General features: G+C 40.8%; 3 protein-coding genes across 7 annotated transcripts; 2 read left to right on the top strand and 1 right to left on the bottom strand.

The window, feature by feature from the left end:
• Window positions 1-13833: 13833 nt before the first annotated feature.
• On the top strand, window positions 13834-51728 carry CFLAR (CASP8 and FADD like apoptosis regulator). 2 transcript variants are annotated; one of them, XM_089519418.1, is made up of 12 exons: window positions 13834-13907; window positions 19046-19173; window positions 19350-19387; window positions 27972-28415; window positions 31181-31292; window positions 35569-35704; window positions 37457-37545; window positions 39685-39730; window positions 40841-40890; window positions 41432-41507; window positions 47610-48084; window positions 50279-51728. In XM_089519418.1, exons 4-12 carry the CDS (start codon window positions 28120-28122, stop codon window positions 50412-50414), a joined length of 1416 nt encoding a protein of 471 aa, XP_089375544.1. In that variant the 5' UTR covers window positions 13834-13907; window positions 19046-19173; window positions 19350-19387; window positions 27972-28119; the 3' UTR covers window positions 50415-51728. The 2 variants fall into 2 exon arrangements, with proteins under 2 accessions (XP_089375544.1, XP_089375545.1); XM_089519419.1 differs by lacking the exon at window positions 19350-19387.
• Window positions 51729-61788: 10060 nt separating this feature from the next.
• Window positions 61789-86933, top strand: LOC149313602 (caspase-10-like). The gene is made up of 12 exons (XM_089519417.1): window positions 61789-61938; window positions 65377-65520; window positions 70884-71227; window positions 71616-71715; window positions 73440-73575; window positions 75666-75709; window positions 78256-78289; window positions 79613-79687; window positions 81799-81884; window positions 82666-82777; window positions 83746-84271; window positions 86198-86933. The coding sequence occupies exons 3-12, from the start codon at window positions 70914-70916 to the stop codon at window positions 86334-86336; spliced, it is 1566 nt and encodes a 521-aa protein (XP_089375543.1). The 5' UTR covers window positions 61789-61938; window positions 65377-65520; window positions 70884-70913; the 3' UTR covers window positions 86337-86933.
• Window positions 86934-87084: 151 nt separating this feature from the next.
• On the bottom strand, window positions 87085-130832 carry FLACC1 (flagellum associated containing coiled-coil domains 1). Of its 4 annotated transcripts, XM_089519421.1 has the most exons (16): window positions 130539-130832; window positions 124171-124258; window positions 121520-121645; window positions 118593-118650; window positions 116035-116174; window positions 114559-114579; window positions 112038-112131; window positions 110478-110539; window positions 109344-109441; window positions 107396-107448; window positions 106466-106565; window positions 104120-104223; window positions 99830-99892; window positions 93753-93842; window positions 91095-91204; window positions 87085-89265 (listed from the first exon to the last, which is right to left on the bottom strand). In XM_089519421.1, exons 3-16 carry the CDS (start codon window positions 121621-121623, stop codon window positions 89199-89201), a joined length of 1164 nt encoding a protein of 387 aa, XP_089375547.1. In that variant the 5' UTR covers window positions 121624-121645; window positions 124171-124258; window positions 130539-130832; the 3' UTR covers window positions 87085-89198. The 4 variants fall into 4 exon arrangements, with proteins under 4 accessions (XP_089375547.1, XP_089375549.1, XP_089375546.1 ...); XM_089519423.1 differs by lacking the exons at window positions 124171-124258; window positions 130539-130832 and adding an exon at window positions 123818-123902; XM_089519420.1 differs by lacking the exons at window positions 124171-124258; window positions 130539-130832 and adding an exon at window positions 122688-122887.
• Between the last annotated feature and the right edge of the window lie 226 nt (window positions 130833-131058).

The raw sequence follows: 131058 nt of genomic DNA, 5'->3' as shown, positions 1-131058 counted from the left end.
ACTAGTCTCAAAGGTACTACAAGATCTCTCTAAATAATATGCATATTTTGGTTAGGACTTTGGGATGGCTGGGACAGAACCAAAGCTTCAGAGTAATGGGCCACATTGTGTGTTGATGAATAGACCTCTTCCTCTCCTCCTGTCTGCTTAGTGTATTTGGGGAACCCCGATACATCTGGATGGTTTTCTGTAACTGAAACCATAGAGGATAATCCAAATAACCTTAACTTCCACTTGATCAACTGGATTTAGAAAACAAACTCCATCTTCCCATTGACAAATTTGGATCAATGCTTTTGTTTAACATAGAAAAGATCATTGAGGAATCTCATTCACTACTGTGCAACACTTCCTCCAATAACAGTAGTATTTATTTTGGAGCATATGTTTATGAGGTTTTGTTCCATGTGTAAAATATTTTTCCAAATAATTTTTTTTAAAAATCAAACATCAGTAGATACTTTGGTCAGAGGGTAGGTATTACTTCATTAAAAACAGAATTATTTATTGTCCCTTAAAGTCTTAAAGTGAGAAGGGTTGCAAGGGAAGAGGCAGGAGTAGAAGCCTACAGAGCTTTTTCCAATTAGACTTTTGTCCTATTCTGATGGGTTACCTACTATGAATTGCCATCATATCAGATCCTGATTATATGCTATAGTGTTAGTTACTATTGTTTATTGTGCTTTCAGTACATTTTTATGTTACTTGTATGGTGCTTTGGAAGGATTTGTATTCTGAAAAGTGAACTCTTTCCCTGGGAACATGAGTTTGCCTGCAGGGTGCAAACTTCAGGCCTGAGATGTTTTGATGTCTTCTCCGGATGACTCCTGCAGGTATCTAGTTTTCTTTAATAACTGGATTTTAAAAAAGAAATTAATGCATCAGAAAATAATAAAGGGGAAACTAGAAAGGAAAAGGGGGCAAAGAGAATAGGACATGGAGAGTATGGACATGGGCTAGGCATACATAAATATAAATTGACTTCCAAAACACATTTTCTTGCAATTGGCATCTATAAAATACATGTTCTTGAGTAGCTACAGCAGTGAGATCTTCAGTGTTAAACTACAGATAGAGAATATTTATCCTCCCAGCCTTCAAATACAAATCTTTTGACAACAATAAGAGCATGCAGAATTCATCCACATTGACCATTAGTAAAACTCTGTTTCAGAAATATAATTCAAAACAGCACATGTGTCTACAAATGCAAAATATCAAAGACAAATATCAAAATGATATGCAGGGTTCTAGTTAACATAAGATCAAGCCAGTGGGGTATGTGTCAAAGGAAAGAACCTATCTAGCACATGTGGTGACACAAATTTTGGTGCCTATATCTTTCTGGGCATATTCTTTGTTTGGAAATACATCCTAGTAGGAAAAAGGGAGTTGGGTTTGTCAGAGTTTTTTAAAAATAAAATTATGAATACAATTTCTACATGGTTGCTGAACCAGCCCTGAGTGAATACAAGAGTACTGGCATAATATTTAGGCACTTGGCACACAAGCTATCCCGTTTTTACATGCCAAACCTATTTCAGGATGGTGCAATATATTTTGTCTGTAGACATGCTACACCCCACTTACTATATTAATACAGAAATACTGCAACAGATGCCCTATAGTGTTGGGCTTTCCACCGCAGCTTTCTATTTTCCTTATCCATTAATGTTTTAATTAGCATATCTATGTATCTACATAACTATTTATAATAAATGTGATTGACTGCACACTTGGCTTTGGGATGGAGCTGTTTTCTGCCAGACTGCTGCAGTATTTTTGTTTTAATTCTGGAGAACAACATAAGCTTTTTGCCAGCAATTTCATTATTTGTTAGGAAACTTTTGTCACAACCACTCTCCCTGGAGGAAAACGTTAAAGAACAATTCAGTACACCATGACTGCTGTTATGCCTGCTTTTAGGACACGCTGGGACTATTTATATAACTGTTATGCTGTATTGTCAACTGTCATTTCTTATTGTGTGAAACACATACAGTATATCCAGACTGAACAACAAGGTGATCAATACATGTAAATCCTACTTTGTTTCTAGGATCAAGTTGTATTTAAGAATAAATACTTCAAAAAGGAGGGAAATTAGATTGCAGGTTGGTCTGTTGTGCAAACACGAGAAATAGGGAATGACATAACAGATGTTTATAAAACAGTTGCAAGAGAACAAATGTTCTTTCTCACAGTCATCTGACTTGAAGTTACCTAATTAAGGTCCTATGCAGAGCAGTTGAAATTACTGGGTATGTTTATCCCAGAGACAAACAGATTACAGGAAAATATGACAGCAGCCTTCAAATATCTGATGTGTTGTGACAGAGAAGAATCACAAGTTGGACTGCCATCTGTCAGGGATATTGTAATTGCATTCTGCACTGTAGATTCCTGCACTGAAAGTGAATGTGTGCCTGTTTTGGGTTAGATTACCTCCAACGCCCCATCCGATTTAATAATTCTAAAAGCTTGGGAGGAGTAAAAGGAAATACTTTATCTAAAATTCATAAAATGTTATCACCCACCTTGAGAAGAAAAGTCTTTTGAACTTTGTCTCTTCTTGTCAATCCACAGCCATTCCACCAAACTCAGGAACTCCTGAGTTTTCTTGTTTTCTTTTTCTCTTCATCTTGTTGCCCAAAAAGGTGGGAGGATCTGGGGTTCCTGCCAGCAGTGCCAGTGTCACTTTTGTATGTTGGGGAGCTAACTAGCACAAAAGGAGGCATGCGAGAGGTGGGTGCTTGTCCTTTGTTCTTATCTAGGCTGGGCATGCTCCAGGCCAAGTGAGCCTGACACTGGTGCTTTTAGCTTCCTTGGGTCACTGTGATCCCCCAAAACACATATCAGGTCAGCTTTGACTTCCAGTCCTGCTTCGGGTAAGAAATAGAATATCCCAATTTCATGGCAACCAGGTGCATCTTTTGTTTCCATGAGTGTAGGCCCATGTCCTTCAATACTATCAAAATAAGTTCTGAAACCTGCTTAAAGATCACTAGCTTCAGCACTGATAGCAATTAGACCCAGTTCTGCACAAACTAATTCTAATTTAGTGGCTACAGGAACTGCCAAAACTCTACATAAAACTCTGTGTGTGAGCTGTGTTCCTAATGAGACTATGGAGATTACCACACTGGCAAAAAAGATGCTATCATAGTGGTATGCTCCCATAAATATCGCATGATAACACAAAGATTATCACTCAACGTCACGATTATCCTACGATTATCCCATGAATAAAGAGGAATTCATATGCTAGAATTCCTCTTTATGTATGGAACAATCATGGGATAATTGTGACGCCACATAACATTGTGTGATAATCTTTGCATTATTGCACAATATTGAAGGGAGCATGCCAGTGTGGTTTTCTCCTAAAGCTACATCCACACTGCAGTAATCCAGTTTGACAACACTTTAAACGCCATGGCTCCATACTATGGAATTGTGGGATCTGTAGTTTTGTGAGCTATTTAGCCTTCTCTGTCAGAGATATCTGTGTCACAACAAACTATACTTCCCATAATTCCATAGCATTGAGCCATGATCATTAAAGTGGTGTCAAACCAGATTATTTATGCAGTGCAGGTGCAGCCTAAGTTAGCCATGGCCCAGAGAGGAGCCCTATGTAACTGTTTTGGAATAACTCTAGTCTTTTACACTTCTAAGACTGGTTGAACCAAGTTTCCCCCTTTTTGTGTGAGAGAATCATAATCATCTATTTAACATTCGAGTATTTCATTGAATTTGTGTGGACCATGCGTCAGCCCACCAAAAGCCCATCCAAGATACTTAAAGGACGGCACTTGCTCAAGTACGTTTCCATGAAGTGATCAATTAGAGTGTATTTAGATGTACTAAATAGCATATTTTGAGGAGGGGTAATTAACAGAAAGAAACTCATTTCCACATACAAACTAACCCATTTCAAATCTATGTTAGCTCAGCTGAGTATAAGAAATTAGAAATGCATCATCTGCATAAAGGAGGATTGGGTATTTCTGGTTTCCCACTATATGTAACTGGAGAATAGCAGTTGCCTTTAAGAACTCTACTGTGTAATTAATAGGTTAAACAGACGTGGGGCAACTAAGCACCCTTGTCTCACTCTTTTTGTAACTAGTAAAGAATCTGACAGATGTCCACTATTAGTTCTAACTTGGACAGTTGTCCCATAATGTAGCATTTTTAAAGTTGTGGACCAATTACCATAGATTGCAGCTTGCTCCAAAGGCATTTTTCATGGATAGAGGTTTTCAGATCAATAAAAGACACATGGATATGTTTTACAATTCCAGCCAAGTACTGATCAATAATATGTTTCAACATTATGCAATTTTTTAAAGTTGACTGACATAGACGGAAATCTGGAGCAAAGTCAAAGGTTTTCACGGCCAGCATTCATAGCTTTTTTTTAATGGGTTTTTTTTGGGGGGCTATGTGACCATGTTCTAGAAGAATTTATTCCTGATGTTTCGCCAGCATTTATGGCTGGTATCTTCATGGTCCCCCAGTTTTTCAAGAAGATACGACCCTGCTACATCTAATAGGGTGACTGGTCTGTAGTTTACAGGTTCATTCCAAGATCCCTTTTTACAAAATGAAACTACAATAACTGTAGGCCAATAAAGAGGTGAAATGCTTGAGATGTTAATTAAGGAAGGCAATCTTATCCAGGAGGTTTTCAATTTTTTAATCTTGAAATTAATGTCTTGGCCTTATCCACCAAAATTCTTTCCCAGTTACTATAGATACAGGAACAGGGAAGGTTGGGTTCATTAAATACCTTTCTAAACTGACATTCTCATTCAGGCTTAACTATATGGCCCTCTAGAACAGGAGCAGATCTCTATTCCAGCCTTGAGACAAGATTTAAGAATTGACTTGGATTTTTTCCAAAAGAGCAAGACCTATTTCCTACAATTGCTCCTCAGAATAGATCTTATTTTTTTTCCCTACTGCTTAATCTTTTGCATATTTTTCACATTTCATAATACTGAGGAGGTATCTCAGAATAATCACTTCTGCAATGTTATAGCTTGTAATCTTTTTAATGCATTCATTGTCAAACTAGTTGTTACTCCTTTTAAACTGATAGTTCTTTGGAAATGCTACCTTTTACATAAAAGCAGTATAAGAGAATCTATTAATTGTTCATATAATGGTATTGCTAATTCAATACTGGACACTTGGAGTTTGTTGTTGTTGTTAACTGCCTTTGAGTCAACTTTGATTCATGGTGACCTTGTGAATGAGACATCTCCATGACCCCTGTTCTCAACCTCTCTGCTCAGATCCTGCAGATTCAGGCCTGTGACCCACCCTGATTGAGTCTATCCATCTGGCATGCAGTCTTCCTCTCTTTCTACTGCCTTCAACCTTTCCTAGCATTATTGTCTTTTCTAATGAGTCCTGTCTTTTCACAATGTGACTGAACTACAACAGCCTCAGTTTAGTCACCTTGGCTTCTAGGGAGAGTGCAATGCTGTATCTAATGATATGGTTTATTCTAGGACCCAATTGTTTGCATTTTTGGCCATTCGTGGTATTTTCAGCACTCTTCTCCAGCACATCTCAAGTTAATTTTCTTCCTCTCTGCCTTCTTTACTGTACAGCTCGTGATGGGGGAATACAATGGCTTGAACAATTCTGACTTTAGTATTCAGTTTTTGCTTCTGTGGGAAATTAATGTTATGGTCCTATAGTTGCTGCAGTCTTTTGTGGCTCCTTTTTTGTGGATGGGGATGAACACGTTGTTTCCAATCTGTTAGCCACTGTTTTATTTTCCAGGTTTGTTGGCATATTTTGTTATATTATGTTACAGTCATTATAACATAATATAATAAATATAATAAACATGATAATAAACCTAAACATAATAATAATAATAATAATAATAGCGCAGATTATCGGATTCCTGATGGCCCCTGCATGCACGGGTTGCTTTGGGAGCAGGCCATGTGGCCAGCGGGGTTCGGACCTGCTTCTGGCTGGAGCAGATTTGGTCCACACTTTCCTGCCCATCTGCTCCAGCCCAAAATCCATAGTAAAGGTAAATGCCTAGTTGTAACCAACTGTAGGGGGCAGTGCTCATCTGTTTCTAAGCTGAAGAGTCAGCGTTGTCCGAGGACTGCTCTGGCGGTCATGTGGCCATCATGATTGCACAGAACGCTGTTACCTACCCACTGAGAAGTGGTACCTATCTATCTACTTGCATTTGCATGCTTTTGAACTGCTAGGCTGGTAGAAGCTAGGACTAGTGACAGGAGCTCACCCCATCATGCAGTACTTGGGTCTCAAACTGCCAAGCTTCTGATCTTCCAGTTGTCAGAACTGGCATCTTAACCACTAAGCCACCAGTGCCTGCCCAAAATTACTTATATAAGTAAATTTTCCTTATGACTTTTCTAATTAGGACACATTAATTAACATTACATTCAATTTAATTATTAATGCGAAAAAGAAAAGGCCATAATTAATCTTTCTATCTTTAGATTTCCAAGATTCCAGATCTTTGAATACATCCAGAGGGCTTTCTAAAGCTTTAACAATGGCCTGAGTAGATGAAGTCACGTGTGCATTAAAATCACCAGCCAATATTAGAGGAACGGAGGGAAATTTATCTTCAAGCTCATGTAAATAATTATCAGAGGATGGATCTGTACTGCAGAAATACAGTTTAATAAATTAAATAAATTAAATCCACCTCCATGTCCCATGGGCCTTCTTATTAAGAACACCATCTATATTTCCTTGAGGAGTTCTCCATATTGTGACACAGATTGCTGGAATAGCTGAGGCTGCATCTGCACTGTAGAAATAATCCAGTTTGACACCACTTTAACTGCCAAGGTTTAATGCTATAGAATTCTTGGAATTGTAGTTTGTGGCACCAGAACTCTCTGACAGAGAATGATAAATGTTTCACAAAACTACAATTTCCAGATTCCATAGCATTGATCCATGGCAGTTAAAGTGGTGTCAAATTGGATTATTTCTGCAATGTGGGTGCAGCCTCAGATATTCCAACAGTCTGTGTAATAATAAGGATAATTCTGTGGGAGAATATGGATATTAACAACGATATAAGAATGCACAGTGTTCTTAATAAGAAGGCCCATGTAGTAAAATAACTGAATATATCACATACCCAGGCAAGAAATGTTCCAGGATTAACCATGTTTCTTGAAACAGCAAAACTTGAAAATGATGTAAGTAATATAAAAATTATTTTTCTCTACTTTATTCCTCCAGCCAAGCCAAAGTCCAAGATAAACAATGAAGTCTTGCCTCTATCTGTACCATTTGTCATTTCTGTCCCAATTCCTCTTCAGGAATTAATGACCCTTATCCAATTGGTGTGAGTTATACTGTGGTTTATTAATTTCTACTGGAACAATACCATTACTGTTAGTCTTTTCCTCTGCTGATTCGCTGAGAGCGGTGACTCTGCAGAACTGAAGCCTGCTGGTTTCACCTCCTGCGGCTGCTCCTCTGTCATCAGCTTTTGGTCACTCACTCTCCAAATGTTGAGTCATCATGTCTGCCACCTTGTCATCTTTGTCCCAGTTCCAGGCCATAGCCACATCTCTGACATTTTCTACCAGAGTGCTCTGTATTCTGACAGTATGTACAGCCAGTGTGGTATAATGGTTTGAACGTTGGACTAGGACTTTGAAGACCAGGATTCAAATCCAGGCTTGGCCATGAAATCCACGGGGTGACTATGGGTGAGTCACATTTTCTCAGTCTCAGAGGATGGGTATGGCAAGCCCCCTCTGAAGAAACTAGCCAAGAAAACCCTGTGATAGGTTTGCCTTAGATCGCCATAAGTCAGAAACAATTTGTAGGCACACAACAGCAACAACAATAACAACAACAACAGTAACGTATTTAACTGGAGATTGCTGCTATGGTTTGTCAAATTATCATCTGGACTTTAGAATAGAGAAATGGTTAATAATTTCTTATCTGTGTAAATATTTGCAATTAGGGATGGAATGTTTGAGCAAGCAATACAGAGGGACCAAACCACAGTTAGCAGGAAAAGATTCAGAAAAATCTACAATACTACACTTTGAATGCTATGAAACAACAACTTATATTACATAAATGGAAGATGAGAATAGATACAAAGCAACAGACATGTCCCATTGTTCTTTTAAACATAAATTAAAAAATAAATGTGAAAATTAAACTTTTAAACTATTTTCCACTGATGTTACAATTGTCTTATGTGTTTATCCCATCTAGGGTTGCCATCCCGGGGGACCTCAAAACTAGGAAAAAATGTAGGACAAAGCTTAAAATGTAGGACATTTTTTTAAAAAATTTCCTGGCCAGGAAATTAACCAAAAAAAAAGGTCCTACATTTTTAAACCTTCTCCAAGGCCTCGCTGGGCCTGGGAGACAGCCTCTCCCAAGCCCCTCGAGGACTCTAGGGCCCCGCTGGGGCCTGGGAGACTCTGTAGGCAAGAGGTGCACCATGTTAAGAACTGCATTAAGCAAACTTAGGCTGCTGCACACTGCTTTCACTCTCATCACTCCATCCTATGGAATCCTGGGATTTGTAGTTTGTTGTGGTGCCTGGACTGGGCTTTGAAATCTCAGGCATAAGAGAGGCAAAAGGCTTGGGCTGCATCTACACTGGAGAAATCATCTGGTTTGAGACCACTTTAACTGTCTTGCCTGAATGCTATGGAATTCTGGGAATGGTGGTCTGTTCCAGCACCACAGCAGAATGGCAGTTAAACCCCTGGAAAGCTATCTGACCAAGGTGACCAATGCCCTCACCCCAAAATGTAGGGCACCCAAGCAAAAAAATGTAGGACATGGCCAAAAATAAAAGCTAAAAACACCCATGTAATTATAAATCCATGCTTCTTAGCCATGATCCAAATGGAGAACATGTCCTGGAAAAGGAGGAGGATGCCTGGTCACCTTGTCTCTGGTCCAAAATACACTGCAGAAATAAAACAACGCTGGACTGAAATGCCCAGAGTTCCTCACCAAAGCTGCATCCACACTGAGGAAATAATCCAGTTTGAGAGTGACTTAACTGTCCTGGGTTAGTGCTGGGGAATGCTGGGAATTGTAGTACACTGTGGCCCCAGAGCTATCTCTGACAGGGAGTCCCATAACCCTCCAAACGTAGTTGAACTGCAGTGCCCAGAATTCCTCCCCAGGTGCATCCACATTGAGGAAATGGTCCAGTTTGAGACTGCTCAGTGCTGGGGAATCCTGGGAATTGTAGTCTATTGTGGCACCAGAGCTCTCTGACAGAGAAGGCCAAATGCCTCAGACACCAGAATTCCAGAGCATTGAGCTTTGGCAGTTAAAGGGGTCTCAAAGTGCAGGGGGGGGGGGGGAGAGAAAAGCCTGGGAGTGTGAATGAGCTTGGCTGTGGGGCTGCTCCGAGAGGAGGAGGAGGAGGAGGCGGAGGGAGGGAGGGAGCCAAGGGAAGTGCTAGGACCATCCGGAGCAGCCTCCTCTCTTCCACCGCAGCCCCCAGGCAACGCCTCCTCTGTGGATTATTCAGGCTCCTTTTGTCAAAAGAGCTCTGGTGCCACAAGAAACTACACTTCCCAGAATCCTATAGCACTGAGCCATGGATGTTTAAGGGGGGAGTCAAACTATTTCTGCAGCCTTTGCTACCCCAAAGCCCTTCCTATTTACAAGCAAGGCAAAAGCTCTTCCTTTACCATGCCATTGAAAACCAACCCAAGCGGAGGGCTGATTGCTTCTTTCCCATTGGTCAGCTTCGGGAGAAATTTGCATATTACAATTAAAGGTGTTTAGGGCCTCAAAAACGATCCTGTGATAAAGAATTACAAGAATACTGACGCGGTTTACATTTAAAAGATGAGGCAATTAAACTCCCAGACAACATGAACAATTTATGGCCTTTTTTTCTTTTCTCACTGTAACCTGGAAAGTAAGGCTTCCTGAGGGTATATATACCAAGTGGGCTCACTTGGTATATAATAGCTCTGAGTGGCAGATGTTTTAAAGAGCTGCTCTCTAGGCTACGCCAGTGCGCCAGGTGGGGAGAGTGGCGCACAGCCGTGTGTGGAGGGGCTCTAGGCTACGCCAGTGCGCCAGGTGGGGAGAGTGGCGCACAGCCGTGTGTGGAGGGGCCCCCAAACTGGGCCGTGACCGTGAGGGGCCCCCCAAAAGCGTGATTGTCACGGGGGCTGCCGGGTTATGGCATCCCTAATCCCATCTCTTTTTTCTGGAGTACCCCCCCCCACCCATTTTATCACATGAATCAATTAATTTAGTTGCAACAAAGCAAAGCTGTAAAAACTACATGCCTGAAATAACACAACTTGTCCTCTGCACATATTTTGTAATGGGTAAAGGTTATGCCAACATGTATTTGTGCAGCTTTTCCTCTGCAACAGAGACAAGTGGTGTCTTCCCAAAGAGGTCAGGCTTTGTCAATTCTGTCTTTAAAATGGCAACAGTAAAATAACACACATTTGTAAATTATTTTATATATGAAATATGATTTTAAAAATATAGTAATTATAGTGGGCCCTTGGTTTCCATTGGGGTTTGGTTCCAGGAACCCCCACGAATACCAAAATCTGTGGATGCTGAAGTGTCCTATAATACACAGTTGTGTAATAAAATGGTGTCCATTGTATAAAATGGCAAAATCAAGGCCTCTCTCTCACTCTCTCTCTCTCTATATATATATTTCAAGCCATGGATGGTTGAATCTGTGGATGCAGAATCCACAGAGCTGATTCTATGAAATAGGGACTGACTACTACTAAATGTGCAAGTGTAAAAATAAATTATCTAGGGCAGGGATGGGCAGAGTGAGCATTCTTCACCACTGGTTATGGTGATTAGAGTGGTGGGAGTTGTAGTCCACCAGCCTCTGGAAGCCTGCACATTACTTTCCTCTTGTCTCAAGAGGAGGAAAGCAGCCCTGTTCAGTGGCCATGACATGCCGACTGACTTTTTAAGGGAAGGGCTGGGGTTGGAACAGAATATCTTGGCACAAGACATTTCTAATTGAAAGGAGCATTTCATGATGCAAAATTTTGTTGAGCATTTTTTTCCTCCTCAAGAGCAAGTATTACATGAGTAGGCTCTTCAGCTTTATACCTCTGTTTCTCGGTTATGAACACTGGCCAGAGTCCAAAGGGCCACTGAATGGGTTGTATAAACATAAGAAGAAGGCTTGACTTTAACCAAAGAGCACCTCTCCTACTGGTGCTCTCAAACTCACACTACTTTACAAATTGAGTTCAAAAGCAGTTGTATTATGGACTGGAAGACAATTGTGTGAAGAAGGGAAAAAATTAAAATGTTTTCAAGCCTCTTGTGTGAATTTCAACATTTCTTGTATTTCAGTTGCCGCTATCATTGAGAGAACACAGAGCAACGAGAACACATCACCATGACTTGGTTCGTTGTTGTGAGCCTTCAAGTCATTTCCAACTGTTGGCTTGGAATTTCCAGAGCCAAAAAAATGAATGCAGTAATAACAATAATGCACAAATGCCAGTCCCTGTTATGCTGGGGGGGGGGGGGTTTGCTGGTCATCTACATCAGATACTCCCAAACACACTGCAGAAATAATCCAGTTTGAGACCGCTTTAACTACCCTGGCTCAATGCTAGGAATTCTGGGAACAATAGTTTTGTGAGACATTGAGCTTTCTCTGTCAGAGAGAGCTCTGTTGCCACAATAAACTACAATTCCCAGCATTCCCTAGCACTGGGCTAGAGCATTTTAAGCAGTTTCAAACTCCCTGTTATATTCCACCTCTCATATTTATCTTTTTTCTCAGTTCATTTCCTCCTCCTCCATTTTTTCTCCTGCCACTTGTACATTGCAAAGCTCACGGAGCTCAGAGGAAAGTCATTCTAAGCATTTTCAAAAGCATGTCTTAAGATGTATTTAAGAATACATATGACTTCACCCCAACCCTTAATGAAAAAATACCAAAGAAGCAAGAAGAAAACAGAAAGAAGAATCGAGCCTCATAATTAACATCAGGCCCAGGCCGGCTCCTTGTTGTTGTGTTGTTTGTTCTGAAGAAATGTAAAGTTGAAGGCTTTCATGGTCGGCATCCATAGTTTTTTGTGGGTTTTTCAGGCTATGTGGCCATGTTCTAGAAGAGTATCTTCCTGACGTTTCACCAGCATCTGTGACTGGCATCTTCAGAGAAAGATGCCTCTGAACAAATCTTGCCAAGAAAACCCCATGATGGTTCTTCTACCATAAGTTGGAAGAACTTGAAGGCACACAACAACAAGGAGTTTTCTTGGCAAGATTTGTTCAGAGAGATTTGCCTCTGAGGCCAGGGTGATAAGTCCTCCTTTTCCAGGATCTGTCCTACATTTCAATCTTCTGTCTAGGAGGAATTTCAAAATGCCCTCCCTTTTGAGCATGACCAAGAAACACGAATTTACATCCCTTATGAGAGTTTTTAGCTTTTATTTGCTCATGTCTTATATTTTTCTAAATTTTTCTACACTTTGCAGTGCCAGGCCCTCCTTTGCAATTATGACCTCTGGTCCCTCTGTCTGAGGCTGAGAGAGTGTGACTTGCCCAAGGCCACCCAGTGGGTTTCCATGGCCCAGTGGAGAATCCAACCCTGGTCTCCAGAGTTGTCATCGTCATCCAGCACTCCAACCAATAGGCCAGGCTGGCTCTGTCAGGCCAAATATACTCAGTTTTGTTTGTTTTGAAGGAAACTCCAAGCAGGGTGACATGAGGTTCTGCTTTTCCAGGATGTTTCCTCCATTTCAACCTTCTATCCAAGAGGAATTCAGAAATGCACTCCATTTTGAGTCATGACTGAGAAGCATGGATTTTCATTCCTATGAGTGTTTTGAGCTTTCATTTGAGAATGCCCTCCATTTTGTCTTGAATGTCCTCCATTTTGAGCATGGCAAAGACACATGAATTTCCATTTCTATGAGTGTTTTGAGTTTTTATTGGAGATTGCCTTCCATTTTGTCTTGAATTTCCTCCATTTTGAGCATGGCAATGAGACATTAATTTCAACTCCTTTTTGAGTGTTTTGAGCTTTCATTTGGGAATGTCCTCCTTTTGTTTTCAGTGTCCTCCATTTTGAGTCATGACCAAGAAGCATTGATTTCCATTCCTATAGGGTTTTGAGCTTTTATTTGGGAATGCACTCCATGTTGTCTTCAGTATCCTCCATTGTGAGTCATGACCAAGCATGAATGTCCATTCCCATGAATGTTCTTTAGCCTTTATTGGGCCATGCCCTCATTTGTCTTGTCCGCCCCACACTTCACAGTGCCTGGTCCTCCTTGGTGGTTATGAGGGCTTCTGGCCACCCTGAGATGAACCGTATCATGGGGTTTTTCTTGGTCAGAGTTGTCCAAAGAAGGTTTGCCATGGCCTTCCTCTGAGGCTGAATATCTGAAGAGGTGTCACACTAAGGATAGAGCAAGCTTGCTTTCTGCTACTCCAGAGATTAGGACATGGAGCAATGGACACAAACTACAGGAAAAGAGATTCCACCTCAACATTAGGAGGAACTCCCTGACAGTAAGGGCTGTTTGACAGTGGAACACACTCCTTCAGAGTGTAGTGGAGTCTCCTTCCTTGGAGGTCTTTAAACAGAGGCTGGATTGTGTGTGTGTGCTTTGACTGAGAGTTCCTGCATGGCAGAAGGGGCTTGGACTGGATGGCCCTTGTGGCCTCTTCCAACTCTCTGGTTCTATGACCCTCTGAGGGAGTGTGCATGGCCTCCCAATGGGCTTCATGGAAGTGCGCCCAGCAGCGGTGGCGGCCCCTTGAGGCCGGCGGTGGAACTGCGAGGGCAGTGCCTCTGAAGGAGAGAAGGCAGAGGAGCCTCCGGGCGGCCATTTTGAGTGTTGCACTCAATGCCAGTGGTCTCTGCGGTGAGTGAACGGAGCGTCCCCTGAAGCTGGGAGGCTGGGAGTGGGGCTTACACTGGAGGCATGGGGGAAGGAAACAGGGATGGCCGGGTGCCTGTGTATTTGCGTGTTTTTGTGTGTGTTTTCCCCTCCTGGGACAACGAGGCGAAAAGGGAAAGAAGCAGGAGGAGGAGGAAGCCATTCCTCCTTTCGCTTCCACTTTGGGGCTCCAAAGGGGAAAGTCTGGCACGCATTCAGACACGGGTTTCTGTCCCCGTGTAGACAGCCCTAGCCGTGATAGAAATGGGCGCCTAGCAGCCAGAGGGGCTTTAGTGGTTTGGGAGCTGGGATACAGGACTCTCGGGGCCAGGGCTCGGATCCTGGTTCGGCCACTGAGTGAATTTGGTAGAACTCAGGATATTATAGCCCTGTTAGTCTCTAGAAGCAGTGCTTTAGAGAGACCCCTTTGAGGCTCACTGGAAGGAAGAAGTGGATAGCAAGAGATTTAAATAATAATAATAATAATAATAAGAGAGATCTTGTGGTCCCTTGAGATTCACTGAAACAAAGAAGTTGGCAGCAGGAGCTTTCCTAGGCTTTAATAATCATCATCATCATCATCATCAGTTCCCTCCCTCCCTTGTGGCCCTTTGAGGCTCACTGGAAGGAAGAAGTTGGCAGCAGGAGCTTCCCTAGACTTCAGTCCACTTCCTCAGATGACTTTAGGCAAGAAGTCACACTCTCTCAGCCTCAGAGAAAAGCAATGGCAAACCTCCTCTTAAGAAAGCTTTCCCTGATAGGTTGGCCTTAGGGTTGCCAGAAGTCGGAAATGAGTTGAAGGCACACAACAACAACAACAACAACAACAAAGACCCAAGTGGCAAAGACTGTGACCCCCCCCCCCCCCATTTTGCCAGTGTGACCATCTGTCCTCCTTTTCCAGGACCTGTCCTCCATTTCTGCCCAGGAGGGATTCCAAAACGTCCTCCCATTGAAGTGTTTTCAGCTTGTATTGGCTGGCCTCCTACATTTTGTGGGGGCGCCTTGTCCCCCTTTGTGGTTAGGAGGACATCTACTCTCCCTGCATTTTGTGCTCATCCAGGATACAGGGACTGGCCTTTTTGAGTAACAAGGGGAGAGGAGCCAGATGGACCTTTGAAGGAGGGTGGCAGGCATTTAACCTGAAGCGCATTGGTGTGTTTCAGGATAAAAAATGAGTTTTTTGACACCTTTAAGGCTCTACTATGCAAAGGGATATTGCAGCAGCGTTGACACTCACTGAAAGAGAGGAGCTGAGAGCATGAACTTTGGTAGACTAGAGTCCACTTCCTCAGATGATGATGATGATGATAATAATAATAAATGTTATTTCTCTCCCTCCTCTCCTCAGGACCTATGCTCAAGCCTGCCAAAGCTCATGCCAGCAGCTTCTTTCTTTCCTTTAGTCTCAGAGCTGCTGCAAGATCCCTTTGCGTCCCGATTTTTCCCAAACTAACACATTAGGTCTTTGAATTTTACTTTTAAGGTTAAGTTATATAAGCAGCAGCAGTGTAGGCTGGTTTAAACTGGGTTGGTTTAAACCATGGTTTAAACCCAATGACTTTGATTATTCATATATTTTTTAAAAAGTCTGGCTACTATTACTATTTCTCAACCTTCTTCCTCCCAATGAAAAAACGATTGTTTGAATTTAAACATTTGATCTTTAATGTATTGCCAGCTGTTCACTGTTAGACCGGCACCAGTTGCTTCTTTTTGATCACTTTATTTAATAGTGCAAGAAATGCCATTCAGAAATAAATCCTTCCAAGTCACAGAAGTTCCACCAAAACCAACTTGCTTTAAAAGAGCACTTTTAAAAAGAAGAATTATTATTTGAACTAGTGGCTATAACATCAGAAGTACGCTCTGCTGCTTAATTTTCTGATTTATTCCTATATTGCTGTTAATGCAAAAAGACCCAAACCAGTTTAAACTAAAAAAAAAGAGGTATATTTTAAACTTTCCCCCCTCCAACCCTGTTTAACAGGACCTTTCCTGGAAGGCAGTGTTTCTGTGCTTGTATCAAAGGAAGAAGTGTTTGGTCAAGAAGTTAACTTATCTCGGCTGCAATCGGAACGTCAAATATGATGAAGAAATGGTGTACTTTACGCACCATTTTTGGTTTTGTTTTGGTTTTACTTCCTTGGTAGGCCAACATATGTGCTGGGTGCAATGACTCACCACATTACTTCCGGATTTTCAAATATATTTGTGAAAATCACCTTCTGTGGGCTGAGGTCAAGAGCAAAATGGAGGCAGTGAGAAACTGTTTGCCACCACCTCCAGAGGGGAAAAACATGGTTTAAAAACCCCAAGTAATAAAAGGTTTTAAAGCACTGGAAGTAGTAGTAGGTGTGGAAATACCTAGTTATCTAGTCATAGCTGTATTCAAAAGCAGGCATTTTATTTTTTGCACTGAGAAATTTTGCACTTCCTTTGAAGAATGCATGACACAAACTATGTCATTGTGAATCACAGTGAGTTATTTCTATTCCCATCCAGGATATCTTGTGAGTTTCCCAGAGAAAGCCCCTCAGGGGATGAGGGTAAATTCTAGCCAGATCTGACTGTCAATACTAAGGAGGAGAGGAGGAAAGAATGCAACAAGGATCAGCACTAGATCTGTCTCCTCCCACCATTTCTCTTGATCCCTTAGATGTAGCTTGACAAGCAAAATAAAAAGGGGTGGGTGGGAGGAAATTTATTTCAGAAAATAAAAATATGGGTGCTCTTTTATTTACATATATAAGTCTGGAAACCATAGTGGACACAGAGTGACCTTCTCTCTTACAATGTAGGGGTTGCTTTGTTGTGTCTCTTCAAGTCATTTTCAGCTTATGGTGACCCTAAAGTGAACCTATCTTGGGGTTTTCTTGGCAAGATTTGTTCAGAGGAGGTTTGCCATTGCCTTCCCCTGAAGCTGAGAGAATGTGACCTGCCCAAGGTCACCCAGTGGGCTAAATGGGGGATTGAACACCGGTCTCCAGAGTCATAGTCCAACATCCAAACCACTATGCCACACTGGCTACATTAATGTAAGAGAGAGCTAAAGCATACCTAGGCATCAAAGGAGCATGGACTAGCAATTTAGACTTTTTTAAAAAAATTAATAGTTACACCAATCTGGCTTGAAAGCATATGATTTGGGGAGATTCTAGGGGGAAATGATTGGTACTGTCAGGTTGTTGTTTCCCTTCAAGTTGTTTCTGAGTTATGGCAACCCTATGGGGGAAATCAATGGAATGGTCATATGGTTACTGTAATCCCTGGTGACCCCTTTCTTAAATTCAGCTTGTGTATATTGACTTCTTTCTTGAGTTCTGTGGAAAAGTCTTATGAACCCTAAATCCTGAGTAGCATTTTTAGGCAGTTTTTTCTGTTTTTATTAAATCTCAGCCCTCATTCAGGTTTCTTGCAACCTGATACTGGACAAGTTTACTGCAAAATCCCACGCACTTGTTTGTCCTACTCCTATATAAGCATGCTTAGGTGGGGCTCTGTTGTGTGGAAACAGAATGTATGCAGATCCTGCACTAGAATTAGTTATTTTTGTATTCAGAGTAGTATCAGGAGAGGTATCAACGGACTGGAGAAAACTCCCAAGCAGTGTTGCCAGTTTGTGGAGAATCCGGGGAATTCAATTAATTTCTTTCCGGGGATTTTGACTGAATATTCCGGTAAATATTGGAGAATTCCAGGGGTTTTGGAAAAACATTCCAGGGAATATCTTCAAGATTTGTTGGCAACACTGCTCCCAAGGTTTACCAGAACACCAGAAACATTTAGAAGGAAAATCTTAAAAGCAGGAAAACCCCCAAACTTTCCAGCGAGGACTGAATATTTTTAATGATTGCAGAAATTATTGAAAGAAGGAGAACATGGATCTAGGTGAAATTAGGAATGGAATGGATTAGCAAAGGGCCTGGCTGGCTATCTGCAACATTGCTGAAAGAATTGTATTTGTAACTTTTAGATGATTTAATTGTAGGAGGAAGGCAAAGGCCCTCTGAACAAATCTTGCCAAGAAAATCCCATGATTGGTTCACTTTAGGGGCACCAAAAATTGGAAACAACTTAAAAGCACACAACAACAACCAATACTTTACTTTGCAATTAACCTCATTGAACTTAATGGTGTTTTTGTACTTCTGTGTAGAACAAATAGGTTCGAGCTGCATAGCTGCAATAACAGGCATTTCCGCTATTTTATGAGGAGAACCATAACTTGCAGTCAAAAGCATATGTATTTATATGTATGTGTTTATAATCCCAAATTAAACCCATTACAAATTGGTAAACATCACCCTTGAGAGCCATTATCAGTCAGAGTGGACAGTACTGGGCCAAATGGGCCAGTGGTCTTGACTCAGTAGAAGGCAGCTTCATATGTTGATATCCTTAAGTACCATTGGAGCCAGTGGAGTTTAAATAATTTAATTGTCCATAGTATTGCAGTCCAGTAATTCAGACCTTGGAAAAGTTACTTTTTAGGAGTGTGTAATTCCTAGAATCCTCTAGTCACAGTCCATGTTTCTGTCAGCTCTACCCAAAATATCCAGACTTCCAAGAAGATGATATGGGTTTTGCTAGCTGCCGTCTTTGTGTTCTGGTAGGCTGTCATTTTTTCAGACACATCGTGAGAAGGCATGGATCATTGAAAAAAATAATACTAGGAAAGGTGGAGGGAAGCCGAGGGCCGCATGCTAGATGGATGGACTCTGTTAAGGAGGTCACGGGTATGAGTTTGCAGGAAATGAACAGAGCAGTAGAGGTCAAGGGGTCTTGGATATGTCTCATCCACAGGGTCATCAACTCCAGGGCAATTAACAAAGCCTTTCTCTTGTTTTTTATCTTGTAGTTATCATCTTCTTGTCTGGTGGCTTTTCATTCAGAATGAAGCAGATTCACCAGCTGATTTTTGGCTTGACATCAAAGAGTGTGACTCTCCTAAATGGCATGCATGTGATGAGAGGAATGTGAGATGTCATTATCTTTAAGTTCCTCAAAGTCCTCACTAAGTACAGAGTAGTATTTCCTGTTGTGTGTGTAGTCTGTGTGGATTTCTATTCAGATGCAGTTTTTGAACAACCCTTTTTGCATTGCTCTTCTTGGTTCCACAGGGGTTGAGTTTCAGGATTGAGAATTTGATCTGGATAGTAGATGAACAGCTTCATTTCCCAGTATTTCCCAACACATGAACAGAAGGAGTGAGTCATTGGACCTATGGAAGGGCAAATTCATTTTCCAGGTAAGCTTGATTTGAACCATATCTGCAAAGTTTTCGAGTAGTTTTTTCAGTTTTTGGAATAAGAATGATAAATTTACACTAGTCATTGTGAATTCTAGGCAGTAGGTCCTAGTCTGAATTTCTGTCCGTAACGTGCTTAAATGCTGACAGTTTACTTCTATACATTTTTTCCTTAGAGGTAAATCCTACCACAGTTGATGGGAGTTACTCCCAGGTAAGTGCATACATGGATTACAACCTTAATTTCTTCTTTGTTTTATTGAATGTTTTCTGTGACTTTAACATTTTTCATGAAGGAATAGTGTTTAATGTAGAAACTTTATTCCTTTTGAACATAGGGAGAGAGATTTTGCTTTTTTAAAAAAAAATCTGTTTTATCTGGTCCTTTGTCCATGGAGTTAATTGGTTCTCCCTCTGTTCCATTTAGCCTCACAACAGACCTGTGGGGTAGGTCAAGCTGCTTGGCCCAGGATTATTCAACAGAGGAAAAGATTAGGCATGCATAATGTGTAAAAGATTAGATTGTTTTGTAGGAGATTGTTTAGTAGATAATTGTTTTTGGAAAGCTCCTGCTGGATCCTTCAAATTGGATATTTGCATCTGTTTTGAGTATTTTCATCTCTTTAGAAATACATATCAAGCTCTTTTGCTGTGGGTTCCTATAGCTACTAAAGAAGGGAGGAGAAAAATAAGACAGGGAACCTGGTTAATCTGTTGGAGCAAACATGTTTCATGCATTTATTAAGTTAGAAGCCTCTATTCAGCACAGTGCACTTCATTGAAAATACTTACCTCTTTTTCCTTTCTTACAACAATACATACATAATGCTGGATCCAGATATATTATCCTGACAAGGTGGTGTGGTAGTCTATTAGCATGGCACAGAAGAGGGTTATGTTTTTGCCTTGTTTAGCAGAATGAAATTGGATTAAAACTACAGTAGGTACCACAAAATTGAGTAAAGGTTTCCTAGTCTTGTCTTCACTTGACTTTTACAGCAGAATTGTGGTACAGTATTTCCCTCATCATTTTTATAAGCTTACAGTTGACAAGAGCTGTATTTTAAAGTAAAGATTCTGTCAGTGGTGTACATAGTTCATAGAAGTAGGATAGTATTTCTGGAAGCCTTTAAATGATTGTGAAATTATAGACCTGTATCATTGATAACATCTTCATGTTGATTAGTGTCATTATTAAATTAAAAGCTGTATGGAAAGTGTATTTGCTGCTGAAAGAGATTGCAATGTATACATTGTACTTCTATGCACATTGACTAGTGTGAATTTATCATTCTTATTCCAAAAACTGAAAAAACTACATTGCAATCTGATGTATTTTTACTTGGAAATCAGCATTGATTGTACTCTGTGATGCTTACTCTCCAGTAAGTGAATTTATATTTATATAAAGCATTTCACCCATTCAGTTTTATCCTCCAGGAAGACTCTCAGAGGCTCTCTTAAAATCAATAACAGACAGCCACTGCATGCAACCTTGCAGTCTAAAAAAGACATAGCACAAGAGGAAAAAGGGATGATGAGAGAGGTTACAACACAAGTAGGTTTTTCAGTAATACTGATGGAACAACTATGCTTCTCCCCTAGCTGTAGCCAAGTGGGGTGGCTGCCCCTTATCTATCTACTCAGAATCCTGTACTAATCTTTTCAGAAGTAAGCACCATAAAAGTTCAATGGGACTTACTACCAGGCAAATCTTTATAGAGTTGCAGCTTTAATGAGATTTTTGATTTTGATGAACCATATGGATTCAGACACATCTTGAATCCTCTGTCTTTGCCGTAGCTAGGCAGAGCAGGAATACCATTTGTAGGTGGATAATTACCTGAAGGAAATCTGTGACAGAAGAAAATTGCTCTCAGATATGAAAAGACAACAATATTTACAGTGTTCTATTGCATGACATCTTTTTGGAGCTGGGAAAAGCATTACAAATCGTAACTGTGCTGTTGTTTTTAGCCCAGGATCCTCTGAAACAGTTACCACCTTGGTATAAGTCACATTTTAAAAACTAATCTAGTGCCATAAAATGTTACATTTCAGTTGGTTTTAATACCACTACAAAATCAGATACATATTTGCCCTATTTGGGAATAAGTACCTCTTGTGGAATGAGCATAATTTCCTGAATACAGTACTACTTATTTGGTTCACTTCTCTTTTTATAAAAATGAAAATAAAAATGTTATCATGATAACCAGTAGTGGTACATTAAGGTCCTCTTGCAGTCCTAAGCACTTCAGCTCTTGTAAATAAACATAGGATTCCACTGATAATGAAGCAGAATGATGTAGAACAAGAAAATGCATGAATATTTCCACAGATCTTACTTAGTGGAATGTGATGTTCATTAGTGCAGTGGTTGTACTTTTGTTTTGACAAGCCTCAGTAGAACTGGAAATGTTTAGAAATAAACAGTTATCTGATAATCTAATTGCAAAATATTCCATTCTGTCATCAGACTTTTCTTATCTCTCCTGTTTTACTTCCTGGGTCCTTCGCTTTAACATGCATTCTGGGACTGGTCTACAATATCTGGCTGTAAATAGAACCTAAATCTGTGGTTACTCTGGATTTCTTATCTAGTTCTGATACTTTACTCTCTCCTCATGCTGTCTTCTACCATATATGGAGACAACATGATGACTGCTTCACATCAAATCCTAAGATGTTTTTGGTATTTTTGCTAAGTTTGCATTTCTGTTTCTAGCCCTATGTAAGCATTGCATTTACTCTTTAGTCTCAAGATAGAGAATGCATGGACCTCTTGAGTATTGTTGGATTGCAACTTCCCATCAGCTCTAGTAGTATTATCCCCTCTGTTGTAAACCGCTCGGATTCCCAGTGATTGGGCGGGATATAAATAAAACCTATTATTATTATTATGGAAGCTGCAATCCAACAATATCTGGAGGTCTTCCAGTCTAGTTTAGTCAAATAAATAATTCAAACTACAGTGATTAAATACTTACTGACACTGCTTATGCCATAACTCCTCCCTGTGACATCCATATATACCTTGGAAACCTCTGCAGAAGGAGACCTCCAAATGACCTAGAATCCTAGTAGTACAGGACCACAGGTCACATAGATACCACAACACTCTGTTTTGCAGATATTTGGGTTTGGGTTTAGACTTTCAGGTGGGGAGGAAATAGGACTATGTAACATGCAGCATGAGGGCAGGCACAGCACCATGGTGTGGCCTTGCACCAAGAAAAAAAAAATAAGCACAATACCTCCTACTTTCTCTTTTTGGGGGAAATTTTTTTTTTCGTTAGCTCTTTCTTAGCTGGAGGGTGGCTAGGAAGGTAGAAGTGTCTCTCCATACTCTTATGGCTTTTCACATTGTAGAAATTCAGGAGTGGTCTGCACTCCTGAATCCTCATGAAGACGACATCCACTGGCTATTCAGCCCTGCTGAAATATCTTTTGTTCTTTTGGCACAGGTCAGATTGTGGATTGGGTCTTGCTTTAAGCAGGCTTATAGTGATCAACTGCTAGGAGAGCAGGGATCAAATCCCATAGCAGCCTTGGATAAGTCACATTCTCTAAGCATCAGAAGAAGACATTGGCAAAACTGCTTTGAATAAACAGTTTTGCCAAGAAAACTTTGGCTTGTTACAGACTGCCAAAATAAAGCTGCTTCGGGTCTCTTTGAAGGTATGCTGTTTAAATGATGCATGCATCCTAAGGATCCGGAAGCTGCACCGAAGCTGCATTCCAGTGCTTAGGAATGGAGTGTGGCTTTGGCGTGACCTCCGGACTCTTAGGACCCATGCATCATTTAAATAGCATACCTCCAAAGAGACCCCAAGCAGCTTTATTTTGGCAGTCTGTAACAGGCCTTTAGGATAGGGTTGACCTGGATAGTCAAATAGTGATAGTCCCACCTATGATTGGCTCAGAACAACATAGTGTGCTGGCTCATTCATCCTAGGAACTACAGAGCAGTTGACACCATTATGTTGATTGACAGCACTGAAATATCTTTTTTTCTGAAAGTGATTGAGGCCCAAACTGGCCTGTCATATTTCTTGCTTGTAATTATCGAAGGGCTGCAACATGCTTTACAAGAGCTTTTGGGAAATGAGGTGTAATGGAAACTATGGTAATAAATTTTTATAAATTTATTTTATAAAAATATTTTATAAAAATATAATATTGCCAGGTCAGGCCTTCTGGGGAAGAGTCTGATGCAAGCAGGAAGTTCTTCCAGGCAGCACAGGTTATATTTGTCCTTCTTCCTGTGGAGAATTCTGGGACCAGCAGGAGAGTGAGATGGAGCCAGGTGCCTTCTGTTGGGGGGGGGGGAGCAGAGTTCCTTTGTGGAGGGCAAATGGGGGCCCTTCCTTCTTTCCCCTCAGGGGCAAAGATGGAGCCAGATGCCTTCTGGGAAGAGAGGAGTTCCTTTGTGGAGGGCAGATGGGGGCCCTTCCTTCTTTCCCCTCAGGGGCAAAGATGGAGCCAGATGCCTTCTGGGAAGAGAGGAGTTCCTTTGTGGAGGGCAGATGGGGGCCCTTCCTTCTTTCCCCTCAGGGGCAAAGATGGAGCCAGATGCCTTCTGGGAAGAGAGGAGTTCCTTTGTGGAGGGCAGATGGGGGCCCTTCCTTCTTTCCCCTCAGGGGCAAAGATGGAGCCAGATGCCTTCTGGGAAGAGAGGAGTTCCTTTGTGGAGGGCAGATGGGGGCCCTTCCTTCTTTCCCCTCAGGGGCAAAGATGGAGCCAGATGCCTTCTGGGAAGAGAGGAGTTCCTTTGTGGAGGGCAAAGGAATAAAATCATATTTTATTGAATCATTTCCTGTTTTGCTATGTATTTTATATGTATTATCCTACTAGAGAGGCCCCTTCCCCACCACCACTCCCTTTGTGTCGTGTCTTTTTAGATTGTAAGCCTGAGGGCAGGGAACCGTCCAATCAAAAAGATTGTATGTACAGCGCTGTGTAAATTTACAGCGCTTTATAAATAAAGGTTAATAATAAATAAATAAATAAAGCATATGCCATTCTTCTATTCAGGGAGGATACAATAGGATGTGTCTAAGACCATTGACTGATTTCATCCAGTTGGTTGAGGAACCATAGGCAGAATCCAGCCCACTTTATGAATCTGTCCACCTCTAAAGTGCCCCAGGAGGCCACAGCCCTTTCCCCATGACATCACTGCACAAGTTATTTGCCATTCTCAGAGTTTAAATGGTTCTCCTAAGGCCTAGTTGCTAGCAAAATTGCTTAATGCTAGAATACGTTGATATTTTTTGCTTTCAGCCCTGCTCACTACTGGAGTGCCACTTCCCCTAGTTTTTTTGTAAATGAATTCAGCTCTTTGGCTGAAAGAGATTTCCACTTTTTTTTTAGCAACTAGGAAGTTTGAACAGCTGCAAACTGGGAAATGCCGTGTTTAAATCTTGCTTCTGCCAGAACAGCTTGCTAAACAGCCTTAGGCAAATCATTGTTTTAGTCTTAGTCATCCTATATGTAAAATGGGGGAAAAAATCTATTGCCTTGATTTCTATGTTATTTATTTATTTAGAGTAGCAAGGCAGGATGTCCTGTGATCTTAGATGTTTCTACACTGATGCACAGAGCATGGGAAATGAACAAGACGAACTCAAACTCCTAGCACAGCAAACCAAATATGATATAATAGGCATCACTGAAACCTGGTGGGATGAGTCTCATGAGAGGAATGTAGTAATAGAGGGGTATATTTTTCAAGAGAAATAGGCCAAACAGCAAAGGAGGATGAGTAGCATTATATGTCAGGGGTGTTTAAACCTGTAAAGAGATGCAGCACTTAAATCCTGGAAGCCAGGTGGAGAACATCTGGTTAAAAATTAAAGGGGAAAGAAACAACAAGGATGTTATTGTGGCAGTCTACTAGAGACACCCAAGTCAGACTAGAGGAGGGCAAACATTGTCCCCATCTTAAAAAAAAAAAAAAAGATCCAAACAATTATTGTCCAGGTAGTCTGACATCAATACCAGGAAAGATTCTAGAGCAGATTATTAAACAGAGAGTATGTGAGCATTTAGAAGGGAACACCATAATCACAAAAAGTTAGCATGGGTTTCAGAGAAGCAAGTCATGCCAGACTAATCTGATTTCTGTTTTTGATAAAATTACCAGCTTGGTAGATGAAGGGAATGCTGTGGATATAGTATATCTTGATTTCAGAAAGAGCTTTGACAAGGGCTTCATGATATTCTGGGAAACAAGCTAGTAAAATGTGGGCTACACAGTGCAACTGTTAGGTGGATTTGTAAATGGTTGAATGGCTGAATCCAAGGGGTGCTCAGCAATGGCTCCTCTTCATCCTGGAGGGAAGTGACCAGTGGGGTGCCACAGGGTTCTGTCCTGGGCCCAGTGCTATTCAACATCTTTATCAATGACTTGAATGAAAGAATAAAGGTCATGCTTATCAAATTTGCAGATGACACCAAATTAGGTGAAGTAGCTAATACCCCAGAGGACAGGATTAAAATTCAAAATGATCTTAATAGATTAGAAAGCTGGGCCAAAACTAACAAAATGAATTTTAACGTGGAAAAATGTAAGGTACCAAATTCAGGGAGAAAAAAATGAAATGCATAGATATAGGATGGGGACAGCTGGCTTAACAAGACTACAAGGGATCTAGGAGTCCTAGTAGACCACAAATTGAAAACGAGTCCTCTGTGTGATGCTGCAGCAAAAAAAGCCAAGACAATTCTAGGCTGTATCAATAGAAGCACAGTATAATGTCTAGATTGTGGTAAGTAACAGTGCCACTCTATCCTGCTTTGGTCTGGCCTCACCTGTAATACTGTGTCTGGTTCTGGGCACCACAGTTCAAAAAGGATGATGACAAGCTGGAACTTAGCCAGAGGAAATGGTGAAGGGTTGGAAACCATGCCTTACGAGGAGTGATTTAGGGAGCTGGGTAAGTTTAGTCTGGAGAAGAGAAGGTTAAGAGGTGATATGGTAGCCCTGTTTAAATATTTGAAGGTGTCATATTGAGGATGGAACAAGCTTGTTTCCTGACTGGCATGGAGCAATGGCTTCAAAGTACAGGAAAAGAGATTCCACTTCAACATTAGGAGGAACTTCTTGACAGTAAGAGTTGTGTGACAGTGGAACACACTCCCTCAGAGAGTGGTGGAGTCTCCTTCTTTGGAGGTCTTTAAACAGAGGCTGGATGGCCATCTGTCTGGTGTGCTTTGATTGTGTGTTCCTGCATGGCAGGGGGTTGGACTGGATGACCCTTGAGGTGTCTTCCAGTGCTATGATTCTCTTTAAACCTTACTTTCCAGGGAAGTTTACAGATTGGTAATTTAACAGTTCCCTGCCCACAGGTTTATATTCTAAGGCCTGGAACACACGGGTCAAATGAAGTGGCTTCTGGCCACTTTGGAGATGTGACATTCAAATGACACACACCTCCAAAACGGCCCGAAGCCACACCAACATTGCATTGCATTCCTTTGAACTGGAGCAAAAAGCAGCCAGGATAATCCAGCTTGTGGTGGTGCAGGCTGGGGCCAGCATCCACGGCCCACTTTGGGAGTGGGTTGTGCCATCGGCATAGTCCCAAGTCCGACCCAGTTCTGGTTGGAGCAGACTCAGGCCGTTCCTTCCAGCCCTTCTGCTCCAGCCCTAAAAAGACATGACACACCGCCCATTTCAGCCAGATCGGGGCCATGGCAGCCACACGCTGCAGCCCTGATCTGGCCTTTCCAGGGCACGAAAAGGAGGTGCAAAAAGCTGGGTGGTGCTTTTTCAGCGCTGTGTCGTATGAACACGGCGTCATGGTGCCCTGTGGCTGGAGTCGGAGTATGCGTCATGTGGACCCAACTCCACCCCCAGCTGGCCTTTCAGGCCATTCTGTACAGGGCCTTTGTCCAGTAGATACTCTTCCTTCTCTACCTCCAAGACCAAGGTAGTAGCAGAAAACATGGAAGGGATCTTTTATCTTCCTCTGGGACCAGGCATAATGGAACTGTGCCCGCCTCTCCTCCTCTTTTTTGTTAAGACCAGATAACAATTATAGAGTGCATATAAAGCAGTCTGAATACTTAGAAGTGCTTTGCAGTCTGTTTTTGCTTACTTTCTTTTGAATATACTTTTGAGCCAATAGCTTTAGTTGTAATTTGATATTAATGGACTGGATTTGGATTCTGTTATCATGAACATCTACTATATTTTGGTTTCTTCATTTTTTTTAAAAAAATTACATATACCACCTGTGATGGTGATATCCTTAAAGGCAGACAAAAACAATTGAAGAAATGATTTCAAATACATCCGTTTTTAAATGTTTAATAATATATTTATTATTAAAATTGTTATTAGTAATAGCAATTGTATATTACATGTATTCTAATTATTGTGGCATGTTCTGTAAAAAATCCTAGGTCCAGAATCTTGAAAAACATTTTCTAAATCCTATGTAGCTTTAGTGAAAGAACACCTTTGTGTGAGAGTAGCTGGCAGCATGTGACTTCTAATTTTTACTGGATCATTTTCACTGTGCACATTTGGCTTGTTTTAGTTTCATTTCCCCATGGGCAGTCCAAGTTATGTGATACAAGAGAGCTTTGTTGCAAACTGGAGATTCCATTTTTCACTCAGTCTGACCCTTGCGTTATCAAGAGAAAAAACATGCTATTTCTGAATTTGTGTTCTTGTTGTTGAGTTTGAGCTCATGGTTGCAATGAATGCGACATCAAGGTAGATGTTCATGTTGAACTTGTTAAGTTCACTGCCATGCAATGAAATCTGTAATGTGGTCTCTTTGTAGAGCTTCATTTGATCTGTAAAAGACACAAGAAAAAGTCCAGCTGCTCAAGGTTGTTGAGGGAAGGAAGATACTGGGAACAAAAGCAAATCCTCTGAAGTGGCTTTCCTGTTTAAGACACACGAAGAACTTAAACGGACAGTGGCTTGGGATGACTGTTTACAGGGTGCCAGCTAGTCTTCTTCACCAGATTGAGCAGGAACTGGATGCAGAGGAAAAGGAAGCCATGGTTTTCTTGTGCCGAGATCTTGTCCCTGACCTGCCTGGGACAGATGTCAGGAATCTCTTGGTGGCTCTGAATGAGAGGGAGATGCTGACTCCTTTTACCTTGGCTGAACTGCTATACAGACTGAAGAGGTTTGACTTGCTAAAGAAGATGCTGGCAACTGGGAGAGCAGCTGTGGAAGCCAATCTGACCAGACATCCTCCGATGTTGTCAAAGTACAGGTGAGTTCATTGGGTGAGTTTTTTCTCCCATTTAGAGTACATCAGTAAAGGCTTACATCTTGCCCATTATTTACAAATTCAGTTTGAACTACAGCTTCCAGAATCCAGCATCCTGCATGGTAATTGGGATATTTTGGGAGTTCGTTGGGGTGACTGAGAACTGTAGTCCAACAATTTAAGTTTTCCAAGCCCAGGTTCAGCTCTGGCTCACTTCCAGGAATATGCTCATGCATGTGCTCTGCTTATGCAAGCAGCATTGTGCTATTCTGTTATCCCTTTTTTGACAAACTGGAAAACAGCAAGTTCGTGGAAGAGAACATTGGCTTCATGTTTGTTTGTGCATGTGATGTTACATTAATGACATAAGTGGGCACTCAGGCGACCAGCAATTATTCAAGAGTAAATAAATAAATAAGGCATCCTGGCAGTAGGAAGTAGGAACTAAATGCTTGCTTTGAACCAAAGTACTGGCTTGTGATGCACTGCTGATGTGTTACCTTGTCTCTCATTCCTTCCCTATCTTTATGTTAACCCTGGCTTTATGTCTTCTTTCTCAATCCCACTTTCCAGTTTCTAATCAGGATCATCATTTCATTTATTTTTCCCATTAAAAAGCAGACCCACATGTTTTGTTGATAAATGAAGTGGTTTTGTTGCATTTTGGAATAGTGATATCATAATATTTGGCCATACACTTTTTAGTTTTATTGTTTTGAATTTAGAATTCATGTAACAGAAAATTGATCTATTGAGAAGAGAAGAACCTCCCATTTATTGACCTAATTTGTCCCCCAAGCCATCCCAATATAGCCTACTAAGGGTCTGGGACAGTACACCCTTGGAAGATTCCCCACCCACCCTCCCAGTCAGAAGTAGAATGGGGAGGTTAGAAATTGGAGGTAACAGCAGGGATTCCCCTCTCTGTGCTCATGTGCACAGGTAATCTCCACTACGATTTCTAGTCAGAGATTGTATTAGCAGCTTCTCCCATGCAGTGGCCTGGCCAGTGAAGGAAAGCATAGGCTTCCCTATGAATCCCAGAATCAACTACTGTACCAGCTTTTTGGATCTGGGAGTCAGTTTTGCCAACGGTTTATCCGCCTCAGGAATGCGCCTGCACCCAGTGCATAGATTTGTGCATGCCACTGGGGAGTACTGGGAAAGGTGGGAGTGGATGAAATCTGGTTTCTGGGCTGGGCAGCAGCTGCACCAGTTATATGGCCGTACTCCTTAACTCAATCCAGCCCTTATGGTGTAGGTGGCATGGGGATCTGTATTGGTACCCCAAACTAGACCTCACGCCCGCTTTAATCAATTAGCCATTTGTTCATGCATCACTATGTACAGTTTAACAGTGCTACCCTGTGCATGTTATCTCAAAAGTAAAATTGTACTGATTGAGGCTTACTCCTTAGTAAAAATATTTAGGATGAGAATACATATTCTAGTTGGAACTTTCTTCAGCCTTATTCCCACAAGATGTTTCAGACTAAACCTCACGCCAGCCCCTGTCAGCACAGCCAGTGTCCAGGGTTGATGAGAGTTGTACACCAAAACATCAGGGAGAAAGGTTGCTCTAATTCAGTCATTCTTAACCTTTTCTTTACCAGTGACCCCTTTTAAATATATTTTCTTTCTGAGAACCTCCAAGTCTTAACTCAAGATTTAAAACCTTAAAATGCACGCACACGCACACACACGTATAGGAAGATTAATGCCTTTCTTCTTACATTAAATTGTTTTGGTTCCTCTGGTGTTGCAGACAATTAATTTTTGTTCCTTAATAAGGAGACTTATTTACATCTGCTTTTCAATTTAAAGAACATCCATAATAGAAAATACCACTAATGCAATGACTTTAAGAATGTTAAATCTCTTTACAGATTTAAAGTCGAAGGCTTTCATGGCCGGCATCCATAGTTTTTTGTGGGTTTTTCGGGCTATGTGGCCATGTTCTAGCACTGCTAGAACATGGCCACACAGCCCGAAAAACCCACAAAAAACTCTTTACAGATTAGTCAACAGAAAGTGATATTGATCTGCTGATTAGAAACACAGTATTTTTGTTAGTAAATAAATGTAAGTTAGCTTTTCTACAAAGGATTCTGTTTCTTCAGAAACATCAACACATACCCTTTCCCTAGCTTAGTAACTGAAAGACGCAGATGTTGCACCATAATTTCGTTTAGCATCCTCAACCCTGATTAAAAGCCAGATCCTGAGTGTCTGGATGAAAAGACTAAATGGCATAAGAGCTGTAGTGCTGAGACAGCTCCTGCCTGCCTCAAGTTTCATTTTCTGTCTTGTCCTTTTTCTCCCTCTGAACTTTCTTAGTACTTGGAATAATGGGAATTACTCCCAAGTGCAAAAGGCTTTAATTGGGAGAGCCAGGAAGCACATATACTGTGGCAGATCCAGCCATCCTCCAAAAGGTTGCAAGGGGATGGGGAATTGGGGTAAAGGGTGACTCTTGTCTTGCCTTCTGAGGCTGGCCCCTTCTTCCCCACTTTCTTCTTCTGAATCCAGACCCCCTCCTTTTTTGTCTTCCTTTCCCTTTTTCCGGCCTGCCTGCCTGCCTTCCTCCCCTTCCTTTTTTCATGAGGATGTTGAAATTGGCTCCTACTTCTGCACTTTCTGTGCCACCTGGAATTGATGTGTAATGTTGGAAAGGAATACATGTTGAGCAATAGGAAACATTAGAACAGTCAGGCAGGACAGGTAGAATTTTGCTGAACGTGAAATAATTGTAAATTGTGTGTTTGCAGGGTGCTGATGACTGAAATCAATGAAGATCTGGACAAAGATGACTTGCGTTCTCTTGTATTTCTTCTCATGAATGATCTTGGTGCATCCCATGTGAAGAAGACAAAAGAAAAGGTAAATACTAGTCCTTCTCCTTGGATCTTCCTGTCTTATTGTTTCACTGAATTTGCCAGAGAATGGTCCATGCACCCTAGTGAACTCCTGACAATTAAAAAACAATTAACTTGTTAAAGTGTGGGATTAACTTCAGTGTTAACTGGGAAATTGACCAAGTTAAGTTGTGTCAGGAGAAAACAAAAGTGTAATGCATTAATAATTTGATAAGTAAAGTCATTGTAGCCATTTCCACTTCTAAATTCTAGGCATCTTTCACAAGTACTAGTACAAGTACAGTCTTCACAGAAATATGTTTGTTCATTGTGAAAATGTATTTTAATTTTGTGCTAGCAATTTTGAGTAAAACTGATTTTGAGTGAAGTGAGTTCATAATCTAAATGAATGAATTTTAAAAATGGGGAGAAATGGGGCTTTCCTTTCCTTTGTTTTTGCATTTGTCAAAAGGCTACTTGAACAATTCAATTGTTGATACTTCAGAACAGGCAATTGGTGCTTTCCATGTCAGTGGGGCAATTCTGAATTGTAGTCAAAACTTGGAAGGAGTTGTACAAGGTACTGTGTTGATTTTGGGGATGAGTTTCAGCAATTTTAAAATTTGAACTAAAACCTGAAGAACATTCTCTGCCCCCTGACATGGAAGCCACCAGCTGTCACTGCATTAGCATGCTGTAAATATATTATGGAATTCTGGGATTTGTAGTTTTGTAGATTTGAAGTTTTGTGATTTGAAGGCTCTAGTGCCATAACAAACTACAAATCCCAGGATCCTATAGCATTGAGCCATGGCAGTTAAAGCAATGCCAAAACTGCATTATTTCTGCATTATTTATTGATCTCCGCCAATGAGAGGCACCCGCAGCATTTGTTCTCCATCTTCAACTCGTTGCTTAAACCTCCCTCTCCTTCTGTCTCTTCATCATTCTCTCCTAATGACTTTGCTAATTATTTCATCTCTAAGATTACCACCATTCGCTCTGAGATAGTCCCTCCTGATTCCTCTTCTGCTCATAATCTTCTTTCGCCCTCCCCTAAAAAAATTTCTGTGTTTCCTCCTGCCTCTTTGGATGAACTCTCTACACTTCTGAACTCTTGCAAACCTGCAACTTGTTCTCTTGATTCAATTCCTACTCGTCTTCTAATCTCTATCGCTCCTTCTTTTCTCCCCTCGCTTCTCCATATCTTCAATCTCTCTCTCTCTCCAGGCTCCTTCCCGTCGGACTTCAAACATGCTCTCATTTCCCCAATTCTGAAAAAATCTTCTCCTGACCCTTCCTCTTTGTCTAGCTATCGCCCGATTTCTCTTCTTCCTTTTCTTTCTAAAGTTTTGGAATGGGTTGTTTATTCTCGTTGTCTTGAGTTTCTTGAAGCCAACTCCATTCTCGATCCCTTTCAGTCTGGTTTCCGCCCAAGGCATTCCACAGAGACAGCTCTCACTAAGATCTCGAATGACCTTTTACAGGCCAAGGCTAATAGCCTTTACTCTGTTCTCATCCTTCTCGATTTGTCTGCAGCCTTTGATCACTGTCTCCTAGTTGACATACTCTCTGACCTTGGGTTCTCAGACTCTGTTCTCGACTGGCTTAGATCTTATTTGTCAGACAGATCTTTTGCAGTGGTTGCAGATGGTCAGACTTCTTCTCCTGTTCCCTTATCTGTTGGAGTTCCCTAAGGCTCTGTTCTGGGTCCCCTTCTGTTTTCTCTCTACACACTGTCCTTAGGTAAACTCATCAGCTCTTTTGGTTTTTCCTACCATCTGTATGCCGATGACACCCAGTTGTATCTTTCCACTCCTGACCTTTCTCCAAGGCTTGAACAGCAAGTTTCGTCTTGCCTCACAGCTGTCTCGCAGTGGATGCGCCATCAGCGTTTGAAGCTCAGCATGTCCAAGACGGAGCGTCTTGTCTTTCCTCCTAAGTCCACCCCTCAACACTCCTTTTCTGTCTCTGTGGACAACATTTCTATTCAACCAGTCCAGCAAGCCGGCAGTCTTGGTTTTATCTTTGATTCTTCTCTGTCGTGTATCCCTCAGATCCAGACCACAGCCAAGGCTTGTAGATTCTTTTTAGACAGTATTGCCAAAATCTGACCATATCTCTCTGCCTCTACTGCCAAGATCCTGGTCCATGCCCTAGTGATCTCACGACTTGATTACTGTAATGTCCTCCTGGCTGGGCTTCCTCTTTCTCACCTCCGGCCTTTAATTTCTGTCCAGCATTCAGCTGCATGCATTATCACATCCGCCCACCGCTGTGACCATATCTCTCCTGTGTTGGCATCCCTTCACTGGCTCCCCCTCCCTTTCCGCATTCAGTATAAGCTCCTGCTGTCGACGTTTAAAGCCCTCCATGGGCTGGCCCCTCCTTACTTATTAGACCTTATTTCTCCTCACCTTCCCACCAGGGCCCTCCGTTCTGGTAGTCAAGGTCTGCTGTCTCAGCCCAGGATTTCCTCTGCCCCATCTCGGATTCGCCCCTTTTCACTCGCTGCCCCTTACTCCTGGAACCTTCTTCCCCCATGAGCAAGAGCCATCACTTCTTTAACCAGCTTCAAAACGGAGTTGAAGACCATCCTGTTCAGGGCAGTGTTCCCAGGCATTGCATAATTGTCACTTGCTATTTGATGTTCTTTTGTTGCCTGTTTTATTGAATCATTTCCTGTATTGCTATGTATTTTATATGTATTATCCTATTAGAGAGGCACCTTCCCCACCACCACTCCTTTCTCCTTTTGTGTCGTGTCTTTTTAGATTGTAAGCCTGAGGGCAGGGAACCGTCCAATTAAAAAGATTGTATGTACAGCGCTGTGTAAATTTACAGCGCTTTATAAATAAAGGTTAATAATAATAATAATAATAATAATAATAATAATAATAGTGCAGATCCAGCCTTAGAGAAGTTCAAGTAATATGGAGATATAATTATTAGAAAGCGAGGTCATTTGGGGATTGTCAGTAATAGGGGAAGTCCTTTCAATTCCCTGTCTTACTTACATACTGTAATATATGACACAGAATTCCCCAGTGGCTGAGTAAAGGAACGAAATGCAAATTTATTTTAAGAATTACTTTTGTTCAGTCTTCTTAAGAAAGTTGTGGGGAACTTCTTGCCGTCTAAGGGCCAAGTTCAGTTTCATAGAAGTTCTGGATGTCTCTCCATTACATTCCAGGTGGGGGGCAAATGTCAGAAAGGTGGGATGAAAACATGCCAGCATATTTTAGCTATATATTTTTACTGCTGATAACTAGATGTTCAACAGAAACATTAAAAGGTTAAACCTTTTATAATTGAGGGGAGGATACTGTACAAAACTGGGAAACCATCAAACAGGGATGTCATGGGTAAAGAAGCACAGCCCTCTGGAGAGGTTTCGTGGGATAGAATTGGAACTGCTGGCAGGGGTGGGCTGGGGTGGATATGGCCTCAGGGCCTGAGGTTCCCCACCTGTGGTCTCTTGCAGTCTTTATTGTAGGTTTTCTGCCATCCTTTTTTCCATTGACTGATTTGTCTGAAGGCAAGGAGGGGCTGTGGTAATCCATCAGAATTTAATCATTTGGAAACCTGGGAACCACCCAAGATTTGGACTATATTTCCCATTGTTCCCTGACTGCTGACCGGCCCGAATAGGAGTTGTAAGCCAAAATATCTGGCTGACACAAGTTTGGAGAAGAGTGTGATTACACCAAGTGTTTAGATTGACAAATCTGGCTTCATTTTTAAAAAATGTGCTGTTCTGTTTCAGTATAAAAACTAAAACGGGGGGTGGAAGGAGAATAATCTTGCATAACTTTTGTCACTATTTATTTAATGTGGTATTCAGTTCTAGGAATTTTCCAAATTTAAAAATAAAAACTAAAATAAATCAGTCTGAACTTTGATGCTAGAGTCTTTCCCCACACCACACCCTTTTTTGCCACCTGCCCCCGTAAACCTGGACTCAGACATTGGTCAGCTATGACCTTATTGTGTTGTCCATTTGGGGTGCATAATCTACTGTGTCTTGGAATCAATCCATTATCAGTAAAATAGAAGATCAGAATATCTCCTTTGCAGGGTTAAAGTAGGGTAGTGTAATGCTGATGTGAGTGACATGAATTTGCTGGTGTAGGAAACATAGGAACCACCACCTGCAGTTGTATGGAAACGTTACCGAAATTTATTTTTTATATCTAGGTCAGCTTAAAATAAAATCATATTGTTCTCTGATCTGTTTCTCTAACTTACCATTCAGTTTCTCAAGAGTCTGCTGTTTAATACATGGATTTTAACTTTTCTAGAGTTTCTTGACTATTATAAATGACCTTGAGAAGCTAGATCTGGTGTCACCAAATCAACTGGATTTGATAGAAAATTGCTTCTTGCACATTCACAGGAAAGATTTGGCAAAAAAGATCCAGAAGTACAAATGGGAAGGTAAGATGTGCTTGTTTTCCTGTTTGGTCTTCTTGGCTGGTTGATATGGAGAGCTGCTCCTGGGCCTGCATAGGTAGGGAAACACCTTTCATATCTCATGCTGTTATGTACCCTTACTTGGGACCACCTCCCACTGATTCAGTCAGACTTGCTGAATGATTACACTGCTAGTAATAATACACTGTGAATAACTGTTACAGTAAGGAATATCTCACACTGTGACACTTTTAAGTTGAAGAACACTTTCCAGATCTGTAGATTTCATAGTTATGAAAGTAGACATACAGCATTTCCACATCACTACTGCCTTGTTACCACTAAAAATTCATGCTAAGATACCACTACTTCAGTATTAGCTTAGTAGTTTGGGTTGCCAGATTAAAAACCGTCAAGGGCTTCTGTGCTTTAATGGTTGTGTAGAAGTGGGAATTTCAGGATGTGTTGCTTGTCCTGTAACCAGGTTACAAACAACACCTGATGAAATTCTACAGAACCATTAAAGGTACAGGAGCTGTCTCTAGATTTCACTCTGGTAACCCAAGTATTAATAGTACTGTTCAGAGATTCACCCTGGCCTGTTACAGACAGCCAAAATAAAGCTGCTTCGAGTCACAGTGGAGGTATGGTATTTCAATGATGCATGCATCCTAAGAGTCCAGAAGTCACACCAAAGCCACGCTCCAGACTGGAGCATGGCTTTGGTGTGGCTTCTGGACTTTTAGGATGCATGCATCATTGAAATACCATGCCTCCACTGTGACTCGAAGCAGCTTTATTTTGGCTGTCTGTAACAGGCCCCTGTAACTCTATTAGAATCACATGAAAGAAGCTGAGCAGGTAAGAGCCTGCTGGCCTTATCCTCCAACCAACATACCTATTCTTCTGTCCTCACATAATTTCAGGCATTGGAAAGGTTGACTTTGACAGCAGATGTCCATCTCTGTTTTTGTCATCTCCCTTCAACCTAAAGTGTCCTGATTTTTACAATGTTGTAAATATACAGGTAGTCTACCTGAGTACCCAGGGCTTAGAAAACTCATACTTTCAGACTATAACTCCAAGAATCCCACAGCCAGCATGGTCACTGTCCATGTTAGCAGGGAGGATGGCGGAGTTGTGAATCCAGAAAAAACTAACTTTTTTCAGGTTCTGGATTTGCCCGCTGCAGACATTCAGTTCTTACCACAAGGAGGTCTGTGGAAACAGGCTGTGGTCAGGAGGAAGGAACAAAAGGTCATCACCACTCTCCTGCAGGTCTGACTGCATGAACTTAGATAGGAATTTATCTAGAGCAAGGAAATTCTTGTTTGTTTAAATGTGTTAGGTTCAGAGACTGTTAGTTAGCATCTTAACTTTTTGCTTTTGGTTCTTGTTAATGACCACAAATACACAATGCATTCTATTTAGCAGCATTTCCAACCTGGTCGCCTTTCATAGTCCATCATATTTTTAAAAATTATTTATTTTTCTTTTCCCTTTTTTCTTTTTAACAGAAAGGGCATTTTCTGTTTCATAATGTGGAAATGGGGCATATTTTGTAGTGAAGAGGTTGAAAGTCTGAATGTCAAGGGTGGGTGAGATTGACTGTGCTTGCTAGGGATGATGGAAGTTGGGGTCTGGTAACATGTGAAGGACCAGATATTCCACAAAAGGTTCAGATTTCAAAGATGGATGAGGATGGTGTTGGAATGTATTTGCTCTAGGGAATGACTGCTTTAGTGCCATTTCTGAGAGCCTCAATTTAATTTTCAGCTCTGGTGCATCCAGTTGACATTCCATCTATCTATGCAAACACCCTGCAGGCATCGTTTCCTAAACTGTCTCTTGCTGACCCTCCAGTGGTAAGTGCATAGTAATCCCATATACTAAAGTTGTTGCCAAAACATGGTTTCAAGATAAAGCATTTTGCAAAGCACAGAATACCAGCATAACTAATAACTGTGAATTGACAGAAATGCTGCTGCTTTAGATTCTTTCTAACTACACTCAGCACAGTATAGCCCTCTTATCTCTCTGCCAGACGTTCCATTAAACCTGGAGTGAGGGATGGTGTGGCCCTCTAGATATTGATGGACTACAGTTCCTGTCATCCTTCACCGTTGGCTATGGTGGCAGTCCATCTGGAGGGCTACAGATGCCCCAGAGGATAAGTACCATATCTTATCCTGAGAGAAAGTCCTGTGATTGAAATTTTCCCACCCTTTAATGTCCACCACATGTGTGCTATCAACAACATACAATAGGGCCCATCTTTTCATTAGGTAACAGCTGTACTTTGCATGCAGTGAGCAAGTACAAACTAAGTGTACAAATTACAGCTATCACCGCTTGAAAAATTGGGCCCTGTTGCATTTTGGTTGATAGCTTGCCAGTGGTGGACATTAAAAATAAGACATTAACGGTAAGACAGCATAGGCCTTTCGCTCAGGATAAGGAACAGAACTGAGAGATAGGTGTTCAAATAAAGATATGTAGCTGGAGACAAAGCTACTAGGTGTGAGCAAGGGCTGGGCAGACCACTGCCAGCCCCCCGCAGTCCACTGTCACTGCCCCCTTGGCAGTCTCCCCCCGCCCCTTGCATCAGGTGTCACCGAGCCTGGTGATGCCACCAGGCAGACCTCCTCGTCTTCCTGCCTCTACTTTCCTGTCTCTGTCCTCTTTAGACAGCAAATGTTTTAAAGACAATGTGGCACAGGACTCTGTATGTGCACCACAGCATGTGCAAGGCTATCCTTTGATGCTTCAGCTTTGCAACACTCTTTTGTTTACCTCAGTAAATCATTTTGAAGGATGCTTGTATCATTTCCCTATTGTTTCACACACAGAATGCTCTTTTTCTACTGCTGCTCAGTGTGACAAATGAATAATTTATATGTGGGATTGCTGGTGAGATGTGTGTACATATACAATCCTGAACACAAGATAGTATTTGGACTTTGTGACTTAAAAGTTTGCTTATTTCAGCTTTAGTTAATGTTATTGTATATCATAAAAGGATTGATAGATGGATTTTTTGCATAAGGATGCATCTCTCAGCCTGAAGGAGAGGGGGAAGGCAAAAGAGTAAGGCCAAAAATGTCAGGATATTTTAGTTTACAAGTTCTTAATTGCCAGAAACAAATCCTGAGGAGAGATGTTTCAAGTTTTTTGAATGGGGGAGAAGGAACTTGGATAATGTCACAGAGAAGAGAGCACAGACATCTAGGGAACTTCAGAGGGCCAGACTTAGACTGTGGGGAGATCAGATTTGGCCCCCAGGGCCTAAAGTACCCCATCTCGTCTATAGAAGCTCTAGGATACAAACACAAGAGTACTCCAACTGGATGAGACCAAAGGCTTATTTAGCCAAGCATCTTGGATCTTGTAGTGAGTGACTGAGCAGTTTAGAAGTAAGAACATGAAGGTAATAGTTGTTCCCAGCTGTGTGTCCTCCTTTGACAACTGGCATTCAGAGGTATACTGTGTCTGAATGTGAGAATTTCTATTGAACAAATATAGGCAAAAAAACACTGATGGACCCGCTTCCCTGCAAATGTGTTTAATTCCCTTTAATTCCCACCATCTAAGACAGTGGCCATTGCCATATCTTCAGCAAGAAAATTCTTTACATGCATTAGGAGTGGAAGAATCCTTTCTTTCACGTGTCCAGAGTTCACTCTGAATCAGCTCTATTAGGTGATAAATAGGTTGAAAGCGACGGAGATAGAAAAAGGAGAGAAATCTGTCTCCACGTTGTATGTGTAATTAAATAAACCCCCACAATGCCAGTTTAGAGATGGGTTAATTAGAACTGCTATGTCCATAATGTGGATTTACAGTATTTACATTTATATGTTATACTGGCCATTAATATTTTCCTAATAATCACCATCATGAGATTTTCTGCCTTTGCCACCATAGCACAGTCCTGTGGTGCATTATTAGTGAAAGATAATGATTTTATGTTCATTTAAAAATTTATTTTAAATTTTTATTTGCAGATCATGAATAAAGGAATGTTGCTAAATAGAGCATGTGCTGTTAAAGGTAAGGTCTGTCAATCCTTACAACAGTAAAGGAGAACCTGTTCCCATCCATATGTTGATGAATTGGTGTTTCTATTAGCTCTTGTCATCACCCAGGCTGATAGGAGCTGATAATAGTTTGAATTTAATTATAGTTGTGGGATTAAATGATCCCCAAGCCTACCTTACAGCCACTGGTCTTAATGGCACTTACTTTTGAATAGCATTTTATGCGTGCATTGTTGGATTTTCAGTTCATTGACAAACGCGTGCCATGTTCATGTTCTTTCATTATTATGTAAGAATGCTCAGAGGTTTTAACTGGGATTTTCCTTGTCCTAACTTGCTCTAACTCAACACTTTAATTGCTGCTTCACATGGCTACACACTAGTAAGACTAGCTCTTCTCCAAGTTTTTTAATATGTATGTCCTGGCCATGAAAGCCACTAGATGACCTTGGGCAAGTCACACTCATCTTCAGAGGCTGGCAATGGCAAACCCCCTCTGAAGGAACTTGCCAAGAAACCCCCATGATAGGTTCACCTTAGGGTCCCTATAAGTCAGAAATGACTTGAAGGCAAACAACAACAACTTGGAGTAGGTTTGCCAGACTGGGTCTGGGACAAGGCTCCACCAAGCCAGTCTTCCCTTACCTTCCAAACACCAACTTTTGGATCCAGCCATCCCCTCACAACATGGCTGTTTCTTCCCCAGTAGAGAATGGGGTGAAGGGCACAGAGGTACGCCCATCTCTGTTCTTGTTGCCAGCACCTACCTACACCATCTTCCCCAGTCTGCACCAGGGAGGCAATAGCTGTGTTGAAGGGGACAGTGGCAGCTGAAAATTGAGGTTTGTAAGGTGAGGGAGGACAGGTACTTTCATCTGGCATGATGAAGTTTTGCAGTACTTTATCCTGCTCCAAAATCTGCTCAGAATTATAGTTATGGTAACACTACCCCATAGCCATCCTAGTCACCCTGTCTTGGATGTACGTTTGTGTCCGAGGTGATGTGAGAGAGTTTGACTAGCCAAAATGTTACTGATATTGTAAAGCATAAGTCTTTGTTTTAAAAGTTAAAACTGCTACTGTGGTGTTCTGAAGATAACAAGATTGAATTCTCTGTCCACAGCTGAACCTGTTCACATATCAATACCAGAAACAGGAGGAGCCGCGGTGCAGGTATTGTGCAAGGACAGCCATCCCATCATGTTACCATCCAGACCCCTTCTGTTCAATATAGAAATCCCCTAAAGGCTTTCAAAAAGTAACAAATGTCACAACATGACTGGAGAACTTCTGATCTTCCAGATGTTGTTTGGTAGCAACTCCCATAGGGCATAGCCAGACACTTATCCAACCCCCCCCTCCCCACTACCCACAGAATTACCATTCAGGGGACGTCATCACAGCAAAAATGTGAATCCTAGGGATGGTGAATGGGGAGTCCTAGAATTCTTACACTAAATTGGGCAGTATAGGATGCCAGGCAATGACTTCTCCCTGATGTCCTCTCCTGTTTTATATGGCAGGCAAAGGACATTGATGTCAAGGAACAATGCCATGTCCAATACCTCTGCTGTCAAATGCCTTCTGTCACTCAAATGCAAACAACTGGGTTATATAGTCTATCAGAGAAGACAGAGAAGTACCTTCAAGTGTGAAGAGTAAAAAAGAAGGAGACCTGTGGGTTGAAGAGGACTTACTTTTGTTATCTTTGCAGGTGATTAGCAAGTACAGGATGCAGAGTCAGCCCTTAGGAGTGTGCCTGATTATAGACTGTATTGGCAATGATGCAGGTAAGTGTCGGGGAAATGATTTCTCCATCCTAGAAGGCTCCACAACAGCTTGGAGCCTTCCAAATGTGTTGTGCTATAATCCTCCCCACCTGATAGCTGAGCCTTGACTCATGATGTGAACATCCTCAAGTAGAGTTAGCAAGGTAGGACATGGTTTATTATGACACACAGCAGGTATTTTAAGACATCTTTCTGTCAACAAGGAAAAGGATGTGCTTTGGTTTTGGCAGAATCCTGAACAACCATACTGATTTGGACAGATGTGGGCTATTCAAATTGAAGTAGGGCTCTCCAAAGTAGACTGAATCTGAATCTTATGGTTGGTGCACACCTTTAGGTCAGTATGGAGAAACTGCCTTAGATAACCTTACTTGAGCTCTCTTAATTGCTCCTTCACATTTTAACTACCTTACCAACCCACAGTTGATAAAATAAGGATTTAAAAAACTAAATATTACTGGGTAAAGTAGGGTACCTAATCCATGTCTGCAGCTGCACATGTACCACTAGAGATTAGGGTTATTTCCCAGGGTAACTAATCCAATGTGAAATATTCTCTTGGGGTTGAAGTTAAAATCCAGAGTTTCTCATTATTCTGTCTATATTCTTTCTTTCAATGAGTCTGAGAGCCTTCTTGGGAGCTTTGTTTCCTCTAAAAATAGACAAATACAGTGTGTCACACGTGGGCGTGCCTTACGTGGCTTTCAGCATACGCAGAAAGCTGGATTGGGAAAAGAGGCGGTGTGCATTTAAATGGGGCTCAAACATAGGCGGAATTCCCTTTACGTGGGTTTTTTTTTCCAGAACGGAGCCCTCACATAAAGAAAGAGCAGACTGTAATTTCCTTTTCCTTTCCTTTTAAAAACATTTTTGGTACATCATGCAAATAAAATTCTTTCTAGAGGATACATGTAGGCTACCCCTTGCATGGTTTTTTTCTCCTCTGTAATCACTTTGAGATATTCCTGAGAGACTTTTATGTAGCAGAAACAAAGAAATCTCTTAAGGATTTGAAACCTGGCCCTGGAAACACAGAAGTGGCTAAAAATAACATGCAGAGTGAGGGAAAATGGGGCTGCTTGATGCCTTAGGGAGCTTTGGAACAGGGAGAAAGGGAAGGCGGTGAGCTTCTTTCCCCTTTCTCGTCTACAGCAACTGTGGGAAATAAACACACTTCAATATACAGCTTACATGTGTTGTCCTAAATGATTCTGTGAGGTCATTATAAGGATACAGGAATGGAGCTTAGAAAAGATAAGGGGTTGACCACCAACTCATAGAATCTTTCACTCAGGGGCCATGCTGGCTGGGGGCACATTTTAGGAGATGGAGTCCTAGCTTTACTGAGCTTTGTACTTGGGAAGATGTCTTCTCAATTCAGGAAGTTTCTTTTAACAGAAAAGAATAATGTCTGTGGGCAGACAGGAAGAGAGAGAATATTGCTCATGCTAAAAGCCACAGAGTGAAATGCACCATAACTAAAGCATGACAGCATATCAGTGCAAGATGCTTCAAGACAGGTGGGATCTGTAACAGAATATTGCACTTTGGGAGGATTTCCTTTCCAGAATTGTAGTGCTTCTGCAAACTGTGTGGTTTTCCTTGGGCTCATTCACAATTTTCTCTTCTACATGGATAGTGCTCTTCCAGTTACAGAGGAACAGGTACCTGGGCAATTGAAACTGCTATGACTGAGCTTGGAAAAAGTATTTTTGGCCTTCAGCTCCCAGAATTCTGTAGCCAGCATGACTAGTATTGTAGTCTAAAGAGCAACTTTTTCTAAACTCTTCTCTAGTATTAGTAGTAAATAAGACACAAATGGGCTTATCCCTCACAGTTTCCTGCACAGTCCTGATAACTCTTTTTGAGAATGGGTAATAAAGAAATAGAAAATGGATAAAACCATTCCCAGGGATTGCCTGAGGATACTGCTGTTTTTGCTGATGCCATTAAAAGTTCCAAATGCCAAATACATAAATCAGGGTCCTTTCTAAGATTCAGTGAAGGGACATGCCGTTCAAATAGGACAGGTTAGTTGTGGTCCTTTAGAGGTTGTGGGACTTCAACTCCCATTGGTATTCACAACGGCCTGTGCTTGCTAGAGGCTGATGGGAGTTGTGGATCAAAAACATCTAGAAGGCCACACATTGCCCACCTGCACACACAGCAGCAGCACATGGCTCAAGGGTATAATCCAGGGAAGTATAGGACTCAAGCTTCAATTCAGAAACGTTCAACAGAATAGTAGTATGTTTGTCCAGAAATAAACTGCACTTTCACTGGGGTTGATCCCAAGTAGGTGTGCATAGGAGTGCAAACTTGCAATCTAATCTCATATACAGTTAACTTGGGAGACATCCTATTAGAAGATTCGCTTGCATCATGGCACACTTAACTTCCTTTAGGAACCCATTAATCCTTGGGAGGAAATCACTACTCATGGTCTCAGGAAACATTGCTGACTGTAGTCCAAATGGGCTCTTTAAGCATGAAATAAACTTCATTCCCAGTCATCCACCATGCCAGCATAGGTGAAATGATTACCTATAAATACTTTCCTCTTAAGTCAATAGTCAAGGAAAAAAAGCTTTGCAGAGAAATCAGGAGGTTTTGACTGTTCCACAGAAATTCCCCCACAAATGTTTTAGAAGAATAACATTTCCACATATATATTGGAAGACAACAGGAAGGGGCAAGACGATTTCTTTTTTCATTCCTCGGCATGTCTTGCCTGTATTCTTAATTCTTCTTGTTGCTGCTGACAGTATGTGATTTGCCCAAGGTCACCCAGTGGAGTTGGTTCCATGGCCTAGCAGGAATTCAAACCCTGAATAAAAATGTTACATGTGAAGTTTTATGAAGCTATTCATTTAAAAATTAGCCTGGGGGGTTTACAATCTACCATTGCCCCCCGCTTCTCAACTATTAGTCTGTGTCTGTGCCTTCAAATTGCCTGTTGACTTACGGACACCCCATTAATTTCATAGTGCTTTCTTAGGCGAGGAGTAGTCAGAGGTGGTTTTACAATGAATTAGGTCAGTAATAACTAGACAATATTGCTCCCTACTGGTTAGGCTGTATTTTAGAGTTTAGTCAAGATGAATGGACATAATCACTGCCACTAAAACAGCCCAGTGGGGACTGAGCATGCTCAGTTGGCACAGAATATTAACTGCTGGTTGGAAAAGAAAATCTGATAATGGGGTTGGGGCTGGAATTGTGGAGGAGGTTATGAATGGCTCAATCTCTGAAGAGGAACATTCTTACTAGGAAGGGAATGCTTTCTTCCTTAGGAGAAGGCAATGACAAACCCTCTCAAATAAATCTTGCTATGGTAATCCCTTGATAGGTTTGCCTCAGGGTCACCATAAGTCAAAAATGACTTGAAAACACACAGCATACATCACAATCCTTTTTTTTGCAGATCCCAATTGTATATGTAGACTATTATTGATACATACATTCTGATGCTGCACTTGATTTTGGTAATCCTATTAGGATTTTTTTAAAACAAAAGTCCTAACTGGGCTGCCACCTTCCATCATTGGCAGCAGGAGGGCTAGCAAAGTTCCCCTCTCCTGTTAAACGGAGTTGTATAATTCCCATTTTCTGATACTTGGAGACTGTTTTCTGTAATATAAAATACATTCAAAAAGCAAACAGAATAAATAGGAAAATTGCCATAATAAGCAATAAAACAAACAGGTAACAATAAAAGACATGAGCAGCGATGAAACAAATTGAAAAAACAGAATAATGAAGCATTAAATACCTGTGTGTCTAAAATCTAGAAAGAAGGAGATGATCAAATCTCACATAGTTAGTGCCATCACTATGAACAGCATTTCATATGGTGATCTGTAAGCGTCATATTGGCAAAAGCTGTCCTTAAGGTAATTTCGTCCCAGTTGTGGACTGAAGGAAACTGGCAGTATTTTAAAAGTATTTCCAGTTGGGGCCTAGAAACAGGCAAGAAATGCAGCTGCTATGAATCTGACAGATTATGTTTGACTTTTTGGACACCACCCACTCTTCTGGTGTCCAGTCAACTTTATTATGATCACAGATCAGGAAGGACAAAAGCAGAATATAACAGAAAATCAAGGTTTAAAAACCCACAGCTTCCAGGTAACAAGAATTCCTATGTGAGTACATAAGTGGCAGTTCAACAACCAGCTTCTAAATCAGTACCTAATAGCATTCTTTAAGATCTAGTTGAGCCATAATGGGATTTGACCAGCTTCCTTCCAGTAGAACATACTAACATAGAAAACTTTGCACTCTTCTGCATTCTTTAGAGAAATCTGAAAGAAGAGAGTATACAAATGATATCTGCTTGTGAAGTTTTCCAAAATTGGGTGTATAAATTGGAAACAAATATGATTTACAATAAAGCCAATAGAACAGACTATATTTAGCCATTTCAGTGATGCTTGACTGACAATGCCACATACACTGTGCATAAGGAATTTGTCATCTCTCCCTTCTATTGGGGCTGATTAGGCATTTCCAGAGAGTAAAGACAATCTGTGGGAGCAAAGTCTGTGCCATGGTTCATACTGCAGGATAGTGTTTGGTTCTTGCTCTGCAAGGTTATGTCCCAGCTCTGTTTCTTGTTTTCCTGGCCTTAGGGAGTCTCAAACACACTGGTACTGAAAGGGAAAACCCATACAGTTGTAATCTCAGTTTAACAGCCACAGATCCAAGCAGAGGAAAAATTGTTGATTAATTTCAGGGGCTAGGCCAGAAGGAATAAGATTCACCTTAAGCCAATAACTAATTATGTAGTAGCAAGTATGTGCTTCAAGCAGGACCATCGGAAAGGCAATGTGGAAAATCAAGGATGGCATGCAGAAATTTATAAATGCACATCTGAGAACTGTACAAAAGTTGTGATATTACTTTGCTCTGGAAGATTTTTATTTTTTTTTACAGAAGGCATATGTTTGAGCCTCCTTTCGAGAAAATTTCTTTATGGATGAGAACTGTTCTTTGGGCATTCTAAAAGATTGCACTCCCCATGTCCCAAATGACTGAAAAACCACTATCAAATGCTTACATAGTGTGACCTGTTCTGTATCATGATAAGTTTGGGGCTAAAACCCAGAATTTTGTTCTTGTGATGACTTATTGTAAGCTCCTTCTCTGTATAGTGTGTAGAAAAAAATCTGAAGGGCTCTTCTAAGGTTCCTTTCCAAAAGGGAAATAAAATTACTGTATCATCTGAATACATAAGATAGGAATTTACTAATTTGCTGTTTTAGGTGATTGAGAGTCTACATTAGATATGTTGTTGTTTGTTGTTAAGGCAAACCTAAGAACCTATCACAGGATTTTCTCAGCAGGATTTGTTTCCTTTCCTCAGAGATTGAGAGAGTGTGACTTGCCAGAGGTCATCCAGTCAGTTTCCATGGATGAGTGGGGATTCATACCCTATTCTCCAGAGCTAGAGTCTTAATGCTCAAACCACTACACCACGCTGACTGTCTACTAAATAAGTACTGTAATGAAGACAGATGTGACCCAGCAGAAAAAACACATCAGTAGTCCAGCCTGAACCTAACTTATGTCCCTGAATCAGGGGTTACTGCAAAGCTCCACACACATTCTTCCAGGAAAAACATTGTTTGTCAGGGGGTGGCCAATTTGGGCCATCCATCACCAGTTGATGAGAGCCTGCTTCCCTCACTTTCTAGAGATTGCTTGATTTGAGCGCACATTTGCCCTCAAATGGCAGAACTGAAGAACTGGCCTCATCTATCAACCAGTGATACCAGGGCAAAGCAATGCCTCCTTGCCTTCCAGGAATAAACATCTTGGCAAAAGAAGAGCATCAGCCACAGATTGGGTAGGAAAGAAGATGTTCAGTGCTTACATTTTTCATCCAGCCTCCACCTCCTTCCTTTCCCTTTTGTTTCATGTCTGTTAGATAAAGAACTTGCAGGCAGGGGTAGTCTTATAAATATTAAATAAATTGATGATGATGATTTGTGAGTGTAGCCAGATCTACAGCCCAGTTTGGCTATGCATAACTTGGATTTGCTTGTGGGAATGGTATCTATTCATCTTTCCTTCTTTCTTGGGTTGCTTTTCATTCTTTAGAAATGCTGGCAGACACCTTCAGGGCACTGCATTTTGAGGTTCGTTGTCACCTGTTCCTGAATGTGGGTTCCATGATGCGTGAGTTGAATGATGTAGCAAGACTAAGAGAACACAAAGGCTATGACTGCTTTGTTTGTATCCTGGTCAGCCGAGGGAACCATCAGCACATCTTCTGCACAGATCATGTTCCTGGATTCTCACTGGAGAGGCTGAAGCATTATTTTGTTGGCGACAGATGTCCTGACCTCTTGGGAAAGCCAAAACTCTTTTTCATTCAGAACTATGTTGAAGCCAGTAATTGGCAACATAATACCAGTCTGGTTGAAGCAGATGGAGATTTGTGTACTATTCCACAAGTAGCAGACGTCCTCTGGAGCCAGAGTACACTGGATGCATCAGCCTTAGAGAGATCACCAAACTCCTCTTCCTACTATCTGACAGCTCTAGCAGAGCTTTTGATTGATCCACGCAAGAGGTAGGAGGTTGTTTTGATCAGGGTGGGCTACTGGGGAAGGTCTGGCAGCCAGTTCTCTGCCCCAGGACTCTCAGAGGTGCACAGACAGCCAAAAAACAAACAAACAAAAACACCAAAACAAAACAAAAAGTGACCAGAAGCCAGCTTCTGGTTTTGAAAAACTCATATTTTTGATGTTAAACAGTTCGTAACATGCTAGCAAACTGTTTAAAAGGTCAATATCTTTTCCTGTAGACTTTCAGGTGGAGGAATTTAGCCTAGGGGGAGTTAGAGAATGGGTGGTCTGGAAGGCTCATGTGCCAGAAAAACCATATCCAGGGGCTGCTAATGGCTCCAGGACTACACTTTGCCCTCCTCTGTTTTACGCACTGTTTCAGTACTTGCTCCTAAACATTCCCATGGGAATGTTCTACAGAGTGTGGAAGATGCACAGAACTGTGACGCTGGCCTGAAACAGACAGACCAAAAGTGCCGCCTTTGGGCCAGTCTGGGGGTGTGGCATTCCGATGACGCATGCCCCCGGATTAGGCTGAAGGCAGCCCAAATCCAGCTACAAAAGGAGTGCAAAAAAGCGCTCCCTGCCGGCAGTTTATTGCGGGCAGCAGCCAGACTCAGGACTGTGGCATCTCAGGGCATGCTCATGGAGGGGCCAGAGGCCTCAATCTGCAAAATCTAATTATCTGAAAGACTCAGGTTTCACTTAAAGCCATCATAATTAGGGGAAATGGAATGACCAATGCAGATTTTCATGCAGTATAAAATTATATATATGCAAAAGAAAAATTTTCTTTGCACAGAATGTCTATACACTCGGTACATCTTTACCAGGTGATGCATGCAGCTCTGTTACAGTTTCCTGTCAAAAGCGACATGGATAAAATTGCCACAGCTTTGATGCACACTTGTGTCTCTGCAAGCAGAGGTTTTTCTGTTCTCTGTGAGCACCGATGGTTCCATATTTAGTTCCACATGCAAAAGCTAATGGGAGGGCCATGCCCTTCAAGGGCTTTACACCGTGGCCTATATTTTTGGGATCCTCCTCCAGGCATGGGATGGAAACCTCTGTGAAAGCATAAATCTTTTCATATATAAAGATGGTCCTCCTGTTTCCAACTCTACTGGCTTTGAGGAGATGGGTTCTCCTGTTTTGTAAGGACTAGGGAATCACTGGCCCTCTTTATTTTTGGACTACAATTCCCCCAGTCTTTTAACAGCCTTGTACTTCATACTGCAGAAAGTGCAAGAAAGAAGCCTGATTTGCAGGTGTAGGAACGATGTCAAATACCCAACCATGAGTCTGTTAGGGCCATAGCCCTAAGTACATTTAGTAAGAAGGGGGCTCTGTTCAATTCATTCTGAAAATGGATGAACAGAAGTCTCTGTTCACACTGAACAAAGCCACTACAGAGTGGTTTGAGAGTTGGACTGGGACTTGAGGAGATCAGGATTTGAATTTTCACTGAGACAGGAAAACTAACTCTGTGACCTTGAGCAAAGCACACTCTTCTTGGCCTCAGAGAAAGGCAATGACAAAACTCCCTTCGAATAAATACTTTGCCAAGATAGCCATATGAGGGTTGCCATGTCAGAATTAATTTGAAGGCACATAACAAGAACAAGCACTGTTGAAACTAACGGTATTTGCTATTGAATAAATATGACTTAGGAAGTATCCTTTTGGGAGGAATTTTCAGATTTGTGTTACACAGAATACATAACTGGATGACACTATATCAAATAAGAAGCAATGGCTCAGTGATTAAGACACTGACTGTGACAATTGCAAGATAGGCAGGTCAACAGTTAGAAACCAAAGCACTGTGTGATGAGGTGAGCTCCTGTCATTAGTCCCAGCTTCTGCCAACCTAGCAGTTTGAAAGCATGTAAAAGCGCAAATAGATAAATAGGTACTACTTTGGTGGGAAGGTAACAGCGTTCATGGACAGTGCTGGGTCTTCAGCTTAGTAACGGAGATGAGCACGCCCCCTACAGTTGGACTTGACAACCTTGTCAAAAGGGAAACCTTTATCTTGATCTTTTTACCTTTACTATATCAAATAGCAAAATAATAAAAAAAGGTTTCCAAAGCACAGAGCTGTTCATCTGGAGATTATTTTTCAAGGTTTTAGAAGTGATGTTATCTTCAGTATTGAAAGACTTCATTCTTCCTCTCCACAATTCCTTTTCTTTGCAGGAACCTGCCTCTCCTGGATATTCTTGTGGAGCTGAACAACAGAGTTTATGAAAGGAACAGGACTAACCCTGCAGAGCAGTATTCACTTGTGTTGAAGCACACCCTCAGGAAAAAGCTTTTTCTTTCTGACAGCTAAACATACAAACCTAACCTGAGATGAGTGTGACCTGAAGAGGAGTGTTCTGGAAAGTTACCCAGTGTCTTTCTTTTGAGGAACCAAGTGCTGTGGTATTAAGAAGCATGTTGTATGTTTAAAGCTGCTGTGGGACACAACTGATAAATATCTGGCACATTACTTATGCTACTGTAGCAGGTTCTAGATGTCATTGATAATGTGCCTTTCTTTTAAGTTGCCTCTGATGAGCATTTGTTGGGTTTCCTTCAGAGAAATATATTTCTTTCTTGTCCTCCTGAGTGGGTGTCAGATCAAGAGAAGACACTTTTGAGGCCCTACACAGATCAGTTCTGCAGACAGATAGAGGCCTTGGCTGCCATCAGCCCCCTAGTACGTAAAGCGATAAAGACTTGACTTTGTTAGATAAAGGGCTCTCTGGTACAAATACCATTAAGGAAAAGACATAGCAAAAGAGGTACATCTCTGAGCCTGAGCAACAGACACTTGCTTTTGAAATCTTGCTGTTCACAGGCTTTGAAGGTCTAAATGCCAGCCTTTCTTAAAATGCTGCCACCCAGATGTCCTGGACTACCATAATCCAAATAGCCATAGTGGCTGGGATGTTGCAGTCTAGTACTTCTGAAGGGCACCAGCTTGGGAGAAGGTTGGTCTGGGTTATAAAATATACTAGTTGGAATCTCCTGTACATTGTGCCTAGCCTGGTTGTTGAGATTCAGTGTCTTTCTTGGACATAATCTTGGAATTGCATCCTGTACCACTATTAGGCCTTTTCCAATATTTACTGAGAGTATGTCACAGAATAATTGTTTCAGTGGGTAGCTCTTCCTCTTTAGTCCCTGGCCACCAATTATTTTAGTGTGGAATTGCACAGATGGCTGATATACTCCTTCCCACATCCTTTATATTCAGAACTTAGTTTTCTACTAAGCATAGGCAGCTGAGAGGCCTCACATAGCATAGGCATAGCACTAAGACATTGCTATTCTAGCAGAATCTTTGCTGTTGTGTGTTCATGACAAACTAAATTAGTTTACTTGGGGAAGCAGGCATGTGGCAAGGAATATGGAAGAAGTTTTGGGTGAGATGGAAGTACTGATATTGTGGTAAATTGCAGAGAATAACAAATAAGACATGGTATGGGATTGAAATCATCTGTTTTTCTGCTGGCAATTGTTGAACAGGCAATAATTCAGAAATGTTAAGTATAATTGTTATCAGTAATATTTATTTATACTTCTCATTTGTCTAATCAATATTCTGTGTTTCACTTGTAGGTGTAACTTGTGTTATTTTCTTAAAGCAGATTTTCTGTCATTTTTTGTTGTGTTTTCCTTCCAACTCTCACAAAACACTTTAGTCTTTTTATAAATGTACATATTTCTGGAAATATTGTCATGAAGAATTGTTCCTTATCTTAAATTAGATCTCAGGAAGTTCATTTCTGCTAAAATAGATGTTTGAATATTAATTCATGGATCAGAAAAGCTGTATACAGCACCCTAATCCCTTTTTTTTTTTACAAGATTCCATACCCTTGCCATTCCCCAGAATATTTGTGGGCAAAAATCTCCTCAAATAGGTCACTGGCCACTCCTGGTGTGGTGGATATTTTAATACCATAACCATTCAAAAAACAGAAACAGGAAGTGACTTCTGGTCACTCCCAGGTTGGGGTTTGGGGAGCTCCGTGATCTGTGGGTGGGATGTGGGGGCAAAATGTGGACCTTGTTTTTGCCATCGTTGCCTTGCTTAAAAAAAAAATACACCCCACTTTTCTGCTGTACTTGACAAGTTACTTTTGGGGATTGCAGCTTTTTTGTCCATGGTGGCTGGGAGTTGTAGTCGAAGAAGATGACTTTCCAGATTCCGAGTTTTCTGTTAAGGTGTAGTGACCAAAGCAGCTTCTGTTATAGTAGGTTTCCAAACTAATTCCAGTATTATTCAGTTATGTAACCCTCCCTCCATTTCTATTTTTCTCTTTCTAAAGGAATACAAAAATTAAATTTAATTCTGTTTTTTTTAAATAAGTAGTGAAGTAGCTGTGATGTTGTAATAACTGAAAAAAATTAAATAGATCACATAATATTAGTTTCAAAAGGCTTCAAAACTGTACACTGGTTGCATTCATATACAGCTGGATTCCTGAAGAATCCTGTTTTGCCTTGAATTATTTGTTTGTGTATGCACGAAGTCTGTTTGCTTTCACTTATCCAGTCCAGCTATCTGTTTTTAAAGGAGTCTCGCACTGTGAAGTTGAAGGCTTTCATGGCCGGTATCCATGTTTTTTTGTGGGTTTTTTGGGCTATGTGGCCATGTTCTAGAAAGTTTTCTTCCTGATATTTCACCAGCATCTGTGGCATCTTCAGATGCCAGCCGCAGATGCTGGCGAAACATCAGGAAGAAAACTTTCTAGAACATGGCCACATAGCCCAAAAAACCCACAAAAAAACACGGGTCTTGCACTTTTTATTCTATATGATTAATAAAACACAGAAAACTCAAGGCATTTTTATTGCATAACCCTATGAAGAATTTGGTTTCTTTTTTGAGTGCACTGATTTCAGTGGATTTGGGTGCACCAAACTATATAAGCAGTGGTTTTTACAAGTTAGCTCCAGAGCTTGTAGTGGCATTTTTAATTGACACAGCTCCCAGAATTCATCAGCCAGCCTGACTGGACATGATGCTGGGAACTGTAATCCAAATAATTTACAAGCTTTGACTAACCTTGAGAAAATAGGTGGTACATGAAGGAAGCCACCTTACACTGAGAAAGATCACTGCTCCATCTTCCCCAGTGTTTGTTCACATAGCAGCAGCTCTTCAGATTCTTCCCTATATAGCAAGCACTAAGGCTGCAAACGTGTTTTAATTAGAGATGTGCACATATCCTTTGGTGTGGTTGTAGAAATACCTAGCATGTTTAGTTGTGCTGTGTGGTTTTTAAAAGTCTGTCCTTAGTAGTTAGCCAAATTGAGAAAATAACAAAGGTGAAATGAAAGTGTGCGCAGCCAAAATGATAAATACAGCGTGCCTGCGCCATACGCGGGCACGCCATACGCGGCCTTGAGCATACGCACTCAAGCCGTGGGGCGCGCACGGGGCGGAAGGGGAGGTGCGTCCCATTCAATTGAATGGGCGCGTGCGCCCTGTGCCGCCGCGCACAAGCCCCATTGTTTCCAATGGGGCTCGAGCATAGGCGGAATTTGCCTTACGCGGCGGGATCCGGAACGGATCCCCCGCGTAAGGCAAGGATGGACTGTATCTTATTCCATTCTACCTGCACAATATCCTTTGCTGAAGTTTTTATATTTTGAATATATATTTCCAGACTTTATAATTATTATATTATTAAAACTGTCTGTTAATATTACCCAGTCTTCATATCTGTTTTAAGGGGCTTATGTTTAAATAATATATTGCTGTTTTATTGTACTTTTAAAATACCAGAACTTTTTCTTTCTGATTTTGGTTATAATATAGTACTTTGAAATACAGACTGTCAAAGCCTTTGGGATCTTCCAGATTTTCTATCTGTTTTATTTTTTTTAGCAAACAAAAGTCTACTGTATAGCTTTAATAGTCATATGGAGAATTAAGAAGAATTGTAAACATACCTAATATTTTTAGGATCAAATTGTAAGGTAGCAGTCTTATAGAAACATAGAAGAAATGTATGAGATTTACATATGAAAGAACATATTAAAGCTTTTGAGTTGTAATATTTCTAGGGGCTATCAGATGATGGCTTTAATCCTTCCCCTGTTGTCACTTACATGTTTCATTACATGTGTAAATCAGGGTAGTGAACCTTTGGCCTTATATCCACCTTACCCAGCATGCTAAAAGAATGGGGCTTGTCTTCTAAAATTTTCAGAGTCAAGGGCTGCATCCACATGGCAGAAATAATCTGGTTTGACTCCACTTTAACGGCCATGGCTATTCTATAGTGGGGTCAAACTGGATTATTTCTGTCATGCAGATGCACCCAAAGATTCTTCAGCCTGGATTTGCAGAGAAATCTGGCCATCTAAATGTTCATACACTATTCAAAGTGATATTATCAGTATAGTTTGCCATTTAATTTGAAGAGCAAAAGACGAATGGGCCTTGCTTTTGGTTCTATGAACTTATTGTGTGTTTTAACTATTTACAATTGCTGTAAAGATTTATATTAAAAAAATTCCATACATTTATCTGAGGAACATGTAAATAACTTCCATTTAGGATTGTTAATCCAAGCTAATTAACTGATCATAGTAATCAGTCTAGAGGACATTCACATATCTGAGTCCCACCATCCTAGGTCATAACTTGACATACTCTTGAGAGGCAGGTTTGTAGTAAACCAGCTCGTGCTAGAATCAACTGGCTCTGGTTTATGCTGGATTGCTTTTGGATATATGAGGACTTTCCTCAGGGAATAGTTACACATTGAGATATGTGAACTGGTTACTTAGTACCAACGAATCTTAGCAGACTACATGAATTGATTCCATTTGAAATTAGTTCATTTGAGGTGAGATAGGAATTGAGGTGATAATCTGTAGCAGTTTATTCACACAACATATAATGAAAGAATAGACCTGTGTATGAGCCAAGGTTGACTTTTGTTAAGCGAAAGTCCTCTGGTCGTGGCATTATCTTCATATAGTGCAATCTGTTAAAGTGTACCCTATGTTTTATATATGAATACGCCAGTGCTACTATAGTTATATCTTGAATATAAAATATATATTTTTATAATGTTCATACCTGTGTCTCTTACTGTTGCTGATCTTCCACTGAGAGTTCATAAAGTATTCATGACAGACTCATTTGGGGAGGTTGAAGCCTCACCAAAAGAACAAGAGTTGTAGGTATATTATCTGACTCAAGCTCACCAGCCTAAATGTGAAAATGCAAATCCATTGTATCCCACAAAAGCTCACCTAAAGATTAATTAGGCTCGTTAAAACCACAATAATGAATGAGCATCTTCCTGATGCATGTAGTCAGCTCACTCTTTCTTTATCTCATCCTTTACACAAATGAGTAAGCAGGGCTATCTTTTGGCCCTCCAGCTGTTTTGAACAGCAATTTTGAAATTGTTTTCTCTTTTTTTTAAAGACTAGTGTTTCCTCCAATTTTATCCCTGAGGTATTTTGGATTGCAGGTTCCAGAAATCCTCATTTTTAACGAATTTACATCCTATAGTGCCCAAACCTTGGTGGGGAGGGGAAAGGCTTCATCTCACTGGGAATATTCTTTTGCCAATATAACTATGATGGTTTATTTAAACTAACAAACTCCAAAAGCTGCTGTTCGGGTGCAACTTGCTGCCTCTTAATAGCCACACCATACTAAGACCCGGTACAGACAGCCCAAAAAGGGCAGTCTGCTGGTGCCTAGTTTTCCGCCGGGGAGGACATGCAGGGGACAAACCACGCTGTTTCCCACCGGCAGAAAAAGGATCCGCAAAAAGCGGGTTCTTTTTGTGGCACGATAATGATACCGCAGTGTGCCAATGGCGCACTCACAATGTCAGCATCGTGCGATCTTTGATCGGATAGAAAAGCGGTATACAAATAAAAGTTTTATTATTATATTTATTAATTTTTATTATGATGTGCGGACGCTAAGCATCCATCACGGCAAAATGGCAGCGCCCATGTAAGCAACGCCCCGAGGCAGCCCTAGCACGTTGAGGCCCGTCTGTACCGGACCTAATACAGGCATAAAAAGTTAACAAAGGGAAGCTCTTTTTTATAAAGTCTTTTTATGCCCACTCAGCTCCACCCTCTTTTCTCCTCGTTATCTGACTAGCTGAAATTTTTAGCAGCATCAGTATGGGAAGTTAGTGAAGAAAGGCTGGCGAACAGAGGCTTTGGTGTTGGTGTGTAGCAGTGTGTCTGCAGTAAATAATGCAATAAAGCTTGAGCTGGCTGCTGAAAAGTTCTCAGCTCAACCCACTTCCCAAAATCTGAGTGTAATTTTGTCACTGTACTTTGAAAATGTTCCTTTGTATTGTATATTGCTAATTTGCAGGATTGTAGCTCTAATTTCTGATTTTTTGCAAATCATTGATAGAACTATGTCAACGAAAAGTGTGACATTTTCAAGTGCTGAACTTTGGTCCATCATGAAGTTCCTGTTCTTCCAGAAGAAAACTCCAAACGAAACCAAAGATTGTATGGTGCAAACATTGAGTGACAAGTGCCTGCCATACTCAGCTGTGAAGAAGTTATGTGCAGCAAGGTCTGGGAGGCCTTCAACAGTGTCAGCTCCTGAAATTGAGTATGTTCATGACCTGACTTTGACTGATAGGCAAGTCTCCACTAAAACAATTGATGAGACACTAGAGATATATTGGGAACGCATCAAAGGTCAACAGGAAAGCTCATGATCACAGTTTTTTGAGATAAAGAAGGTATTTTGATAACTGATTAAAGGAAGCATTGAATGAAGAATAGCAAGGGAAGCTGTGGAAAAGTGTTCTCTTTTTGCAAGACAATGCTGGCAAGAGAATAGATGATTTGAAGAATTTGAGGTTTAAGGCCATCCACTTACCAGATCTTGCTCTATCTGACTATTTCCAAGAGTTTGAAAAGAAGAAAGGTTTTGAATAATTCAGAGGTGATAGCAGCAGCAGAGCAGTATTTCAGTGACCAGCCATTAGGGAAAAAAAATTGGAAGGGTTAAAAGAAACTTGATGTGCCAACTGCATCGAACTTTGGGCTGAATATATACAATAGCATGTAAATTTGATGTCTGTACGTAATTTCCTTTGTGGTTGGGCGGAAACGAGAGCTTTTCAGCATCCCCTCATACTACCGACATGCATGGTTGCATACCACAGCCAAGGTAAAAAGCAGCTGTCCCAAACGTCTCTTATGGAGCATGTATAAACAGCAAAACAGAGAGAAAATGGGAAAGCAAATAAGCCTGCCTCTCCAGCAATGCCTGCCTAGCATGTTAAAACAACAACAATGTAGAATTGTAAGTTTGGACACCAAAATTGAAATCATAAGAAAGGAGGCTGGTAGAAGAAAGAAAAAAAGTCATCCCTGAATGTGTTTTGGGATAAGCTTTCAAATGGCCCCCAGAAGATTCACAATGTTTTTTTAGGTACCAGACCTGGTTGTTTCATTTTGCATGCTGATAGTTTTGGATAAAAACTTTGCTAAAACACATTGAACTGTGCTTCCTTTTTATGGTATAGGAATCATAGTTGGAAGAAACCTTGAGGGCCATATCGAGCCTCTGTTTAAAGACCTCCAAAGAAGGAGATTCCACCAAACTCTATGAAGGAGTGTCTTCCACTGTCAAACAGCTCTTACTGTCAGGAAGTTCCTCCTAATGTTGAGGTGGAATCTTTTTTCCTGTAGCTTGTATCCATTGTTCCGGGTCCTGTTCTCTGGAGCAGCAGAAAATAAACTTGCTTCCTCCTCAGTATGACACCCTTCAAATACTTAAACAGGGCTATCAAATCACCTCTTAGCTGTCTCTTCCCCAGGCTAAACATCCCCAGCTCCCTAAGTGTTCCTCATAGGGCATGGTTTCCAGACTCTTCACCATCTTGGTCGCCCTGCTCTGGATATGATCCAGTTTCTCAACCTCCTTTTTGAATTATGGTGCCCAGAACTGGACACAGTGTTCCAGGTGATGCCTGACCAAGGCAGAACACAGTGGCACTATTACTTCTCTCGATCTAGACACTACACTCCTATTGATGCAGCCTAGAATTGCATTGGCTTTTTAAGCTGCAGTATCACGCTGTTGGCTCATGTTCAGCTTGTGGTTTACTAGGGCTCCTAGATCCCTTTCACATAAATTGTTGTCAAGCCAGTTGTCCCCCATCCTATATCTATGCATTTCATTTTTTTCCTGCCTAAATGTAGTACCTTAGGTTTCTCCCTGTTGAAATTCATCTTGTTAGTTTTAGCTCAGCCCTCTTAATCTGTCAAAGTCATTTTGAATTTTAATCCTGTCCTATGGGGAATTAGCAACCTCTCCCAGTTTGGTATCATTTGCAGATTTAATCAGCATGCCCTCTATTCCTTCATCCAAATCATTGATAAAGATGTTGAATAGCACTGGGGCTAGTACAGATCCCTATGGCACTCCACTAGTCATCTCCAAGATGAAGAGAAGCCATTGCTAGGCACCCTTTGGGTTTGGTCAGTCAGCCAATTACAAATCCAAACACATAGATTGTAAATCAAGCCTGAAAATAAAAACCTTTCCCCCTGTATCACTGTAGAGATTTGGTGAGATTTGCTGAAACCAATCAGAAGTGATATTAATAACAAAACAATATTCTGAACAGTGAATAGTGAGCCCATACCTTTTACAACAGTCTGGGGGTGCGTTCCCACTATGATTTAAAGTGAATTGCTGATTGGGGTATATGACCATCGTTCCCATTTGAAACTGGTTCCAATCCTACTTTGATTGATTTATGTGACAATAAAGTGAGACAAACAGAAAAAACTTGGTTTTTCCAGTCACTAGTTTCCTAGCGGATCTTTTGAAAATAATCGATTCTGAAGTGTGTTGAACAAGTAGGGACGACGGATATGAATTGCATCATTCTGGAGGAAAGGGACTAATGGCAGAGGGATGTTTACCATACCTCCTCAGTTTTTGGTAGATCCACCATCCCCACCCCCCAGCGCTGCCTTTGTGCTTGTGGTGTGACTATGGGCGCATGATTTTTTTAAAAAAAAGATAGAAGATTCAAAGGCAAGTACTGTAGTTGCAAAACCAATAAATCAAATCTATTGATTTCTTTAAGAAAAATTGATAGAAGATTTGATTCATTGGTTTTGCAATTACTTGCCTCACTGATTGCCAGTAGGTGCAAAATCAATGAATCACATCTTCTATAATTTTAGTTCCCAAGCCAGGCTGCCCGAGCTGCTGCTTATATCACTAATAACGCACAGATGATTGACATGCATTTTGAAGTGCTGCAAACTAGTGGGGATGGCAACTGTGCCAAAAAAGAAGCAATTACAAGGGAATAATAATAATAAAAAAATCTGCTTTCACAGTGGCAACGATGGGCCTTTTGGAATCGATTTACCAACACGGAGCAGAATCACCCAAGTCCCAGATCTCCTTGTACAGAGGCAAAAGGAAGAGAAAGTATACCCTAATAATCAGAAGCATTGATCCCAGGAACATTGCATCAGGTTTATGGGCCCAGAATTACTGTGCACGTAACTCGTATTGAAACCACAAGACTTGAGTAAGTGCATATTGTGCTCTAATGTCTAGCGTTTTCTCGTTGCACATGCACACACATAATATTCAAATCTTGCAATTGGGGATACTACTGAAATGGAACTAAAAGTAATAATAATAATAGAATGTATATTCCGCTTTTTGCAAGGGATCAAAGCAGATTTCAACAATATAAAGATAAAACATGGTACAGTTAAAATTACAATAAAAAAATCCCATATCTTAACCCTCCCTCCAATCATAAAACAAAGTCAAATTCATAAAAAGAGATTAAATGATAAACTGAGTTAAAACAACCCAAGCGAGTTCCCTAAAATTGCGGGTAGAGTTGGGTGGGTACATCCACACTGAAGAAATAATGCGGTTTGACACCAATGTAAGGGCCATGACTCCATCATACAGAATCCCAGAATTTGTAGTTTGTTGGGAAACCAGCACCCTTTGGCAGGGAAGGCTAAAGACCTTGTAAAACTACAAATCCCAGGTTTCCATAGGATGGAGCTACAGCAGTTACAGTGGTATCAAAGCACATTATTTCTACAGTGTAGATAACCTCATGTTAAAATAAAAAGCTCTTGTTTTGTTTTTAAATAATGAAGTATTTATCATGTTTATGTTGAGGAGAGAAAACTCAGGAATCCATTTGTCGTCAGGCTTTAAAGCTGCTTTTGAGGCCCGTCTGCAAGGATCCTGACTAAGAAACTTAATTTTTACATTTTTACATTTCCACCCCCAAACTCAATTTTAAAAGCAGAATATGCGGAGCTGAGTACCCTATGGACTGGGTGAGTGGAGGTCCTCCTTTTCCAGGACATGTCCTCCATTTAAACCTTCCTTGGAAGAATTCCAAAATGACCTCCATTTTGAGCCTGACTTGAGAAGCATGAATTTACATTTACAGTATATTGTGTTTCTAGCTTTATATTTTGTCATGTGCTTCATTTTTCTTGGCTGTCCCACATTTTGCAGTGCCTCATCTTCCTTTGGGGTTACGACAATGACATCGGTCACCCTCAACACATATAATATTCAACTCTTACAACTAGGGATACTACTACTAAAAGGGAACTAAAATAATATAAGGCTTGTAAGCCAATCAATTCCTCTCTCCCACCCTAATGATTTTGCAATAAAGAAGGCCAGAAAAATGAAGGTTCAAAGTGCTTTTAAAAAGCACTGTAAATAAGGTTTTTTTAAAACCTAGAAAAATGTTAGAAGCGTTTTCGAGGTTGATTTTTGCCTCTAAACTGTTCTACAGATGCATTGGTCTAAGCGTGACTAAGAAGCATGAATTTTTATTCCTATGAATGTTGTGAGCTTTTATTTGGTCATGTTCTCCCATTTCCTTCAACGTCCTCCATTCTGAGCCTTTGCTATGAGTGCTTTGAGCTTTTATTTCAGAATATCCTCCCTTTCTCTTCAATGTCTTCCATTTTTAGCATTTGAGAGGCATGCATTTCCATTGCTATGAGTGCTTTGAGCTTTTATTTGGTAGCATCCCCCCCCCCCTTTTCCTTCAGTGTCCTCCATTTTGAGCAGGTCTAAGAAGTATGGCTTTCCATTCATTCCTGAGTGTTTTGAGCTTTTATTTGGTCAAGTTCTTTCTTTCCCTTCAGTGTCCTCCATTTTGAGCAGGTCTAAGAAGCAAGAATTGACATTTATATAAGTGTTTTTGATTTTTTTTATGTGGGAACGTCCTCCCTTTTGAGCATTTGAGAGGCATGAATTTCCATTCCTTTGGGTGTTTTGAGCTATTTGGGAATATCCTTTTCCCCCTTCAGTGTCCTCCATTTTGAGCATGCCTCAGAGGCATGAATTCCCATTCTCTATTGAGTGTTTTACATCCTCCCTTTTTCTTCAGTGTCCTCCCTTTTGGCCAGGACTAAGAAGCACTGAATTTACATTTTGAGCCATGACTGAGAAGCATGCATTTACATCTCTATGAGTGTTTTAAGCTTTTATGTGGGAATGCCCTCCTCCACTTTGTTCCAGTGTCCTCCATTTTGAGTCATGACTGAGAAGCATGGGTTTACATCTCCTTTCTCCTCCCTTTTCCTTCTATGTCCTCCAAGGGGAGGGAACCACCATTATTAGTATTGCCACTCCCATCATCCCTGGGCGGCGCCTCTTCGGCTGCCTAAAACCAGGAAATTCAAAAACGAGATCCATTTTGAGAGCCGCCAGGCCTCCTCCTCGTGGAAAAGGAGCCCAAATCATTCAGGGTTTCCATTACTTTAGACCTTTCGACGAAGAGGGGCGCCATTTTAGGCCCTCTTTCTCTCGAATGGACTCGGAGGTAAATCTTGGGGCTCGGCTACGCATGAACCCTCTTTCTCCCTCTCTTTCTCTCTCTGTATTTCAATGTGTTGGCTGCATCCACACTGGGGAAATAAATAACCCGGTTTGGCAGCGCTTTAATTCAAGGCAATGGGATTCTGGGAGTTGGAATTTGTTGTGGGGCCCCAGAATTCCATAGCCTTGCGCCAAAGAATTAAAGCGCTGCCAAACCGGGTTATTTATTCCTCCAGTGTGGATGCAGCCGACTCTGTTAAAGACTCTTGTTTCCAGGAAATCAGCCCATTTCCTTCGCAAAGAGAAAGTTGTTGTTGTTGTTGTTGTTGTTGTTGTTGTGTTTAGCACTGCAGGGATGTGGCAGAAAGTTTCCTCAGAAATGTAATAAATCCAGGACGTGTCCTCCATTTTTATGCTTTCCTGTCCAGGAGGAGTCCCCCCAAACGTCCTCCATTTTGGTCAAGAGCAAGGTGAACAGAGGTCGTCCTCCTTTTTCCAGGTCTTGTCCTCCAATTTCAGCCTTCCCATCCAGGAGGAGCTCTCAAAACGCCCTCCATTTGGAGCAAGACTAAGAACAAGGCAGCCAGAGGTCGTCCTCCCTTTCCAGGATGTGTCCTCCATTTCAGCCTTCAGTTATTATTATTAACATTTATTAATGGAGCGCTGTAAAATTTACACAACGCTTTATTTACATAGTAAGGATCAATAAAATGAAAAAACAAATGAAACCTGTTAAATGGCGCACAATCTAAAACAACTGCATTACAAAATCAAAAACATCTCTAAAATAATACTAACTAATGTACAATGAAGACAAGAAGTTCAGGAGGAGTCGCAAAACGTCCTCCATGTTGTTGAGCATGACTGCAAAGCATGGGTTTACATCGATATAAAGTGTTTTGAGCTTTATATTTTCATGGGTGGGGTTTTTGGGCAAGATTTATTCAGAAGGGGTTTGCCTCTGAGGCTGAGAGAGTGTGACTCCCCCAATGTCACCCATTGAGTTTCCATGGCTGAGCAGGGATTTGAAACCTCCCATAAAAGCTTGTGGAAAGCCCTGAAGACACATCTAACCAAATTAGCTGATATTTTTCAGTTTTATTAGTTACACTTTTATATCCCGCCTTAGGCGTTTTATGGTTCAACAGCACAACAACAACAACCTGCAACACAGCACAGCAATGTTGTTATGTGGTTTTTGTTTTGCTAAAGGCACAAGACACATCCCAAATGTCCTTGGCCTCCATAGAAGTGGAAGGGTTTTCCCTGGCTAATTTCTTACCTTCCTTCTTTTCCCCAGCTTTTATAAAATCACTCAGAAATATAACAGCAGTTTAACTTCTTTCTTGTTGGTGATAACATGATGTGAACAACCTAAAATGGGATGGGGGAGCATTATTGTTGTGTAACACTTTCCAGGGGAATAGTAGCCATGTTAGTTTGTTAACAGCAAAACCTTGTGGCACCTTAAAAAATCAGAAGGTTTCATTTTGTATAAAACTATCCTGGGCTAGCTAAGATCTCCAAGGAAAGGAGAGTTTAAGCCAAATAAAATTGGGGAGCCTTTCAGGGCCACAAGAAAGCTTGTTGTTATTGTCATTGACTTTGGATTATTCTGTTCATTGATGCTACATCTCCCCAGCCACCATTTTAGAAGAGGCATAGTCCTTCTGTGAGATAAGGTTGGCCTACTAAGATGGCACCTTCCCTGCCCTCCTGAATCTCCAGAAGTCACTTTCGATTTTCAAAATTAGCATTGAGCAAAATGTTGCCTGATTAATCAAGGGAAGAAAACTTCTTAATTGTTCAAAGGAGCTTTGCAAAATTTAGATTTTCTAAGCATGTGTAGAAAGTGCAGCCTATACATTTGTCACTTTAAAGCTCTGAAGTCACCTCTTTGTTTCTTGAGCGACGCAGTTCCGTTACATATGCTTACTCAAAAGGAAATTATATTCACTTCCTGAATAAATACTAGTAAACTTTAGTGTTGATTATGAAATTCCAGCGTTAGCCTGATGAGTGAAGAGACTTCATTAGACACTCAAGAAAATCCATTGACTCCACTGAACGCTGATTTGTTAGTACCAGGAAAAGTAACTGTCACTAGATTTGGAGGAACTAGTGACACTTTCAATGTGCGTGATTCCTCATATGCAGTATGTATGTGTGTGGTTTCACCCCTTAAAACTGTTGTACCTGGCCCTGTGTCTAAATTTGTTCTGCCTTTTTGGCCTACTGCCATCACCTTTGTTTTGTAGCATGGCATATACACCTCAATGCACAAAGTTATGAGTCAAAGGGTCCTCTATGTGAGGATTGTAACACTGGGGCTGTATCCACATTGTAGAAATAATCCAGGTTGACACCACTTATGACTGTCATGGCTCAGTGCTATGGAATTCTGGGAGTTGTAATATGTTGTGGCACCAGAGCTCTCTGACAGAGAAGACTAAATGTCTCACAAAACTATAATTCCCAGATTTCTGTAGTATTGAGCCATGACAGTTGTCAACCTGGATTATTTCTACGTTGTGGATGCCACCAAAGTGTAGGAGATAGAATAGGAAAGAGAAGGGTATAGTCCTCTACATGCTGTTGAGACTGCAAATCCTGTCAGCCCTGCACAGTCAGTTGTGAGGATAATAGGAGTTGCAGTCTAATAACTTTTGTAGAACCACATGTTCCCCAACTGTGGTACAGGCTAAGTACAAATTCTTCCCTAAAATACAAGCATACCCCTTCAGAACAAAGCTTCTGCTTGGGATTTTCTGCATCCCGAATCATGATGAGATATAGAGCTCACCTTCAATGTGATGTAATCGGTGAAATACCATTAGAGGTGCCGTGGAAAGGAATGGGAGGATTGTTACGTCATATCATGGGTTTTGTACTGTAATCCTGTGGTCTGATTGCAGAGTATTTCATCACCAAAGGGAAAATACAAAATCCTTAGGTGACAGGGTGGATGGAAACTGGATAATATTTGTTTTTTTAAAAATATGAACGGTGTTTGAAAAAAATTAAAATTGTTCATAGAAAAATGTCCTTGAGTAATAATTAGATTATTTAATATCAGTCTAGTGATGTATTGGGCTTAATGCTAATCTCTCAACTGAATCGTAAAACTAGTTGCTAGCCCCAACAAATAGCAGGATTTATATAAGTGTTGGTTTGCAGTTGATTCAGTGGATCTTCTGTACCTAGGAGTAGTAGCAGGATTTAAGTTTAGATCATTTTCTTCACCAAATACCCTTAGTTAAGAGTTTTTTTATGTAAAAAGGAGAAACAATTGTATTATTCAAATTGTTTACATTACGTATCAAACAGGCGTGGCTTTTTCACCATGTAAAAAAGTCTAGTTTCCCTAATAATTATCTGACTTTAGTTAAATTTATTAGTCTTGGGCCTTTCATTTTGATTTTGTGCTTTGTTTTCTGGACAGGTGAGGATGGAGACTGAGCCAAGGCAGAGTTGAGCAGAAAGAGTAACACTAGAAACACCCTGCTGCTTTAAAGAATTGGCTTAAGCTTTCTTGGTATTAGTCAGAATTTCTGCCCTTCAGATGGATGTTGGAAGCCTTACCAAGGTGGGGAAAAACTGTTGTAGTGATCTTAGATCCTGGGAAAATATTATAGAGGTTGTTGTTGTTGTTAACTGCCTTTAAGGCGACCTTGACATGTGACTCTGTGGATGAGACATATCCAAGACCCCCTTGTCCTTAACTGCTCTGCTCAGGTTCTTCAGGCTCACACTTGTGGCTTCTCTAATTGAATCCACCCTTTTGGCATGTGGTCTTCATCTCTTTCTACTGCCCTCTGCCTTTCCCAGCATCATTGCCTTTTCCAGTGACTGGTGCCTTCTCATGATGTGTTCAAAGTATGTACAACAACCTCAGTTTAGTCATCTTCGCTTCCAGGAAGAGCTCAGGCTTAATCTGTTCTAGAATTCATTTTTTGCTACAAGAATGGAGCTTCTCCATCTGTCCCTTATTGTGTAGCTTATTTGGTTTTTATATTGGCCGTTTGGTGATGTCTGTGTGTAGAGTCTCCTCTCTGGTTGTAGGAAGGTTTTTGCAATGAATAGATGGTTAGCCTTGCAAAACTCTCCTGCTTTATTTCTTGCATTGAGCCAAAATCTCTTCAGTCTTTGATCCTGGTCTGTTTCCTACTTTGCCATTCAACTCACTTATGATTGTCATGCAATCCTATTTTGGTGTGTTGTCAATTTCTTCATGGACTCCATTGTAGAAATTCTCAATTTTTTCTGCTTCTGTGGTTGGTGCATTTACCTGGAGGATGGTGATGTTTATTGACAAATGACTCAGAGAGGCACACAAGATTTACTCTAGAGATGTTGCTGAACTACAACTTCCATCATGCCTTACCATTGGCCAGCCTGACTGAGGCTGAAAGGAAATGAAATCCCATGCCCTGTTGCCAATGTTTGTGTATTATTGCTGTAACCCGCCCGGATTCCTTGTGATTGGGTGGGCTATAAATAAATCATCATCATCATCATTAAAGGACTGATTGCATTTCCTTATCATAATTTGTTCCTTTGAGGAAAAACTTACTCTCATTTCTAAAATCACCCATGATTTATTTGTATTTTTTCTTTATGAAAGTTAATTTCTTATTGCATTTATTTTGTTTCACGGCTCCTTTTTCATAAATTAGGTCATCTCATTTAGTTTTTATTGTTTAGTCAATGGCAGCATTTTCATATGACAGTAAACTATAATGTAGATCTACATACCTGATCTAGCATGGTGTAGTGGTTTAAGTGTTGGACTGTGATTCTGGAGACCAGAATTCAAAACCACACGGCCATAGAAACACCCAGGTGACCTTGGTTAAGTCACATTTCCTCAGCCTTAGAGGAAGGCAAAGGTAAACCCCCTCTGAACAGATCTTGTCAAGAAAAACCCATGCTAGGTTTGCCTCTGGGTCACCGTAAGTCAGAAACTACTTGAAGGCATACAACAACATGCATGAGCAGAAAGGAGCTTATGCAAAACTAAGGAGGAATTGATTGATTGATTGATTGAAAATTTATTTCTATACCGCCGTTCCTGCGATCACGGCGGTTTACAGACAGTACAAATATAATATAATACAGATTAAAAAAAACAATCATCCCAATAAAACACCCCGATTAAAACCAGCATAACTATTAATAAATAAGTGAGTTAGAGTACTCCTTATCTTAGGATGATAGAGATGTGAGGAGGCTCAGTAAAGAAGAAAAAGATGGCTGAGATCCTGCATCAGCAAACATAGCTACAGCAATGGAGTTCTGTCATGGTAGCTATTTCTGCTGATTGTTGTTGATGGGTGCCTTTCTGACTTCTGGTGACCCTAAGGTGAATCTATCATAGAGTTTTCTTGACATGTTTCTTCAGAGAGGGTTTGCCATTGCCATCTTCTGGGGCTGAGAGAGAGTGTGACTTGCCGAAGCTGGGATTTGAACCCTGGTCTCCAAAGTCATAATCCAAAGCTCAAACATCTACACCACTCTGGCTCCCATACCATCCCACAAAAACATACCTCTTAAGACAGGTAGCACCTCAACCAAAAGTGCCACAGATTGAAGTTCTAGGAAGTTACAGTTGCTGCACTCTTCCAGGCATGGGGTGCATTGAGAGAGGCAGCTAGAGAGGTCCCTCTGGTCCTGCCACAAATATTTTGGTGTATTCTGCGACTGACAGAGAGCTGCAGTTGTCATTTCTCAGTACCATGAACAGTTATAAGGTATGCTTTGGGGTCACAGTCATCCATTAATGAACATAAACATGAGTACCAAAAGTCATGAGATTGTAGATCCAGCCAGAGAGCAAGGATGGTGTATTGATTTAAGTATTAGACTGACATTAGGAGACCAGTTCAAATCCCCACTCAGTCATGGAAACCACCTGACTGACCTTGGGCAGGTCACGTCCTCTCAGCCTGAGAGGAAAGCAAGAGCAAACCTCCTCTGAACAAATTCTGCCAAGAAAACCCCATGGTAGGTTTATGTTAGGGTCACCATAAGTCATAAAGGACTCGAAGGCACACAGCATCAACAACAGCATCAACTTTTCTAATATAAACTAATTAGCCTAAAACAGCAAATTGTCATGAGACAATAATCTTATTCTTTTCAGAAGTGGGCCTTAGGAGGGCCCTTCAGATTTGACTTGAAGGCACACAATAACAACTAAGTCAAACTTGTTGTGTGCCTTCAAGTCATTTCCGATTTATGACAATCCCAAAGTGAATTTATAACAGTTTTTTTTCTTGTCAGAATTTATTCATATTTTTTTATTATTTTTTTGCCCTTCTTTTCTTCTGAAATTGAAAGAGTGTGACTTGCTCAGGGGCACCCAATGGGTTTCTGAGTGAGGATTGGAAACCTGGTCACCCAGCATCCTAGGCCAACACTTTGGAACTGACCAGTTTGCATAGAGATTTACTACCAGTCTTTTATTTTCTGGCATAGTTTTGTATCTCACCCTTCTTCCAGCATCACAGGAAGGCAACAGAAAAATCATAAGATATCCATGAGACTCATTGTTGTGTAGTGGTTTGCCTGTTTGACTAGGATTCTGAAGACCTGTGTTTGAATCTGCTGTCATCTATAAAAACCATCTAGGTGACCTTGGACAAAACACAGTCTCTCAGCCTCAGAGAAAGGGAAGGGAACACTCCCTCCAAAGAAATCTGCTCAAGAAAAGCCCTGTGATAGGTTCATCTTGTGTAGCCTAAATACTCTAAAGGCACCAGATCTCCTCTCATCTTGAAAGCCAAGCAGGTTAGTACTTAGACGAGAGACCTTCAATGAATTGCAGGTGCTGTAGCCCATATATCAGAGGAAGGAACTGGCAAACCCACCTCTGAGTAATTCTTGCATAAGAAAACCCTATTAAATTCATGGGGCTGCTATAAGTTGACAAGCTACTTGAAGGCACATATACACACATAGAGGTTCGCCTTATGGTTGCCATAAGGCAAAAATGACTTGAAGGCATACAAGAACAACAGAGTAAAACTATAAATGCCCTTAAGGTCACAATAGTAAAATTTAAAAAACAATAAAAAAATCAGTGATAAACCTTTCCAGGATTGCAAAGTGCCTTCTCTTGCCTTTTCATAGGCAAGTGAAGGCCTTTAAACACTAAAATGGTTTCATAATTCAGGTACCATATTATTTGGGAGTGCACAACCCCTGGAGGTCCTCATGTACATTTTGGGAGATCTCCCAGATTCTGGTGCCCAGGAGTCATTTGTGCAATAAAAAATACGTAAGATGGTTCTTGAGCAGCAAGCTCAGATCAATATACTATAAGTGAACCCTGTATATTACAGAAAAATGTTATTCATCTTTAATCTGTGCTTGTATACCCTAATCTAATGTTCTAGCGAATTTTAGATTAAGGTACAGGATTTTGAAGCTTGCATTTATTAGCATTAGATGCCTTCATATATTTATTTATTTTTTATCAAAAAGGTGGCATTCAAACATTTTTGTAAAATGATACAGACACTCAGTCCCAGCTCTTTTTTCTGTGCAGTGAGGGAGGTCATGGAAGAGAGAGGGAGGGGAGAGGGAGAGAGTTCACCATTGTGGTATCTGTACTTTTAAATTCAATTGCTATAATCTTATCGTGAACAAAGTGGGAGCTTAGACTGTTTCAGTAGTTCTAATTGTAACTCATAAAAGTTACTTACTGTTTTGGACTCCAGGTCTATTTGGGCTGGGGCATTCTTAAAGTTGTCCTGCAAGTAACATTTTCAAGTTCTGTTTCTAAGCATAGCTCAGCACCCACATGAACATATGTGTCCTCACAGATGGAAGATTGCAGACGTGAACAACACCTTTGGCTTTTCTAGATCAAGCTTGAATTCTCCCTGGAAGCCAAGATGATTAAACTGACCACATCATGAGAAGGCATGAATCATTGGAAAAGATAATAATGCTAGGAAAGGTAGAAGGCAGCAGAAAGAGAAGACTGCATGCTAGATGGATAGACTCAATCAGGGAGGTTAAGGGGATGAATCTACAAGATCTAAGGAAAGCAGTAGATGGTAGGGCGGCCTGAATATGTCTCATGCACAGGGTTGCCATAGGTTGAGGATTCAGGGGCGGCTAACAACAACAACAATCCTCTTCCTTCACTTGTTTGAGTCTCTGCTGAATTGTTTACCTTCTAATTTGTTACTGTTATGTCCTTTCAAGTGGACTCTGACTTATGATGACCCTGACATTCATAGGCTTTCATTGCAAGATTTATTCAGAGTTTGCCATTCCCTTCTTCTTGAGAGAGTGTAACTTCCCCAAGGTTGCCCAATGGGTTTCCATGGCTGAGTGGGAATTTGAACCATTGTCTCCCAAAGTCCTAATCCAATATTTAAACCACAGTATCATGGTGGCTCTTAACTTCTGTTTAGCTTGGACAAAATAATTTACCTCACACTAACAGCTTCTTTTTAAGCCAATTCAGGAGTACAGAGGATATGTTCCTGATTTTAACATTTCCAATACTTGTTCATGTGTATATGTGTTTATCATAGTTTTTTGGACTATATAGCTCCCTCATGTTTCCAGCTAGTATGCTATAAGGGACCTAAATGCCTTAAAGGCAATGAATCTTGGAAACTAAGTAAGGTCAGTCCTGGTCAGTACTTAGTTGAGAGAACATCAGTGAATCCCAGGTGCTGTAGGCTAAATTCAGAGGAACCAACCAGCAAAATGACCTCTAAGTATTCCCTGCCTAAAAACACTATGAAATTCATGGGGTCGCCATAAGTCAGCAGACAACTTAATACACATATACATGTATTCACTACCACAGAATATGCTAGGGACTTCTGGGAGTTGTAGTGCAAAAAATTGCTGTTCCCAATTCTTGATTTTTTCCCCACACCAGCATGTTTGTTGTTTTTCAGTCATTTCATCTCTCTCTGCTTTTAGGAATCTTAGTGTCTAAGAAAAGCAGCCATCATGGAAGAAGATAACACTATGAAGTTTCACCAGCAGCTTCTGGCAATTGATGACAATCTTGGAAAGGAAGATGTGGATGCCCTGAAATTTCTTTGCAGTGATTTTATCTCCTTAAAGAAGCTGGAAACAGTGGAGTCAGCACAGGATATTTTCCAGCTCCTCATGAAAAAGAACTTTTTAAATAAAGAGGATACTTTTCTCCTAGCAGAACTTCTTTACAGGATTAAGTGTATTTTCCTACTTCAAAAAATTGGCTACACCAAAGAGGAGGTTCAAGACAAACTGCCTCTGAGAGGGATGGTCTCTGAGTATCGGTGAGTCTTGTAGACATGAAGATTCCTTCTGTCTGAAAAACAGGAATTGATAGTCTGCCTTCCTTCAGATGCACATCAAAACATTTTTCCTGTTTGATTCAGATGGGGAACTATTGACTCTGGATGTTTTGGCCTGCAACTCCCAACAGATTCAACTAGTATGACTAATGCTAAGGGGATGTTGGAGTTGGAGTTCAAAACAACTGGAAGACCCAAGGCTCCCTACCTCTGACCTGGGGGAAGACTGGGTCCTATGTTTGAATAAGTTACATCAGAGCTTCCATTCCATTACTGTGAAGGTTTGTGATATGTAGGATGCTAAAGGGAGAATATATGCTCCATACTTGTATAATAATATCTGGCTCACCTTATCTGATTTTTCACACAGACAGATGCTGTATGAAATATCTGAGGGGCTCACTGAGGAAGATGTGAAGAACGCCATGTTCCTTTTGAGGGACCATATTCCAAAGAAGCAGTCTACTACAGTGAGTGAAGTACAAAGACTATATAATAAAAGAAATCCAGAGTATTCGCTAGCAAAAACAAACAGTGATTATACATTGATGTTGGTAGTAGACTATAAGTAAAAGAAGGGGGCAAGATAAAATATGAGATACATCCGCTGATGGTGATGCTAATAAATATCACCACTACCAATAAAAAGTCTGAGGTGATGTGATTCTTCTCTGCTGTACTACTCAGGTATGCTAATTGTGGAATAACCCACAACATGAGGTGGTGGTTCGGCATGTAAGAAAAATTAACTGTTATGCAACAGTGGCATATGAATGAAGGTCTTCAGACAAATATTTGCTGTGTGGGATATAGATATTCTAGCCAGGGTTGGTTGATCAGCTGTGGTGATATTAAAGTAAAATTCTTCTGGGCATGGTTGTATGTAATTTTGCTATGTGATGGGGTTATGGTAAAGTGGCAATGAGAAATAAAAGAATTCCAAGGGGATTGCAGTGCCATGGCTTGACTGTTGCTTGTACCCCATTCACACAAATGGTCACTTCTAAAAGGGAAAGAAGGGAGGATTACCTTAAGGGGACTTCTCTGCAATAGTTTAGGGGAGGGTGAGAGAACCTTTAGTCCTCTAGGTGTTTTTGGACTCCGTTTCCCTTCAGCCTTTACTACTATTTCTCAACATCTGGAGGAAAACAGTCTTGGTTTACTCAGTCCTGGTTTAGGGGGTGGACTTGGACAGTCTCTTTAGGTAATTCTGTCTGTAGGAGATACAACAGGTATACTTGCAGTGCTTCAAAAGACTGTGACCACTAGATCATATTCTGGCTAAAATGTTATATGAAATATATTCCCTGTATATATAAAATACATTTAAAACCTTCATAAAAATTACATGTAAACATTCAACATGTAAACATGAGATGTTTAGCCTCAGTTAGCTTTAACTAAAAGCCAGGAAGCTAACATAAAGAAGAGCCCCATTCCATCCTGGAAGACAAAGAGCCCTCCTCCAACCAGCATCTTGAGGGGGAGAGAGGCCTTGCAATTTTTTTTTAATTGTATTGCAATTTTAATGTACACCGCTATGATCAATGCGGAATAGCGGTCTATAAATAAATATTATTATTATTATTATTATTATTATTATTATTATTATTATTATTATTATTATCCATGTAATGATGATCCAGAGTCAGACCTCTGATGTCCATCACAGGGTTTCACTAACTTTATGTGGGCAGTGGCCATATTCATGCAGCACCTCTGAATGGCCACAAAACCAGAGAAGATCTCAGTAGAGTTTTTTTGGAGTCCAAATTCAATGTTTCTGAAAAGAGTATCTTTGCAGATTGTGTTGGAGTTTTAGAAATACTTTTGTCATTTCCATTAATTAAGGTACAGAGGAAGTATATTAGGCCTTTTGACTCCTGTGAATGGTTTCCAAAGACAGGGCAAGATTTGCTGACTCAGGCTGCATCTACACTGCAGAATTAATGCAGTTTGATACCACTTTAACTGCTATGTCTCAATTCTGGGATTGGAGTTTGGTGAGATATTTAGCCTACTCTTCCAGAAAGCTCTAGTGCCACAACAAACTACAGATACAAGGATCCCATAGGATGGAACCATGACAGTTAAAGCATTGTCAAACTACATTAATTTTGCAGTCTGGCAGCAGCATCCAATATTGATGGAGGTATAAACAAGGACTAGACATTACATTTACTTTCTCTCTTAGTCTGCTTTAGAATTGCTGACTTCCCTGGAGAAACAAGACCTTTTAGCAGAAACTAAGACAGATAAACTAGAAATAATCTGTGAGAAAATATCACCTGATCTCCTGAAGAAAGTGGAGAGATACAAGCAGAGAACAGGTATATGATTTTGAGTACATCATCTTGTATCATATTCACTGAAATGAAAATAATTCCACTCATTTTAATATGCTGGCTCTCAGTCTTTAGTACTCCAGATGTTTTGGACGTAATCTCTCAGAATCTGTTACCGTTGGCCATGCGGGTAGAGACCTCTGGGTGCTGCAGTACAAAGCAACTGGAGGATCAAAAGCTGAGAACACCTACCTTAATGTTTGTCTGTACACCACATTCTCTGCTCTTGATTTAAACCATACAATATCCTCCTTTCTGTAGCATACCAGGAGTGGGTGAATTATGGCAAGGCCTTTTTTTTTTTTAAGGACAGAAAAAGTTCTTTTTTAAAAAATGAAATGGTTTCAGTCAAGCTTTCTCCCCTGCCCCATTTTTTTTAATCACCCGGAGTATGGTGAGAATAAAACTGAGTACAGTTGTCCCTCCCTTTTGTGAACTTGGGAGTTTGCGGTCTTGCTCTTTGTGGGGAGGGACAAAATGGTGGTGTGCACCTTGGGCATGCACGCCATTATTTTCAGTGGGACTCGAATATTTGCAAATTGCCATTTTTGTGGGTGGGGAGTCTGGAACAGATCCCCCCATGAATTGGGAGGGGCTACTGTATTAAGTGTGAACTCATCAGTGAGCTCCCATACTGAGCTTCTTTCAAGGATCCCCTATTCTCACTCTCCAGTTGCTTAAATTGTTCTCTTTGGACTGATTTGTTCTTGACTGATTTTGTTGCCCATTGTTTGGGAATTGGTTTTAATGTTAATTTTAGGGGGGGGGGAGTGGGAATATGGAATCTAGTGTACTTTTATCTACCGTTTCTGTGCCTTTGATTTTATTGTTTTCTCTTTTTATATGCTGTTACCCGCCTTGATCCAACACAGGGAGAGGCAGGTTATAAATAATAATAATAATTATTATTATTATTAATGAAAAAATTATACTTTACTTTTTCAAATATCAGAAATGGGCGTTTTTACATTGAATGCTAACATTTGGCATGAAACAGAAGCAAATTCTAGACTATACTGAAGCATGGCTAGGAAACCTCTGACTTTCTCAGTGAACCAGTTTGATCATCTGGAGTTCCCCTAAAGGACTGTCCCCATGATGTCATCCTTTGGTGACTTCCCAGTCTTTTAAACTTTGTTTCTCAATTTTGAAAGGTTGGAATCCTTTTCCTAAGTCTTAATCAGTGACAGTGAGAACATTGAGCCAAAATATATTCCTTGGCTTTGACCCTGCCCACTTCTGGAATGTAGATGTCTCCGAAATTGAGGTTGGCCTTTGTCTACAAAAAGATGGGGAACTCACAACTACATGGTACAGGCAGCTTTTCCAGGGATCTTGAGGGAATTCCTCAGAGCTGCTGAATGTGTTGCTGCCACAGTGGTGGCAAAGGCCGTGGGAGGGTTTTTTTTTTCTTTTAAAGGAAGACACTCCCTCCACATATATCTTGTTTACTAGTGGAATTCTTTTCAGTAGTATCAGAGGGAAAGTGGGGGTGGGAGGTTGTTACTGCTGCTTTTCATAACTTAGTGCTTAAAATTTATTCTGTATATTATTTTATTGCACTGGTATTAAAGTGGTGGTGTATGGACAGTTGTATGGTTCACAATGCATCAGCTGCAAGTTTCTGAAGAATCACAGAAGGAAAGAAATGTAGCCAAATCATAATGCAATTATGGTACCAGTCCCTAGCCCACTGAGAAATAGTTGCTGGTGCCCCGCTTGTGACAGCTTCAAAAACACTGGTTTACAGAGCAGTCCTATCCATTTTTACTTGTAAATAAAAACTCTTGGATTCAGTGAGGCATACCACCAACTAAGGGTGTAACATTGCAGCCCTATCAAATCTTCATGTGTGTATGTGCCTTCATGATGCCTGTTGATTTAGGTGATCCCATGAATTTTGTAGGGTTTGCTTAGGCAAGGAATACTCAGAGGTGGTTTTGCCAGTTGCTCAGTGTTTTGGGATCATGTATTTTAATTATTCTGTTAGGACATATTAAATATACCTTTACCTTAGCATAAGGAATGTAAAATTCTCAAATCTCATTTATTGTCTATTGTCTTGTAATCCTCAGCATCACACCCTTCTCATCCTGGATTTCAAGAATCATCTTTCTGGGTATGTTAGCAGGAAACTTTTTCTATTGGTTTGGTTTGGTTTGTAATCCCTATTTGATATTCTTTTCTAATTTTGTGTGATTTAGGGCCGAAACAGACGGCTTCAAGCCGCCCCTGCCCAAAATGCCATGGGACCACAGGCACCTTCTGCCGCTGGCCCAAATTGGAGTGGAAAAGATCTGCTCCTTTTGGGGCTGGGTTTGGGCGCCCTGGTAGCAGCATCAGTATGGCTTCTGCATGGCCTGGGGGCCTGTGTTGTCTAATGGCCATGCCCCCAAGCTGCACAGAAGCTGGCTTTTTAAGGGACTGTTCAACCATGATTCCAAACATTATGGGAGGGGGCTCTTATTAATTGGCAATATGTTGTTAACTGAGGTATGCCTGTCTAATTAATTGTAATTATATTCCCCATGTAATTTTGTAGTTGAAATTTTTGAACTGAAACATTTTCCTTTCCTCTTTCTCAAAAGAAGCTAAAACTTTTTCTGTTACATCAAAAAACAAATACCTGAATGCCACAGTTGGTTATCCTGTGATACATAATACATTCCCCTCCCGTTTACCATGCTGTCATCTTAGCACTCACAGTATAGCACAAGCCTGCACCTGACAGTGTAATTCTCCATCTTACCCCATTTAGTGAAACCGCATCCTTGTAATTATAAAAGTAAGTAAATGTTACTGTTATAGCACAAAAGAAGCAAGATTATCCCTTGGCAGGTTCCAGTTGAAAGTTACACCTTTGTTATAAAATAATGAGTTAAGTAATGATTTGTGATTACTTACTTTCAAGCCCTCTTAATTTCATTGCAACAGAAAAACAAAACAAAACATTTGAACTATTCCAGTGACATACAGGCATAATTAATTAAAAATATTATGATCATATTTATTATGATAAAATAATATTACCAATTTCACGATTAAAAAAATACCAGCCTCGGGTAAAAACCACAGTCTAAATTTCTTGAACCACAGTCACCACAAGGCTGCAATAAAAAAAAACCACTCACTGGATCACCCCGCTCCTGTGGCAGATAGTAAAACCTTCATATGGGCCATTATACATGAAATCTAAAGGAATACAATCCTTTAAAATGCGAAAACAAGTTTTAAAACGGTAACAGGGTGCTGGAAAGAGTATGTTGCTATTTGTCCCTCTTTGGGAAAGTCAGGGCACCATCACAGAAAAGGCCCTGTTTTTAATGCACTTATAATGTATTCCATCTGAGGAAAGGGCACTTCTTAAATCAAAGGCATGCTGGTAGCAATCCTACAGATACACGAGACCCAAGCAGGTAGTCTTCTGGGCTCTGTAAGATTACTTCTTCATCAACATCTTTTTAGCACTGGAACCTGAATTTCTGATTATTTTAACAAGATTTTCCTTCAGATGTTTTGCTTCTTTTGATTTTAGCACATTACTGAGCCCATTGTTGTTCTGAGAACCTTGACTCAAAAAATATACAGGGAAATAAGAAAAACAACCCACAGATTTTAGTTACAATCCTCAAATTTGACCTTGATTCATGGGTGAGGGAGAAGTTTGAAAATGGGACTAACTAAAGTCCAAATTGTACAAAATGACAATGTACTGTAGTCCACACTGCATTTTCTAATCTGTCAGTTGTTTTATGTTTTACATCCCAAGCATATGTAGGGTTGAATATATGTGTGTGTTTTCCTTCATTGAAAAAGCACCAGTGTGCCTTTGATCTAAACAAAGACGTTCTCTCCTGGATTTTGCTCTCCTTTGAGCTGCTTTGTCTGGAACTGTAGATGCTCCTTCAAATGATATGTTGATTTTGTTTTAGCAGAAGCTAAACTTAGCTGCTTTATGAATTTGCTGCAAGATGCTTGCCTACCCAACCTGTCCCATCCAACTTTCCCTTTCAGGAAGCAGAAATTATTTTATCAAGATGTGTGAAGGTATAGGGATTCAGTTTTTCAAATCCATTATGTACAAATCATGAAAAATGTGAATACTCCATTTTGGGAAGCATAACTACAGTATGTAGGAAACATATACAGATTAATACAGTGTGCCCTTCTTTTATGTGGGGGATCCGTTCCGGGCACCCCCACATAGAAGAAAAAGGGCGTATGCTTGAGTCCCGTTACAAGTAATGGGGCTTGTGCTCATGGCGGCATGGTGTGGTGGCAGTGTGCACACACCACTGTTTTTTCTGGCACACAGCACCGCTTCCTCCAACATATAATGCACACGTGTATGACGCGGGCGCACTGTACTGTGATGGTGAGATAAATGAAAGTGAAATAGAAAGATGGAAATAATGATCTAAAAATACTGTACTATAAAGTGTTTGTGATCTGATATTCATGTTGACCACCTTACTCTTTTGGCCAAAGCTTTACATAGAATATTTACAAGTGAAATCTTACCCCAGTTTAAACCACTTTAGATTGTAATCCTGTATATATTTAATTGGGAGTAAGTTCAATTGAACTCAATGGGATATACTTCTGAGTAGGCAGGCATAAGATTACACTGTTAAGATACCTATCTCTTTTCCCCCCCTCAAACAGGAATCTTCTGTTGGATACCCACCTAAGAAAAGTGGTAAGTTTTTGTTGTTGAAAGCAGTGGGCTGCAGTATTCTGATTTCCTTAATTTCCCTATATAGGCACATGTTTTGGCTAACAAAGTTCTTGTGGCTTGGTCCCAGGGTCATTAAGCTTCTTTATAAAAGATTTAAGTAAAGAGCAGTATTGGTGTGCTTTATCTCTGTATAGGATAGGAGATTCCCTCTCCCATAAGAGAGCTTCACAGTGCCAGTGCCCATTGCTATTGTGATTTAGTGGCCAGGAAAGGATGTGGAGTGCCTGAGTAGCAGCCAGACACTGTGTGCAGAGAGGTGGCATAAAAGACACTTTGGGTATCTATGCTTATGTTATGCTCTGTAGCATCATGTAGGATTGTGACTTGCTTTAAACTGACACTGAGGGTGCATGTACACTATAGCTATAATGCAGTTTTGATACCACTTTAATGCCATGGCTCCATCCTACAGAATCCTAGGATTTGTAGTTTTGTGAGGTAACAACTCTCTTTGACAGAGAAAGCTAAAGACCTGGTAAACTACACATCCTAGTATTCCATAGGATCGAGTTGCAGCACTTAAAGTGGTGTCAAACTGCATTGTTTCTACAGAGTAGATGCACGCTGAGAGCCATTTGAGCATCAGACTATGACCCTAGATACTAGGATTTGATTCCCTGCTCAGCCATGAAATCCCACTGGGTGATCTTGAATGAGTCATACACTCTCAGAGGTTCGTCTTAAGGTTGCCATAAGTTGGAAAATGACAGGACACAACAACAAAGATGCACCCTAAGAGGGGTTTTTGTTTTCTTTTGTTTTTTACTACTGCATCTGAAATTGCAGCTTTCTTGATCAACCTTTCTGGTGCACAGAGTTGCTCTTTCCTCTCAAATCCACACACAGTATTTTATAAGGGAGGCCTCTTCGGGGTGTTGTGCAGGGAAAGGAACTTGTAGTCAGACACAGTTAATAGGGACTGCTCCTAGAAAGATACCAGTGGTAATCACATGGAATTATTTACTCTGGTGGCTCTGTTTGGCAAATACACGCAGCAAGAAAAAACCAGAATAAACTAGGAATAAGCAAGGATTTGGGGATGGAGGAAAAACATTTTTAACAAAAGCTCAAATTGTGGCTTCAGATTCAGATTTGTTAACCTGAAGTAAATATTAGTTTTTTGGGGTTTGACTGTTCAGACCAATCCCATCCAGGCTAAAGAAACCATGGCTTAGTGTTATGTGCAAACATGGACAATATCTGGTTTAAGGCCTCTTGTTAAGGCAGACGGTGAAATTTAAGAAGTATATGATGGCATCAGGTAATGTTCCTTTTCTTTCAAAGCAGATTCTTACACTGAAGAACTTGGGAGCCTGAGGTGGCACAATCAAACTTTGCATTCTTTACCAGTGAATCAAGGTCTGTTATGAGATTTTTGTTGTGGGTGCTGGCTTTTATTATTTTATTAAGATATTTAGTTGAAAAACAAAAACTACTTGAAAGCAGAATGAAGGGCACATGAGAATGTGGAAAGAGAGGTACACCTCTCAAGTATTCCTCTTTGTGAGGAGTGTCCTGTATTGGCAAAATACTGACCAAGCAAAGTCACTTTCATTCTATGTTCAGGGAACAAGAGGAAGGATAGAAATGTGATGTCTTCTGGTACATACCACAAGCGAGGAAGTAAAAGATGCTCTGATTTTTTTTCCTGTTCAGAGCCAGTGTGGTCACAGCACATGGCTTTGTTTCCTCCTTATCAGAAATTATGGGCCCACTGCACAAGAATGGTTTGATGTTAAAGGAGCTGTGTTGGTTTCTGCTGCCAGGAATGGTGGAGCTCTGCTTCCCGGTTCTTTTCAGGTTCACAGCATGCGGGCGTGATATGTCTTCTCCCAGCAGATATGTCTTCTCCCAGGCTTTATAAAAAGCCTTCTTGTTTAAATGTTTTGGGTGCCTTAGGCTAATGGCATGAGTAGTCAGTATGCCTGGTGGTTTTGGCTTGTTTGTGTTTTTGTTTTTGTTTTTTGCCTTGTCAACAAAGCAGTAGTGGAGTAGGACAAATGTACACCTTTTGAGGTGTCACAACTGTCTTATAATTTTCTTTAAATGTTGCCTTTTTAAAGCTCAAACTATGAAGCTTACAAGGTAAAAAGAAATACAATTAGAAACATATGCAGTGAAAATGAACAGAAGGTAGAGATTAAAATAGCAACTAACTGTCTAGAATTCAAACAATTTAAACAATCATTTAAAAGCTTAGAATTGAGAGACATAGCCATGTTAATCTGGGAAATCAGTATGCAAGCAGATCTGAGGAAGTAGGCTCAAGTCTACAAAAGTTTATACTACCAACTTCTATCTTTCAGTTAGTCTCAAAGTATACAAGATCCCTTTGCATATTAAAAGTGTAGAATAAAAGAAGTATAGCAGATGAGGAAAAGTCCTTTTTGTGTAAAACAATCAGTTTCCAAAAGCCTGCTGAAAAAAGGACAGTAATGAAGGAGCCAGCTTATCATCCCTAAAAAGGGAATCCCAGAGTCTGGGGGCATACACCAAGAAGACTCTGCCTTGTTTTCCCATTTTTGCCTGGTCAGGATTAGGAGAAGTGCTTCCTTCAAAGATTTCCTTCAGAAGATAGTCCTTCAAATGGTACTTTGAATCGTGCCCTAGACTGTTAGCCAGTGTAGTAAGGGAGCGTCTTATAACCAGCTCTCATTAACTATTTGATTTCCGCTCTTTGGGCCAGATGAAGTTTTTGGACATTCTTCAACGGCAGTAATCCAGTCAGGATGTAACCAAGGCATGTGTCATTGTGGCCAGATCAAGTGTATCTGGATATTGGGGCAGCTGGCTGAGTAGTTTTAATTCTGTAAATGTACTCGCAGCTTTCTTCCTTCTTTCCTCCATGCTGGCTTTGAAGGCTGATAGAGGGGAACAGGCATGTGTGCTGTATTGTCTGTTGGTTGTTTTCTTTTTAATGTTTTTGTTTTTAACTGATTTTAATTTTATTACTTACATTTTTAACTTTTGAATGACCTTAATTTTTAGCTGTGTCTATTTTAACTGTTGTAAACTACTTTGAATCTCAATCTGAAAAAGAAGTATGAATAAAAATCACAGTGGTTACAGAGTAAATGTCACAATTTTTAAGATTTTATTTTGTTTTTCAAAATCCCATTTTCTCCATAATATCCTCCTATTTAAACTGTGAAGTCAGTAGCCATTTTCATTTATTTGGTCAAACTCCTGTTTGCAAAAGGCCTCTGGCACTGAGCAAGGCAGCTGCCTGCCAGTTAGTAATTGAAAGTATGTGTTGCTTTGGAATATTTTATTGAAGGGCTGTATATTTGAGGAAAGAAAAATAAAGTGAATGATTTTACCATTTTATGAAATTACTGGCTGTTACTATTGCCTAAAAATTATGGGGATATTCTAATAAACATAAATTGTAAAGTGTAAATAAAAATGTAAACACAGGTAATATAAATCATGATTTCTAAAATACCTATATGTTTGCCATTGCTTTCCAGATGTCAGAGCAGGAAATGCCTCTGGCCCCTCAGAACTCCACTTGCCCCGGCCTATGGGAGATGATAAATCAAAAAGCTCTGCCAAGGTTTGTCATCTTCTGAATAATAATAATAATAATAATAATAATAGATTTCTTTCCACCTCTCCTCAAGGTGGGTCACAACATATTAAAATACAAAGCACAATTAAAAAGAAAACACATAAAGCTAACAGTTGAAATACAATGTTAAAGTACACTCATAAAATTTCCTGAACATCCTAATATAAATGAGTAGTACTTTGCCTTACATTTGGCTTAAACTCTGTTTAATTTAGTAAACTTTGTTGTGGCTGGTATTCTTAACATTGAAATATCCCTTTTCAACTTCATGGCATTCATCTCCTTTATTTGTTGTAGCACAAATCATGGCTTGCTACCATCAGAGTTGGAAAGGGGTCTTCTATTCTGTGCACAGATCTCCAGTTCTGGCTTTTTATTGCCAGAGATATTTTGAGTGAGATGGCTTTCTGCTGTTCACCAAAAGGATCCCTCAAAAAAAAAAAAAAAAAGGATGTGAGTTGGTTGCATAGGTTAGTGCTGCTCAGCTGTATCTCAGGATGGAGCAGTGAAGAGCCAGTGGATGAAAGGAACTGAGGAAAGAGCGGGAACACCAGGGGCTTTATAAGGGTGGGCGGGAGCTATCGCCAAAAGGTTGCAAACTAAGTTTTGCCTATTGATTCCAGAAATTTCCTAGTTTTGTGCACAGCTGCAGATATAACCCATTTGTGTGTATTCGCAAATGGCCACTCGAAGAAATAGTTACAGATAAGCAACATGTTTTTACATGTAGTCTAATGTTCTCTCCACCTTCCTATTTATTCCACAGACATCAGATTGCTATAAAATGGATGGGCCGCACAGGGGCTATTGCCTCATTTTTAATAATATCAATTTTGAAGGAGGCCTCACCCGGCGGACTGGATCTCAGAAAGATGCCTGTAAGTAACTTGGTTAATCTGGATAGGCTTGCCTTTGGGTATCTTGTCTCTCTTTATTACTTGAACTTATCATTAAAGTGCTTTGCATATTCAGGGCAAGGAAAATAATTGTTAACCTGCAGAATTTCTGTGGTTTTGGGCTATGAAAACATGTGTCTCTAGAACAGGTGTTTAGTTTTCTTCTGGTCTACCTGAGAGAGAACCTTACCTAGTCTATGGGCTTAAAAATAAAATTCAAATAGGAACAGCTTGTTCAGCAAAAGGTGTGTCATCAGCCTTGATTATTTTTTTCTTCCCTCTCAGGGCTGGATATTTTTGTTGAAGATAAAAAGGAAAGATTTGGCCTTAGCCTTGTGAAAAGGAGGAGGCTGTTTATTTCAGTTAGTTTTCCTCTAGACTGGAATGAGCTTGGATGGTCAAGCAAGCTAAAGATATTTTGTTGCGCTCAGCGTATGGAATGCTCTCTCTCTCTCTCTCTTACTGGAACTAGAGCAAAGGTGGGGAAAGTTTGAGCCTCATACATCACCACTCCATTGCTGCCCACCCCCACCAAAGTGCAAAGAGTTTTCCATTTTTGCTTTTAAAAAAGATCAGTCTCACAGACCCTATAGCAATTTTGCCATATTTTGACTTCCCTCCCAGGCTGTTGTAGTACCAGAAAAAACCTTTAAGGTAAAATGGAAGGCCGCCTCTGAGCTTAAAATACTTGGAAGGAGGCTAAAAAACCTAATGATATTTCCTATGGGTTTAAAGGTGAGCCCCATGCATGAAGGGGTTGAGCTTTGGAAAAGGTAAATAGTTGGGGGCATACAAAATCTGTAAAACTCATTTATTCTATTTTATACAGAAAACTGGCAGGACCTTTTTTAAATATAGATTTTGCATAAATTGGTATGCTTGTCTTGTTGTATTTTACTATTAACTCTTCATATTTTTTTCCTCATTTCCCCCCTCCTCTCTTTTAACAGTGAGACTGGAAAATGTATTTACATGGCTTGGGTTAGAAGTGAAAAAGTATGATGATAAGACTTCAGTAGAAATGGAAAATATTTTGAAGGATTGGCAATCTTCTGAAAGCTGGAAAGACAAGGATTGCCTGGTTTGTTGCATTCTGTCTCATGGTGAATCTGGAAAAATTTATGGGACTGATGCATGTTTAATTTCAATCCGGACCATCATGTCCTACTTCACAGCCAAACGGTGTCTGCAACTAGCAAAAAAGCCCAAGCTGTTTTTCATCCAGGCATGTCAAGGGGAAAAGACACAACAACCAGTTTACCTTGAAACAGATACCAACAATCGTGCTAACCTTGGAGCAGATGCACAGTCTTCAGGTTTTTCCTCTTCGCAGTTGATGACTTTAAGTATACCTCACGAAGCAGACTTTCTCCTTGGCATGGCCACTGTGGATGGTTACCTCTCTTTCAGGCATATTCATCAAGGCACGTGGTACATTCAGGCTCTGTGTGACAAGCTTCAGGCCTTGGTGCCAAGGTAATTCTTATGGTATCTATCAGCCTTTGCATTGCTTAAACTTAACATTTTTAATATCATATCAAATGTGCATTCATAACTGGTTAGTACAACTACAAGTCAAGTATCCCTTACCTGGAATTCTGAAATCTGAAATATTCCAAAATCAAGTATTGTCTACATGGGTGGCTCAGATAGTGCCACCTTTGCTTTCTGATTGGTTGAGTGTACACAAACTTTATTTCATGCACAAAATTATTTTTAAAAATATTATGTATAAACTTAACCTTCAGGTTGTGTGTATAAGGTGTATACGAAACATAAATGAATTTCATGCTTAGACTTGGCTCCCATCTCCAAGATATCTCATTAGGTATATGCAAATACTCCAAAATCTGAAATCCAAAACACCTCGTCCAAAGCATTTTTGATAAGGGAGACTCAACCTGTAGTAGCTTATTTTAACAGTCTTCACATCAGCTCTTTGTATTATAAAGGGTGGAATCCAGTGAGTTCTTTCTGCTGATGGAATAGCTTTGGTCAGTATAACATTTCCCTTTCCCTCCATAGACCATCCATACCCCTGCAAAATTGACTTGTAGGTGAGTTGAGGACACTCCAGAGCAGATTTGGGGGCATGGTGGAGGAGGAGAACAAAAACTTGCCACATGAATGAATTTCTGCTAGTACGATTTTCAATTCCATTAGATACATTTCTTTATTTAATACTCTTCATCCATCTCATCCAGATTTCAAGGCAGTCTATAACCAATTATCTCATTAAACACTGCCAGATAAAATCTGTCTCGGAAAGCAAATTAAAAACAATTTTGTCTTGTGCTGAAAATATAGTAATTGGCTGAACCAGTTGAGGGAGCCTAACTGGGGTGCCACATTGACGAAAGCTCTTTCCTTCATAATATAGCATTCTTCCAGTACAGGAGGCACCTGTACATAGGCCTCATTAGAGGACTTTGAACCCTGAGCAGGTGATCTGAGAGAAGAAAAAAAAAGCATGGCACTGCCAAAAAAAGGCATGGCACAGCCATTCTATCATCATGCTATAACATTTATCACTAGCATAGATGACTTTAAACGTAAAATGATTGGGCAAAGAAATGGTGAACAGGATGGCAGTTATCCCTGCCAATGGAATCACAAGACAAGTATATTACTTGGTGGTGAGCAACAGCAACTGGAATGGCTGTCATCTTTGACATTCCATTTGTTTGTTGTTCCAAAAGTCATCAGACCTCTGAAAAACAGTGCACAACTAGATGGTTCTTGAGTGGGGATCTGGCAAGGCACTCTCTGGCATCTTTAAAGAACACTACTTTGCATAGCTTCTGGCTTATGCGGAAGCTGCCAGTAGGTTGGGAGAATGGCGTGTGCGCCTATGGCACACATGCATGGCCGCACAGCATGCACAAGCTTCATTGTATGTAATGGGGCTTGAGCATACGCACTTTTTGCCTTACGCAGGGGGGATCCGGAGCATCCCCCCCCATAAGGCAAGGACAGACTATATTTACTTTACTGGTTCTCCTCCCCCCCCCCCCCCCCCCAATTGCTAAGTGCAGTGGGCTTCACAGATAAGATTCCTTCGTTCCACTTTTGAAATATAAATCACCTCTGTTCAACTAGGATCATGCCATTGGGGAAGCAAGTTTGGAATCCAAAGTTCAATATAATGTTGCACAAGGGGACTTCAGCTAGTTTTTGGGTGCTACATGGCCATGATAGGAAATCCATTCTGCCCGCACTTTTTGTTCTGCTAGTGAATTGCCAGCACTGGATATAAATCCAAGACCATTCTAAAGAACAATATTTAGGTTGAGGGCCATAACTCTTAATATGTGGTGTTTGTTCATAATTCAGTACTACTGTGAATACAAAATTATAACAATACATGTTAATGATGTTTGTTTTTCAACTCTTTCCTTTCAGGGGTGAAGATATCTTGTCCATCCTTACAGAAGTCAATGCTGATGTAAGCAAACGTGCAGACGCTCAAGGGCAAAAGAAACAGATGCCACAGCCAGCATACACCCTCAGGAAAAAACTGATATTTCCCGTGCCTAAATAGAACCCCCCCCCCCCCCAACCATTGCAGCCACTGTAGGATTTTTTGAGTGACAGCCAATAAGGTGGCTTGCTGCAGTTCAAGATATGATGGGGTTTGATTCTGGTGATACAAAAAAATGAACAGTACATCTCTCATGTATTAGCATGCTTTGAAGGTACTTTTCACCTTGCACTAACTGCTCAGCTGTCAGCAAGATTTTTTTTTCTTTAAGTCAACTAAGTTACAGCCAACTGTGTTTGCTGTGAATCATGTCCCACCTGCTTAAGCTTACGAATTTTCTTAGAGTTTTACTTAGTTTCATAGTACTTAATAGAGACAAGCCTCTCTCACACTGGTTATGGCTTCTGCAATGAACTTCCACCTGAAAATACATCTTGGAAACATCAGTTGCTAAGCACCGCCAGAGGGAGGGAGAGCATCACTTTTGCATCCTGACTGTGAGCTTCCAAAATGCACCAGCTTGGCCCAGGGTCCCAACAGAATCCTGAATGAAATGACGTGTTTTTGCCACTGCCAAGACCACCACAGAAGGATCATTGAACATTAGGTGGCCTCTAGACTGCCTTAATAAATACTTTGTTTCTGAGAAAAAAGCAATAGGAATGCCTTCATTGCCACATTGCTTGATTTATTTTTGGAAAACAATTTAATAGATCAGAATCACTGTGTTTTATAACTTGTTTGTTTGTTGCTTTCTCCTGAGTAGAGTACCACTTCTCATTGAATAACTGAACCCCCAAATCTTAATGTTTTGTGTGCCTTGCTTCCAGATTGGCTCAGGAAGCCAGTGTGTTAATCCTAGTGAACACTCAAGCTTTTGGGTCGCTCATGTGAATAGTGGGCCTATCAGAGAATGGAGCTTCATTTTAGCATGTAGGGTAGGCAAGTTTTGCCATTCCTGGGGCTATTTCATGCTATGCAATTTAAGCACTATGATTCTACTTTAGTTGCCATGGCCCTTTGCCTGAAGCCCTTTGTCTAGGTATTATCTGATAAGAAACACTTATCTGTCCCAGGATTTGGCAAAGTTCAACCCTCTAGATGTTTTCGGACTGCGTGCCCCCACATTTCTCACCCCTGGCTTTTGGGATTTGCAGTCCAGCAACATTTCCAAGGCATCACATTCTCCAACCCTATTCTATACAGTCAAGTGAGAGCAACTGACATTAATATTTCTACCGAGTAATTTACCATGGTATGCACATAGGACACTGAGCAGTCATCCACTGTCCTGTTTGCATGCCTAAGGAAAGGTCTTCCTCAGCTACAAGATTAAAAGCTAGGGATGTATCTTGGTAAAAGCAAAAATGGGAGCATCAGGTGAGCATGGACATATTAGGAATAGGTACTAGGCTATTGAGTGGTGAATGAAAGCAAAAGAAATAAAATTATTCTTGTTAACAGCGAAGCTGTCAAAATCCCATTTGGGAAAAACTGGCCACTTGCTACCCACTGACAGGGAGAGGAATGGTTTGGAAACCATTTTCCATAGTTGAAAGAATGTCCTGATTTGGAAATTAAATCAGCCATTCTGTTAAAATAAAGGACATTATGTGGGAAAGAAATTGAGTTGAGCAATTAAAGCAACTATTAAAGGGACACAAAGCTCAAGAAGGAAATTGACCAACTATATGCTTTATCAAGATAACCATTGAAGAAAGACCACAGCTGCTCACCTGAGGTCATTTAAAAGCCAGAGGGAATTCCCTCGGAAGGGCGAAAAATCAGAATATACTTGATTAGCCATATATTTAAGTGTATCTCATACATATGACTGGAATTCTGCTGATGAAGACACAAATTTCTATTATGCCTGTACATGTGTTTTTAATGTCATTTTGCAAGGGAATATTGAGCACTTCCTTGTAAAATAATCCCATCAAGCATGCAACCAACCTCTTTGATGCCTGTCTGATGTCAAACAGGTCAGTTGCACACATGGGGAAGGAGGTTTTGTTGCACATATGGGGAATGAGGTACACTGCTGGAGCATTACACTGCTGAGCCCACACAGTAAAAACCTCATTGTTCATAGGGCAAGAATGCCTAAACAAACACTCTTTGGCATGGCGTGTCAATCTGTGTAATGTAGTCACTGTAGACTTTCTTTTCCACCAGTTAGAGAAATTGCAGAAACAAAACCCAACAGTTATAGGAATGGTAAATTTCCTCACTGGCTTTTCTACCAGCCTATATGTTGCTATTAAGCAAGAACTAAAGACGAAATTGTGATGTTTGTTTTAATGCAATGTGACACAAATTAAGTTTTGATTTGCTGCAGACTAGGTCTGGACAACTTTAATCTTCCTCATGTTTTTGGCCTACAACCCATTTAGTCCCTGGCTAATCTATCCAGTGCCAAGGAATTGTAAGAGCTGCAGTCCAATAATGTCTGGAGAAGCACACATTCCTTACCACTGCTGCATGTCTTTCTAGGCATCACCGTAACTGTGAGTCAGTATTTTAATACCCATTATGAACCATAGGTTTGTGCTAAATTCTCCCCTTTTCTACACCAATAGGCCTTGGAGGGTATGTAACTTGGCCAGGCTGTGCCCCTCCATTTTTTCCTCCTCAAGCGGATGCCATACGTGTCTACTGCTGCTGCCAGGAAAATGTTTATTGTATGTACAAACTGCTGTTGGACATAAAAGAGCAATTTGTATTTAGGAGTAGGAAAGCCTTAAAGGGGATGCAAGAATAACTAGTAGTTGTTAAGAAAGAACATAGTGACAGATATTAGCAAGTAGTCTGATAACTGATATTGCCAATTCAGTTTTAAATGTAGACATTTCTGAAGAAACAGGTTCTGGCCAACCTGCTATTGGACAAACACCAACGTCCTTTGTAGTCTTAACTGAATTACCCGAAGATGGTACTTTGGGTACGTTCATTGTATAGCTCTTCATTCTTCTCAATAAGTTTGCGCCTGGGAAGTGGATGAATAGAAGAAGTACAGTATTATGTTTCTCTTTATATACCCAGTTATATACAGGCTTTTGTGGACATCATCTTCCTGGGAAGCTGATTCAATTTCAGTATTGAAGTATCCCAGGGATTTCCATTTTATTTTATTTTTTTAACATAAGTCCTACTTATAGCAGGAGAAAGTGCCATTCCAGTGTATGTTGCAGCATAAAATGTGCCCCTTGCAGTGCTTTTTGCCTCTGCTACCCCCAGCTTTCACTGTACCACCCCAAGCACATCAGGTCACGCACTGATGCCAGTCAGTGCTGGCAATCCTGAACTAGAGGGACCAATGGCTTGACTCAGTACAACCTTCCTGTGTTCTTAAGATTGGGCACTAGAGAGGGAGGTAGAAATGTAGGCCTTGTATACTCGGAACTACTCAGAATTACACCCAAGGTGGTTCTGCATAAACCCAGGTGCCATAAAATCTTAACTAGTGGTGCCACATATTGGCCAATCGTGCCATCATCCATTTTGTACTGGGGCACTCTGAAAAGCTCCAAACTTTAAAAGGCTGGTTTTGGTTTTTAAAGGGCTAGTTTGGAGTGTGTTTTAATGTTAAACCACTTAGGAATATGTGAACTGCCTGGTTCAGAAACTACAAGAGGTCTGGGCAGAGCTTCTGAGTGAAGCAGGAATGGTGAAGTACCTTAAGATCACATGAAGATTATGCTGAGTCAAATCCCTCTAGCTCAGTACTGCCAACACTGACTGGCAGCAATGCCTCTGTAGGGTTTAGGCAGGAATTCTTCCCCCACCCTATTGTCAATCCCTGGGGTTCTCCAGTGGGCAATCATCCAAGTCCTAGTCAGCCCTGACTGTGCTTCTGGAATCTGACAAGATCTGCTGTGTTTGATGTGGTACGGTGGAAGTTGGGGAAAGCAGAGGCAAATGTCACTGTAAGGTGCATGTTTTCATGCTGCAGTATGGTTCAACACAGCCAGATGGTTCAACATAGCCAGTGGTAAGGGATGTTAGGAGATGTAGTCCAACAGGCTCTAGAGGACCACCATTTTTGTGCCACTGCTGTTGAGGATATACTAGTAGTCTTAAAAACATTGTATTTTGTAGCTCAGATGTGTATTGGATTGCAACTCACGGAGGCTCAGCACAGCATAGCTAATCATGATGAATATTGGGTACTGCAGTCCAACAACATCTAGAGGGCCACACTTCCCACCACTTCTCTAGATCCTCAGGTCCTTTTGGCACAAGATACCACTCTGGATTAAAGCTTTGGCTCATTTGCATTGATAACCATGGGATCAAATTATGTTAGCCTGTTCAGGTAATAGGAATCTGGTTTAACGACATGAGGAGCAGGGAAGTGGACCAGCTCCACCCAGGACTTTTCGTATGTCTCTGTCACTCTTAAATTGAGAGTGATTTTTCTCCACATTTTTCCCTAACTAAGACACGACTCAACAACTAATTTAAAATGCTTTGGAAATTATGAGTACAATAAAACAGTACAAATACAATTAGATACAGAATCCAGCCAGCCCAAATTAAAAGATGGTGGATTTTCTTAGTGCAAACAGTGTTAAAGTTCAAATAATTTTAGGTTCAGGGTTTTTTTCTGCCAATTTTCTGCCGAAAAAACAAATCACAAACTATTCAGTAATAAACCCTATACAGTATAGAGTAGACTAACTTAGATATAAGCCCAAATCATTTAATGGGGCTTACTATTCAGTAGATATGTTTAGGGTTGCATTATGAATAATTTAATACCTCCTTCTCCAATATGCTTACTATCTGGACTTTAGAAGACTTTTTTTTTCCTACCTCAGGAGTATGTTTTCTTCTACCAAAGTAGCCATATTGACTCGATGTTTCTCTTCAACTGCTGCAATTCGGTATTGAATGTTTTTTTCCATCTCAACCAAGTTGGCTTTCTGTAAATTGGGGGAAAGGAATGGAGGAGGAGAAGAAATAGGACAACCTATGAAATTGTGGGAGGCCACTCTTGAGAGACTGTTGGGTCAATCTATCTGAGTATAGTTGGCTCTCCATCCATGGCTTGAAAATGTATTTTTTATATAGATTTCAAAAAGCAAAACTTGATTTGTCCTCCATTGTATTTAATGGGACTTGCGCATCCACAGATTTTGGGATCCATGGGGGAATCCTGAAATCAAACCCCAGCAGGTACCAAGGCCCCACTAAACTGCAGGACAATTAAAGCTGGAACCTTTTATCTGCAGAGAATGTACATGATTTCTGAATTGTGGCCTTTCTCATTTAGAGGCACAACCATTTGCAAAGATCTGTGAAAAGTTTGTTCTAACAAGTTTGAATCATTTAAAATTTTTAAACAGATTTCCCCAATCCATACTGGGACTGATCACGGAAAAAACACTGGCTAGCATTCAGTATGTGTAATCTAGAGTGACAAATCTGCAACTGCTCTGTAGTCATGCCTCTATAGTCACAATGGTGGCACTATTGCCAGAATTGCTTCACTCAGAGAAGGAGGTCCTTCTGCTGGGTTTTGGGGCACGGGTAATGTTCCCATCTCTCACCATCAGCAAGCAAAGCTACAAAACGGAATTGGGATGTGGCCCTGTTCTGATTGTTGTAGCTTTGCTAACTGGTGGGAGCTAACTGGCAACATCATGTACCTTATCTCAATCTCCAGAATAGGTGATCGCCTTCTCTAAGTGTGGCTGATAGGTTTGGGTAGGTTTGGATGGGCTGGACCAGGAGATGTTACTTAGGGGCGAAACAGATGGCAGGAAAAGGTGACTTGAAGCTGCCTTTTCTGAAGCCACATTGAAACCCCACCAACCACACAGCCAGCTCCCAAGGCAGTTGGAGAGCTCATGTCATGACCACTTGATATGGCTTCAAGCCAGGAAGAAGCAGGAAAGAGCTGCTTCTTTTTGAAATGGCTTTTCTCTGCATACGGGTACTTTCCTGCTGGCCTCAAGGCATGTGTCATCTAAACGCCACACCTTCAAGTCAGTCTGAAAGCACTTTTTTGCCTGTCTATTTAGTCCCTTAGTTATGCAAGCTAAGCTGACATAAAATACCAGCCACTGTTTGGAGTTTCAAATTTCTACATTGCTAGTGTTTTATTTAAGGATGGAGTATGATTGAAATAACAGCTGGATTTTGTCTTTTCAAAAATAATGGATTGATCATTGTTTGTTTTGATCCCAAGAGTCCAGGGTGCAGTTTGAAACCATTGGAGTATTGGTAGAACCTCACCTTAATGTCTCTGCCTTCCATAGCAGTAAGACTTTGACTTCAACACTTGCCCCTTCTTCTCCCTCACTTTCCCTTTTTTGCTTTGCTTTTTTTGTTCTGTTTATTATCTAAAGTGCTGGAGGGCTCCACAGAACCTTAATTGGTAAATTTTCAATTGTCTTAATGTAGATTAGATAATTATCCTTAATTATGCGTTACAAAATCTCTAAAAAAAATCAGGGCTGCAATACCAGTCACAGATCTTGTTTGAGGAATAGGTAGAATAATGATTTTTTAAAAAATTATTACAGTACTTCTTATTTTGTTTGTAGCCTCTTCTATACTCCATGTATGCAAACTGCTTTTCAGCAGTGTTAGTTTTATTTTAATATTCATAACAACTTTGCCATTTGGGGGAGAAGGGCAAGGTACACATCTAACAAATAAAAACATTCCCCCCAAGTGGTTAGTAAACAGAGGCACATTTTGCTTTTTTGTTCTGAATTAAGAGCTGGAATGAAAAGAATGTAAAAAAGCAAATGCAGGATAGTGACCCACACAGAGGATGATCTCCTTTGATGACATTAAAACTACATCAGGTGTAACTGGGGGCATGTCTACATGGGCAAAATATACTGGTTTTCACAACCTGTCTACACGATGCAGGGCCAAAGCCCTGATTTAACTGAGGACTGTCTTCACAAGGGAAAGCCAGTTCCACATTGAATCTGTCCTATCCTTAACTAAACTGGTGTAACCTTAGCACTCCAGAGCGATGCCAGGTAGCTGTTTGCGCACACATTCCACTGTGCCAGCCAGTGATGCTGGCACAAGTCATTCCTTCTGAGGTCACAATGATGTGCTCAGCCGTATGATCGACACTGGGTACTTCTTTTCTGACCTATCTCACGCCAGCAGTGGTGGTACTAGCTGGCAAATGTTTAGACAGCTCCAGGATCAGAATACTCCAGGAGCAGACCAGAGTAGTTAAGCCAGTATAGACAAGTCCTGGGTCTGTCTTTCAATCACTCCCAGAGCAAGAAAGCATCAGAATGACCTGCTCTATCCATCAGCCAGGAAATGAAGAACTCTTGGGTTGTGTGTTGTTGTGTATACACATGTGTTGTTGATTCCAAGCTTCCTCGTGGCTCATTGATTGAAAGATAGTGTGTAAGTCAATTTTGTACTCCTCCCTTCAATGAAACTTTCCAGAAACCTTTGCAGATGTTTCATCACCTGCTTCTTGATTCTCACCTCATTCCGGAGTTCCAGCTCTGTCTTGTGAAGAGCTGAGGCAATCGCATTCAAAGTCTCATTCTTCTCTTTCAATTCTGTCTCCAAAGACTTTTTAGTAAATAAAAACAAAGCATTTTAATTCATTTGTTTAGGACATTTATATTCTACACTTCAAGAACTGTTCCAAGGCAACATCTGTATAAATAACTTAAAAACAAAAACCCAAAGTGGAAATAAATAATAAAACACCACCAGAACCAAAAACCAACCTGACACCCATCTGGAGATTTTGAATAAACCAACCTACCAAATGGACTTTTCAATATTTCACAAGTGAATTTTCATAAAGAAACGGAAGTAAATTCTTGATATCGCTTTACCTTTCCAAAGAATAGAACATTTGCTACTTTGTAGCGATAATGGTACAACACCCTTCACCACACTAGAGGGCAGTGGGGCAGTTCAAGGGTAGGTTAAGAGACTGACATAGCTCTGTTTTTGAGAAAGGGGCATAGAGTGGGGTGGGAACTCAGGAAGAATAGGCAGGTCAACCCTTGCATCTGATTCCTGAAGCAGTTGCCTCACTTGGCTGAATCATTGTTGGAAAACCAAGCATTCTCTCTCACAAGCAGAGCAACTACTAGGGACTTTAGATAACATAGACCGGGGTAGGCAACCTTTTTGAGCCGGGGGCCGGGTTGCTGTCCCTCAGACAACTGGGGGGGGGGGGGGGCTGAAGCCAAAAAATAAATAATTAAATAATTTTTTAAAAATTAAATAGATAAATAAACCGGGACAAATGTAGGAAAAATTTTTCGAATGGAGGGCACGTGAAAAAATTTGCTGATTTTAAAAAAATGTTAATATAAATGCATGTTTCTGAGGCTTCTATAGACAATTGCCCCCCTTGCCCGCCGCTTGCCCCCCCTTGCCCGCCTCCTCCTGATAGGCCAAAGGCCCCACGCCCTCATGTGAGGGGCCAAAGGCTCCGGCGGCAATCGGCGGCAGGACCGGGCTGGGGCCGGTCCCAAGGACTTGCCAGGCCGCATCCGGCCCATGGGCCGCAGGTTGCCTACCCCTGATATAGGCCTTCCTTTGCATGCCTGAGTTCTTTAGTTCTGGTTCCCCCATCTGCTCACTTGTCTATTGCAATTGCTGTTGTTGTAATGTGCCTTTAAGTCACGTCCAACCTATGGCAACCCTATCGTGGGTTTTTCCTGGCAGGATTTGTTCAGAGGGGGTTGCCTTTGTCTTCATCTGAGGCTGAGAAGGTGTGATATGCCCAAGATCACCCAGTGGGTTTCCATGGCCGAGTGGGGATTCCAGCCTTGTTCTCCAGAGCTGTGATCCAAGCTCTGACTGCTATACCATGCTGGCTCTTATCTACTACAATGCTTTGACATAAATACTTTGGGTAAGTAAGCAATCAGACCAAGTGATTTGAGAAAATTTGAGGGTTGACGGTCATATAAAACCTCTCCCTTCTCTATCAACTTCCTCTTTGATTCTGTTGTCAGCTTTGAGATGGTGAGTTAAAGTTCTAAGCTCACTGGAGCTCTTCCTTATACCAATTTTTTCATTAGGTTGGAAACATGTAGGACTTCAAGTGATGTACATTCTAAAAGCAATTATGGTAATAATGTTTTTTTAGTTTGTAAGTTGATATTGCCTGCTTGTTATTTATTCAAGTCATTTCGGTCAGCTAAACTCTGCTGAGAGAAGCTGGTTCATAACAGATCCAGTCCTCAAAGGACTAACACCTTGGGATGTACTCCTTCTCCCCGCCATCATTGTGTCCAGACAGCAAGCACACTTAGGTAAGAGTGACCTAAATATACACCCTGAGAGTCATAAAATTACTAGCAGATAACTATTACATAGTGCTTCTGCATAAACAGAGAACCTACTGAAATAAATATGTTCCCTATTTCACACATTTACAAAGCTAAATTTACCATTCTCTTAATGGAATGCTTCCTGGGGCCTGTTCACACTACAGTTATAGCACTATGATCCCAGTTTAAGTGCTATGGCAACATCTTACAAAATCAAGGGGTTGGCGGTTGAGGGAGGGGCCTCTAGAAACCACAGTCTGGGAGTTCCTTTGGTGCCTCTGACCAAACCACAAACTCCAGGAGGATCCCACAGGATGCAGCCATGGGAGTTAAAGTGGAACTACAGGGCTATAAATGTGTCATGTTAATGCCCCCTGATTCTATCCTTTAAGAACTTCTGAAAGGAATTAGCAAGGGTTTTTGGGTTCAGAGCTTTCACGGCTGAAGTCCAGTGCCAGAATTATCACATCAGCTATATAAATAATATTTATTTTTTAAAAATATTACTACATCACCCAAAAAGGGTGGGACAGGTTTTTTAAAACCATATTTGGAAGTTATATTTGGTATGGTCTGAACTGAAAAAGTGACTACTACGTATGGCGCGTTACAGACCGCCCCTTTGGGGCGGCCTGTAGGCGCACCTTTCCCCACTGGATCGGGGCCTTAGTGGCCAGAGCGGCAGCCGCTGAGGCCCTGATCCGCCGCTTTCCGGGCTGTGGGGAAGCGGCAAAAGCCCCCTTCCCCGCAGCCTGGAAAGGGGTGTCCTTGGGGCTTCAAGCCCCAAGGACACCCCGCGGCAGCGGGGAGAAGGAGAAAGGGGCCATTTGGCCCCTTTCTCCTTTGGTCCGCTGGGCGCAGCCGTCTGAAGGCTGCGCCCAGCGGACCAAACGAGGAAGGAGCTCCGAAATGGAGCTCCTTCTGGGGTCGCGGAAAGGGCGCCCTAGGCGCCCTGCCGCAACCCCAATACATCACAACCGCGCCGCCTCGTTTGGAGGCGGCGCGGTTGTGACGTAGCAATGGTGGTGGCCGTGTGGAATGGCTGCTGCCATTTTGTGCGCGCACAGCACGCACTAGGGTTAGGGCAGTGCGGAAGCACCGCCCCGCCTTAACCCTAGTACGCACATGTGTAACGGGCCTATGTTAGGAATAAACTCTTCTAGAACATGGCCACATAGCCCGAAAAATCAACAAAAAGACTATGTATCCCTCACAAAATTAACATGATTGGGCACTCCAATTACTTTTTACATTTTATTTTCCCCAAATGCGGAGGGTATGATTGGGGTGCCCTAACTTAAAATATAGGCTACGTGGTATACACAAAATTGACTGGGGCCCTGGGTGTTACCAGGTATACCTTCAGGACATATAAATTAGTTCATACATGTTCTGAATACATATGCTTATCAAGGCTCTTGTAACTTAAATAGTAAAAATAGTGTGTCAAGCACAATGGACTAAAATGCATTAACTAAGAACTCTCTAAGATGAAAACATTATTAAACATATACAGCAGTCAAAGACATAACCATGTTACTGGAGAATCAGTGTGCAAAGGGATCTTGTAGCATCTTTGGGACTAATTGAAAGAAAAAAGCTAGTAGCAATGAGCTTTTGTAGACTTCAGTCTACTTCCTCAGAGGAATGGATTGGAATGGAGACTCCAAGAACAGATTTGCTGTGTAAAAGAGAATGACAACAGAAATGTCAAATTTGGTGGGTATGGAAATGAAGTGACAAGATCAGTTTTTAACTATGGTCCTTGGGAGACAAAGACAGGAGGAAGGATGCAGTTTAAAGCCAAGGTGAGTAGTTAACCATATGATGAGCAGTGAAATGAGGTGTGGGAACCAGAAAGAAGACTTGATGAACTGGCCAAAGGGGCCGCCATGAGGCTGGGAGGGGGTAAGCTATCAAGATATAAACAACTTTTGCATTGGGAATAGCAAATAGTATGGTACAGCTTCAGAAATGGCAGAAATACAGGTTAGCAAGCTTGCAAGGCTGTTAGAATTTGGTATTAAAAGCACTTTGAAACAAGGGGTTGTTAAGGGGAGGGAGAGAAAGAAGTTCAAAATGTAAATATTTTCCCTAACTCACACACACACACATACACATACACAGAGGGAACAATTTTAGGGATCTGCAACGTGCTGCGAAAGTACTCTCCAAAAACAGATTTAAGAGATTGAGGGATTACTTTTTCTTGGCCCCACTGGATTTATGAGAAGCTAGGGAATCCTCCTAGCTGGAACAGGGCAAAGAAGACAAGCCAAGGTCCCCTTAAGCCGCAGCCTGGACGTTGAAAGATAAGCTAATGGGATTCTCTGAATGAGCTACTTTAGGCAGTGATTTTCAGCAAAGGGCTTACAGAAGGAGGCAAACAGCTGAGTCCTTGTTTCCAGCTGATCCACCCCTGGAATGGATTGCTCTGAGGTTGAATTCCTTTTTTAAGCATCCCATGCTGGTGGAGATGATGTTAAATCAGGATTTCTCTAAAACACGGACAAGTACCCACTTAGGAAAGCTATTAGAGAAGTATGCAAAAGGTTCTTGCAGCATCTTTGATATCTAATGAAGGATAGAAGATGGTAGCATGAGCTTTTCTAGACCTGAGCCTACTCCCTCAGATGCAAATGCAGAAGGAAGGAGGAGAAAACAAGAAATGTGGTAGCACCTTTCAGACTGTTTTTATTTTAGCATGAGCTTTCAAGGATACAAATGCTTCAGATGCATTACCAAGGGCCCGAACAGAAAGGCCAAAATAAAGCTGCTTTGGGTCACTTTGGAGGTATGCTGTTTAAACGACACACACATCTTAAGAGGCCTCTTAGGACGCATGCATCATTTAAACAGCATACATCCAAAGTGACCCAAAGCAGCTTTATTCTGGCCTGTCTGTTCGGGCCCTAAGTGGTATTAAGGCCTCAGGCATAAAGCATATATATATACACTTGTGGGAGTGAGATAGTATTTCAATCAAGAAATTTAAGCAACTTAATACAGATATATAATGGACTTCACTAGATGTGCTGACTACAGGACTAGACCAGGAAAAAGTTTTCCCAAGCTAACTCTTTGCTTTTCTAGTCCAGAGAGTCAATTTTTGAGCACGCATATGCACATCATGGCAGGGGTGTTGTACAGCTCTGACTGTCTTGTATCATGGGAAGCACATCACAATATTATTATTGTATTAATACAGAGTAATATGGCAATTCATTTGAAAATCTGAGGTGGGCTAGGTTAAAATGTTTTCTTAAAAATGTATCTCTGTCACTACATAAATAAAATAAAGTTTCTGTTTGTGCTGGCTTGCTACCACCACATGTATAAAATCTGGAAAGGATGTTTCAGAGAATCTAAGGCCCTGAGCAGACCAGCCATTAAAGTCAGCCTGGAGATGGAGTTGAGGCGTGGCGTCCACATTATGCATGCCCTGACTCCACCCCCAGGCTGCCATGATGCCACGTGCCGCTCCACACAGCACGTGGCATCATGGCGCTCCTCTGCTGCTGTGTCCACATGACGCAGCGCCAAAGGAGCACCTTAAAGCCATCCTACTGTGGCTGTCACTTATAGTTGTAAACTGCTTAGAGATCTGCAAATGGGAAACCATTCAGAGTCAGGGGCTTTCCCAGCAGATAACTGATCACCACTTAGCAGACATTAATCCTCGTTTGCATTATCCTCTCAGCCTGAGGCCAGCCATCAACACAGAACAATACACATGCAAATCACTCCTGCATTCCCAGGCTCACACAGTATATATACACCTATTTTTTCCCAGGCAAAGCACTCTCTGAAGATGCCAGCCACAGATGCTGGTGAAACGTTAGAAAGAAACTCTACTAGAACATGGCCACATAGCCCGAAAAACCCACAAAAAAACTATTCAACTTTACATTGCTTAGACACTGTTAGTTCAGTATGAAGCGGTATAAATGAAGCTGTTTCACCATGCCTTTTCCAGGGCACAAAAAGGAGATGCTTTTAGCAGCTCCTTTTTGCACCCTAGAAAGGCCAGATTGGGGCTGTGACATGCAGTTGCCATGGCCTCGATCCAGTGCAGCCGAAGGCGGCTGCAGGGTGCCCCTTAGAGGTGGTCTGCATAGCCCCTAACTTAGGATATCACTATGCTAAGGACAGGAAACCTAAGGATGGCAGTGAGGTACGGGAGGAAGAAGCCCCAAACACTGGATTTCATATGAGCTATCCATTTCAGATACATCTGATACAAGCTTTAAGCACACTTGCCTTGATCTTGAGGTTTAAATTATCTACAGCATCCTTAGCCATTTCCTGCTGCTTCTGAAATTCCTAGAAAAGAGAAACAGCAAACTTAATACACATTAAAAACAGTACAAAAATTAAAAAGTATGAATATAAAAAACCAATTAAAGAATTTACAAAGTTAAAAACATTGAACAGTAAACTATATACAAACCTTAAAATCTGAATCACACAGAGTTTAAAATCCCAACCCTCATCAATTTGAAAAAACCTTGAAGGCATAAAAATGTTTCTACCTGCCTTTGAAAGGAGAGTAGGGGTGGGCCATCCTGGCCTCTTTGGGGAGGGATTTCCAAAGCCTGGGAGAGCCACCAAGAAGGCCTTCTCCCTTGTTCCCACCAGATGAGCATGAGAGGGTCTCTCCAGACAATGTTAAAGCTCTAATCAGCTCATAAAGGGAGATATGGTCTTTCAAGTAACCTGGATCTCAGCCATATATGTCAAAACCAGCATTGTGAATTGCTGGTTGGACAGTCAATGGAGCTGTTGCAACAAGAGAGTTGTGGACTCCCTGTAGCTAGCTCCAGTTAACAACCTGGCTGCAACAGCTCTTTGAGCCGACTGAAGTTTCTGAGCACTTTTAAAAGGGAGCCCTGTGCATCAAGACATGTAGCACCGTGGCCAGCTCCAACATTTCCAGGAACAGTTGCAGTTGGCACACTAGCTTTAGCTATGCTAGGTCACTTCTGTAACCTGGGCTTTCAGGCTCATAGCTGAATCTAGAAGTAGCCCCAAACTGTGAACCTGCATTTTTAAAATTTTATACAGTATATACATAACAGAATGTTGTATATACTCGACTATAAGTAGAAAATGTATGCCCAAAAATTGATCCTAAAATCATGGGTCGACTTATATATGGGTCAAAACAAATATATATCAGAAAGATCCTAAAAGAAGCACCGCTCTGATGCCACATCCCCCCTGCCTTGACACTGATTTCTGAAAGAGCTGCCAGGCAGGAGTGTGTGTGTGTGTGTGTATGCCCATGTGAGGCAATTCACTTCTCAGTCCGATGAAAAACCCTTCTCTTCCTTCCTTCCTTCCTTCTCCGTATGGATTGTCCCTGCCCACCGAGTACTACATATCCCTCCAGTTCCTTCCTTCCCAGTCCCATGGAAAACCTCTCTCTCATTCTCCTCTTCTTTCTGCCTTCCTCCTATCCTCACTAGTTGTGTCTGATTTTGTAATTTTATTCCAATGAGTTACATTCATAAAAAAATACTGTTTCTGCCCCAATTTTCCCTCTATCCATACTGTAATTGGTAACCAATCTTTCTCTACTTCATTAATTGGTTCGTTATTCACCATCAATGTTAATCTGTCCAGCTCTTTCATTTTGACTAATTTTATTTTCCAGTCCTCTGTTTAATGTATGCCTTCTTGTATCTACTTTCTAGCAATTATCAATCTTGCTGCTTTTACTAAATATAAGATTAACTTCCAATATCTATGTTCTAGTTCCTTATTATTCCGTATGCTGGATAAAATATACAGATTAGGAAATAATAAATGCTGGAGATGCAGGTAAGAGATAGGCTCATTATATCATGAGTGGTGAAGGCACCCTAAGATTTAAAAAAAATGTTTTTTGAAAGGTTCATATGTCAACTCGAACAATGCTTAAAATACAATTTCCATTAATTTCTGAATTATATTTGTTAATTATTCTCAAAAAGAACTGTGTTTTTATTAGTTAACCAAATACCAAGGTATTGATTTTCCTTTCTATTTTGTAGACTGATTTGCCACTGCTCCAGAAACTTTGAATGGCCTGCTGGAAGAGATTCGCCAATTATCCTCGCTCTAAGCTTTCAAAAAGGCAACAAAAACCTTTCTCTTCTGGCAGGCCTTCCTCGATTGATAATGTCCAGGACCAATTGAATCACCCTCCTTTTATTATTTTTCTCATTTGTGGATGTTTATTAATTTTGATGTATTGTTATGTATATTTTAACCATGTTTTATTGTTTAATTTTATACTTGGGAGGGAGGGTTGGGCTGGGGTGTTGTGGGGTTTGTTGTTTTTATTGTTGTGTATTGTACAAACTTTGTTGTTACCTGCCTCAATCCCCAAAATGGAAGAGGCAGGATATAAATAAATATTTTATTGTTATATTATTATTATTATTATTATTATTAGTTAGAGAGTCAAGTTTTTAATTAACATCCAAGTCTTTCAAACGTGCATTTTCAGGGGGAGTATAACCCATCTAACAAGGGCTGAATCGCTGTTCCCATGACTGTCCTTTGACTGAGCAGGAGCACCTCTGTCTTGTATGGAAGAAGCTTCAATTTTAAAAATAATTTTTTTTGGAAAAAGACATCACATCTTACCAAATGTTCACTTCAACCACATAAAACAATGTACATGTAAATACATTAAAGCTGCGCACATGCTGTTGTAATTTAAAGGCATAATTTTAATTTTGCTAGTCATTTATGTCACAACTATTACCATTACATTCAGTCATATATGGAAATTACGATTATAAATAACATCAGTACAAAAATCATTACTAAATATCCTGTATGGTGTGGTTCAAAGGTCAATGGGAAGGGGGTGACACCACAAGTTACCACACTGGGTGATGCCAATCCTAGTGATGCCATTCAGCCAATCCATTACAACTGCCAGGCACTGGTTTAGTACAGGAACAGCTTCCTTAGAATTAGGTGGAAAGGAGTGATGGAGCTGGGTATCATCTGTATACCAATGACACCCAACTCTGAAACTTCAGATGACCTCTCCCAGCAATTTTATGTAATGTTAAATAGCACAAGAGACAACTCTGGGAGACCCCTGGAGTTAGATGCCACCACACAATCTAGTACTTTGCCCAAAAACTGAACATTGGAAACTGGCCTATAGTTATCTAGTATACTAGAATCCAAGAAAGTTTTTTTTAACCATGGTCTCCTTCAGGTGTGTTGGGACCCTGTCTTGTTTTAAAGAGGCATCAAGCACATCCCTTATCCATTCAGCAAGTCCTGAATGAAGGGATTTTATCTGTGAAACAGCAGTTGAGCGGATTATGTTCTTCTATGGATCAGATCATAACAGACCCCTGACCACACAGAGCAGCTCTACTAATAGTACTGTGCAGATGGTATTAGCCAGGAAAGCCCTGTTGGCTACCTTTATTGCTGCAACAAAGGCCTTCAAATATATTTTACCCTGTTTTTTGGTCACACTGAGTTTTCTGCCACTTTTGCTCTAGTCTCCATCTCCTTTTAATTGCTGCCAGCAATAATTGAAAGGGTAAAAGAAGTATTCAACAGTTTTCATTTGTTTTTTACAATTCTGTCTCTTCCTACCTCATCATCAAAAAACATGTGTGAAGCAATACCACAGTGTAGCTTTACAATGCCTCCCACTTGTTGGTTAAACTGTACTTATGTCACAAATACAAGCAAGAAATTTAAACAAAACACTGTTTAAATTATGAAAATAGTTGAGTTCTGAGAAAACTGCCATAAAAAACTGTACCATCATGTAACCATCATCATGCCTCTAAGCCTCTGACAAAGGCTGCTTCCACATGAGGCCTTTAGTGCTGCTGACATCTGAAAGCCGCAGAAAGCAGAATAACAAATCCCAATGAAGCAGTGTCTGGAAGGGAGTTCCAAATGATATTTAATACAATGCTACCTTATAGCTTCACCAGGACAAGATTCTTCCATAGTGTTTATAAAGTTTATCTAATCCCATTTTGCAAATGCTCTGCAACACTGATTAAAAGCTTTTATCCCACACATTCTCCCTTTTTTATTGCTTTTTCTTCAGTGTGCTTGGCTTCCTTATGATGAAAAGTTTCTTAATTTGTAAACAAGTAATGTGATTAATAATTAAATGCCCCTCCAATACTTTGGGTTCCTCATAGGCACCATAGGATGGCATTTCGTTTTTAAAACATTTTATCACAAAATAGCATTATGTTGTTGTGAAAGAAGAAAAACATTGACAACAGCTGCCTTGGGTCCCATATTAGAAAGCCAGGATATAAATAAATTAAAATAAAATATAGTAAAATAAAATAGTTTGACAAAACAAAAACCAGTTGTTAAGCCTGCCATTACAAGGCAGAAATGCTGAACAAGGGATTATGTATTACAAATCCTCCCAACCCAGCCTAGATAACAAAATACAATAAAAGGGAGAAAATGTGTAAGGAGAAGGCTTTCTTAATTCAAGGCACAGCTGTTCCTAGAATATGATAAGCACTCATTTTGCTTTACTGAAATACCACATACCTCTCTTTCTTGTTCATAGGCTTTACCTATCAAAAAACTGTTTTTCTGAATGAGCTTCTTCTGTTCCTCTATCTCCAGCTCAAACTTTCTTGTCAATGACTGTTCTGAAGAAGATGAAATGTGAGCATCCATTTTAATCAAGTATATGTGACCTCTACTGCAAATGTTCTCATGAATTTGGTTGTTTAATAGTGTCAGTGCATTGAATCTTCCCACTCTCATTTGTTAGTTACTACAGTGGGGTTTGCTAACAAGATTATTGGTGCTGGAAAGAGTGATAGTTGTTCTCACAGTCAGGCTCTTCAATGTTGTACTGATACTGTTTCCCCACAATCAGCTGAAAGCAAATTAACATGGTAGCTCTACGTGTCATTAAATACAGCAGTGCTTCCTAAACTATCTAATGTGTGGGATCAGCAGGCTTTCTCCCTTCTCCAATGTGCCAGGGTTTGGCACCATATTTAAAACTATTGGCTTCTACTTTGCCTTCTTGGAAACTTGCTTCAGCAAATGATTCACATTTTTGACTCTATGCTTAGGGGCCTCCTGTTCCCTCTCATAACCACAGCTTTCCTAAATCAGTCCATAATTTCAGCTCCTGTTCCCTTTGTGGTGGCTTAATATTTAAGCTTAAGGCCTCAAGCAGATGGGGCAAAAGGAGCAGCTAGAGATTGCTCCCTGTTCAGCATGGGACTGCAGAAACCAGATGTTGCAGTCCCGAGGCCACTCACTGCTGTGGTCCACAACAGACCACCGGCAAGGATGGCTTCTTTTGTGCTCCTGTTTGGGCTGCCTTAGGCGGCTGCAGCACAACTACAACCACATCCAGGGGTGTGCGTCATCTGATACCACGACCCCAGATTGGGTCAAAGCCAATGCTTTTGGTCCATCTGTTTCAGATCTATGGACCCATACAGACTGGCCAAAATAAAGCTGCTTCAGGTCACTTTGGAGGTATGCTGCTTAAATTATGCATGCGTCCTAAGCATCCAGAAGCCGCGCCAAAGCCAGGATCCAGTCCTAAGGACTAGAGCACAGCTTTGGTGCAGCTTCCAGACTCTTAGTATGCATGCATCTTTGAAACAGCATACCTCCAAAGTGACCCAAAGCAGCTTTATTTTGGCCTGTCTGTATGAGGCCTATATCTTAGTTTCTAGTTTGCACCCACAGTAGTTGTGCACTATTTTACAGAAAAAGAAAAAATGAAGATGACAACCTGAGAGATTGTATCTCTCTATATAAAACTATCTGGGACCTGAGATGCTCAGGACAGCCACTTTTTAAAAACTTTGCCATCTTCACAGGCACCATTAATGAGGAAATGCGATAGGGAGGGTCTTCTTGGTGGCTGCCCCAGGCTCAGGATATCCCTTCCCATGGAGGCAAGAATAGCCCCCTATTTGCTATCCTTCTGTAGGCAGGCAAAGATCGTTTTATTCCCACAGGGTTTTGAGAACAGAATGTTTTAAAGAAAAAAGTTTTTACTGTTTTAAATGTACTTAAAAAAAAACACCTTAACAGTGTTAATTATATGTTTTAAGTTGCTTTTAATCTTAACTTTAACTCCATTTTAATGTTGATCTCCTGTATTTTTAACTATACTCGTTTTAATTTGTGAGACACTTTGAGTGACAGTTTTGGGGAAAAGTTAGAGTGGAAAATAAAGAGGATGACAACAGAAAACAGCAGCCCCCACCCAGATTTCTCAAATAAAATAAACAAATTAATGAGTAATAGCTCTGGTTAGAAGACAGCATACCCTTTAATTGTTCCGATTTGGAAATCCTGAGTAATCATCTGTTCTCCTGCTTTTCAGCTGCTTTTAAAATGTCCCAGTTCCTCTCTCCTCTCACCTTTGTCCTTTGCTAACTTCTGTTGCTACAAACTGAGTTGCAAAAGTAGTATACTTTCAGTGATCTCAGCAAGGGGAGATGATAGGATAGGTTGGGTGAAGCCTTGCACTTTCTAGTAGGCTCAGGCCAAAGCAAACTGCTGCAGCCCCTCATAGCTTGTGTGCTCTTCCTCATTAATAACTTTTGCCATCTTGAACACACTCTGGGGTTGCTTAACCACACTCATCCCAGTTTTCATGTGTGAAATCTTGGAAAATATGAGATAGCAGGAATTAAAAGCTTCCTCCTTTGGGAAACCAAAAAAAATTATCTGAAGGAGTCAGCCAGACCAGAAATGCATGGAGTAAAAAATTCAAATAATTTATCATACTGCTTAAATAGATACAGCTCTGGCCTTGAATAAAAAATGAGATGCAGATAGCTGATGTTCAGATTGTACACACACACATATAATACAAACAATATACAAAAGCAAGAATCCTCTTAAACTCACTTTGTTGTAACAGTGCCTTCTCTCGCTCAGTCCTCTCACTTTTTTTCCACTCTGCTTGCCTTCTCAGCCACTTTTCCTCCATTTCGTCAGAAATGCTGTCCTACAAAAAATGAGACACATAAGGAGATGTGAGCAGTTGCAACAATATAGATGGCAGTTCTAGCCTAAACCCAATAACAATTCCCAACTAGAGTAAACTCATGGGATTTGTGTGAGTGCTAACATGCTTCTCAGCAACTGATTCAATAAATCTACCCTAGTTAAAACTGGCAATTGGATTTTGGCCTCTCGCTGTATCCCTTTCATTTGCAATTCTTTTATGTAGTTCAAAGAGAGACTGGTTATAGATCAAGAAGTGGAGAGGGAGTGTTTCTATCTAAAAAGTTAAAAGGACAGGGTCTGGGGTATGTCTTTCCTGAACCCAATCTCTCTGGAGCAGGTGCATCAAACTAGGGCACATGGGATACTCTGCCAGGTGCGCTTTGATTGAGAGTTCCTGCATGGCAGAATGGGGTTGGACTGGATGGCCCTTGTGGTCTCTTCCAACTCTACGATTCTATGATTCTATGATTGCCCATCCCTGATTTAAGTGTTTGATTTCTCTAAAGTAACTAAAAGTAATTTGTAATAAGTTATTAATATTACTATTAATGATTTCTGAAAAATAAAAATAATTTGAGCTCTCTAATTAATAGGCTACACAAAACCTCATCCAGTAACATTCCTAGTCTTGGTGTCACCCAGTGCAGATGTCCTTTTGGGAGGGGCTCAACAGCTTGCCCTGTCCCCCAGCGGCAGTACCCACCCACCCATAGTTGGATGAGGACCGAACTGGGTATCACTCACCTCTCAGGTGTTACCCAGTCCAGTTCACATCCCTTTCACCCCCTAATGATCTCACTTAAATTTGGCTGATAAATTAAATCTCACCTGGTACACACGAAATGCATTCTTCAGATATTTGTATTCCTTCTGCATCCCAGCTAAAGGGGGAAAAAATAGATACAGATACTCCAGATGCAACACTAAGCTAATAAATGGATTAAGCTTTTCTTTTTCATCTGTAGAATGACTAGGCTGATCTTTCAGCTACATTCTTTCCTTAGAAATTAAAAATTATCAGCATTTGTCAAAGTTTGGAACATGGCTCTCCATTCTAAACATATTCTGTCTTCCAAGATCTCCCCCACCAAAGTCCCAGACTACCGTGTGTTTAGTAATTCCATGCACAGAAATGCCTGAGGCACATGTTCCAAGCAACACATGAGAATCTCTGTACTGATTAATGGTTATTGTTGACAAAATAAATCAATTTCACCCATTGCACTACTAGAGTGGTGGGAATTGTACCTTTTGGAGGTACAGCTTACAGAATCTCCCAGGCCTTGTTGCCTGGGAGGGGGATTCTAGGAATTATAGTCCAACATTTACCAACTAAAGCCTATTTAAATAATTGGTGGAACAGGTAACATAAAGCTTATGGTGTCTGCTACCTCTATATAACCCATCTGCATTGTTTTTAATGTTGTTAAAGAATTCTGAAAAGTGAATAAGTCAGCATTTATCGTCATGGAAGCCATAGATATTCATCCTCCTCAGCAAGGCCTGTTCTTCTGTATGTTTAATAATTTTAAAACTTATTTTTATTTTTTCTGTCATAGGGGTTAAGTTTTAGGCCTGTACATGTTTGGAATCTGCTTTTCACTGGCAAAACCACCCCTGAGAATTCATTATCTATGAAATTCGTGGGGCCACCATAAATTGGCAGGTGACTTGAAGGCACATGCACACACATTACATCGTTCTTGCCTTTCTGTTCTTTGACAAGCTGGCTGTTTAGTGTTAAAATATCAGGATGTCCACACTGGGGAGGGCCTCACTCTTACAAACCTTTCAGTCAAAGCAGACACAAATAATTAATTTGAACTCTCTCTTATCTCCCTGTCTTCTTTCAGTGCTCTTCTCACAGTTCTGTTATTTAAAGTCCCTCTTGTTTCTTTGGTTGATGTTCAGTACAGATATACTGAAACTTTTTTTCTTTTTAATCCTTCAACAATCTCTCAAATTCCTCCTTTGGTTGCCTATCAACTTTTTATCTGCCGTGCTTGTGGTCTTTGTCCTTTTCCTAATTTGAGCAAGACAGGAATTTTTACAAGAAGTCTTTTGGCCTTTTATTGCTTCTTCAACACTGTTATTTAGACCAGTTTGTTTCTTTTCTAATTTATGGTTGTGGTTGTTGTGTGCCTACAAATAATTTCTGATTTATGGTGACACTATCGCAGGGTTTTCTGTGCAAGATTTGTTCAGAGATGGTTTGCCATTGACTTTATCTGAGGCTGAGAGTATTTGACCAAGGTCACCCAGTAGGTTTCAAGGCCAAGTGGCCATCGAACCTTGGTCTCCAGAGTAGTAGTCCAACATTCAAATCACTGCACCATGCTGGCTAAATTAGACTTTACTATAGTGAATTTATTCTGTGGACTTGTAGGGATTTGATCCTCATCAGTCCCATTTCAAGGAAACTGAATTAATTTCCTATGTTTAAAGAAATATCTTAAGTTGAACATGACTGAGTAGGCAATTTCCTACTCACATGGACGCTGAATCTCCATTTCAACTAGGGATTGAAGGGGTGGAAGAATGTGGGTACTTAAACTCTCATCTCTCCCATCTGGCTCTTGTGTGTTTCCAAATGTGTGTTGGAAATGGTTTGAAATTTGGAATGGAGAAAAAAGCAAGCTGAGGAAGAAGTAGGCATTTAATCTCCTTTTGCTGTTCTTTCACTTCCAGCTAGCTTTTCCCAAAATGTATGTATAGTACAAAAAACACTATTGGGGTATGATTACACATCTTGTGTGTTACAGGCTCTGAACCATACTCAGCTTCTCTTGGGCAGTTGCCCTCTCGTTTCGCAACTCCCTCTTGTATTGCTCTTCCATGGCAGCCATTTCTGATGCATGAAAAGCTTGAATCTCCCTGCAAAGCAAAGGGGCAACAATAAGGCATTTTTGCACTAGCCTTCTGGTGGATATCACTATGTGTTTTTCTGTACAGTGGTCCCTCCACATTCACTGGGGTAGTGGTAAAGGACCTCCACGTATGTGGAATAACCACAAATAAAAAAAACCTCTATTCTTTTTACCTGAGAGAACACCTCTCTAGGAATCTCCAGGACCTCCAATGCAATTTTATGACCAACATCTGCCAGAAGCTGTTTGAGGATCCACAAATGCATCAAGAAGTGTTTTCTTTAGGATCTTCTAGGTTCTCCAGCACAACTCTATGGTCAACATCTGGTAGAGCTGCGCTGGAGGACCTAGAGATTCCTAGAGAGAACATATTAATTAAAACGTCAAATAATCAACTCTGCAAAAGTCAAAGCTGCAAATGTGGAGAGCCAACTTTAATTCTAACAAAACTCATAATGGGGAATAGCCATTAGCAGCTTTGCTCAAGCAGATAGCACTTCCAATTGTCCAAGGAGATTACTACATGCAGCTTTTAAACTGCAATTGCACCAGGAGAAAAGCAGCTTTGGTAATACTTAACACACAATGACACCTACAGCCCGTAGCTGCTCTGTCCCTGACCCATAGCTGTTGCGTAGCTTTTCAATGGCAGGGGAAATCTGTCAATGATCTTATAATGACATGTCAATGACCTTGCTGGTATGAAATCTCACTGTCGGGACAGTTGTCCGATTGACAGTCTCGTGATGTCAGTATCCCCTCCTCCCCATTGTCCCCTCTTCCCCTCTCTATTCCCTTATAGAGAGCCTGATTCCTTGGGTTTTCCTTTTCTTTCTTTTTTTAAACCCTAACTCACAGTAACTCATAGTAGTAGAATTCCAGAACTGCATGAAAAAAAAAATACAGGATCCCATGCTACATACTTCATTGGCCATGCCGGCTGCGGAGGTGAATTCTAGGAGATGAATTCCAAAACAGAGTGCCACTGGTTGCAGACAGAATTGCAATATAAATATAAGCTTTGTACACAAGAATAGACATACCTTATTTTGCTCTCATGCTCCTCTTGCATTTCGCTGCATTTTTCTGCCATCTCTTTCTCCAGCTAGGATGAGAAACAGAGACAACTCCTGTCATAAAAGTAATATATGCGCATACGTACATACATATATACATACATAGTAAATCAGAGTAGTGTAGTGGTTTGAGTGCTGGACTACAGCTCTGGGGAGGAGGGTTCGATTCCCTGCTTGAGCATAAAAACCCACTGGGTGAGCTTGGGCAAGTCATATGTTTTCAGCCTCAGGAGAAGGGAATGGGAAACCCCTCTGAGGAAACCTGCCAAGAAAACCCTATGATAGGTTTGCCTTAGGGCCACCAGAAGTAAAAAAATGATTTAGAGGTACACAACAGCAACATATATATACAGATACACACACACACACACACACTCATCTCACCTTTCTCCTGGCAAGGAACACAAAGTGGCTTATAAAAACTTTAAAACTTAGTCCAGCTAAAATCTTTTTTTCTCCAAAAGTTAAAAACACACAATTAAACGACAACTATTTAAACAGCACTCGTTTAAAACAATATAAGACACATTTTTAAAAATTAAAAGATATAAAAATAAAAGTACTGCACACCACATTCAAAACAGCCTTCTGCCTCCCTTTTGTATGGGTCTTTTCAGGACCTTATCACACTCACAGTTTTCCCGTTCTGTTCCTGTTAACAAGGCGGACAGATCAGGAAACGGGCTGATGACGAACACTATCGCATTAAGTCTTCTTAGTGTTATGTCAACGCGAAAAGAACTATTGCTATCGCACACCACTAATGGAGACAACGACCTGTTGTTTTTGGACCTCACTGTGAACGGATATCACCGCACAGCCAGGTCCCATCCCGATGACGCCCTGACCATCTCCTGTCTCTGCGCATGCACAGTTCAGAAAACTGTGCTGAAAATGTAGGACATTTTTCTGAAATGTCCTACATTTTGGGCTGAGTTTTGTCCTGCATTTGTCCTATAGTTTGGTCTAAAATTTGTCCTACATTTTCTCCCTGTTAAAAGCGGACAATTATGGCAACCCTACCCTACCTCCATCATTGAGACCTCGGAACGTTTACAAACATGTGTGCGATAAAGTCCTCAGATTGATTTCAGGTAGTTTAATTACACATGGAGTATGCTGATGACACCAACAGCCTCTATACATCCACATCCCAGTTCTTTATTTTCATCTCAGGACACCATCTTCTTTGCTACAGAAATAACTTTTAAACAGGCCTGTAGCTAGGCCTTTAGGGGCCCTGGGGCAGAACGTACATTTGGACTCCCTATATTTTTTAATGTTTTAAGGTTTATTATACGCCACAAAAATGTCAGTTCATTTTTAATTTTCTTGTATTCTCTTTGCCCCAGTTGCCCTGGCCTAGCTATGGGCCTGCTTTTAAAACAAATTCATGACACCAAATACCAACTGCTTTTTTTGGAAGTTGTTATGAGGACCCCTTTCCTTCCCAATGCATGGTTTCCCTCAAAGCACGGCAACATTCCAAAGATGCTAAGGGAGTGTGCCCTCACCGAAGCCCCTCACCTGTTTGTGGGTCACCTGGTGATCTCGGCGCAATTGCTCCATCATCGCTGTAAGCTCAGAAATCTGCTCCACTAAGTCAGCAACAACATCCTCCCTGCAAGACATGAGACCTATGCAGTGAAGTGCTGCAAGGACCACATAATACCACAAGGAACAATGGGGACCAAAGATTGCAATTAAAAGTCTTAATGGGATTGTTCCCTGATCTATGGCCCATAAAAATGGAAGATGAGTGTAGCCTTGTCTACCTGCCTCTTCCTACAAGTGACAAGCAGACAGAATTGTAAAAAATAAAAAAAATCTGCCTATCTTTTCTGCTTTAGAAAAAGAGCAAGCATGGGGTAGTTTAATGCCCGTTAAATAGGTGAGGAGGAATTGCTGAAATTAAAGGCATACTTTCTTTGTGGATGCAGCATTTCCCCCTTCTTTTTTGTGTATTTGAAACAGCCCTTAGTTTCTAAGAGAAATTTGTTTTCTGTTCTCTTCTTTAAGATGATCAGAGCTTAGTGGGACTCTATGCTAGCAATATATAGACCTGCCAATTTTTGTTTCACCTAGATTCTCATTTTTCCAATCAGTTTGCAATTTTTAAAAAGTCTGCATAAAAATTCATGTGCATGTTTGCATGAATTTCTCCCTAACGTACAGTTTTCTGGCAATTAAATTTATTCATGTGATTTTTGTACCTTACTTTCACAAATATATTTGCATTCACACAGTTCTTTGCATTTTTGTGCATGTTTTTTAAACTGGGCAACTACTGCAGAATTTGGGAAATTGCACATATTTAATATATTAAATATAATATAAGGTTTGCCATAAGTTGGAAACTACTTGAGGACACGTCACAACAACAACAAATATATAAACACTATATATATTTTAAAATAACTGTTCAAATACTGGTTCAGGAGGTGGAAACTTGCTAAAATGTGAATCTAGCAAATTTCTCCCCTTCCCAAATTCAGATCAGCAAACCCTTGTATAATATGGGAAAGTAAATTTCTGCTGAACAGAGGATCTTTCCTGTCATTAAGAACAGTTTGCTAATGGAAGAACATACTTAGATAGTGGACTGTAACTTACTGATTGTCTTCATGTACAGGCTAGGCAGCCATCTGGATGCTGAGGTCATGAAATGGGAGTGGATTTCCTGTACTGAGCAAGGTACTGGGCCAAGATTTTATTTATGTATTTTTATATTGCCTAACAAAGGGGCCTCTATGCTTACACTGGCATGAGAACATTCAGAAGATAGCGTAACTAGATCAATTCAGAACCATTAGAGGCCAAATTCAAAACTGTCTGCAGTAACAGGCTGGATCCCAGCAAACAAACATTAACATCTAAGATTAAGAAGCACTTTGGCCCTGCCCAAGGCTCATCACTGCTGGCAATGCTAGCTGCTTGATAAACTCAAAGGAGGTGGGATTCTCTTGCAAATAATTTCAGCTAACCCAATAACAGCGCCTCTTCAATAAAGATTATATGTGAACACGGAAAAGAGCACTTCTAGGGCATCTAGGGATTTGGGTTTTCACCACTTATCCTGTGGAAAATTCAGAGTCATAGCCATATTAGTCTGGAATATCTGTATGCAAAGGGCTATTGTAGCACCTTTGAGACTATGCAATAGAAAGTGTAGTATAAGCTTTTGCAGCAATACCAGCACCAGCTTCACTTATATACCACTTCATACTGCACTAAGCAGTCTCTAAGCGGTTTACAACTGTAAGCTAATTTTCCCCAACAAGCTGTGTACTTATTTTAGCGGCCTTGGAAGGATGCTAGGCTGAGTCAACCCTGAGCCCCTGAATGGAATCAAACTCACAACCGTGTGGTTTGTGAGTGAGTGGCTGCTGTACAGGCATTTAACCATTGCACCACCAGGCTTTGTAGATTTGGAGGTAGACCATAGATGTAAGAAGATGCATCTGAGAAAGTGGACCAAGTCTATGAAAGCATATGCTAAAACTTCTTTTGCACAATTAGTCTCAAAGGTGCGACAAGATTCCTTTGCTTACGGAAAATGGTAGTCAGCAATAAGAATTCTGCTATGCCCTGCTGGAAGAGGTTTAGTTCAGGCTTAAGAATCCTAGTTGTTGATTAATTACAGGTCCTTTCCATTCTACCTTTTGCTATGCCTCTAGGGGAGCAAAACCACCTATGAACTGCCAAACTGTGACTAGGATCGGACAGTTACTATTTCCCAGAAAAGACAAACATGCGTGTGATAGCTAGCAAGAAAAAGAAGGAGGGAGAGAGAAGCTAATAAGTGAACCAATTCCTCCCTTAATGGAGCTTCTGACTTTCCTCAGGGCAATTATTTTTCAATTGCCAGGGTAACAGGATGTTTATTGGCTTAACTGGGCCACAATACATCAGGCCAAGCTCCTGTCAAAAGAGATCCTGGAAGTAGGGATCAAATTAAAGAACTATAGGAAGGGGCTGAGGGAGAGCAGGATATGTTTAAGAACTGTAATTCAAGGAAAGAAGTGGGGAGAGGAAGATCGGTACTTACGTTTCAGGCTTAGGCGGAGTGCTGTAAAGAGAGTTCAAGGAGGAAAGGAGGAGGGGAAGAGGAAGAAAGAAAGAAACAGAGGCTGATTAGCACACCACTACCTCCTCTGGAAAAGTGTTGGCAAGAAAAACCTGTGAGACACTTGAAGGCATAACAACAAGGAGCAATACTCAACTAAACACTCTCACTTTACAACGCTGTTTTGTTAAAAGACATGCCTGTATTCATTTACGTGTATGTGTAATCTCAATTAATATTGCCCAATCTGCAGTCACCCATCTGGAGACACAATGTATTATAGCACTTGTACCTTCTATGTTGGAACAACAGCTCCAGACCAGGTGCAGCCGTGCTGGCAGCAAGAGTGTGTGATTTGTATTCCAAAGATTAATTTTTCCAACAGTTGTTGTGCTCCCAAGTTGTACTCTGTATAGACCCTAGGATCTGTGCAGAGTTTCTCAAGGTGCACTTTTGGCTATCTCCTTTGACAGAGTTAAACTGGATAATTCAAATGGTTTGCCATTGGCCGGTTTTAATGTTGAATTGATGATGTCTATAAGGTGCCATGTAAATTTATGGTGCTATAAAATAAACACTAATAATAATAATAATAATAATGACAACACTTTAAAAAAGCCATTAGCCACTGGCGACAGAAACTAAGATAGCATCTTATTTACTTAAGCAGACACAGAGTTCTTGGCTATGGGATCTGCAAGACACAAGAAACACACCTCTATTTTTTTGTGGGTTTTTCAGACTATGTGACTGTGTTCTGGAAGAGTTTATTCCTGACATTTTGCCAGCATCTGTGACTGGCATCTTCAGAGAATGCTCCCATGCCAGCATTCTCCAAAGATGCCAGCCACAAATGCTGGCGAAACGTCAGAAATAAACCCTTCTAGAACATGGTCACATAACCCAAAAAACCCACAAAAAAATATGGATTCTGGCCATGAAAGCCTTCGAATTCACAAACACACCTATTGGTCTTTTTACCAACATCTGCAGGTTAAGTCTAAGCATACCAATGATAAAAAATGCTCACATAAAAATGTCAGAAGAGATTTGACAGCTGAATACGCTGTCTGAATTTAAAACAGCATTAAAGACCACTACTCTCTCTGCAGGTTTATCCTGATGATTTTTAAACAGTGAATTTTAAATGTTGAATTTTAGATGTGGATTGTTTTAATATGGGTACAGATAAAAAACAGATAAAATCACAAATTACAAATATACAAAGCCACAAATCAACAATCATCAGTTACGTATATCTAAAATTAAAAATATATAAAATAATTTATTACAAAATATCTGCTGAAGTAAAATAAAAGTGATATGAACACCAGGTAAGACAAATTAAGGGAAAGACTACTTTATTCCATGAAACTTGTACAAATATATATAATTTAGCTGTTACTTTGAAGACAAAAGTGCAGAGGACTATACTCTGTGAGTAGTCATGTAGATTACCTGGGCACAACTAGTTTGGCAGGTTGTTCAGTTGGTTTTTTCCTTCCAAAAAATTCCTCTCCCAGAGTAACATCGATATGTTCTTTACTGCGAGACAAGGTAAAACCAGGAATTACCTCCTCTTCAAACTCTTTAGCTATCTGGGGTGAAAACAGAAGGCACTGAATTATAGAATCATGGATTATTATTTAGCGATTGTAAAGGTTTAAATATCATACAACTTTCTTAGTGGATAGAAAAAGTTTCCACCATAGCACTACTTTTTTGCAGTGGCAGGATTGTGTGCTTCTGTGAGGCAAGAGGTTATGCTAATGGCAGCAGTGCTGCTGGTGCAGTCTCCCATGTCAGACAGGCTTCTAGGAAGGATCAAAATTAAATGTGCCAAATAGTTACTGGGCAGCAGCAAAAGCAGGGGGTAAAACTGGCACAGGACCCAGAAGGCAGCCCCATACTTTTCCACCCAGCTAGCAGAGCCATCAGACCCACAAAGCAGCCCCTTCCACCAGCAACCAGCAGACAACCTCTTAGGTGTCACCCAGTTGGTCCGCATCCTGGCACTCTCCTAGTGACGCCCCTGCATTGCAGTACTTGATGTGAGACAGCTAAAGTGGACAAGAATGAGATATTTTGAGTCAGATAATTACACCGTGTTTTACTCAGGAAAAAAAAAATCTAAGAAGAAATGGGGTGGCATTAATAGCGAGGAGAGATGAAGCAAAAGCAATCAAATGATATAATGCAAAAGTCTGACCAAATAACTTCAATAAGAGTTCAGGTAAAATGTATTTATTATTATTTATTTATTGCACTTCTATACCACCTTACTCACAAAATGGGAGAAACCTATCAATATAATCATAATCCAAGTTTATGCTCCAAATACAGAGGCAGAAGAAGCAGACATTGAAAGAGTCTATGCTGGAGTCCAGGAGGAAACTGACCACACACCAAAACAAGGACTTCATGTTAATCATAGGTGATTGAAATGCCAAAATATGAAATAGAGAAAAATTAAAGATTGTAGGAAAATTTGCCTAGGATCAAGAAATGGATCAGGAGATTCTTTTTGCAAGTGACTGAATTTTGCAAGGCCTACCATTTGTTCATTGCAAACATTTGCTTCAAGTAACCGAAAAGCTGATTGGATACATGGACATTCACCTGTTGGCCAATATAGAAATCAAATTGATTACATGATTGGAAACATAACCAGAAGCAGAAGCTTTTTTCTTCCTGCAAAAACAAGACCTGAAACAGATTTTGACACAGACCATGAATGGCTGAAATTTAAAAAAAGTAGAGTAAAGCTAAAAATTCTAAACCAACCAGCCAACCAACCATTTTGCCAAAATGCAATCTAAAAAACATCCCCATATAATTAAAAATAACGTTCAAACATAGATTTTTTACTATTAAGCCTAATTGACCAGGAGCCAGACGAACTCTATACTGAAGCCAGGGATATTGTCAGGAGGAAAGCTAAAAGACACTATCTGCAACCGAATGGAAAGGGAAGTCTCAATAGATGACAAATGAAACTCTTCAAGCAATTAAGGAAAGATGAGAAGCAAAAGCAAAAGGGGGCAGAAATAGGTCAAAACCCTGAATGAAACTGTTCAATGATTTGTGTGCAGGAACAAAGAGATCTACTGTACTATAATAATCAATGCAGAGAAACAGATGATGACAAGAACAAAAATAAAAGAACAAGAGACTGCTTGCACAAGATCTGGTAAATCAAAGGAAAATTTAAACCAAGAGTGAGGATGTTCTATGCCCAGCAGAGGAACACATTAGATCCGCAAATAAAAATAAAAAGCTGATGGAAACAATACATGGAAGAACTATATGAAAGAGATTAAAGGATGACAGATTAATTCCAGGAAGAACCATTTGAAGATGAACCTCCAATTTGAGTAGGTGAAATGAAAGTTACATTCAGGGCACTTGGGAGAAATAATTCACTGGGAACAAATGGCATACCAATAGAACCACTTCCACTCAAATGGCAAAATGCTGGACTTCATAATGCAGTATATATTGGACTTCCCTTGATCATCCTTCAAAGCTGCACATGGTTTTGTGTGCAACACAATACTGTACTGAAATCTACCTCCTTGATTAGTTACCTGCAGATTCCACAAGTGTCCTGAGATTTTTAGTGGGAACACAAGAAAGGAAATTGGTGAGACTCTCTTCTCCTGTTCTGTTATTAGGAATCACTTTGTAGTTAGCAGACATCTACTGGTGTGTGTGTTAGGATTTAAAACATCTTCATCAACCAGAAAAAGAATAAAGCTGGCCTATCTTGATGAACATCAGAACTGATAATGAACTATGTGATGGCAACAGAGATCTCAGTCTTTGAATTGAGAAACCGTCATGCCCATGTTCATTCAACAAGCAGTTTTTCTGCTTCACATCTCCAATGCAAAATCAGGATTAACATTCGTATTTCAGAAGTCTTAGGATGAGGGAAACAAATCAATATATAATTCCCTACTGCCCACTGCAAATGTTACACTGACAATGGTGCAGGTTCAAAATATTCTACTCACATCTTGAGGCTCCCTGCTTCTTAAAGGCTGTACATAAGTCCTGGGTCTAAATCTCACTCTGGAAGAAAAGGATATGGCTATGTAAAGCACAGACACTCACACGCGCGCGCACACACGCGCGCGCACACACACACACACACAGGCCTTTGCTGAGTCTATCAAAAACCTGATTCAAGCATTTTATGGCCAAATTCAGTGGTGTCACCAGACTTAATGACAGTCGTGCAGGGCAGGGCTGCTGAGGGGTGAAAGAGACACCTCACTTCTCACCCCTCATTGCTTCATCATCAGCCAAGCTCCTTCCCTAGGGAGAGAGCCAGACCAGTGACAAAGCCAGGAGGGGTGCGCTTGCCCCTGCGCCACAATGGGAGGAGGACCCCACTACTGTGGGGTGTTGTCTGGTGCAATCCATATTCCCTGCACCTACTCAGTGGTGCCACTGTCCAAACTATTTATTTTTCAAATTTACTTCAGTAGATAATGCATAGAAGAGATTAAGATAAAGGTAGTCCCTTGACATGAATGTCTAGTTGTAACCGACTGTAGGGATGGTGCTCATCTCTGTTTCCAAGATGAAGAACTATTGTTGTTTGAGGACTGCTCCAGTGATCATATGGCCAGCATGACTGCACCAAACACTGCCACCTTGCCACAAAAGTGGTACCTATTTATATACTTGCATTTGCATGCTTTTGAACTGCTAGGTTGGCAGAAGCTGGGACTAGTGACAGGAGCTCACCCCATCATGTGGCACTCGGGCCTCGAACTGCCAACCTTCTGATCTTCTGATCATCAGAATTAGCATCTTAACCACTAAGCCACCACATCCCCTATAGAAGAGATAAACTAAAATAAAACAGGAAAATGGGAAACTTCTTATTGGATATAAATAATTTTCAGCTCCTTTGGAGATTATCACATGCCGCTTTTAAACCGTCACATATAGTCATCTATAAGTCGAGAAATTTATGCCCAAAAATTGACCCCAAAATGGTGGGTTGCCTTATATATGGGTCAATATGGTAATGCCAGCGATGGCAGCTTATTCAGTATCAAACATACACTCATACACTTCCCCTTAATTTTCCCTCTGTGCCTGGGAATGGGCTGCTGGAATCAGAGAAAGTGCAGGGTGATATTTATTTCTATGGGAGCAACAGCTGATCCAGTCACAAACACACACACACACACACACACACACACACACTTTCCTTCTGTGCCTGGGAATGGACATGAGGAATCTCAAAGTTTTACCCTCAACTTAACCATGGGTCATACCAAAATCCATAACTTTGGCCCCAAATCTTCCCCTTGATTTACACATGAGATTGACTTATAGTTGAGTATATATGGTAAACTGGTTTTGCAAGTTAGTAAATAATTGTGTGTGTATGTGTATGTTCGCGTGCATACCATTAAGTTACATATCAATTTATGGCAGCTCTATGAATTCCACTGTTTTATCTCAGGCAAGAAATACTCACAGATGGTTTTGCCAATGTCTTCCCCTACCTCACCTGGTATTCCTTGGTGGTCTTCCATCCAAGTGCTAACCAAGTGCAGGACTGATCCTGCTTAGCTTCCAAGAGCAGACAGGATCTAGTACCTTTAAGGTATTTAGATCTGGGGTAGCTAACGGTACCCTTTTCATAATAATTTGAACTCTTTAGGGGACGGGAATATCTACCACCTATCTTCAGCCTTTCTTTTCATTTGGTTTTATTTATTTCTGGAGCTGAACTGTAGAACAGGCTTGGTAAAAAGTTCGTATAAAAAAGATTAATTTATATTGGGTTTAAGCAATTTTTGCTTTGCATCCAGATGGAAGTTGAACTAGCAATACTTTGAGATCTAATTATGACCTGTAGAATTCTTCAAAGCTGAGGTGTAGTACTACCATCACAACATGTTTTCTTTTCTCCCACAGACTATTATGGCTGGTATATTATATGTAGTTGAATCTATTATGCAATTACATGGCTTTAAGTGTGAAGAATCCTCCCTGCCCACTTTCATTTAAAAAGGGTTTTACACAATTTTGCTTTGCACCTAATCTCAGGGATCTCTCCCAAGATGGATGTTTCTTTGGTTGACTGGTATTTTTTTTATTTCTACTTTTATTATTTTATATCACCATTTTATCTTCTAAGACACTTCAAAAATTTATTGGAGAAGCCCTATAGAAGTCCTTAAAGAACCAAGTAAGTGTACTCATTACATGTATTTTACACCAACATACTACATCAAGTGTGTAATATTTATTTCCATAAATAAATAGCAAAAGTGTGTGTGTGTGGGGGGGGTCAAGTAGGTAAATTCACTCTCCACTCCTTTTTATTTGTTTGCCCTCCCCTGCAACCATTACTCAGTATTTCATAGTAACTGGTATGAAGATTTGACACTACACTGTTCTCCCTGTTTTTTCCCCCCAAGGGGAGTGACTGTCCCATTTGGCATTATTTTAAAAGAGGTTTTCCTCAGAGCTTGGAAAGAGGAACATTAGCATTAACATGTTAGCATTATGTTCATCTGTCAGCACTGACATTTTTATGGATATTGATATAAACTTGTTACATTGGGGAGGGGAGTCAGATTACTAAAATAACCAAGTGCAGGGTTGATAACAAGTTCCTAAAAACCTAAATCTTAATATTAAATTAAATCTTAATATTAAATCTTAATTATTAAATTATATAGTTGTTACAATAATGATAATTATATAATTGTTACAAAGTTTAATTAATTAGTTTTAAATGAATAAATCAAGCTCTCAACTTTTTATACATCTGCAAAATTGGGAGTTATCTCAAGCACCCCCAATTCCTCCCTCTCATTTCTGTATCCCCACTTCACTGTTGTCCTGGGGAAGAAAGTGATCTTACTGCCCACACACACTTTCCTTAAATGTTTCCACACTTTCTACTTACTTGGGCCTCTGATTTAACTCGCCTGCTTTGGATTTTAACAGATCTTTACATCCTGTCTTCCAAGGATCCCAACAAGGGCAGTACAAGAACTTGGACTGGGACATGGCTGCCGATCTCAAAAGAACCCTAAAAGTGGAAAGAGAAAGCATTAGAATTCAAAGACAGGCACAGATGTGAAAATGTGCTTCAAGCATAAGATGCTAGGATGTGCTTCAAAAGGAAAAACGATGGTTCCTTGGTATCCACTGAGGTCTGGTTCTAGGACTCTCTGTAGATACCAAAATCCATGGATGTTGAAGTCCCATTAAATACAGTTGATAGTAAAATGGTGTCCTTTATATAAAATACCAAAATCAAGTTTGCTTTTTGGAATGTATATATTTTTAAAATACTTTTGAGCCGTGGATGCTTGAATCTAAGGATAAAGAATCCATGGATACGGAGTAAAGGGCTCTTTCACAATACATACAGTGGTTTGGTTCCTTCCAGGACCCTCTGTGGATACCAAAATCCATGGATGCTCAAATCCCGTCTTATACAATGGAATAGTAAAATGGTGTTCCTTATATAAAATGACAAAATCATTTCCTAAAATATTTCAAAGCCGTGGATGCTGGAATCCATGGGTAAAAAAAATCTGTGGATACTGAGGGCCGACTGTACTTATGGCCCTGTGATTCCACTTTAACTCTCATGGCTGTCTCCTATGGCATCCTCTTGGGATTTTTTCAAAGGAACCTGAGGAGAATTCTCCGACCGAGGATCCTAAATGCCCCTCTCTTCAGCCAATCCCAGGTTTCCAAAGGAAATTGCCATAGCAGATGAAGTGGAATCATAGTGCTATAAGTGTGTAGTGTGAACAGGCTCCAGGTGTTTCTTGAAGCTAGAACAGTCTTGGGGATCCTGAATGCCTATGAGGAACAAAACATTTGCTATTGGCATGGAGGAGATAGCTCAGAGTAAACTGAAGGCAGGCTTATCATGGGTTTTTCCTGGCACGATTTGCTCAGAGGAAGTTTGCTATTGCCATCCTCTGAGGCTGAGAGAGTGTGACTTGCCCAAAGCTACCCAGTGGGTTTCATGGCCGAGCGAGGAATCAAACCCTAGTCTCCATAGGTGTGGTCCAATACTAAAACCACAATGCCACGCTGATTCTCAGAAAAATTACCTGATAAGAGAAGGATGATATTTGAAGATTGTACGGCTGCAGTCACATATCCAGTGAATAAGCCTCACTGAGCTCAGAATAATGAAGTATAGGATTGCTAATTAAGGAACAGCCACCCAGGAGGCCAAGGAAAACAGTTACCACAGCAGCAGACTTAAGGCCACTGTTTGGTCCAAGGCATTTTGGTGCCTCAAGTGAAAAACAAGATGGTGGCCTTCCCATAATTCCCTGTACAGAAACTGGCCAGAGTGGCAGTTGGCCATAATGAGCCGGCCTTGGGAAGCTCATGGCAAGTTGTGTGAGTCTGCACTGTGTGCCTTCAAGTCGTTTCTGACTTATGGTGACCGTAAAGCCAAACTATCATGGGGTTTTCTTGGCAAGATTTGTTCAGAGGGCGTTTGCCATGGCCTTCCCTTGAGGCTAAGAAAGTGTGACTTCTTATCCATGGTCCCCCAGTGGATTTCATGGCCAAATTGAACCCAACCCTGGTCTCCAAAGTGGTAGCCCAGTGCTCAAACCATTATGTCATGCTGGGTTTCCAGGGCAAGTTGGCCATAATATAAATTGCTGTGGCAACTGGAGATGACTCATGTATCTTTAATGACTGTATAAATTCTGGAGATCAGGGTTCAAATCCCAGCACAGCCATGTAAACCCACTGGGTGACCTTGGGCCAGTCACACATCTCAGCTTCAGAGGATGGCCTCCTCTGAACAAATCTTACCAAGAAAACCCCATGTTAGGGGTGACTTATGTGACTTGAAGGCACACAACAACAACAACAACAATAGGAGTGGTATGAAAAGGGAGCTTGTGGCACTTTTGAGACTCATTGAAAGAAAGAAGCTGGGAGCAGTTTTTATTTGTTTGTTTGTTAATTTATTTCAATGAGTCTCAAAGCTGCTGCAAGGTCCCTTTGCGTCATGATTTTCCAGACTATTAGTGCTAGGTCTTTGTATAGAAGTGGGAATTTCAGGAGGTGCTGCTTGCCACTTGGTTGCATGACAAGCAACAAGTGGTGAAATTCCCTCTTCTACACAACCATTGAAGGCACGGGAGTTGTCTCTACTTTTCAGTTTGATAACCCTATTCCCCAGCACCCCGCAATACTCTCCCCCAGCATATGTTACCTCAGGCTTTACTCTTGCCAAATGGAAGAGCTAACTCTGACGATGTTCTTTCATGTTTATGGAGATTTTTCCATTGTGCCTCACTGAGGCAGTTTGCCATAACTGAGCCAAGCTCAGTCGATGGTTTGCATCCTTCTGGACCCTATTGCATTCTATCCCACTCCCACAACTGTATAAACATGCTTTATTCCTGAGGCCTTAATACCACTCAGTACTATGTCTCTGGAGACCAAGGTTCGATTCCCAGTTCAGCCGTGATACCCACAGCATGGCATATTGGTTTGAGCATTGGACTACAACTCTGGAGTACAGGTTGTTATCTGAGCAGGTGACTTTGGCGTATATGCACTTACCACTGGTTTCAGGACGAAGGGGACACTTGCAGTTATAAGGAGAGACGCTCTTTGGTTGTTCCGCCTGCCCAAATATCTTGGGCCAGACCTGTAAAACCAATTGAGAAAAACGTCCAGGCTGACAGGTCTTACTGCTTTGTGATTGTTTCCATCCTGTGTATTTAACCTGAAATCATTGTAGGTGGCTTTCTTTCTTGCCATGGAAACAAGTCTGTCTCCCTCCATTCTATTTTTAAAGGCATAGTGTGCACAAATTCATTGGATTCCACCATCTGTCAGTAATAGTATAAATTGTGTTTGAACCGATATATTACTGGCAAAAAAAATACAGTGTAGCAATGCTAAACTTGCTAAACTTTATATTTTTGGGGAATATTTTCAAGCTGTGTACGGTTGAATCTGTGGATAAAGAATACTGTATTCATTGAATCATCAGAGGGTAAAACTAGAGGAATCTTTGTTTAAAATGGACATAAGAACCCTTGAGAGTTTGAGGGACTTCTCCAACTTTCAAATTAACTGAACAAACCTGTCACTGGTCAGTTTTTATGTGATTTGTCATAACACACACCACCAATTGTTTGTCCCTTTATACAGCGGGCCCTTGGTATCTGCTGGGGTTTGGTTCCAGGACAATTAAAAAAGTGGTTCAAAATTGATTTTAGAATGTCTTTATTCATAAAAGAGCTGGCTTTCGGTCATAGGAGCTGTACAAAATCACTCAACTCTTACATTTTTTAAAATTAACATTTGTCCATCAACCCAAATGACTAATTAAAAAATAAATTCATTTCAAAAGTTAATTTATCAAAATTATCTATTGAAAATAAAGTTTTCCTAAATAAACCTAAAAAAACCCCTACACTTGGTCATCAATTTAAAAAACAACAACAACAAAATTCCAGGCTTGGATGGCCTTTGTGGAAATAACCCTTTTGAAGAAATTCTTTCTCCATTACCATTGTCCTTATTTAATTCATTTATATTTAGGGGCCAGGAATTCCATGTATGCTCAAGTCCCATTAAATACAGCGGCATAGTGAAATGGTGTCCCTTGTATAAAATGGCAAGGTTTTGATTTTGGGAATTTATATGTTGTTTTTATATTTTGGGGGAATATGGCAATACTCGATTCCATAATGTTGTTGGAAGAACAAACGTCTTTCCGTTTGTATTGACCTAAGAAATAAAAGGAAAGCAAGTTGCTAAAAAAGGTTCATGGTCGTTTTTCTTTCTAACCACCAAATATTTTAGACAATATAAACATGCTGAAATTTTAGGTAAGATGTTGTATTAGTGTGGTTTTAAGCCTTTAAGCTTTGCTGATACGCCAGCAGCAACCCCTCCTGGAGCTGAGTGACCCAGAAACTGTAGTACATGCGCTGGGAACCTCTCGATTCGACTTCTGTAATGCGCTTTACATGGGGCTACCCAAGTTCAAAAACTTCAACTGCTACAAAATATGCCAGCCAGAATGGTCGCGGGCACATCCAGAGCCGATCACATTAGACCTGTTCTAAAATCTCTTCATTGGCTGCCTATTAGTTTCCAGGCAAAGTACGTACAAGGTGTTAGTTATGACCTTTAAAGCCCTGCATGGCCTGGGTCCAGACTACTTGCGGGAGCGCCTTCTTCTTCCACATAATCCACCCTGCACACTTAGGTCCTCTGGGAAGAGGCTGCTGCAACCCAAGAAGACCAGATTGTCTGCGGTGACCCAGAGGACCTTCTCATCTGCCGCTCCAAGGCTCTGGAACGACCTGCCGGATGAGATTCGTCAAATAGCTAATCTGTAATTGGAATCTTTTTAATTTATTTAGACGTTTAATTTCTTTTTATGCTTTTTGACTAATGTTTTTAGGATCACGGGGAGGTCTGGGATATGGAGGTTGTTCCTTTTTCATTGTAATTGTTATTTTTCTGATGTTTTATTCTTATCATTGTTGTAATCTGCCTTGATTCCCCTGAGAAAAGGTGGAATATAAATACATTATTATTATTATTATTATTATTATTATTTATTGTCAGGATTTGAAGGGTTAAAACACAGCACACAGGGAAGTGCTTGATATGTGTGTGTGTGTGTTTGGCCATGAGCATTCAGCACAGTGGCAAGGCTGATCATCCACAGCTGATGCTCATTGGGCCAAGGACACTTCAATATCGAAGTGCACGTAGCCACAGGAGACACATGACATGGCTGCACACCTGAGCTCACTGGGTTTGGGAGACCACATGGTCTGGAGTCTATATAAACCCAGGGGTTGCAAGGGTGTGGTGTGGGTTTGAAGTAGGAGTTTGGATTGGTATGTTGTGGAGTTTGAGAGATCTAGTATTGTGTAATAGCACTGTGAATAAAGAGCACTTTGGGGACTTTTGTTTCTCTGGTGGTTTATCAGAAGAAGCTACAGCATCGGTTTGCTGTGTGTCCCTGGAGGTTCCTGCATTGCTGCAGTTTCTGGAAGACATCCAGTTGCTGTCATCCCAATTGGACTCTGGGAGCCACGCTTCGGCTTCTGGAAATTTGTCAGCTCTGCTCCAAGGGTCTGATTTAACCCCAGGACTCGTTTGAGTTGCTGCCAAGGGTTGTTGAACCCCAGCAGTTGCGCTGACATTTATTTGGTATATACCTGGATGTTTTATTTTTCTTCTCTTTCTTCTAGGATAAACAGGACATAATAGATGGAAACAAAGCAGTTGAAATTGTTTGGTACACTAGAGGGCAATATTTTGGTGAACTTGCTCTTGTAACTAACAAACTTCGATCTGCCTCAGCATTTGCACTTAGCACAGTCAAGGGCTAAGGTAATGGAAAGTAATTTTATTTGTGTATGTTGTGTTGTTTTCTTTCCTAGTGCAGAGAATAGCACCACTTCAGAGAGTAGGCATATATTCTCTGTACTATATATTCTCTGAACCTTAAAAGCCACATTTAGTTTGATTTGTAGCACTGAGTTTCAGATTTTTCTTACTGACAATATATATGAACTCAGAGGTATTTTAACTTCTCTCAGTAAGTAGTTGAACGTGGTATTGTGTTGATGTAGGAATGTGTTATTTACAGTGTACATCAGGTGTGGGAATTGTGTGGCCCTTTAGATGTTGGACTGCAGCTCCCAGCACTCTACACTTGTGGCTGTACCGGGGAGAGCACCAGTCTGTAGATTGCCACTTTGAGTAGCAATTCTCTGGTCTATAAAGTCTGCCTTTTGTGAAGGCTTTTTGAGAACGCATAGAAATGCAGAAGTACAAATCCTAGTAGACTGACAGTACACTTGTGGCTGTTTTGGATTCTCACTGGGTTTTTTAACCATGCTAATTAAATATGTGCTGCCTTAACAACCTTATTGGCATTATGCGTTCCATAAGTTTATATTACAACAGACAGGGCAAGGAGACCCTATTCTCCCAGACAGCCATCTTTAATGAAAGCCACTACAGAAAACATTGTCTCATTGCCCTTTAAGAAAGCGTATGGTAGATATATTTTTTGTCTTTTAATTTTGTTTAGACTGATTTTCCAGAGTAACATGAGTCCAAAACAAACTGCAGAAACAGTCGAGTTTGAGACCGCTTTAAGTGCCCTGGCTCACTGCTAGCGAACCCTGGAACTGGAGTTTATTAAGCAACGGAGCTCTATGACAGAGAAGGCCTGACTTCTCCCAAAACTACGGTTCCCGGGGTTCACGATGGTCAAAACTGGACTATTTGTGTAGTGTGTTTTGGACCTAAGAAGGAAAACGGTTGCACAAAAAGCCACCTAACTTTGTCCCTCCTGAGCCTGCCCAGGTTTTCACCCTCTGCACCAAAGAAATCCAAGCTGTGTCCTGGATTTGGTGGCTGTCCAGAGTCTGGATTCTTAAAGCCGATCTGCTCACCCTCAGTCTGCCAAGTTCCAGGTGCAAAGAAAAGAAAACGGAGAACGATGACAAGATAAACAGGGCCATGCTTTCTGTGTGTATTTCGCTCTGTATAGATTTTGGACTCGCACAACTTTGGAGCCAAATCTGTCTGCTCCGAAACCCAGGCTGAGGCCGATGGTCTTGCCGGATTTAGTTCCCGGGCTGCGATCCGCTGGCCTCCAGAAGAGGGAGGCTGTGTTGGCCGGCGGAGGGGCTGGGTCCCTGCTGAAAGGATTGGGAGGAATTGGAGAGGTAGGCCAGGCCTCTCTGGAAGGATCTTTCACAAAGCATTGAAGGCTAAAATGAAATCAAACATCAAACAAATACAGAAATAAAAAGTAGCTAAGAATTAAAACAAAGTGAAACCTGAGATATCAATTAAAAATAATATTAAATAATAATAACAACAACAATAATAATAATAATAATAAAATACGGAATATTGAAAGTAAAAAAATAAAATGTCAATTAAAATCTTAAAAATGAAAAATACAATAATATACAAATGAAATAAGTTCTCTTTAAAGAGAAGAATGAACTACCAGGCCGTCGCCATGAGGAGCCCAAAGGCTGCCGCCCCTCCCTCCCTCCCTCCCTTCCCGCCTGAATCCCTGTGGCCTAAGTCTCCATGCCCCCCAGGCTCGCCCTCACAGCCTCCCCTACAGGGGAACGCTGGGGCCCAGGAGAGACTTTGGGGCTCTCCTCCCATCCGATTGGTTCAAAATTTGCATGGCCCCATCCTCAACCACACCCACTATTCCTCTGAGCTTCAGGTCTCTCCTTGTCTCAGTTCCATGGCCACTGGGAGGGAAGAGGAGCATCAGCCTTGAGGGAAGGAAATAGCGCCACCTGCTGGCCATGGCACTTGAGTTACAATAGTGGTTGAGAAATCTCATTTTCTCCTCTCTCCCCATTGGTCCCAAATTTTCATGGCCCCGCCCTTGGCCCCTCCCACCCTCGCTGCCTTCCTTTGGGTCTCTGTCTCTGGGAGGGAGGCGGGGCCTCAGCCTTGACCAAAACAAGGGTTTCATTCTTTTCTATTCTGATGCCACAGGAAGCTACACGGGGACCTCCTAAAAGAAACGGCAGTACAGTCCTCCTCCTTATCCACAGATTTGTTATCCACGGATTCTTTCATCCACGCTTTGAAAATATTCCCCAAAAGCATAAATTCCAAATAGCAAACTATGATATGCCCAAAGGGAAGCCATACTTGCCCATAGGGAATCACTGGAGGAAACATTCCCATAGGGAACAACGGGAGAAGACTTGCCCATAGGGAATAGATAGATAGATGGCAGAGAGAGAGGGGTAAATGGATAGATAGATAGATGGATGGATGGCAGAGAGAGAGAGAGAGGTAAGTGGATGGATGGATGGATGGATGGATGGATGGATGGATGGATGGATGGATGGATATATAGATGGCAAAGAGAGAGTTAAGCAGATAGATAGATAGATAGATAGATAGATAGATAGATTGCAGAGAGAGAGGTAAGTAGATAGATGGCAGAGAGAGAGAGGTAAGTGGATGGATATATGGATGGATAGAGATAGATAGATAGATAGATAGATAGATAGATAGATGGCAGAGAGAGAGGCAAGTGGATGGACAGATAGATAAATAGATAGATGGCAGAGAGAGAGGGGGGTAAATGGATGGATAGATAGATAGATAGATAGATAGATAGATAGATAGCAAGGAGGTAAGACAGATAGATAGATGGCAGAGAGAGAGGTAAGTAGATAGATAGATAGACAGATAGATAGATAGATAATGGCAGAGAGAGGTAACTAGATAAATAGATAGATAGCAGAGAGAGAGGTAAGTGGATAGATATATAGAGAGATGGATGGCAGAGAGAGAGGGTAAATGGATAGATAGATGGCAGAGAGAGAGAGGTAAATGGATGGATGGATAGATGGCAGAGAGAGAGAGAGGTAAGCCATCTATCTAGCTATCCATCTATCCATATATTCATCCACTTACCTCTCTCTTTCTGCCATCTATCTATCTATCCATTTAGCTGTCAGAGAGAGAGGGTCCATAAACTTTCATGGTTCTAGTGAGGGTGAGCCTCCCAGATGCCCTCCTTTTCCAGGACATGTCCTCCATTTCTCCCTCCTGTCCAAGAGGACTTCCAAAACACTCTCTCTCTCTTTGCAAGCTCCAAAACCAGACACAGACACACAAGAGAGAGAGAGAGAGAGAGAGAGAGAGAGAAAGGAGGAGGCTGGGGCCAGAAGCCTGCCTGACCCCATGTCCTCCTTTTCCAGGGCATGTCCTCCATCACTCCCAAAGGCTTTCTCTTGGCCTTCTCCCAGGAGAAAGCAGCCAAGAGGAGGAAAGCCAGGGAAGTGTGTGTGTGTCACCAAAGGAAGGCTGAAAACATTCACAGCAATGTAAATTCATGCTTCTTGGCCTTATCTGCCCTGCAGAATCAATGCAGTTTGATGCCTCTTTACCTGCCATGGCTCCATCCTTTGAAGATTGGGATCTGTAGTTTTGGGAGATGCTTGGCCTTCTCTGTCAGAGAGAGAGCTCTGGGGCCAGAGTCTATGACCGAAACAAGGCCTTTATTCTGTCCTATTCTGGTGCCACAGGAAGCTACACAGGGATCTCCTAAAAGTATTGACAGTCCTTTGCCCAAAGGGAATCCTGGGAGAATAGTACTAGGCCATAGGCAATTGACTGAAATGAATGACTTTTGAAGTGGTGCATTGTGCCAAAAAAGAAGCGAAATGAGTGCAAGGTCTTCCCAAGTCTCCTTCCAAGGGAAGCCTCCTGCGCATGGCTGAGCCACTCTTGATCCCATCATCCACAGAGGCTCCTTCTCCTCCTCCCTTTTGCTCTGAGAGGGCCTGCAAAGTCCTTTGCCTGAGGCTCCCTCAGGGAAGGCCTCCAAGAACAGAGCAGGAAACAAAGGACCAAGGAAGGAGGAGGCTGGTGGGGCCATGGCTCTGATGCCTTCTTCTTGCAACAAGA

Source organism: Sceloporus occidentalis, unplaced genomic scaffold (assembly GCF_023333645.1).
Source record: "Sceloporus occidentalis isolate IW3139 unplaced genomic scaffold, rSceOcc1.0.p SCAF_4, whole genome shotgun sequence".
Classification (NCBI taxonomy): domain Eukaryota; kingdom Metazoa; phylum Chordata; class Lepidosauria; order Squamata; family Phrynosomatidae; genus Sceloporus; species Sceloporus occidentalis.
This window is presented reverse-complemented; position numbering and strand designations above follow the sequence as displayed.

Coding starts and splice junctions, on each gene's coding strand:
- CFLAR (XM_089519419.1), top strand. CDS start 28,120: ATGACTGTTTACAGGGTGCCAGCTAGTCTTCTTCACCAGATTGAGCAG. Junction 28,416..31,180: donor CCGATGTTGTCAAAGTACAG/GTGAGTTCATTG, acceptor GTGTGTTTGCAG/GGTGCTGATGACTGAAATCA. Junction 48,085..50,278: donor TTGATTGATCCACGCAAGAG/GTAGGAGGTTGT, acceptor TTTTCTTTGCAG/GAACCTGCCTCTCCTGGATA.
- LOC149313602 (XM_089519417.1), top strand. CDS start 70,914: ATGGAAGAAGATAACACTATGAAGTTTCACCAGCAGCTTCTGGCAATT. Junction 71,716..73,439: donor CAAAGAAGCAGTCTACTACA/GTGAGTGAAGTA, acceptor TTTCTCTCTTAG/TCTGCTTTAGAATTGCTGAC. Junction 81,885..82,665: donor AATCAAAAAGCTCTGCCAAG/GTTTGTCATCTT, acceptor TTTATTCCACAG/ACATCAGATTGCTATAAAAT.
- FLACC1 (XM_089519421.1), bottom strand. CDS start 121,623: ATGTCCCAGTCCAAGTTCTTGTACTGCCCTTGTTGGGATCCTTGGAAG. Junction 110,540..112,037: donor ACCAGGTGACCCACAAACAG/GTGAGGGGCTTC, acceptor TTCTCATCCTAG/CTGGAGAAAGAGATGGCAGA. Junction 99,893..104,119: donor CCTATGAACAAGAAAGAGAG/GTATGTGGTATT, acceptor TCTCTTTTCTAG/GAATTTCAGAAGCAGCAGGA.